We start from the raw sequence: 144,179 nt of genomic DNA on the forward strand, positions 1-144,179 counted from the left end.
TGCATCACCATGGCCAGCTAATTTTCTTAATTTTTTGTAGAGACAAGGTCTTGCTATGTTGCCCAGGTTGGTCTCAAGCTCCTGGTCTCTAGTGATTCTCCTGCTTCGGCCTCCTAAATTGCTGGGATTACAGGCATGAGCCACAGTGACTGGCTGGTCTTTTCTTTATGCTAAAAAAATTCAAACATATACTACATTAGAATAGTGCAATAAACACCCAGACATGTATCAACCAGCTATGACCAGTTATCAACTCATAGCCAATCATGCTTCATCTTTAGCCAGACCCTAATTACCCATTTTTTTTGGGAAGCAAATCTTTGACTGCCTATATTTTTATCCATGTATATACCTCAATGAGGGGATTATCTTAAAAAACATAGCCACAAATACCATTATTACTCCTAAAAGTATAAAAACAAAATTTACAGCAATTCCTTAATTTTATCAAATATCATAATTTGACTTAGTGGTCAAAAGTCCCTGATGATCTCAAAATTTTTGAAATCAGTAGATGTGAATTAGTATTTAGATAAGGTTCATATATTGCAGTTGGCTGCTATTTTTGTTTGTTTGTTTTCTTGAGACACCGTGTTAGCCAGGATGGTCTCAATCTCCTGATCTCGTGATCTGCCTGCCTCAGCCTCCCAAAGTGCTGGGATTACAGGCGTGAGCCACCACGCCCGGTCTGCTATGTTATTTTTTAATCTGTAAGTTTTTCCTTAATCTTCTTTTTGTTTTGTTTTTGCATTTTGTTCGCTTACAAAACTGTAGAACAGTGGTTCTTAAACTTAAGTGTGCATTAGAATCATCTGGAGAGCTTGTGAACCCCGCGATTGCTGTGTCCAGTCCCCAGGGATTCTGATTCCGTATTGCATTTTTTTTTTTTTTTTTTGAGACAGAGTCTTGCTCTGTTGCCCAGGCTGTAGTGCAGTGGCCTGATCTGGGCTCACTGCAACCTCCACCTCCCGGGTTCAAGCGATTCTCCTGCCTTGGCCTCCCAAGTAGCTGGGACTACAGGTGTGCCCCACCATGCCTGGCTAATTTTTTGTATTTTTAGTAGAGATGGGGGTTTCACCATGTTAGCAAGGATGGTCTGATCTCCTGACCTCATGATCCGCCTGCCTCAGCCTCCCAAAGTGCTGGGATTGCAGGAGTGAGCCACCATGCCTCCATATTGCATTTCTAACACTTTCCCAGGTGATGCCAATACTGCACTCAGGAAGGACACTTTGAGAACCATTGTTTTGCATATCCCACAGTCTGGATTTCCTTATCCCTTGGTAAAGTATCCTTACACATGTTCATCTTCCTCTCTATTTCTTGTTAGGAGGAACTTATTTAATTGTCTGCAGTACAAGATAATGGTTAAAACTCAGGGTTTAACCTGCATTTAAATCTTGCTTTTGATATTTATGTCATGATGTTGGGCAAGTCACTTCACTGTTCTGTGAACACAATATTACAGGGTCTTTGTGAGGATGAAATGAGATTTTAAAAAGTGAAGTGCTTAGCATAGTACTCTGGCACTTAGCAAATGCCCAACAAATTTGATTGTCATTTTTCAACCAAGAAATCATAAAGGGGTGCACGGTCTGTGGAAGGCCTTGAGTTTTGTGTTTTGCTGCGTTTTGACGTCAGCACAGGCAAGCAGGAGCGCCAAAAAAGAACCTAATTAAAAGTGAAGAACAACTCTCCTGGCCACTTCGTGTCATCTCAAAATTCTGCCCCTTTAAGGAGGGCTCAGCCACGTGACCCACCGGGTCACATGGCTCGCGGGACAACATGGCTGCGCCCGCGCTAGGGCTGGTTTGTGGACGCTACCCTGAGTCGGGTCGCGTCCTCTTGCTGCTGCTGCTCTCGCTGCTGTGTGGAGCGGCAGGGAGCGAGGAGGCCGGGACCAGTGCGGTCGCGGGGTCCCTTGCGGGTTCTTGCGGCTGCGGCACGCCCCAGCGGCCTGGCGTCCATGGCAGTTCGGGAGCCGCTCACCGATACTCGCGGGAGGCTAACGCTCCGGGCTCCGTACCCGGAGAGCGGCCGCTCGCGCACTCAAAGGTGCTCCATCGATTCCTCCAAGGCGGGTGGGGGCTGCTGGGTTACTGGACCGGGTTGGAGTAGGCAAAGCAAGGGACTAGTAGGAAGGGAAGTAAAGGTTATAACCACACCCCAAATCGAGCACCTGCTGATCCCATATGAGGAGTTCTTCCTCTGTGCCTCACCGGAAGACTCCGTTTAATTGACCATTAGGGAGTTTGGTTTGAGGATTATTGTTACTTCTTTACCCCCTATTTCTTCCTCCCTCCAACCCGTTCTCTTGATGAGGGTCTCAGAATTTTAAGTCAATCAAATTATGGTTTAAATCACCATTTCCTCTCTTATTAACGGAATAAATTAGGATCCTGGGTCTCAGTATCTTCAACAGGGTTGTATACTTATCTGTAGTCTCCTCGAGTACACTCTGCTTGAGGACAAGGGCTTGTATTGTTTAGCCTGCTATTCTTAGCACTTTAGCACATAGGAAGGACTAAGCAAACTGTAGTTGTTTTATTACTATTATTTATCTGTGTCTTGCTTAGCGCCTCTATGTGTTAGGTGCCAGGATATATAAATAACTTACTGACCGGGCGCGGTGGCTCACATGCCTGTAATCCCAGCACTTTGGGAGGCCGAGGCGGGCGGATCACGAGGTCAGGGGTTCGAGACCAGCCTGGCCAACATGATGAAACCACGTCTCTACTAAAAATACAAAAATTAGCTGGACGTGGTGGCGGGCGCCTGTCATCCCAGCTACTCAGGAGGCTGAGGCAGGATAATTGCTTGAACCTGGGAGGCAGAGGTTGCAGTGAGCCGAGATCGTGCCACTGCACTCCAGCCTGGGCGACAGAGCAAGACTCCGTCTCGGGAAAAAAAAAAGAAAAAACAAAAAACTATTACTTCATTCTGTCTGCCCGGTATTTTGCATGTTGGTGTGTTGTCGAAACAATTTATGGAACTAGAAGTCAGGTGTTCTGACTCTTAAACTAGTGCTCCTTCTTGTTTACTTAGCGGACCCTATCCTTTTCCCATTCCATTTTTCTTTTCTTTGGGTTAATCCTGACTAATATTTAGGGCTTAGGTGAGAGGTAACATCCACAGCAGGTTTTACTTGACCGCCTCTCTTTCTCTCTCCTTCAGTATTTCCATATCCTGCCTCAGTAGTATGTGTTTACTCTGACATAACAATTATTAAAGATGTTTTTCTGCTGATGTCTCTCCCCAGTTGGACTGTGAGGGTGATAGGGTCAGGACCATGATTTAGTCTCTCAGGTGTAGAGTGTAGGAGGTTGATACATGGGCTTCTTATTGTTTTTCCATCCTGTATAATTTTTGGTCTTTAATTTTTTTTCTGTTACCCCTTAGAGCATGCCCTGCAGCATTGTGTATCTTCTGTGTGTTGAAGACTCCTGATTACTGTTTTAGTGTGTATTGGCCATACTTGATTTTAATTCCTCTCTAACTTGCCGATAATTGATAATCAATCTCTCCCTCTTTCTTTCTTTCTTTTTTTTTTTCAGAAGGAGTCTCGCTGTGTTGCCAGGCTGGAGTGCAGTGGCGCCATCTCCGCTCACTGCAGTCTCCACCTCCTGGGTTCAAACGATTCTGCTTCCTGCCTCAGCCTCCCAAGTAGCTGGGATTACAGGCACAAGCAACCATGCCCAGCTAATTTTTGTATTTTTAATAGAGATGGGGTTTCACCATGTTGGCCTGGATAGTCTCAATCTCCTGACCTCGTGATCCGCCCGCCTCGGCCTCCCAAAGTGCTGGGATTACAGACGTGTGCCACCGCCCCCGGCCAATCTCTCCCTCTTTCTAAGGAGAAATCCTTACATCTGTTTATCTATTTTTTAATAGGGAGCCATCTCATTTGCATATATGCATTGGTCTGTCTCATAATTTTGTCTAGATTCCTCTGGCAAGCCCTGAACATTTCTCATTTTTAAACATTCTGTTTTCCTATGGGTTCCAGAATGGATGTGGATGCTAGAATCTTTTGGATTATGTTTACAAGATGTACATTTTTCATCCCTATAGAGTGGTTTTGTGTCTTCATTGATGCTATATGGGTCATCTTTGGCCAGTTCTTATAGTCTGCTTTCTACACTGCTTAGGGGCATCTCAATTTATTAACAAATTAGTGGTTGATGAGAATATACCTTTAAACCTTCAAGGGCACAACCTAATGACTGAACCTGAAGTAGTCTTGTTGCAAATGTCTTAGTTCAGGAACTCCAATATTTCAGGAGAAGTAAATGATCATAGTGGTGGTTCTGCTTTTTTTTTTTTTTCCTTTGTTTTCTGTTTATTTGGTTTAATTCAACAAATGTTTATTTGGTACATTACTGTATAACACTTGTTATATAAGATTCATCCTATGTGCTGGGCATACAGAAAAAGACCCATACACTACCCACATGGCATTTACACTCTGGTAGGTGTTTCTCTCTCTCTCTCTCTCTCTCTCTCTCTCTCTCTCTCTCTCTCACACACACACACACACACACACACACGTAAGCATCATTTTTCTGTAGTGAGAATACTATAGGAGGAATATGTCCAGAGTACCTGGAGAGGAGGAAAGAATTCATTCTTCATGAACAAGTCAAGTAGTGCCTCAAAGAAAAGGTCACATTTGAGCTAGGCCTTGTAGGAAATATTTTTAGGAGCTGGGAATGGAATTTCGGATTCAAGGACATTCCAAGAAGGAGAATAGTATCAACACATGGCACACTGTGGAAATGCATGGTGTGTGCTGGGAAACATAAGTGATTTAAGATCTGGGAGTGACCTGTTCGCACTTTTTAATGTAACACTTTTTCGGTAAGTCTTTTTTTGTTTTTCTATATTCATACAATGAATGTGTGGCAAGGTGAGGGACACAGAGAAATAACACTGGGCTTTGTCCTCAAGAAATTTTCAGTTTCACTGAAAAGTTATGGCGATTAGAATTGTCTGGGAAACAATATAGACATTTAAAAATTTGATGTGTATTCCCTCTGGCTATAAAAATACAATTCTCATTGAGAAAATTATCTTAACAGTTTTCTGCACGGCTTATGATTGTGTAACAAGGAAGCAAAATGTTTTAGTCTGCTTTTATCTTTTAGAAGAGTTATTTGAAAGGCATTTAGGATCATCGGATGCTAAGATTGTAGGTGGCATGTCTGTACTTGTGGATAAAGTCAGTCTTGATTTCCTGTCTGAGGAGTTTTCTGTCTGGTAATGCTTCCCTGGGCATCCAGGCACAATCGAATGTCGTCTCTTCCATGAAACCTTTCCACCTCCTACAAAGAAGTGGTTTTTCTATCCTCTCAGTTCCCATAGCTTATTTTGTTGTTGTTTGATGACAGCTTGTATATTTTCTTTAATATAGTGCTAGTGTTTTTTTTGTTTGTTTTTGTTTATGTTTTGTTTTGTTTTTGAGATGGAGTCTTGCTCTGTCGCCCAAGCTGGAGTGCAGTGGCGCAATCTCGGCTCACCGCAACCTCTGCCTCCTGGGTTCAAGTGATTCTCCTGCCTCAGCCTCCCAAGTAGCTGGGACTACAGGCATCCACCACCACGCCTGGCAAATTTTTGTATTTTTAGTTGAGATGGGGTTTTACCATGTTGGCCAGGATGGTCTCGATCGCTTGCCCGGCCCTAATGTAGTGCTAGTTTTGTAGTTGTCTGATATTCTACATTGGAAGCATTTTTAGATGTTTTAATCTCTATATCTTCCACGTGCCTTGTACATTTTAGGCATTCTGTAATAATTTCTTGAATGACCTGTTTCCTTTTATGGTGGATACAATATTGAGAAACTGCCTTGGGAATAAAGAAGGTCACATACTTTTTCAAGAAACATTTGTAAAGTATTCTTTTGCTCTATTCATCCTCCTGAGAATCCTGTGAGAGAGATCGTCTCCCACTTTACAGTGAGGCAACTGCAGCTTAATGGAATCATATAGCTCAGAACTGCAAGAAACTTTGAATGTCATTTCATCTATGATTAGTGTCTGTTTGTAGAGGCAGGAGGGTGACAGAATGGTATAGATAGATAAGCCCTGTATAGATAGATAAGGCAGGGGCTTGTGGACAGATCCAGAGAGCATACTTCTCTTATTCACCCAGCTTTCTCATGAGCCTTTAGCTTATTTTATTTTATTTTATTTTATTTTTATTTTATTAGAAGGGACTCAGAACAAGAGCCTTTAGCTTTTAATGTTAGGGCTGAGGAGAGGAAAGAAGGAAAAGGAGAAGTTACACAAAAAAGTTATGTATGATCTTATTTCATCTTTGTGTACAAGACAAAAATCACTTACTAGCAAGTGAAAAAAAGACAAGACTGGCTTAAGCAAGAAAAAACTGGAGGGGACATTTATAGCTCTCCTAGTTGGGAAGTTCAAGAGTAAATATGGCCCCAGTCACACCTGGATACAGGGCCTCAGGCAGCATCTCCAAGGCCTTTCTCTTTGGCTATCTCTTGGCTCTTCTGCTCCATTGTCAGGTAATGTCCCTTCTCCTACTGATAAGATAACGAGAAGAGAAAAAGTTCTTTCCTGGTAGCTCCAGCAAAAGTTCAAAGATGAACTTTGATTGGGTCTTGGGCCTATCCCTAATTACATCTCTGTGATCAAAAGAATGCTATGGTTGGCCAGGCTTGGTGGGTGGTGGGAAGTAGGATAGAGTTATCCAGTACCCCTGGGCCACTTAGAAAGCTTAAGAAATGGTTTTGGAAAGGAACTTCAGTATTTTACAAGTAGAGGGAGTGGGTGCTGGATGGACCAAAATAGCGGTGCCCACTGTACGTGGCCTAAGTGTGTAGCCCACATATTGTTCTGTTATTCCAATGAATAATAGAGTCATTCTTGACTTCACTTACACTTCTGGTTTGAGTGGCAGTGGCAGAAGCTGTGGTGTGGCGGGAGGGGTTTATCTCACCTTCAGATTGGAGGAGATATGGATTCTTTGAATTTGGACCTTCAATGAAGAGTTGACTAAAATGGTCCTTTTTATGTGGCTTAGGATCCTACCGAGTGAGACACTTGATGCTCTGATTTTCTCCTCTTAGGACTGCGCTATCTTGTGTCCCAGCACTTATAGTGAGAATAATGGACAAACTTAGTTCAGTCCTTGACCTGCATCTGTGAAACAGGTTTCACTGTGATGTTGACATGTTATGCATGTCTAGAACTATTAAAAATTAAATAGCATTTTTATAATTATGCATAATTCAAATGATAAATTGCTGATTACAGTCATGTGACCTCATTCAGTTAGTAAAGATTTTTTGTGTCTACTATGGACCATGCACCATGCTAGGCACTGGGGATATAGAAATGAAAGATTCATTTCTGGTCCCCAAAGAGCCTAAGTTCTAGGGAAGATGAAAACACAGAATTAAGATACTTTGGGTGAGGTGTGGTGGCTCATGCCTGTAAGCCCAGCACTTTGGGAGGCTGAGGCAGGAGTATCACTTGAACTCAAGTTGAAGACCAGCCTGGGCACATAACAAGACCTTGTGTCTACTAAAAAAAATTAGCTGGGTGTGTTGGTGTTCACCTGTAGTCCCAGCTGCATAGAGGCTGAGGTGGGATACTTGCTTGAGCTCAGGAGATCGAGGGTGCTGTGAGCTGTGGTCATGCCTCTGCACTCCAGCATGGGGTGACAGAGTAGGACTCCATCTCTTAAAAGAAAAAATATATATATATATATATATTTTTTTTCTTTTCTGCAGGCAGGAAAGGCCTCCTGGAGGAGGTGATCCTTGAACCATGATAATATTTACAAAGAGACAAAGTAGTTTATGAAAATGCAGGTGAAACACAGGGCAAGAGAAAGTGTGAGAGATGAGCTCTGATGTTTATATATGTTATTCTGAAAGGTGATAGGAATTCCTGACAATTTTAAGTAGGAAAGTAGTATGGTCAGATTGACACTTTTTTTTTTTTTAAACAGGAAGTACATTTACGTGGTTTAAAAATTTAAAAACATATAGAAAAGTATATAGTGAACAATTTCTCATTTACCCAATAACCTTCCCCTCAGACAACCACTGCATGCATTTCTTGTATATTTCCTCAGAGCTATGTTCTGCAAATATAAGTAAATACAAAAATATGTGAACCTATGTACCTCAACCTGCTTTCACGCTAATGACAGCATACCTTACTTACCATTTGTGCACCTTGCTTTGTTCATGTAGCTCATCATAGTGAGATCTTTCCATATCAATACATCAAAAGCTTCCTTTGATATCCCCCTCTTCTTTTTTCTTTCCTTATGGCTGCTTAATTTTCCATTTTATCGAAGGCCCACAATTTACTTAAAATGAGCCTACTATTGATGGACATTCAGGTTTTTTCCAACCCTTTTCTGTTGGAAAATTGTGTTGGGTACAGTAGACTAACATTTTTAGAAGGATTAGTAGGGGCTTAAATATTTGTTGAATGAATTATTGAATGGGAAAGAGATGACTTGGAAGCAAGTGGGGATGTGAAAGGGGACTGAAGACAGGAACACCAATTACAAGGCTTCTGCAGTTATCTGGGGATAGAAAAGAGAGAGATTAGAGAGATACATACTTAGGAGATCGAGTGAGACTAGGTGGCCTGTGTAATGTTGGGAGTAGGGGATGCGAGTAGTCAAGGTTGATTTCTTGGGATAGCAGTAATACATTGGACAAACAAAAACACATTTATTACTGATTTATCATAGATGAAAACAGCACCATTTTTATTGGGAAATGCATGCATAGAATCAAAGCAACCACTAACAAGGAAAGTCAGTAGAAATAGAAAGTAGAATCAATAATTGTGGATTCCTAATTTGTTTCTTCTGATGTTATTTTTCTAATGCTTCTGCCCTTATTGCTAAGCAACTCTTTTTTTCCAGCTAGTCGTCTCTCCTTGACTTCTTTTTTTCCTTTTCTAATTTGAGCCCTTGTTTTTTAAAATTTTATTTTTAATCGACAAATAATTATATAATAATTTGTGGGGTACATTGTGATGTTTTGATATATGTTTACATTGTGGAATGAGTCAAGCTAATTAACAAATCCATCAGCTCACATACTTATATTTTTTGTGTGTGGTGAAAACATTTAAAATCTATTTTTTAATAATTGTGAAATATATAATGCATTATTTATTATAGTCGCCACTCTGTGCAATACATCACTAAAGCTTATTTCTTCTATCTAACTGAAATTTTGTACTGTTTGATCAACATCTTTCTTTTTCCCATCTTCCCCACTCCCCTAGCCTCTGATAACCACCACTCTACTTCAATTAGTTCAACTTTTTTAGATTCCACATTTGAATGAGATCATCAAGGTATTTGCAATTTTGTGCTTGGCGCATTTCACGTAGCATACCGGCCGCGAGGTTCATCCATGCTGTCATAAATGACAGAGTTTTCTTCTTTTTTTTTTTTTTTTTTGAGATGGAGTCTCACTCTGTTACCCAGGCTGGAGTGCAGTGGCGCAATCTCTGCTCACTGAAAGCTCTGCCTCCTGGGTGCATGCCATTCTCCTGCCTCAGCCTCCTGAGTAGTTGGGATTACAGGTGCCTGCCACCATGCCCGGCTAATTTTTTGTATTTTTAGTGGAAATGAGGTTTCACTGTGTTAACCAGGATGGTCTCAATCTCCTGACCTCGTGATCCAACTGCCTTGGCCTCCCAAAGTGCTGGGATTACAGGTGTGAGCCACCGCGCCTGGCCAAGTTTTCTTCTTCTTAAGGCTAAAATGTATAAATCAAATATATGTATATGCATATATATATATATCATTTTCTTTATCCATTTATCTGATAAGGGACACCTAGGTTGCTTCTGTATCTTAGCTATTGTGAATAATGTTGCCATGAATATGGGACTGTAGATATTTTTTGAGCATACTGGTTTTATTTCCTTTGGCCATATACCCAGAAGTGGGATACCTGAATCATATGGTAATTCTGTTTGCAAATTTCTGAGGAACCTCCATATTGTTTTCCATAATCACTGTATTTACATTCGCACCAACTGCCCAAGGGTTCCTTTTTCTCTACACCTTCTCCAGCACTTGTCATCTTTCATTTTTTTGATGATAGACATTCTAACAAGTGTGAGGAGATAGCCCATTGTAGTTTTAATTTGTGTTTTCCTGGTGATTAGTTGTGATGAGCATTTTTTCTTATATTTGTTAGCCATTTGTATGTCTTTTGAGCAATGTCTCTTCGGGTCCTTTGCTCATTTTAAAATTGAGTTCTTTGTTTTCTTGCTATTTAGTTGAATTCCTTATGTATTTTGAATATTAACTCCATATAAGATACATGGTTTGCAAAGATTTTCACTCATCTCTTCACTCTGTTGTTTCCTTTGTCATACAGGAGCCTTTTGGTTTGATGCAATCCGATTTGTTTATTTTTGCTTTTGTTGCCTGTGCTTTCGGGGTCAAGTCCGAGAAGTCTTTGCCAGGCCTGTCTCATGGAGCTTCTTTTCCCAATGTTTTCTTCTAGTAGTTTTACGGTTTCAGACCGTACATTTAAGTCTTTAATATAGTTTGAGTTGATTTTTGTATATGCTATGAGATAAGGGTCTAATTTCATTCTTCTACATGTGGATATTCAGTTTTCCTAATACCATTTATTGAAAGATTGTCCTTTCTCCATTGCATGTTCTTGGTGCCTTTGTTGAAAATCAATTGATGGTAAATGCATGAGTTTATTTCTGAGCTGTCTATCCTGTTCCATTGGTTTTTGTGTTAGCTTTTATGCCAGTACCATGCCATTTGATTAGGTTTGTATTTATTTTGAAGTCAGCTAGTGTGGTACTCCACCTTTGTTCTTCTTGTTCAAAATTGCTTTGGCTCTTTGGGGTCTTTTGTGGGTCTATACAAATTTTAGGATTTTTTTTCCTATTTCCTTGAAAAATGACTTTGGAATTTTGATAGGAATTACATTGAATCTGTGGATTGCTTTGGGTACTATGGACATTTTACTATTAATTCATTTAATCCATGAACATAGGATGCCTTTCCATTTATTTGTCTTTTTATACTATTTTTTTCATCAATGTTTTATAATTTACAATATATAGGTCTTTCACTTCTTTGGTTAAATTTACTACTAAGTGTCTTTTTTTTTTTTTTTTTTTTGATGCTACTGTGAATGGGATTAATTTCTTTTTCTTTTTTCTTTTTTTTTTTTTTTTTGAGACGGAGTTTCACTCTTGTTGCCCAGGCTGGAGTGCAGTGGCACGATCTTGGCTCACTGTAACCTTTGCCTCCCGAGTTCAAGCAGTTCTCCTGCCTCAGCCTCCCAAGTAGCTGGGGTTACAGGCATGCACCACCATGCCCAGCTAATTTTGTGTTTTTAGTAGAGACGGGGTTTCTCCACTTTGGTCAGGCTGGTCTCGAACTCCTGACCTCAAGTGATCAGCCTGCCTCGGCCTCCCAAAGTGCTGGGATTACAAGCGTGAGCCACCGCACCCCGCCTGGGATTAATTTCTTAATATCTTTTTCAGATAGTTCATCACTAGTTTAAAGAAATGCTGGCTGAGCACAGTGGCTCATGCCTGTAATCCCAGCACTTTGGGAGGCCAAGGCGGGTGGATCACCTGAGGTCAGGAGTTCGAAACCAGCCTGGCCAACTTGGTGAAACGCCGTCTCTAAAAAAACCACAAAAATTAGCTGGGCGTGGTGGCAGGCACCTGTAATCCCAGCTACTCGGGAGGCTGAGGCAGGAGAATCACTTGAATCCGGGAGGTGGAGGTTGCAATGAGCTGAGGTCACGCCATTGCACTCAAGCCTGGCCAACAGAGAGAGACACCGTCTCAAAAAAAAAAAAAAAAAAGAAATGTTGCAGATTTTTACATATTGATTTTTGTGCCCTGCAACTTTGCTCAATTCATATATCAGTTCTGACAGTTTTTTGGTGGAGCCATTAGGTTTCTGTATGTAAGATCATGCTGGCCGGGCGCGGTGGCTCACGCCTGTAATCCCAGCACTTTGGGAGGCCGAGGAGGGCGGATCATGAGGTCAGGAGATCGAAACCATCCTGGCTAACACAGTGAAACCCTGTCGCTACTAAAAATACAAATAATAATAATAAAAAAAAGATTAGCCGGGAGTGGTGGCAGGTGCCTGTAGTCCTAGCTACTCGGGAGGCTGAGGCAGGAGAATGGCATGAGTCTAGGAGGCGGAGCTTGCGGTGAGCTGAGATCGCGCCACTGTACTCCAGTCTGGTAGACAGTAAGTGAGCCTCCGTCTCAAAAAAAATCAATCATGGCATCTACAATCAGGGACAATATAACGTCTTTGTTTCCAGCTTGGATGCTGTTTCTTTCTTTCTCTTGCCTGATTGCTCTGTCTAGGACTTCCGGTATTATATGGAATAGAAGTGGCAAGAGTATGCATCCTTGGCTTGTTCTGAATCTAAGAGGAAAAGCTTTCAATTTTTCCCCATTGAGTATAGTGTTAGCTGTGGGCTTTTCATATATGGCTTATATTAAGGTACATTCCTTCAATGCCTAACTTGTCAAGAGTTTTTATCTTGAAAAGATGTTGAATTTCGCCAATGTCTTTCTGCATATATTGAGGTGAACGTTTGGTTTTGCCCTTCATTCTGCTAACGTGGCATATCACATGTGTAGGTTTGCATATGTTGAACTACCCTTTGATCCTAGGGATAAACCCCACTTAATTTTGGCGTATGATCCCTTTAATGTGCTGTTGAATTCACTTTGCTAGTATTTTGTTAGAATGTTTGCATCTATGTTCATTAGGGATATTGGCCTGTGTGTATATATATATGTGTGTGTATATATATATATATATATTTTTTCTTCTAGTAGTATTCTTGTCTGGCTTTGGTATCAGTGTAATGCTGGTATCATAAAATGAGTTTGGAAGTGTTTCCTCTTCTTCAATTTTTTGGAAGAATTTGAGAAGGATTGGTATTAGTTCTTCTTTAAATTAGAATTCTGCCATGAAGCCATCTGGTTCTGGGCTTTTCTTGATGGAAAATTACTATTATTATTATTATTATTATTATTACTTGAGATGGAGTCTCACTTTGTCGCCAGGCTGGAGTACAGTGGTGCAATCTCGGCTCACTGCAACCTCTGCCTCCTGGATTCCAGTGATTCTCCTGCCTCAGCCTCCCAAGTAGCTGGAATTCCAGGCGCGTGTGACCACGCCTGGCTAATTTTTTTGTATTTTTAGTAGAGACAGGGTTTCGCCATGTTGGCCAGGCTGGCCTCAAACCCTTGACCTCAGGTGATCCACCTGCTTCAGCCTCCCAAAGTCCTGGGATTACAGGCGTAAGCCACTGTGCCTGGCCAATTTTTAAAATTATTTGTTCAGTTTCCTTATTTGTTATCAGTCTTTTCAGATTTTCTACTTCTTCTTGATTTGGTCTTGATAGGCTTTATGTTTCTAGGAATTTATCCATTTTTTTTCAAGGTTATCAAATTTGTAGATATATAATTGTTTATAAGTAGTTTCTTATGATCCATTTTATTCTGTAATATTGAACCCTTGTTTATAGATGAGGGACTTGACAGTTAATAAGCTGCTGTGGAGTCTATTAATTGACTCACTCAAATGATTTGAAAATAAGACATTATGTCTGTTAAGAGTGTATTTCTGACAGATGGTATGGTTGAAGCCCTGTGGTTTTTGAAAAAAGTTGAGATAGAATTCATATAGCATACAATACACTCTTTTAACATGTACAATTTAGTGGTTTTTAGTATAGTTATGAGGTGTTACAACTATCACTGCCTAATTCCAGAATACTTCATCATCTCAAGAAGAAACCCTATGCCCATTATCAATCATTCCCCATTCCTGCCTCCCTCTAGCAACCACTAATCTACTTTGTGTCTCTTTGGATTTGTCTATTCTGGACATTTCATATGAATAGATTCATACAATATGTGGCCCTTTGTGATTGGATTCTTTCACTTAGTATAGTATTTTCAAGGTTCACTCATACTGTAGCATGAACCAGTGCTTATTTCTTTTTATGTCTGAATATTATTCCATTTTATAGATATACCATATTTTGTTTACTTATTCATCAGTTGATAGACATTTGGATTGTTTCTGCTTTTTGGCTATTATGAATAATGCTGCTATGAATGTTTTCGTACAAGTTTTTGCATGGACATATGTTTTTATTTCTCTTGGGTATATACCTAGGAGAACTGCAGGGTCATATAACTCTTTGTTTAGCTTTTTGAGAAACTGCCAGACTGTTTTCCAAAGCAGCTGAACTATTTTACATTCCTACCAGCTATATATGAGGGTTCCAATTTCTTCACATCCTCATCAACACTTGTTATTGTGTCTTTTTTGTTATAGCCATGCTAGTGATCATGAAGTGGAACCTCATTATAGTTTTGATTTGCATTTCCCTAATGACTCATGATGTTGAGCATGGACCTGCATTTTTTAACTGAACATTTTCAGTGTGATCCTCAGACCCTGTGCTCAGTGTTGGGAACAGAGCTGTGAATAAGGCAGCCCCAGTTGCTGTCTCCTTGGAGTTTAGAGTTCATGTGGGATGGTAGATAGGAACAAAGTAATTGCAATTAGGGTTTTTATAAGGAATTATACAACACATAGCCCCTTAGTAAACTTTAAAACTTTCTATTTTAGTGAGGTAAGCCTTTTTCGTGATTGTTGGAGGCCAAAATTCATGCAGTGGTTATTTAAAGATAGAGATTGCATTTTTACATGTGCTTTTAAAAATAATTCAAAAGAAATAAAAGCATATGCAAATAAAATATGTATAAAGAAAAAAGTGGGGCTGGGCACGATGGCTCATAATCCCAGCAGTTTGGAAGGCTGAGGTGGGAGGATCACTTGAGCCCAGGAGTTGGAGACCAACCTTGGCAACATAGTGAGACCCCATGGCTTAAAAAAAAATTAGCTAGGTTGGGCGCGGTGGCTCACACCTGTAATCGTAGCACTTTGGGAGGCTGAGGCGGGTGGATCACCTGAAGTCAGGAGTTCAAGACCAGCCTGGCCAACTTGGTGAAACCCTGTCTCTACTAAAAATACAAAAATTAGCTGGGCATGATGGTGGGCACCTGTAATCCCAGCTACTCAGGAGGCTGAGGCAGGAGAATTGCTTGGACCCAGGAGGTGGAGGTTGCAGTGAGCCATGATCATGCCACTGCACTCCAGCCTGGGCAACAGAGCAAGACTCCATCTCAAAAAAAAAAAAAATTAGCTGGTCATGGTGGCACATGTCTGTACTCCAGCTATTTGAGATACTGAAGTGGGGGGATCTCTTGAGTCTGGGAAGTCAGTCAATAGTCAATGCTGTAGTTAGCCCTGATCATGCCATTGTACCCCAGCCTGGTCAAAAGAGTGAGAACCTGTCTCAAAAGAAAAGGAAAGTTGAATATTCTCCCTACCTCTGCATTCCGGCCATTAGCAGCTTGGTGACTGTTATTCCAGACCTGTTTCCAGTACAGGTGTAGATTTGTATCAGTAGAGGTTTGATTAAGGAGATTACCTTCCTACAGAATTTTCACTTCTTTTTGAGATACTCGTGATTCACCTTCTTTAGGGTATAGAGAGATTTTTCCTAATTTTACAGTTATTACTGTGGCGAAGATTTACTAACTATTGAGTGCTTACTGGGTGCTAGGAACTTTACCCCTACACAGGTACACTTTGGTTGTGATACATGACTTCCTGTGTTTCACCTTTCATTGTAGATGGTCCCCATTCCTGCTGGAGTATTTACAATGGGCACAGATGATCCTCAGATAAAGCAGGATGGGGAAGCACCTGCAAGGAGAGTTACTATTGATGCCTTTTACATGGATGCCTATGAAGTCAGTAATGCTGAATTTGAGAAGTTTGTGAACTCAACTGGCTATTTGACAGAGGTAATGGGATTGGGGAAAGGAGGGAGAAACTGTTCTTTTCCAGAACTTTTAAGAATGCTTTAATAGCAGCTAAGAGTGAGTGACCACTTTTACCACATTCTGTGGTAGAACTGTGTGAAGCATTTTATTGTATATATTTCATCTTGATTTCTCACAACAACTCTATGAGGCCGGTTATTTTTCAGGTGACATACTGAGGATTAGAAAAGTGATTTGCCCCACATCACACAGCTAGTTGGTGGTAGAGCTGGGATTCCAGCCTGGCCAGTGTGACCTCAGAACCTATGCTGTAACTATTACACTATATTGTGTTAATGCTTAATGTGTCAGAGAATACCACTGACCACTAAGGCTTTTTGAGATAACAGATGGCATGCAAAGTAAGACCACTTTTCTTCTCAGTAAATCGCAGTTTGGTTTTTCCAGAAGCATTTCATATTTTTTAAGTGATAAATGCAGAAGTGCAGTTTTTCATTTTTGTGGTTTTATTCCAACACCTTGACAACTCACACACACTGTGCTGTGGCAGTTCCAAACATTATGTGGTGATCACTGAATCACAAAGCAAGGTTCTGAAAGTGGATGTTGTCCTAAATGGGAATAGGAAGAGGAAGGCTTTCTAGTCTATGAATGTTTATGTCACTTTCTGAAATACACTTATTTTATTTGCTTTCTAGTTTTCTCTCACAAAAAAACTTTACTCTTGTCTTCAGTTCGTGGAGTCCCTGTTCCTTTTTTTTTTTCTTTAAGGCCCCAAATGTCTTTTTGTAAATTATTATTAAGTGAATAATTTGAGAGTGAATGTATAAAGTAAAACAACTTTCAAATTTGGTTTTGCATTGTCACATTTCTTTGGAATTTCCTCAGATATACAAAGTGGTTAGAAACCTTTTTTGTACACATTTCTAGTAAGCAGAAGTCCTTTTCCTTTTGGTTTCACAGGATATTCTCAGCTCAGGTTCCTCATTAGTTTACTTAAGTTAGAAGACTTCTAAAGAACAGGGTTCTCCATGAAGATTAGATAGAATAAGCAGAACTTAGGGCATCTGAAAACATGGATGGGGAAAAGTTATAAGTTGGTACAAAAGTAATTACGGTTTTTGTCATTACTTTTAATGGCAAAGACCGTGATTACTTTTGCACCAATCTAATATATCTGGTTATTTACTACCCTCGAGCCCAAATGTAGTATTTCCTTCAATTATGATGCAAACAACAAACCACAGCAGTAGTAGCACTACCTCTGACTTTGTTACCAGTAGAAATCACAGACATTTTTAATCATATTTTTGTTGTTGCAGAGATCTTGAAATATTGTCTGCATTCATCCCCACTTTGAAATATGATAATTATGAGACCTGCCACTAGGTCTTATTTAATATATTAATGAAGAGCATATTTAATACTATAGCACTAATTTGCTTATTAATATTTTGATATAATGACTTTTCCTCATAATACTATTGATTTTATTTTATGCATTTAAATGTTTTATTCTGAGAAGGGGGTTCTTAAGCTTCACCATACTGCCAAGGAGCTCAAAAAGGACCAAGAACTGCCTTGGACCATATGCTCTATTTTTTTTAATGGCACTCTATAGACTTCTTTTCCCATCTCTCCAGCTTTACTTTATATCACACTCCTCTTGTGTACCATGTTCTAGCCCTGCTGGTTTTGTTTCTATTCCTTGAAAACTCAACATTCTTTCCCACCTCAAGAGCTTGGTCCTTATTTTCTCTCTGCTTGGAATTCACAGTTCTCTTGCTTATCCCCCTTATGCATGATTGGCTCCTTCTCATTCTTGAGTCGTCTCATCTTAAGTGTCACTTTCTCAAGAACGTTTTTCATGACACTCTTTACCTTACAAGGTGAAGTAAAGTTATAATTATTTTCTTCCATTCTTTGTTTGCTTGATTTTTTCTGTGCTCCCACACTTAAGCACAATAAGTATAGGGACCGTGGCTATCTGATATTGACCTTATATCCCCTAATTTAGCCCCAAACTAGGCACATGGTAGGTGTTTGATACACATTTGTTGAATAAATAAATGGCTTAGGTAGTTAGTCATGGCAGTGTCACAAGGGAATGCAGGAAGAAGATTGGGGTGAAGAAGAGATGGTAGCCTCCCCTCCGGAAAAGGAGTTGGAGGTGCTTGTAAGATCTGCAATATAAGATCCGGTACTCAGTTAATTTCATCTAGTAAGAACAGGACAGAACTAGAGGTAGAGATTTGAGAGTCATTTGGAGTACTGGCTATAGTTAATTTGATGAGGTTGAAAGAAGTTGTCCATCAACAAGCATCGATCAGTGTATCTCAAAGTGTATCTCTTGAGCTACCTGTATTAGAATGACTAGCTGTGTGCTATTTACACATACAGACTCCTTGACCTCACCCTAGAGCCCCAGAATCAGAATCTCTGGGGTTGGGGAGCAGCAGTGTATAGTTTGAACCAGCTGATTACATAATCTCAATTGCACAAAGCCTGAGAGCCACTGGTGTAGTAGAAGTGCAGAGAGCCAAGGGCAGAGCTCTGGGGAGCAACAGTGTTTCAGTGGCTGAAACGAGCCCACATATTTTAGGAGATGAATAAGAACACTCAGAAATGTAGGAGGAGAGTCATGGTTACCAAGGGACAAATGACCTAATTTTCAGAATAGGGTTACATACAACAAAAATAATCAGGTGGATAAAGACTTGAGACACTAATGTTAAATAAAATCGTTAAAATACAGATTTCCATTTGGTGCTTGAATTGGCCAGTTGAGATTTGTAAGCACATTTGACCCCTTAGTGGAGCTAGAATGTGTCAGAATATGAGCAAACAGTGCCATTTTTTCATTTAGCTAGATTCAGGACAAAGGACAAAACTTGATTATGTAATCTCACATGTACAGAATACTATTTCCCAGAGTCATTTGTAATACTTGGGGAAATGTATTTCCTTCAGGAACAGTCATGTTCTCAAAAACTAATCTTGTTCAGTCTGCATTCTTATCAGCTAAGTGAGTCTTAAACGAAAATGGTCTCTGTAAGTGACATTAACTTGTTTTAAGAGGAAGCCAGAGACTTTTAGGTCATTTCTGAGTCCCCTGGGAAGTCATAAGAAAGACCCAAGTTCAACCGGACAAGAGGAATAACTTTAATAGTGTGGAGAGAAAATGGCACACATGAAACACATTACCACAACCTTTTCTGGATTTTTATTTCCTACCTTCCTTATAGGCTGAGAAGTTTGGCGACTCCTTTGTCTTTGAAGGCATGTTGAGTGAGCAAGTGAAGACCAATATTCAACAGGCAGTAAGTAATGTTTCAATAGGCTCCTGTATTTCTCAAAGGCTCATTGAAAAGGGTTTGGGTGAAAAATCCAAACCACACATGTCATCCCCCTCTCCCCCTGACACCTAACCATTCTCCTGCTGAGGCCTGACCCCAAATAATAGGCCCATGGACCAGGACGCCTTATCTTAAGGAAAATGGGACAAGACGGTATCTGAGGAAGTGCTGGGTCTGCCTTGAGCTTCTGTCTCATGTGCCAAGGAACACACTGCATTGCTAGGTAGAGCTCAGTAGGCTCCAGACACTTTTGAGTTTCATTTACTTATAGCCATTTCTAGAATGGAGAGCTCAGTGAGAACATTTTAAAATTCTGTTCTTAAAGTCTCCATCTCCTCAGGTGCTGGTGTGGAGATAGAGCTTCTTTAAACATTTTTGAATTCATGGGATCAGAGTAGCATTCAAGAAAGGAGCCTTTTGTTCTGGATATTCATAAAAAATGGAGATGGTGAACTGGTTCTTACACGCAGGGGTATACCCTCTCATATGGAGGATCCAGGGGATGCAGATGAAGTGTGTTTTTCTCAGACATCATGGAAACAAATGGTGGAGTAGACTTCCACAAGCACCTTTGTGATGAGTGGAACTTGGGATTCTCGTTCCAGACATTTTAGCAGGTTTGTGTATGTTTGAGTATTTGCTTGCTTACATGTCTCTTGAAAATATAAGAACAAGGGATGGAGTGAGGGTAAGCTGGGAAGTTGAGGGTTCACAAAACAAAGAGGGTAGAGAATGCAAAAGAGATAGGAGATGGTGAGAGAGGGAAGGAAATGGGGGTCTGCCCACTCAAGGGAAGCTGATGAATCTAGAGGCATTGAAGACAGAGGAATCCAACCCTTATCTTCCTTTTTAATGCAAGTTGCCTTTTAGTTCCTGTCTGCACTTCATCTTTATGGGTGGGCCTCACTCTGTCCTCTCTTGTGAGCATCAGTGCAAGAAAAATTAAACTGTCCTGGCTTATGTTTTCTTTCTCTTAAAACTGACGTAGAAAAACTTGGGGGAAATGGTGAGGTCAAACAAGACTTGTTTTCAGATCATATGTAGGTGAATCGAGCCACTTTTTAATATGTGTTTTAGATAAATGTTTGAAAAATGTGATTGAGTTCCATTCGAATTCACAGCTTGCTTTGCTCCTTACAAGTTTATAAGTCTAATATGGAATCTGATACCTGCCCCCCCCACCTTTTTTTTTTTAAAGGACTTTGAGGTCAGTTTAGGCTAGTGTTGATGAGCCAGCAACTTGGGACAGAGGGCCTCATTTTAAGATACTGAGTTCAGGTGAGGGAGGGCGTTTGTGCTTATATTTGTAATTTGGGTTTTCAGATACAGGGCCTCTTGTCACTTGAGAACCTCCAAACACATTAGGTGTGAAGACAGAGGTGGGTCATTTGCTAGGCTCTGAAGGTGCCTGTTGAGTACATAGTGAAGTGTGTGTGCTTGTAACTAGGATGAGGACAAGCAGCTCTCACTGGGTTGTAGTGTCAGTCACTTGCTTAAATGCTTATAATGGAAAAGCAAACCTTTTAAGCTTATTTAGAAAGGGCTGAACGAGTAACATAAATCTGTTGATGATCAGGGAGAGCAAAGTTTTTGTTTTCTTCATCCTCCTCATAAGGCCTGACTTACCTTCATTCACTGCACCAGACCTCTTTTTTTTTTTATTTTTATTTTTTATTTTTTTTATTTTTTTTTGAGACGGAGTCTCGCTCTGTCGCCCAGGCTGGAGTGCAGTGGCGGGATCTCGGCTCACTACAAGCTCCGCCTCCCGGGTTCACGCCATTCTCCTGCCTCAGCCTCCCGAGTAGCTGGGACTACAGGCGCCCGCCACCTCGCCCGGCTAGTTTTTTGTATTTTTTTAGTAGAGACGGGGTTTCACCGTGTTAGCCAGGATGGTCTCGATCTCCCGACCTCGTGATCCGCCCGTCTCGGCCTCCCAAAGTGCTGGGATTACAGGCTTGAGCCACCACGCCCGGCCCTCTTTTTTTTTTGTAACTCAGTGTCTCCAGAAGAGTAAGATGTGAGCTGGCCTACGAAGTAAATTTAAGCAGTAGGGAAGATGATTTTGAGTGGTAGATAGGCAAGCCTCCCATCTCCCTGAATCACATAGTGAGAAAGTGCTTTCCTTTTAGGTGTCTTTCAAGACTTGATTAAGTTAAAAAGAAAGACTCTTGAGTGCTAGCATATCCTTAACACTTGACTACACTTGTTATTCTCCATTTTAACATAGAAAAGGGCTTGGAAGTGTCCTCAGGCTACCGCAGCTAGTTAATGTTATTATTTTCATGTAATTATTTTAACTGTTGCATTCTATTTATGACAGGTTATAAAAGTGAGATAAATTCTCCTTTTTTTAAAAAAATCTTTTTTTTTTTTTGTAAAATTAGACAAATACAGAAAATAACACAACACAAATGTGCAGCTTACTGAGTTATCCTAAGGTGAACACACCTGGTTCACCTTAGGTCCACAATTAGAATTTTTCTGCCTGCCCTAGCAGCCCCATCCAGGTGCCACATCCTAATCATCACCCCTCTCTGTCCTTAAAGTAGCCACTACCCTGCTTCTCAAAGTAGACACTTGTTTGCATTTCTTTATATTATTATTATCCAGGTGTACATCTCAAGTTTAATCTTGCCAATTTAAAGGAAATTTGTGTCTTTTAAGACTCTTCTAATCTACAGGTTTCCCTTTCATTGCGTTGCTTCCCCTTACCCCCTAGTTTTTCGTCCAGTGATTTATCTGTTGAAGAATCTAGGACATTTAGCCTTGAGACTTTCCTACAGTCTGGATTTTGCTGAATGCTCTGTCATGGTGCTGTTCACCTGTTCTCTCTGATCTCTGTATTTCCTGCAAATTGGTAGCTGGATCCCCAAGTGTCATCAGACTCAGGTATGAACCCTACAGTAAGACATCAGATAATTGGTGGGTTCTTTCCCCAAGAGGCACCTGATGTCTGGTGCTGTTTCTTTTTACGATGTTAGTGGCTGTTGATGCTTAATGTCTAATCCATTAATCCATTGGGGGCCGTAAGATGGTGTATTACTCTCTTCTCGTGCTGCTAATAAAGACATACCCAAGATTAGGTAATTTATAAAGAAAAAGAGGTTTAATGGACTCATAGTTCCACATGACTGGGGAGGCCTCATAGTCATGGCTGAAGGTGAAGGAGGAGCAAAGGCACGTTTTACATGGTGGCAGGCAAGAGAGTGTGTGCAGGGTGACTACCCTTTATAAAACCATCAGATCTCGTGAGACTTATTCACTATCATCAGAACAGCACAGGAAAACCTGCTCCCATGATTCAGTTACCTCCCACCGAGTCCCTCCCATGACAGTTGGCGATTATGGGAGCTATAATTCAAGATGAGATTTGGATGGGGACATAGCCAAACCTTAGATGCTGATAATCTAATCTTTTTCATTTATTAATGGAGATTCTTTCATAAAGAGATAGTTCCATTCATCTACTGTTTCTTAACTATTGTTGCAGGTCATACAGGAAAGATAGGATAAATGCTTGATTCTTTACTAGCTTTTAAGATAATGATTTGGTTCCCTACTGTTCTTCAAAGGTGACCAGTTAGAGTATTTTTTGATTAAATATTTCATCTTCAGATAATCATATATTCTCATGCATTGTAAGGAATAATACAGAGAGATCTGGTGTACTTTTTACCCAGTTTCCTCCAATGGTACCATCTTATATAACTATAGTACGGTTTCACAGCTGGAAAATTGAGCATTCATATGACCCACTTGTTTTTGTCTGATTTCACCAGTTTTATATTATTCATTTGTGTGTCTGTGTATATATTTAGTTCTGTACAATTTTACCACAAATGTAGATTTGTGTAATCACTGGATTTAAAAAAGTCTTCATGAACTCATGGATTTAAATATATTTTATGGCCAGGCAGGGTGGCTCATGCCCATAATCCCAGCTGAATTTTGGGGAGCCGAAGCAGATGTTCGCTTGAGGCCAGGAGTTCAAGACTAGCCTGCGCAAGAGAGAGAGAGACCCCATCTCTACAAAAAATACAAAAAATTAGCCAGGTATGGTAGCATGTGTCCATAGTCCTAGCTACTTAGGCGACTGAGGTGGGAGGATCACTGGAGCCCAGGAGTTCGAGGTTTCAGTAAGCTGTGATAGCACCGTGGTACTCCAGACTGGCTGACAGAGTGAGACCCTGTCTCTGGGGAAAAAAAAACAAAACATATTTTATTTTATTTTATTTTACACCGAAATCATGATCCCTTTTGAAGGTTTGGGCATATCTTTTTTTCCAACAGCTTTATTGAGATGTAATTTACATACCATAAGTTTCAACATACTAAGTGTACAGTTTCATATTTTTTATATAGTACAGTTTCACAACTAGAAAGCTGACTGTTGATACTTATTTTGGGTTTGTATCAAAAATTTATCTATATCATCACAATCAAATTTTAGAACATATCTATCAGCCCTAAAAGAAACCACATGCCCATTTGCGGTCATCACCGATTCCCATCCCCAGCTTTAAGCAGCTGTCCTGAGTCCTAGCAGTGACCCTGGTGGTCCTTCATGGCTTCATGGCTTCATAGCTTTGCTTTTTGTAATGACAAGATCTGCTCCCATCCCTACCCTCACCCTTAAAGCCATTTCTTTAAGAATCTCTAGTATCTTTTAGTAGGAAATAGTATTTCGAGGACCCTGTCTAGGCCCTGGGTGTGCTCATTGCTATTAGGTTTCTAGGCCACTGCAGTGGACAGACTGAGATAAAATGCCAAAATCAGTTTACACTGATACTTCCATTTTGTGATTTTTAGTTTAACCTGTTCTGTATTACATCTATCCCCTTTCTTCCACAGCAGGAATCCTGGTTTTCAAGGACACAGGGGATGATAGAGTACTCCATAATCACTCATTTATTTTATCCCAGATTATATACATAATGGTCTCAATAATACTAATGCTACCATCCCCAGTGTAATTACTGAGAATAGGTTTTTAAAAATCCAAAAAGTTTATATCTGCTTTTGCTGTTTCTCCCCTATTTTAAAATATTGTACTATTTCTGTATTATTGAAACATATGTCCATTATAGAGAATACTCTTTCCATTTTAGCTCTCAACTAATCTCAGTTCTATAAGTAACTACATGTTTAATGCTCTCTGTGATCATGTCTCTGTAGTCATTTGAATTGATCAAGCTCATTCTCAACTGGATTCTTCAGGAAGTGGCCATGGGAACAATATGCCCTGAGTTTTTGCATGTTGATAACAGTTTGTTAGTGCTCTTTATACTTTGAAGTCAACTTTTCTGGATATGAAATCTTTGGTTCACATTTATTTTTCTTGAGTAGCTCACATACTTTATTTTTATTTTTTGGAATGAAGCATTGCTATTGAAAAGCCTGATGATAATGTATTTTTTTCCCTTGAAAATTTGTTGTTTTTGCCTGAATACCCATTATTATCTTTTTCTCATTCTCTAGTGTCCAGTGATTTCATTAGACTGTGTGTTGGTGTTGTACGTTGTGGGTCAGTATTCTCAGGTATGGGGTAGAAGCTTTCAATATCTAGTTTCATAATTTTTTTTTAAACTTCAGGAAATTTTTATATTATTACTTTTTATCATTTTTTGTGTCCTTACTTTTATTTTATTCTTTAGGAACTTCTCATATCTTTCTTTACATAATTCTTTTTACCCATTTCATTGTTTATCACTTTCTTTTTAATCATTTTTATCTCTCTCTCTCTCTTTTTTTTTTTTTTTTTAAGACAGGGTCTTGCTCTGTCACACTGGCTGGAGTGCAGTGGCACGATCTTGGCTCACTGCAGCCTTGACTTCCTGGGCTGAAGTGATCCTCCCACCTCAGCCACCCAAGTAGTTGGGACAACAGGCACATGCCACCATACCTGGCTAAATGTTTTGATTTTAGTAGAGACGAGGTGTCACTATGTTGCCCAGGCTGGTCTCAAACTCCTGGGCTTAAGCAATCCTCCCACCTCAGCCTCCCAAAGTGCTGGTATTACAGGCATCAACCACCGTGCCTGGCCTCTTCTTTGTATTTTAATTTTTTCTTCCTTTTTGTCTTCTGTGTCTTTTAATTATCTGTTTATTTTTGAAATGACTTTTTATTTTATTTCTAGTTACCACTTGACTTCTCTACCTCATCTGAGTTTGTGGATTCTGATTTATTTTGTTCTCTCATGCATCATTTTCTTTATGCCATTTACCTCATTTTATTTTTATTTTTATTTTTATTTTTTGAGACAGAGTCTGGCTCTGTCACCAAGGCTAGAGTGCAGTGTGCAGTCTTGGCTCACTGTACCCTCCATCTCCTGGGCTCAAGCAATTCTCCTGCCCCAGCCTCCTGAGTAGCTGGGATTACAGGGGACCGCCACCACACCCGGCTAATTTTTTGTTTTTTTTAATAGAGACGGAGTTTGGTCATGTTGCTCAGACTGGTCTCTAACTCCTGAGTTCAGGTAATCCATCTGCCTTGGCCTCCCAAAGTGCTAGGATTATAGGCATGAGCCACTACGCCACACCATGTTGTTATTTATTTATTTATTTATTTATTTATTTATTTATGAGCATGTCTTCCTGACTGCATTTGTTATTCATAAGGATGTTGTTCTGCTTCTTCTTCTCTTACTTCTTATAGAACTTTGGATTGCATTTGAGCTTGAGTCATTTCTGTTGCTCATTTCTATTTGAACTCAGTTTTTCTGAACTTTTAGAAAGAGACATGGTTCAGGGTAGCTTTGTAACTTCACTGAGCTCCCTCTTAGCTGTTCTCAGCATAGTGTTTAAACGATGGCCTCCTGTCTCCTGAGATTTCCTGGATTTCTTCCCCTCCTCCACTACTTCTCTTTCCTTTTTCTCTCTTGTCTATCTATTTCAGGAGTTTGGTTTTGTCTCTTGAGATTTCTCCTTGGTGTGAGACTGTATTCTGGAAGGGAACCCTGGCAGGTCAGTTTCAAGAGTTCATGGTGCACAACTGCTTGGGCGCCTTCACAGTTTCTTACCATGGGCCCCTTAAACCTACTCCTTATTGGAGTGGACAAAATTCCTTCCAGTGTGAGCTACTATTGTCAGACTGTCCCTCTATGTTTTCTAGTAATGCCTGTTGGCTCTTTTGGAATTTTCCTTTTCACAGGTCTGATTGCCTGTTGCTTTGTTTTTCCTGCCCAGCCACTGCCTAGCCACAGACACCGTGCAGGTTATATGGCTGTTGGCGGTTTTTCTTCACCTTTTTGTGTTCTGGGTTTGGTGAGGATACTTTGTCACATGGATTTGCTGTGCACATTATTCCTGGGTTTTGGGTATTGCTCTCTAGTTGTTCTGTCTGGTTTTATACGTAGAGAGGAGAGATTCAAAAGCTTTGCTGATGTTGTTCCCATCTTAGCTAGTTTTCTTTTTATGTAAAGTTTTGAGGTGAAACATTGAGCTAACTTTCAGAGTTTGTGTGTAAAAATATCTTAAACTGGTGAATTTAATGGTTTAAAACAGAGTATGATTAATTCATGATTATTATTTGGACATTGAATTTGAGACAAGAATCTTAAAAGGTATAGATATTAAGTCCCAGAAAGGATTAAGGTTAGTTTTGCAATTGTGGCAGTGTTTGCTTTTTGGGGGATATTATACTATAGATCAGCAGTCCCCAGCCTTTTTGGCACAAGGGACTGGTTTTTGTGAAAGACAGTTTTTCCTTGGATGTGGGGCAGGGAAGGGGATGGTTTTGGGATGATTGACACACATTACATTTATTGTGCACTTTATTATTATTAAATTGTAATATATAATGAAATAATTATACAACTCACCATAATATAGAACCAGTGGGAGTCCAGAGCTTGTTTTCTTACAACTATGTGGTCCCATCTGGGGGTGATGGGAGACAGTGAGAGATAATCAGGCATTGGATTCTTACAAGGAGCCAGCAACCTAGATCCCTTGCATGAGCTCTTCACAACAGGATTCGCACTCCTGTGAGGATCTAATGCCACTGCTGATCTGACAGGAGGCAGAGCTCAGGCGGTGAGGCAAACAATGAGGAGCAGGCTGTAAATACAGATGAAGCTTTGCTTGCTCGCCTGCCACTCACCTCCTGCTGTTTGGCCCGGTTCCCAATAGGCTACAGACCAGTACTGGTTTGTGGTCCAGGGACTGGGCACCCTTGCTATAGAGAACCCTCCTTTCTTGAAAAAACGGATAATATTTAAGATATACTTCCAGTACTTAAGATGAAGACTGTTTTGATTTTATAATTGTGTTATTAATATGCCTCATAAAACTTTGACCCAAGGGATAGCCGTAGGCTGGGTAGAAAACAGTTGCTGTTAGTGGGAGCTTGAGGAACAAAGATTATCTCTTCATTTGTAGCTTGGCACTTTCTAGATTAACAGTTTAAGGAAACAAATTCCTGACTAGGTATCCTTGACAAATGAGAGGAGTAGGCTATTTTAAGTTCTTTTCAACCGAAAGTCAGTTTCAGTGAAGGATGAGAATTACCAGGCATCTTTTTTCCCCCTGCAGTAAAAAGTAATTTCTAGGCAGTCATATCCTGCCCAAGTGGTGCTGGGTGCTTTGTTATGTGGATGACACTGGACTGGGACAGAAGGCAAAGAATAATGCAGTCTGACCCGCTGTTATTTAATCACAACTGCACAAAAACTCTAAACTAGAAAGAGAACTGTTAGTAAGGATGCCATCCAGTTATCTGAAGGTGCATGGGTTGTAATGAGAAATGCCTTGAGGTCCAGCAGAATTCTAAGGTCACACCCCCCAAAATAATTTTTAGAAAAGCTTTACTAAGTTAACTTCAGTGTAAACCAAACCAGAAAGTATTCAGGAAGGCAAGTTTCAGTACATAGGAAAAGTAAATTAAAATAACTGAAAACACATGTAAGTCAGATAAATTGCTCAGCGTTTTTTTGTTTTTTTTTTTTTTTTGAGGTGGAGTCTGGCTCTTGTTGCCCAGGCTGGAGTGCAGTGGTGTGATGATCTCAGCTCACTGCAACCTCTGCCTCCTGGGTTCAAGTGATTCTCCTGCCTCAGCTTCCCAAGTAGCTGGGATTACAGGCTTCTGCCACCATGCCTGGCTAATTTTTTTGTATTTTTAGTAGAGATGGGGTTTCACCATGTTGGCTAGGCTGGTCTCGAATTTCTGACCTCAGGTAATCCACCAGCCTCGGCCTCCCAAAGGGCTGGGATTACAAGCATGAGCCAGTGTGTCCAGCCTGCTCAGCATCATTTTGAATGTTTGAACTTTCAGTTTTCTAGTAGTTTAAGCAACACCTTCTTGAAAACTTCAATTCTGCTTTAAGAGTTTTTTTTCTTGGCTGGGTGCCATGGCTTCTGCCAGCACTTTGGGAGGTTGAGGTGGGAGGATTGCTTGAGGCCAGGAGTTTGAGACCAGTTTGAGACATACTGAGAGCTCATCTCTAATATTAAAAAAAATAATAAAAATTTAAAAGTAAAAAGAAACTTAAGAAAGAATTTTTTTTTTCTCTTATAAGACCACTAAGACTTTTCTTGCCGAAACTCACTTGTTTATTTGGAAAAGCCATATGGAAAAGATCATAGCCTTTGAATGAGAGAGATTTGGTTTTGAATCTGAGCTCTGCCATTTATCAAATGATTTTGAGAAAAGCCACTTAACTTTTTAAATTTAATTTAATTTTATTTATTTATTTTTTTTTTTGAGGCAGGGTTTGGCTGTCACCCAGGCTGGAGTTCAGTGGCGTGATCTCCGCTTACGGCATCCTTGACCTCCTGGACTCAAGCCATCCTCCCACCTCTGCCTCTCGAGTAGCCGGGGCTATAGGAGTATGCCACCACACCCGGCTAATTTTTGTATTTTTTTGTAGAAATGGAGTTTTGCCATGTTGCCTAGGCTGTTCCCAAACTCCTGAGTTCAAGCGATTCACCTGCCTCAGCCTCCTAAAGTGCTGGGATTACAGGCATGAACCACCACACCCAGCCTCACTTAACTTCTTTGCTATTCTTTTTTTGACTTCTTAAGTTTAATACATAGTTTAAAATTGTTGAGTCTTATTTGCTAATGTAAACATTTTAGTCTGCATATTTCTAAGTGACCACTTTAGTTCCACAAGTGTTATTGTAGTTTTGTAATTGTTTATTTCTAAATGTTTTGTAATGTCCATTAGCATTTCTTCTTTAACACATAGTTTATAAGATTTTTACTTTTTAGCATGCAGCTATTTTGCTATCATTTGGTGCTGAGATCTGACTCAGTGGGGCAGTAGTCAGAGAATGTGGCCCTTATGATATTGATCCCTGAAATGTGTTGGGACTGGCTTTAGCACCTACCAGGGGTCAACTTTCATAAATGAATCATCTGTATTTGAAAATAATTTTTTATATTAATTGGGTGCAATATTCTATACATATCCATTATAGGAAGTTGTAATTCTGCTGTGCAAATTTTCTATATCCTTACTAATTTTTTCCTTCTGCTTGATCTTAGTAATTGCTGAGAGAGTTGTTAAAAATCTCCATTTAAGGCCGGGCGCGGTGGCTCACGCCTGTAATCCCAGCACTTTGGGAGGCCGAGGCGGGCGGATCACAAGGTCAGGAGATCGAGACCACGGTGAAACCCCGTCTCTACTAAAAATACAGAAAATTAGCCGGGCGCGGTTGTGGGCGCCTCTAGTCCCAGCTACTCGGGAGGCTGAGGCAGGAGAATGGCGTGAACCCGGGAGGCGGAGCTTGTAGTGAGCCGAGATCCCGCCACTGCACTCCAGCCTGGGCGACAGAGCGAGACTCCGTCTCAAAAAAAAAAAAAAAAAAAAAAAAATCTCCATTTAAGATGGTAGATTTGATCATTTCTCTTAGTCATTCTGTCAAGTTTTGCTTTATATATATTAAAGCTATGTTACTAAGTGTATGTAAGTTTGGAAGTATGTCTTCCTCAGACGGAAAATTACTAAGAGGAAGCATCAAAGATAAGTAGAGGTTCTGGCTCAACTAGCCTAACAGAATTCTTGCTGAAGGCAGGTCAGTGTGATCAGACATCACCTGGGGGACTGGGGAGGATGAGGAGTTTGATCAGATATCAAGGGTGATCACGCATTTAAGGGTAGGCAAACTGACTTAGCAGGATTCTTGGTGCAGCTGGACAATGCAGAGATGAGATTGGAAGCCCAAAACTCAGGGCCTCGTTGAAAAGAGAGTTCAGAGGAGCCTCATTAGAGTTTTGCCAAAGAGAGAATCTTTGTCATTAATGAGGTGCATCTTTCATTGTAATCTATGTACTTCTATGAGATGTCTCTTTTTTTTTTTTTTTGCTCTTATAGCTGTTGAAACTAAATATTGAAATATTTTTATTGAGAAAAAAGTTTTTATGCTATTTATAAAATGAAATAATTAAAATAGTAAGAAAAGCATGTCTTACCATTGAATTGAACATTTTATTATTATATAGAGATTCTCTTTTACTTTGATAATGATTTTTATCTTAAAGTCTATTTTGTCTGGTATCTGCTATATAGGTATATAAGCTTTCTTTTGGTTAGTATTTGTCTAATATATACTTTTTCTTTTTTTCACTTTTATTTTATTTATTTTATTTTATTTTTGTGTTTTGAGACAGAGTCTTGCCCTGTTGCCCAGGCTCGTGCAGTGGCACGATCTCAGCTCACTGCAACCTCTGCCTCCAGGGTTCAAGAAAGTCTCCTGCCTCAGTCTCCCAAGTAGCTAGAATTACAGGTGTGCACCACCACGCCCAGCTGATTTTTGTATTTTTTGTAGAAATGGGGTTTCACCATGATGGCCAGGCTGGTCTGGAACTCCTAACCTCAGGTGATCCCCTTACCACAGCCTCCCAAAGTGCTGAGATTACAGGTATGAGCCACTGTGCCCGGCCTTCTTTTCACTTTTAATTTATATCTTTATGTTTTTAGGTATATCATTGTAAATAATATATAGCCACATTTAAAAGTAATTTATTCTTTGTGTTTTAATTAAGACTTTAGTTCATTTATATTTATTGTGGCTACTGATATTTTTGGATTTAGTTCTACCATCTTATTTTTTGCCTTCTGTTTATTCTGTTTTTCTCTTCTTTTTCCTTAATTTCTGGCCTGTGTTTTATTTTTCTTCTCATTCCAACTTTACTTGTCTTCTTAGAAGTCATACACTTTATGTCTCCTCATTTAGTGATCAATTTTAATACTTGAGTATAAAGTCTAAAGTTTATTATTCCATTAATTTTTCTGTTGTATAATCCCATAACCTTACTCTAGTCATCCTTATCCAACTTACGTATTACTGGTGTCCACTCTTTCATTCTAATTTGTTTTCTTCCTCCACTAATTAGACATTGTTAATACTTTTTTATATATTCAGTATTTCTTTACTCCTATAATTACTAATATCTGTACTCTCCATTCCTTTCTGCATCTCTGGGATTCTGTCTGAGATCAATTTCTCTTCTGCCTAAAGGATTTCCTTTGGCAGTTAACTTTCTTGTTATTGTTTGAAATATCTTTAAGTACCTCATTTTTGAAAGATATTTTCACTAAGTAAAAATTTTAGGTTGGCAGTTATTTTCTTTTGGCACACTAAAGGCATTATTTCACTGTCTTCTAGACCTCCTCACTCCATCTTCCAACATCTCTTAACCTCACTTTTGAATATTTTCATTTATATCTATATCTATGTCTATATCTATATGTATTTAGCATTCTATTGTAATTCTGTTGTCTCTTTGGCTATATCTTTAGTATCATTTTTAGTGGTAGCTCTAAGGATTACAATATAATATATATACATAACAACTTACACTATAGAGTTAACATTTTAACACTTTAAGTAAATGTGTCCTATAACCACATAGATTCCATTACCCTATCCCCTGTGTTAGAGTTGTCATATATTACATGTACATACATTGGAAAAAACCTAGACTATGTTCTGCATTTTTTCTTGCAATACTCATACATATTTAATTAAATTAATTTATTTACTTTTTAAAAATAGAGATGGGGTGTTGTCATGTTGCCCAGGCTGGTCTGAAACTCCTGGCCTCAAGTGATCCTCCCACCTTAGCCTCCCAAACTGCTGGGAATTACAGATGTGCACCACTGCATCTCACCTCGTACTTATTTTAAAGATGAAAAATAGTCTGTTATATCTATCCAAACCATTTCTGTTGCTCTTCCTTCATTCCTAAAGTTCCATGTTTCCTTCTGGTATCATTTCTCTTCAGCCTAAAATAAAACCCTCTAGTACTTTTTTTAGAGTAAGTCTTATGGTAATGAGTCCTCTTAGTTTTTCTTCATCTGATGTTTTTATTTCACCTTCATTTCTGAAGGGAATTTTCTGAGCTGACAGGTCCTTTCTTTCATCACTTTACAAATGTTGTTTCACAATCTTTTCTGGTCTGCGTGATTGCTGATGATAGTCATTTCAAACACTTTTCTTATATGTATTGTGTCATTATTTTATGTCTTCCTTCAAGTTTAAATTTTTTTTTGTCTTCAACAGTTTGATGATGATGCATTTGGACATTGTTTTCTTAGGGATTATCCTATTTGGGGTTTGTTGAGATTCTTGTGTGTGTTCATTTATGTTTTTAATCATATTTGGGATATTTTCAGATATTGTTTCACTTGTTTTTTAAAACCAATTTCTCCTCTCTTTTTGGGACTCCAGTGTATAAATTTTAGACCTTTTGATAGTATTCCAGAGGTTCCTTAGGTTTGTTCATTATTTTAAAGTAGTCATTTCTCTGTATTCTTCAGATTGTGTACTTCCTGTTGATATGTCTTCAGATTCCCTATTTTCTCTGTCATTCTCTTGAGTTTCTTCTCCATTTTTTTGCAGAGGTTATCTAGTAAGGTTTTAATTTCAGGTGTTGTACTTTGCAATTCTAAAGTTTCATTTTTTAAAGATAGCTTTTTTTTTTTTCTGCTGAGAGCTCTCATCTTTCCATTCGAGACCATTCACCTTTGCTTCATAGCCAATGATTGTAATAGCTCCTTTAAAGTCTTTGGCTGGGCATGGTGGCTCACACCTGTAGTCCCAGCACTTTGGGTGGCTGGATCACCTGAGGTCAGGAGTTGGAGATCAGCTTGGCTAACGTGGCGAAACCCCATCTCTACTAAAAATACAAAAATTAACCATGTGTGGTGGCGCAGCCTGTAATCCCAGCTACTCGGGAGGCTGAGGCATGAGAATCTCTTGAACGCAGGTGGCAGAGGTTGCAGTGAGCTGAAATCACGCCACTGCACTCCAGCCTGGGCAACAGAGTGAAAGTGTCTCAAAAAAATTAAAAAAATAAAGTCTTTGTCTGATAATTCCAACTTCTGGGTCATCTTGCGGTTGGCATCTGTTCATTTTCTTTTTCCTCCAGTATTGGGTCTCTGGGGCTTGTTATAATTCTCTGGGGAATTTTTTAATTTTTTTTTTCCAGCAAAATCAACCTTGTTAGGAACACACTGTAAGTTTTGTCTCACCTAAAGCTCGTGATCATTCTGCAACTCTGTTCATTCATGTTTTTCATGCCAGCACAACATTGTAGTTTTTTATTCACTAGTATTTTACTTGTTTTAATCATAGAAAGCCTTTTAGTAAGTGGCATTGTTCTAGTTTCTTCCAGTGGACTATCTCTTTGCTTGATATAATTGAATATTAAGTTAAATTTCCTTTACTGTTGCTTATTTGTAAGATTTGGTAATGCCTCATATAGTATTCTGCCAAGTTACAATGATGTTTTGAAAAGATTTGCTATTGTGGAATACCAAATTGCGAAATTTACTATGAAATAAATCCTCTTAGATTATCTCAGAGGCCTTGGCTGGAGGAATATACTAATAACATACATTGTATGTGTGTGTATGGTACACTATACATAACATAAAATTTACCATTTTAACCATTTTTAAGCATAAAATTCAGTGGCACTAAGTATAATACCAGTGTTATACAACCATCAACATTATGCATTTCCAGAACGTTTTCATCATTATAAACAGAAGCTCTACGCTCATTAAACAGTAACTCTTCAGCCTCTGGTGACCTCCATTGTACCTTGAGCCTCTATGAATTCTCCTATTCTAAGTACCTCATGTAAGTGGGATCCTTGTCCTTTTGTGCCTGACTTACTTCACTCAGCATTACATCTTCAGCGTTCATCCATGTTGTAGTATGTATCAGAATGTCCTTCCTTTGAGCCCCTGCTTTCACTTGTTCTGGATCTATACAGTGACATATCTCTTGACCTATCATTTGTATTCACGCCTTCTTGAGGTCTGTTATCCATCAGTGGGGTGTGTTCTTTGAGTTCCAGTGATGGAAGTGAGTCTAATTCCTTCTGTGACAATTTGCTTTCTGGCTTAAGATGTGGTCTGTGTGTTTAGCATACAACTCTAGATGTCCCACTGTCTTCCAGGTACTATGGTGTTCTGTTCCTGAGAATAAAGGGATGAAAGATACCCTCCATGCCTTTTAGCTGCTCAAAGTCTGGGAGATGCAGTAACAGACACTGAGCCAAAGTAGGTTGGATTTCTCCCCTGATTTATACATTTTAACATCAAGTGTATTAGAGAAATAAAGTGAAAATATATATTTTTTTAAAATTATGCAATAATTATTCAAAAGGAACAAGAGTATGTGAAACCCACATTATCCTGGAGTGTCCAGGTCATATGAAATAACAAACTGAGAATAGTATTAGGATGGGAACCAGCAAGGTGCTGTGGTCAAGAGTACCAATAAGGAGTTGGGGAAGTGTGTGGAAAGCAACATTTGTTTATCTAGGAAGGCCTGGGTGAGGAAGAGGCATTTGAGGGGAACTTTGCTGATGAGGAAGAAGTCATCTTGGGAACACTTGGGGCAGAGCATCTGACAGAGGGTCTGCTGTGTCCACGTGCTTTAAGTGCGCACCTTTAGCTTTGCAGCATCAGGTCTCAGCCACACTTACTCTGGGAAGTCCATTTGGAACACTGTTCTGTCATCCACATCCCAGATTTAGACGATCTGCATGTGTTACTTGTTCCTATGGTTTCTTGTGCCTTCCTTTCATATCATTCATCTCACTTATGATAATTATTTCTATACATGTTTCTTGAATGTTCTTCCCTTTACTATAGGAGTGTTCAATCTTTTGGCTTCTCTGGGCCACATTGGAAGAAGAAATATCTTGGGCCACACATAAAATACACTAACACTAACAATAGCTGATGAGCTAAAAAACTTGCAATAAAATCTCGTAATGTTTTAAGAAAGGTTACGAATAAGTGTTGGGCTGCATTAAAAGCCATCCTGGGCTGCTTGTAGCCCATGGGCCATGGGTTGGACAGGCTTGCTTTAGTAGGTATGTTCTGTGAAGGTGGTGGGATTGCATCTGTATTAGTCACCACTTTATCCCCAGCACAGTAACTGTTACTTAGTAAGCACTTAATACATATTTGTCAAAACATGAAAGAATGCCATTTGAATATCATCTATTGGAGCCTTTAGTTTTTGAAAGCAGCAGGGCTCAGACCTGGTATGACCCATCTCATGTTGTAAAGTCAGCTTTTCCTTGGCGAGAGAACACTGGCCCAGTCACCAGGGTGAAGGTGGGTTCACAGTAACTGAGTTATTTGGGAAGGGCAGGCCAGGGCTGGCTGACTGGATGAGATAAGAAGGTAACACTGTCTTTTGTGTCTTTTTTTGAAAAGAGTAGTTGTTCACTTGACTTAGGAGCCAGTGTGTGGCATAAGCTCAGGAAGCAAAACATGATAACCCTGGAAGGTGAGAACCTAATATAATAGGATAATAGGGCACACAATATTTTTTCTAACCTGCTGCAAGAGACCTGATCAGAATGAGTATGTGTGAGGCCTGCTGGGGTCCCAGAGGTGCAGGTTTGAAATACTTGTTTAATATGACCTTAAATTTCTTTTCATGTCTTGGTTCTTTTGAGGCCAAACTTAGATTAAGAAGTAACAATGATTCTGATATTCCCTGCCCCTCGAATATTGGACTCTGTATCATTGGCCTCTGTGGGAAAACAAAGGTAAACTGTTGAGTAGAGAGTCATGCCCAGGGATATCTAGCTTTAAGAGAAACTTATGAAAAAATAAGAATTTAGAATGGATGAAACTTTCAAAATTATCTGGCAAAAAATCCTCTTATAGATGAGGTAACAATGGCCCACGAAGGGGCACAAAAGGATATCCCACTGAAAGACTGTATTCGAAATTGATGTTTATGCAGAAGAGGGTCACCCAGGGATAGGGTGGGTTTGGAAATCATGCAAACCTAAGGAACAGATGAATTTTTTCATTAAAAGTATTGTTTATCCAGTATGTACTATGGGCTAGGTTGTGTTTTAAGTGCTGTAGATACAACAGATAACTAGATATAAATCCTTATTCTTATGGAGGTTATAATTCTAGTAAGGAACAGACTCTAAACAGGTAAATTTATAACTGACTATGACGATGGACTGCGATTAAAATAAAACAGAATAATGGAAAAATGATTGGAGTATAATGCAGTTGAGCTCTTGGGTCTTTTATATGTAGGATTAGTGATGGCCTGTCTGAGGTGATGACTTCTGAGCTGAAACCTAAACAATGAGCAAGGCTAGCACGACCAGGAAGGAGGGAGTTAGAAACAAGGGGGACTGTGATGTGGGGTCAGGGTTAGGTTGGAGAAGTAGGCAGGGTTGGATTACACAGAGCTTTGTAGGCCTCAAAGAAGTTTGGTTTTCATCTTAAACACATTAGAAGCACATTTGAAAACACATTTCCATCTTAAACACTTAGAAGCCATTGGATCTAATTAACATTTTAAAGAGACCCTCTGGTTCTGTTTGGGGTTTTGTGATAGTCCAGGTGAGAAATGATGGGTCTGAGGAACAAGGTGGTAGGAGGAGAGAAGCTAAGAAGTGATCTGATATTTGGAAGTACCTCTGAAAGCATAGGGAGAAAAGAAAAGACAGGAATCCAGTATGACTCCTGGGTTTTGGGGAGATGGCGATGCCCTTAATTTGAGATTGGAGTGCCTGGGAAAGGTTGAATAAATTACTGAACCTAAAGACTAAGAGATAAATGAGTTATGATTATTCTACAAACGTCTGAAAGATGATGGAGAAAGAATTTGATCTATTCCATGTGATCTCTGGGAACCTAGAAAGGGACAGCAGAGGCAAGGTCTCCAGGAGACAGATTTCAGTTTAGCTAAAGATTAGGAACTCTGTTAGAATGATCTGAACGTGACAGGGACTGCCTACCGGGAAGTGATATCTGTCACCCAAATTGTTCAAGCTGAGACTGTGGGACCATCTATTCACAGAGTGACTTCATAATTTATTGTCCAAATCAAGACACTTTTGAGAGTGAAATGGGATGCTCTTAATTATGCTTGGATAATAGTAACTTAGGACTTTTCTCAATCACTTTTGCCAGCTGGAGATACCTGGCTGGCAATGCCCTTGCCCCACTTTGGTCTGTGACTTCAAGGCTAGCTTGGCCTCACCACCATTTTTGTCATGTGGGGTGGCTGCTCTCTGCTGGTGAAGGGCAGAGGGCATGGTGTTACAGCCTTTTCTGCACCATGTTCAGGGGGTCCCAAGCTCTTGTCCCACATCCAAGAAGAATGAGGATATGCTGACAATCAAAGACTGAGGAGGCCGGAGAAAAATTTTGTTGAGCGACGCAACAACTCTCAGTGGAGAGAGGACATGGGGGTGGTCCCTACCCTCGCAGTTGGGTGGTTTCTCTCTCAGTGTGCCTGAGTCCAGGGGTTTTATGGGCTCGGAATAGGGGAATGCATGCTGATTCGTTTGTGTGTATGCAAAGAAAGGCTAAAGCAAAGAAACCACTCAAAGGTGGGCATGGCAGTGTAGAAAACCAGTTAGTAAAGGGTAGGTATATGTAAAATTAGTGAAGGGTAGGGATCAATCAGAGGAAGTGTGCCAAATGGGAAGGCAGGTTCTCAATCTGGTCTGTGGCTTTGACTTAAAGCTTGGCTTTCAGGCTTTAAACTGTCTTCCACTTTTAGGTGGGGTTTCACCTCGGACCTGCCTCTATCTGCCTAGGCATTTGTCTGCTTGCTGCCACTATCAACAGGTATAAATTTGGACTGCCCTTGTCAAATAGGGAACAGTATTCATCCTACCTTATTTCTGTTCATCCTAGAGACACTATAGAGGGAATGCTTTTAGGTACCTGTTAAAATCAAGTAACCTTTTGGCATCCTTCCAGATCTAAGGTTCTGAAGATCTTTGGTACATTTTATTTAAAAAAAAAAAAAATCGATGCCCAAATTTTCTGGATTAGTTCAAATCCACCTGTAATACAGGTGGCCTCCTGTGTGGAACACCCTTCCCACTCCTGTCCTGCCTTACTTGCTCCTCCTTCTCACCTCCTGCAGGAAGCACCTGCAGGGCATCACCCCCCTGACTTTGGGTGCCCCACCTTTGGCTACCATAGCTCATTGAGCTTCTCTTGGCCACAGTACTTAGAACAGGCTTGAAATCATCTGCTTGTTTGTCTCTCTTCCCTTCTCAATTATATATTTTGGTTGTGTATCCCCAGGAGCTAGCACAGGAGTGGCATAGAGAAGATGCTCACCAAGTATTTGCAGAATGAGTAGATAGCATCATGAACCTATTCTATAGATTTGTAGTCATGTGCCAGTACCTACATAATACCTAACTGCATGTTGAGTGCTTTTTATGGTATATCCTCATAGCAAGCCTGTATGATAAATTTTCATAGTTTACTAACTTTATTGATTGAGGAAACTGAGGCTCAGAGAGGAAAGTAATTTGTCCAACCAACATTACATGGCTAGTGATGTAATAGGAGAGCCAAAATTGGCACCCAGAATTAGCCACTTGGCTCAAGTGCCTACTATCCGTCCTGTTACTCAAGACTTACTATACACTTTATAAGATTCTTAGAAGTCCTGCAGTTAAAAATTAGTTTAACTTTGAGTAACCCAGTGCTTTCGTAACTAGTGTGACTCCTTTGATGGTTGAAGCCTTTTATTCTCCGTACCTTCTACCATCTTATGGAAAACTGTCAGGAAAGAGCTGTTGGGAAATGCTTGAATAGTGGAAAAAGTTCTGAATTGTAAACATGCAGCCGTGGGTTACTTTCCTGGCTCTGCCACTATCTTCCACTTTTCAAGGGCCTATTTTCCCGTTTATACAATGAGGGAATTTCAGTAGATATCTTCTCAGATTCTTCCCAACTTTAAAGTCTTTGCCACTTTTAAAATCCTTTAAAAGTATGCAAATGTTTCCTGCATAGTTTGCCTCCACCAGGAGGAGAATCAGCAGTCACCATCTTGCCACTGGTGCGGTGTCCTGCTGCAGGGTGAAATGAGATGTGCCAGGCTGGCAGCCTAAGGAAATTAGCTCTGCAGAATGTTCAGAATTTGTTCTGTGCTCTTGTGGCCATAGGCTGAGATTGGCTTATATAGTACCAGCCTCTTGTTTGAAGGGCCAGCAACAGAGCCATGATGGTATATAGTCATCTGCAGGTGTGTGTCTCTTACTATTAATGTTAGTAGGAAGTAGATCATCTCAGGCTGTGAGCCTGTGCTGCCTTTGCAACTAGAGCTCCTGTCCCTTGAGGATGCTCTTTTTCCTGTCTTTTACACATAATAGATGAGATTATTTATATTGTTGTTTACCTCCAAGACAACGTGTGTGGGAGAATTTCCTGTTCTTAGAATGCCTTTTCTATGTTCTGTCTTCTCTTTGACCCCTCTTCTCAGAAGCTTGAGAGCTTATAAGGCATGAAAAAATAACATAGGAGCAATCAGATGGCATTCCAACTTTCTGTAATTTCCCTGTTTTAGGCACTGGAAAAGATCTATAAGTAAGCTACTAGCAATGTAAGGAACCTAATGGAGCCTTCTTTTAGAGTTGAAATAAATACCTTCATCCTGGGTGTACACTCAGATGTCTTTCCAGAAGGAAACTAACCATACCATCTAATAATATTGAGGATTTTTGTAAATGATTTTTAGCAAGGGCTATGAAGACACGCTGTTAGGTTGCAGTGATGCTACTTGTGGAAATTTAGCAGAAGCAAAAAATGTACATGAAGGTGTTTGAACATCTTCATTGTAGTGTTATCTATAACAGCAAAAAAAAGCACCAGCAGACAAACTTGAACGTAACCTGAGTGGTTCAATGTTAGGAGACCGGAAATTATAGTGTATTGACAAGACAAAAATATTGGCAGCCACTAAAAGTGAACATTATGAAGTTCAGATAAAACATAGAAAAATATTTAATAAAATCAGTGAAAACATTTAATATAAAATTAGGAAAAACTGTAAAAATGTGTATGCTTACTGATGAAACTGGAAGGTGAATATAAAAATGAAATTTGTAGTAGAATGATGAATATAAGTAATTTTTAATGAACACTTATTTGATATTGCTTACTTTTGTTTTTTCAATATAAAATTAAGTCTCAGCTCCATTAAAAGAAGAAACTAAATGAAACTAAAATGAAAATACGAATAAAAAAATATGTTCACTGTAGGCGTTTCAGACATTAAAAATGAAACAGGACCTAGAGGGGTGGCTCATGCCTGTAATCCCAGCACTTTGGGGGGCTGAGGTGGGAGGATTGCTTGAGGCCAGAAGTTCAAGACCAGCCTAGGCAACATAGCAAGACTCCATCTCTACAAAAAATGAAAAATTAGCGAAGTGTGGTGGCATTTGCCTATAGTCTTAGCTACTTGTGAGGCTGAGGTGGGAGGATTGCTTGAGCTCAGGAGTTCAAGATTGCAGTGAGCTGTGATAGTGCCACTGCACTCCAACCTGGGTGACAGAGCAAGACCCTCTCTCCAGAAAAAAAAAAAAAAGGCACAAGAAGAACATTAGATATACCCATAATCTCACCACCCAGAAATAATCATTATAAACATTTAAATATATGTTCTGCTAATATTTTCTTGGGATGTGTGGGTATGTGTGTGGGTGTCTCTATATATTGATATATTTTTAATTGAGCTTGTACAAACATTTTTGTAAATGGCATTTTTCACTTTCAGTAAAGAGTAGACATTCAAATTTTAGTTTTTCAGCATATAATTTTTTTTAATTTATTTATTATTATTATACTTTAAGTTGTAGGGTACATGTGCATAACGTGCAGGTTTGTTACATATGTATACTTGTGCCATGTTGGTGTGCTGCACCCATCAACTCGTCATTTACATCAGGTATAACTCCCAATGCAATCCCTCCCCCCTCCCCCCTCCCCATGATAGGCCCCGGTGTGTGATGTTCCCCTTCCCGAGTCCAAGTGATCTCATTGTTCACTTCCCACCTATGAGTGAGAACATGCGGTGTTTGGTTTTCTGTTCTTGTGATAGTTTGCTAAGAATGATGGTTTCCAGCTGCATCCATGTCCCTACAAAGGACACAAACTCATCCTTGTTTATGGCTGCATAGTATTCCATGGTGTATATGTGCCACATTTTCTTAATCCAATCTGTCACTGATGGACATTTGGGTTGATTCCAAGTCTTTGCTATTGTGAATAGTGCTGCAATAAACATACGTGTGCATGTGTCTTTATAGCAGCATGATTTATAATCCTTTGGGTATATACCCAGTAATGGGATGGCTGGGTCGTATGGTACATCTAGTTCTAGATCCTTGAGGAATCGCCATACTGTTTTCCATAATGGTTGAACTAGTTTACAATCCCACCAACAGTGTAAAAGTGTTCCTATTTCTCCACATCCTCTCCAGCACCTGTTGTTTCCTGACTTTTTAATGATCGCCATTCTAACTGGTGTGAGATGGTATCTCATTGTGGTTTTGATTTGCATTTCTCTGATGACCAGTGATGATGAGCATTTTTTCATGTGTCTGTTGGCTGTGTGAATGTCTTCTTTTGAGAAATGTCTGTTCATATCCTTTGCCCACAGCGTATAATTTTTAATGACTACGATGTATTCTTTCAAATGGTATAAAATAAATGATTCTGAATATTGTCACATTGCTTTCAAGGTAGGTTATACCAATTTACAGTTACTTATTTGACAAAAATGAGTAAAACTTATTTTTAAGTAATAAAAAGTGTTTTTTCTTTTATTTTTGTTAATTTTTTTTACAAGCCCCAAATCAGTTCCCCCTGCCCCCTGATAATCATGCAGGTCTTAACTGAAAATGAGTAAACTAGGTCAATTTTAAGGCTTCTTTAAGTCCATAGATTCCTTGGGCCATTTTTTGCACATTCTCAATAGTGCCTAGAAATTCTGCCTAGAATTTCCACTCCTCTCTTCAGGACATGAAATGTTTTGAGTATGCTGATTACTGATTGTGTGCCTTGGGAATGCAGTGTATTATAGCATGAGGAATTTCACTAAGAACTGAACCAAAAAGTATTGCAAAAGTTCAAATCTGCCTGAAGTTTCACAAATATTTTTACCCTATTTGAAAAAGCAGGCATTTTTCTCTCCCATGCAGTCTATTAAGTCGTCAAGGAACCTGATTTAGGATTTAACTTGAAGTAAGCTGTCAGACTTGACTACCTATTTTCATGATGAATTTGTTTTTAGCCTTTATTCAAGCCTCATTCTTAGCTTTCCACACTTGTATTGGGTACTGAAGAAATATTTTTACTGTGTGCTCTTTACTCCATTTAATTCCTTCAGTTGCTAAATCCTCTTCTGGTTTTATTTATACTTCATGAATTTGAGCAGATCTGTAATTTCTCATTGTTCACTGATGCCAGCTGAAAAATTCTCCTGGGTTGTTTTTATAGGGGTAGCTGTCATGTTTATACTACATTTCAAGAGACGTCCATCTTTTAAATTTGCTTGTCTAAATGCATTTAATTTTTAAGAGAGCAGTTGTAACGTTGTGAACTTGACATCTTTACACTTGAGTATGCATAATTATACAGAGCTTTCTTTTTTCCGTGCTGATTTTATCCTGGGCTGTGTGTGTATAAGAAGCGTAATTTGCCACCTCTGGCAAGAATAAAGACACCTTTGCTGTCTTGTTTCCTTTTCTTTAAGCTGCTACTACAAGTCTGGTTATGTCCCCAGGGAGAGGTGGGAAATACGTCTTTGCTCTCTGACGCCCATTTCTCAAGGGGACTTCAAAACTCACATGGGTCCTATTTACATTGTAATTAGTCACTGGCTGGCTCATACAGCTGTTTCAAGTTAAACCCTAGACAGTTGCTATGGAGATGGTTGACTAGAAATAGGTCATGTTAAAGTACTTTTTCCTCTGGATATAAGGGGGTGCTGTAACTCTGGAAATTGTCTCAGTTGAGCAGAGAATGCGTAGGTGGAAAACCACATCCAAAAAAATGTCCCTTTTTAGGTTGAGGTTTATCATAGATGCCAGTCCATTCATGTTGCTGCTTCTGCTCTGTAAACAACACACCTGAACACTATTCCTGTTAAAAGGAATTAGAGATGTCACAATCTGCAGTATAGCCTTGATAAAATGCCTAATATATGACTCTTAAAAGTTGTTTATTTTGTTAAGTTCTGAAACCTAGTAGAATAGCACTTATTTTCAAGACAGAGTCAGGATTTCAAGAACAAGTTATTTGAAATGTTTAGAAACAGTGACACTTGGAAAAGGAAAGCATCTAGTGAGTTTGGATGGGATTTGCCCTAAATTTGGCCAGAAAATATTTGACATTCCAAGGGAAACTTGGGCAGGATGAATAAGGCCCTACCTCTGATTTTGTCAGTCCTCAGTTGTGGGGTGACTTTGATTACTTGTCTTTCCTTCTTCATGTGTGAAATGGGAAAATGGTTTCTGACTGTGCATCTGACCATCACAATGGTGACTTATGATCTGTCTTACAGACAAGTGTGTAGTTTTGTTCCCTTACAGGGGCCCAAGCTTTCTGGAGTTTAGAGGTTGAGGAATGTGGATCCCTCCTGTATTCTGTTTACCCCTCACACCCTCCCTGATATGGTTTGACTGTGTCCCCAACCAAATCTCATCTTGAATGAATTGTAGCTCCCATAATCTTCACGGGTCGTGGGAGGGACCTCGTGGGAGGTGATTGAATCATGGGGCTGGGTTTTTCCCACACTGTTCTTGTGAGAGTGAGTAAGTCTCACAAGAGCTGATGGTTTTATAAAAGGGGGTTCCCTTGCGCATGCTCTCTTGCCCTCTTGCCTGCTGCCATGTAAGGCATGCCTTTGCTCCCCCTTCACCTTCCACCATGCCATGATTGTGAGGCCTCCACAGCCATGTAGAATGTGAGACAATTAAGCCTCTTTCCTTTGTAAATTACCCAGTTTCGGGTATGTCTTTATTAGCAGTGTGAAAATGGACTAATACACTCCCCTTGCCCTACCCTCATAGTGCTGCTTGCTTTAGAGAGTGGGTTAGTTCATGTGTGGATGGTTCTCACATCATGACTGTGATGGAAGATGGTACGTCTTCTTGAGAAGTCTTTGGAAGTGACACATGTTCCAACACTTCCTTCACCTCTTAGCACTTGGTCACTTTTCTCAGCTGATCAGTACTCTGAAAAGGGTGAACTGGTGGGTGGAGGGGGCTCAAGCTGAAGAGATATGGGGGTAGATTTTCACTAATTAGCATATATGTTCTTTGAAAGCACTAAGAGAATATTGTAACTTGTAATAACGTAAATGAATAGTAGTAATAATGACAGCTAACATTCTGTACCAGGTACTTTTCTAAGCACTTTACATGTATTTTAAAATTTAATCCTTACAACAACCACAGAAAGTAGATAGTAGTATTTTATCCCCACTTTGCAGATGAGTAAACTGAGGCCTGAAGGGGTTAAATAAGCAGCTGGAGATCTTGTAGGTTGTAAAAAGTGGTACCGTTGTTCAAGCTTAGGCAGCTTGGCTTCAGGGTCAGATACTCTTACCACTATGCTACTAAGAACTGTGTATTAATATTTAAGAAGAGTAATCTTTTTTTTTCCTAATTATCATAATGCAGTAGATAATTTGCTTTCCCCAGAGGACATTTAGCAATGTCTGGAGACATTTTTATGTGCCACAGTTGGTGTGGGAGCGGGAGGATGCAACTGGCATCTAGTGGGTAGAGGTCAGAGACACTGCTAAACATCCTGCAATACATAAGACAGTCTCCTATAACAAGGTATTTGGCCTTAAAATATCAGCAGTACTGAGGTTGAGAAAACCTGTGATAGTGACGCACACTCACTCTAAAAATGTCGAATAGTACTCTCCTGATCCTTTGCTCGTGTTAAGTTTATGTATAGTCTTTCCAGACATTTTTCTCCTGATGATACTAACAAAGATTGTTATGCATACATTTTACAGAAACGGAATCAGATGTGTATTCTGTAGGTTACCTTTGTGATAGTATATTATTTTCATATTTCCATATTAGAGTATATTTTGATAACTAGCCATATAGTATTCCTTTTTTCATGGACACCAAGGACAGTTGGGTTCTTTTGTAATTCTCAGTTAGAAATAATATTATGTCTAGATTTACTATACATATATCTTTGCATACTTGCTTCAGGTCTTACTGTTTTGGACCAAAAAACTAGGTTGCAGCCCTTGGTCAAGGATAGTGTTATCGTGGTGGTGTTCTCTTTCTCGTGCTCCGGCTATTGTGTTGACGTGTTTTTTCCATCTTACTGTGCACCTCATTGAGATTGGTGATCATCGTATAGCTCCATGATGTTAAGCGAGTAGTGTGTTTTGGGTGGGTTGCTAGGGTAGCATGAAAGATTTCAGAAAGAATAGATCCTGAGAAAAAAGAAAAGCAGGTGTCTAGAATGAGAGAAAGTGTGAGTAGGTGTGTGTATAGCAGAGGGTGGGGTAGCGGGTAGAAGGAGATAAAAAAACTATAGTACTAACATGTGTAGGGTGATATCTGGACCCACCAGTTTGAATTTTAGAGACATTTATCAAGGAAAATGAGGTGACTAATTGCACACTTTCTATCCCAGTTATTGAAACTGAGGAATTAATTGTTGTATTAAGCCATTCTTGCATTGCTATAAAGAAATACCTGAGGCTGGGTAGTTTATAAAGAAAGAGGTCTAATTGGCTCACGGTTTTGCAGGCTGTACCGGAAATGTAGCTCTGGTATCAGCTTTTGGGGAGGCCTCAGGAAGCTTTCGATCATGGCAGAAGACAAAGTGGGAGCAGGCGCTTCCCATGGTGAAAGCAGGAGCAAGAGAGTGAGGTGGGGGGAGATGCCACACACTTTTGACCAGATCTCCTGTGAACACAGTGAAAGCTCACTCATCACCAAGGGGACAGCGCAAGCAATTCATAAATCATACTCGAAGGATTACTGGGACTTGTAGATCCCCTCCAAGAATCAGGTTCAGTGCTAGCCATATAGTGGGTGCTCAATAAATATTTGTAACCGAATTGAATTGAGAGGAAAAGGAGAGTAGAAGAGTATGGGCCGAGAGGCCACTAGAGAGAAGCCCTGGGGACTTCTATACATAAACTGACTTAAGGGAAAACTCCCCTTTGAAAAAGGGGTAGGCTCTAATCCCATCCAGGTTGCTGTGAATGCCATTAATTCATTCCTTTTTATGGCTGAGTAGTATTCCATTGTGTGTGTGTGTGCGCGTGTGTATGTGTGTATCACAGTTTCTTCATTCACTTGTTGATTGGTGAGCGTTTGGGTTGGTTCCACATTTTTGCAATTGGGAATTATGCTGCTAGAAACGTGTGTGCAAGTATCTTTTTCATGTAATGACTTCCTCTGGGTAGATACCCAGTTGTGGGATTGCTGTATCAAGTGGTAGTTCTACTTTTAGTTCCTTAGGGAATCTCCACGCTATTTCCATTATTCTAAGTGAAGTAACTCAGGAATGGAAAACCAAACAACATATGTTCTCATTTATAAGTGGGAGCTAAGCTATGAGGATGCAAAGGCATAAGAATGACACAGTGGACTTTGGGGACTCAGGGGAAGTGATAAAAGACCACAAATTGGGTTCAGTGTATACTGTTTGGAAGATGGGTGCACCAAAATCTCACAGATCACCACTAAAGCACTTACTCGTGTAATCAAATACCACCTGTTCCCCAGAAACCTATGGAAATAAAAAGTTTAAAAATAAATAAATAAATAAATAAATAAATAATTTTTAAAAAAAAGAAGAAAAATGGGTAGGAAATGGCAGGGGCCTTCTCCTGTTTAAGGCTTGTGTTTGTCTCTGCTAAAGCTGTGCACATGTGTATTCTAGGACCCAGCTGTTCCACTCCACCATGTACTGGCGGCAAAAATGCATACATATATTTGCCAAAAGCCACAAACTCTTTTAAGAATATCCATAGAAGCAGTACTATTCATAATAGCCCCAAACTGGAAACTACCCAAATGCCCATTAGTAGTAGAATGGATAAACATATCATAACTAAAAAAATCACTAGTGATGAAATATTCTCATACCCACAAAAGGATATGAGAAGAAAAGTCATTCTAGTATCTACCACTCAGATTTCACAGAGGTTAACATATTGCTATATTTTATCATTCTTTTAAGCTTTTTTGTTTTTATTTTTTAATTTAAGAACTAGAACCTTCTGGTGGTGGTGTTAAGTGTTGGGGACAGGGTAGAGTTGGGAGAATGATCTGAGGATCCTCCTGAAACACAAGTGTGGACTAACCTGAGCTTTCATTGCAGCTCCTCCCTTGACACTGAATGAGTTACCTGTCATGGGCACCTAAACCTGCACAGCCCAGTCAGTGAGAACAGCCCCAGATGAGCTTCTACAGCACCACAAATGAAATAGAAAGAAGCCATGCCTTTTCACTCTCCTGTTCTCTGTAAAATAAAACACCTTTCCGTAGTGTCATTTAAGGACCTAATGCCTTCTTTTGTTGAAATATTTTAAAAATTGGTTTTTCCCATCAAATTGTGATTGAGATATCATGAATGTTCTGATTGTGTTGGTGTGAAAAGAGAATGAACAAGAATGCGGCTTGGTGTTTTCAGTGATTGCTGTAATGGTTAGCAGGAACATGTTCTTCCTTAACTTCTACTCAGACAAACTCAAAAGGATGAAAACAATCAAAGAGTAACATTATTGTGGGGATAACCGTGAGTCACTTTCTTTTGTATTTGTATTTGTATTTGTATTGGAAGAATCATTTGCAGGCCAGGTGCAGTGGCTCACACCTGTAATCCCGGCACTTTGGGAGGCCAAGTTGGGCAGGGATCACTTGAGCCCAGTAGTTCAAGACCAGCCTGGGCAACATGGCAAAACCCCGTCTCTACAAAAAATACAAAAAATTTAGCTGGGCATTGTGGCGCACATCTGTAGTCCCAGGTACTTGGGATGCTGAGGTGGGAGGATCACCTGAGCTGGGGAGGTCAAGGCTGCAGTGAGCCATGACCGTGCCAGTGTTCTCCAACCTAGGCGACAGGGTGAGACCGTCTCAAAAAAAAAAAAAAAAGAATCATTTGCAACGTCTGTTCTTTAGCTAGTATTAGCAGCAATGATTAGTTTTGTGGCTCTCCTTGTGACTGAGTGTCATGGGGCCATAGTGAGACTGGTTCCCTTTACTGAGTGCTTGCTAAGTCATATTAACCTCAGTTGCTAAGGGCATAGTCATAAGTCCTGTATGCGTATTATATTTCCTCCTTGTAATAACCCAAGATATAGGTTCTGTTACTATCTCTATCTCCACATGAGAAAACAGGCTTGGGGAAAGAGGTTAAATAAGTTGCCTTGGGTCACACTGTGAACAGCAGAGCCATGATTCAAATCTCATTTTGACTGGCTCCAAAGCCTGTGTTCCTAACTAAACCATTCACTAAATGAGGACCACTGACTGTTGTTATTTTAGTTAACAGAACCATAAAGTAGGAGTTAAGGTTCTAGTTGCAGTTTGCTGAGCATTTTCCAATCTTACCTCATTTGACCTCTGTATTCTGAGTTAGGTGAGGCAGGTGGGTGTGCTCCCATTTCACAGACAAGGACTAGGAGGGTCCAGACAAGTAGTGAACTTGCCCAGGGTCACCCAGCCAATGTTGGGTTGGAAGTTTAATCAGGGTCTTTTGAAAACACACCCCATTTTTTCCTCTGTGCTTCAGCTTGATCTCTGACCACCATGGTTGACCTTCAGCCTCACATTTAATTGTAAGGTTAACTCTGTTTCCCCATCTTTTAAATAGGAGCAGCACTACCTGTCTCACTTGTTAGGGATTATAGAGGATTGACTAGCCATGCACTTTAAAAAAATTCTTACAAAGGCCGGGCACGGTGGCTTACTCCTATAATCCCAGCACTTTGGGAGGCCGAGGTGGGCAGATCATGAGGTCAGGAGATTGAGACCATCCTGGCTAACATGGTGAAACCCTGTCTCTACTAAAAATACAAAAAATTAGCTGGGCGTGGTGGCACATGCCTGTAGTCCCAGCTGCTTGGGAGGCTGAGGCAAGAGAATCAGTTGAACTTGGAAGGCAGAGGTTGCAGTGAGCCAAGATTGTACCCCCTGCACTCCAGCCTGGGTGACAGAGCAAGACGCCGTCTCAAAAAAAAAAATTCTTACAGATAAACACCATTTAAATACGTATTTATTTGTTCACTGTGATGCTTTATGATATTAAGTAATACTTTTTTGTTAAAGATTTATTTACATATAAGTCTTTTTTTTTTTTTTGGTATTCTGGCAAATGTATTTGTTTGGTAACCCAAATGGAAGTTGAAGACATTGAGATTTTTGCTGCATGCACTAAGTTGATGTTTTTCTAGAGTTGATGTTAGTAGCTAACATCAGCCTGTTCTGGGTTGCTTTGAGGTTGCAGCTGCTCCCTGGTGGTTACCTGTGAAAGGCGCTAACTGGAGACACCCAGAAGGGCCTGACTCTACTATTTGGCACAGGTGAGGCTGGTCCCTCCTTCCCCAGTTGACAAGTTCCATTGCAAAATAGATACCCTTTGCCCTGGCAAAAGAACTCAGTGGGCGTCTTCATCTGTAAAATGGTGAGAATGACAAACTGTAATTGGTAGGAAAATAAGATGGCGGGAAATAATGTATGTAAAGACCCAAACATTGCACCTTGCTCATAAGAAGGCTCTTAATTAGTGGCCTCTTTCCTTCCTCATTTGGCCTGTCAAAGAGTTGCCTCTTCCCAGTTTCCCTGCTCCTTTTGAGAGGCCTATTCCAAACCTCATGACATGTTTAATCTTTACATTCTGTTTCTATTCTCTCTTATTAGTGGGTCATTATGAGGAAGAAGACATCTGTCTTATGGATAATTAATTGTGTCCTGCCAGGTTGCCACTGTAGAAGCCTAGGCCTTGGGTATAGGATTCACATGATCTTTAGTCCCGGATTGGAATTCTTTGAAGCCACCATCTAACTGGAAAACCACAGAGAGCCAAGTCGGTCAGCAAGTCTCTAGGGTGGCAAGGAAATAATTATCTCAAGCAAAAATAGAGTAACACTTTAAACTCTGGAGTTGGAGCAAGGTTTGGGTTAGGATTCAGCATCTCAGCAGCCCAAGAAACCTGCTCTTCTAACCTAATTTTTCAGATGCAATTTTTAAGTCACTATTTTTAACAACATTCCTGGTTATTGCCCTCATTGTCAGGGAGCTGGTAGTATAGGAAGTTCAGCTTTAGGGATATAGCCCCTTGACAAAAGTCAAACGTCTTTCAAAGCCTGAGTTGGAAACCTCTGTGCTGAAATTAGGCTTCAAGGTGGAAAGTTATAGGATTCCTGGGCTTCTCAGGTGGACTTCACTTCTTAGCTCCCAGTTAATATCTGCTTTCCTGAATTTAGTAACAGAGTAAAAAGCTAAGGGAGGAAGGAAAACCCAAAGGGAAATGTGTGTTATTCATGCAGTCAACACCAATGGGTCTTCTGAGAAGAGTACATCTCTTGTCTGTGCTGGGAAACAGTGACTGGCATGTGATAGGTACTCAGTAGATGTTTGTTGAAAGAATAAATGAAAGTCCTGGTGTAATTACTGTGGGGAATTGAAAGATGTATAAGGAATGAACTAGGAATGTGTAGCCTACTTTAAAAAAAGTGAGCCAGGAATTCAACCAAAGCCATCTAGTGCTGGGTGAATGAGTCTATCCCCTTTTTCTCTGTTTTTTGTTTTTGTTTTTGTTTTTGTTTTAACCAAGCTTCCATACCCTTTATACCCTCAGGAAAAAAAGACTGGCCACCTGTAGAGGAAAAGTAGAAAGACACAGAATTGAAAGCCAAGGGTCACGGGTTGGGTTCTGTGGAAACAGAGGCTGAGATAGAGTTTAGGATGCAGAATGTTAGGGCTCCACACCTGTGGAAAGGAGGGGGCCAGAGCAGGACCAGGCAGAGGGAAAAATCAAAGCCATAATGCAGGTCCAACCAAGCTCCAGCCAATGCAGGGGCCTCTAGGGTGTATGTGGCCCTTAGGTTGAGCCACTGTAGGCTGAAATGGCCGGGTCTGTATGCCCCTGCTGTCGTTGGTTAGTCACTGGTGGCTCTGACATGGCTCTCAGCTCTGCTAAACCCCAAAGGAGCTAGAAGCTTCTGCTGATGGCCCTCCTAGCAGCTGGAGTATCTCTGCATCTGCCATAGCAATGAAATTCTGTGGGAGTCCAAGCCTACAAAGTGAAGAAATGTTTTCAGTCTAGTTCCCAGTGGAACTGTAACCCATTTTGGAGCCTGGGTTGTCAGAAACCTTTGGTGGAGTGTGACAGATGTAGCATGGCTGGGGTTTGACTTCAGGACCAGGATGACCTCAGTGTCACAGATTGAAATGAGGGGGATTATGGGCGCTTTGCTGAAGCCAGTTCCTGCTTCCTGTTCTGTTGCTGCTGTTCATTCTACTTTTGCTGTTCCCCAGGCCGGATCATCCAGTTCTCCACGTCTCCTGGAATGATGCGGTTGCCTACTGCACGTGGGCAGGGAAGCGGCTGCCCACGGAAGCCGAGTGGGAATACAGCTGTCGGGGAGGCCTGCACAATAGGTACTTAGAGGGTCTCATCTTGCCTGACAATATGTTGATCATTTGAACAAACAAACAACAACAAAAAACTCCATGGAACTTACTTTGGTTAGAAAGTTAGTAACGACAATAATTCTTTTTCTTATTTTTCCACAAAATTACTTAGAAGACACTGGAGAATGGTTCACAAATCTTTTATCACCCCTAAACCAAGTGTCTGGCCAAGTGGGCTCCCTGCAGCCCCAAAGCAAGTCCTAGCAATTCAACCCCCTTGAGTTACATATCACTGCTTAGAGCTTGGCAGACTGCCTTGCTTTTAGCATTTTCTTATTTTGGGCATCTCCTGAAGCAGCGGTATTTCTCTGCTTCTAGAGCCATGAGACAGAAAACTCATGTTGGGTTCACATCTTCTAGGAAAGGCTCCTTAAAATAGCCCAGGCTTTATAAAAAAGTGTGGTGTGGTGGTGCCTGATCACGCTACCATATAAGTCCAAAGTGAGGTCTACTCTCCCAGCTTTCTATAAGCCCTTCTTTTAGTTTTGTGATTTATTTCAGGCCTCCTGAGTACCTGGGCAAGACTGAGGCTGTTGTGGATGTGACATGAGAAGTTATAAGGAAATTGAAAATAAATCCTGATTAAAAGCTTTATTTATTTATATATATATTTGAAAAGGCTCACTCAGAACAAGTGAGCAATGTTCTCTTTTTCATTGCATCCCTTCTCTTGACTTTAATCCAAAACCTGTGCCTGTTTGACAGGCTGATGCCTGTGTCTCTTCTGACAGACTTTTCCCCTGGGGCAACAAACTGCAGCCCAAAGGCCAGCATTATGCCAACATTTGGCAGGGCGAGTTTCCGGTGACCAACACTGGCGAGGATGGCTTCCAAGGAACTGCGCCCGTGAGTAATGAGACCTCTGCAGGAGGGTGGCAACTGCTGAGAACTGCGGCTCCCAGTAGACATGGGTGAAAGGCATTGCTCATTTTCTGACTCACATGGTGTTCCCTTCGTGTATGCATTCACTGTTGCATGTAGTAAATACTAATAATTAATCAGATGCTCTTTTTGTATAATGGATTTTCTTTTCTTTTTTTCTTTTTTTTTTTTTTTGAGATGGAGTCTTGCTCTGTCGCCCAGGCTGGAGTGCAGTGGCCAGATCTCAGCTCACTGCAAGCTCCGCCTCCCGGGTTTACGCCGTTCTCCCACCTCAGCCTCCCCAGTAACTGGGACTACAGGCGCCCGCCACCTCGCCCGGCTAGTTTTTTTGTATTTTTTTAGTAGAGACAGGGTTTCACTGTGTTAGCCAGGATGGTGGATTTTCTTTTCTAATTCCATAATACTTATTGTAGAATATTTGGAAAAACAAGAAGACTATAAAGGAGAAAGCTAAACTGACCTGGAATTCTACCACCCAGAAATAACCCCTGTGAGCATATCGGTGCATTTCTTCCCCGTTTGTTCTGTGTTGATGATGCTAATAATGACTTGTAGTTGTTGAGTGCTTGCAACATGCCGGGCATCGTGCTAAGGCATTTGCATGAATTGTCTCATTTACTGTCCATTCAACTCTGTAAGGTAGGTACTATTATCCCCATTTTCCAGGTGAGCATTCTGAGGCACAGAGAGGTTAACTAACTTGCTCAAGGTTACACAGCTGGAAAGCGGCACAGCTGGAATTTGAACCAGGTCGGTTTGTTTCCAAAGCCCATGCTCTTAACTACCATATTTGCCAGCATGTGTGTTTCTGGTGTATATGTATCATATTTTTTTACATATTGCATTTAGGTCAGACTGGATACAATATTTAAAATCCTACTATTTTAAATAGTTTTAAATTATAGGCAGGGACTATATCAGAAACATTTCATCTGTCATTAGCAGTATGCCACAAATACATTGTCTTTCAGCAGCTGGGTAACCTATCATATAAATAAACCCCAATGTATTTATCAGAAGCAGGTTCTTTTTTTTTTTTTTTTTCCCTACAGTGAACATCTTGTACATAAATATTAACCTACATCTTTGATGATTTTTGAAAGATAGATTCCCAGCAGTGAAATAATTCAGTCAAAGGCTAGAAAATTTTCTTGGTAAGAGTTTCAGATATATGGCCAAATTGTTTTCCAGAACACTTGGGCCATGTTTTCCTCTGTGGGTGTATAAGAGTTCTTTTCTCACCATTCTTTTGTTGGCATAATCATATACTCATAAAGCCATGACTTAGTCTTAGTCCCTTTGTGCTGCTGTAAGAAAATACCACAGACTGGATAATTTGTAAACAACAGAAATTTATTTCTCACAATTCTGGAGGCTGGGAAGTCCAAGACCAAGGCACTAGCATGATTGATGTTGGCTGCATCCACCAGAAGGAACTCTCCTGGCAGAAGGCAGACGAAGGGCAAAAGAGCACTCACTTCAACCTTGAGCCATTTTATTTGCTTAATTATCTATCTATGTATTTATTTAGTTTTGAAACGGAGTCTCACTCTGTCACCCAGGCTGTAGTGCAGTGATGTAATCTTGGGTCACTGCAACCTCTGTCTCCTGGGTTCAAGCAATTCTCCCATTTCAATCTCCCAAGTAGCTGGGATGACAGGTGCACACCACTATGCCTGGCTAATTTTTTTGTTTTTATTAGAGACAGGGTTTCACCATGTTGGCCAGGCTGGTCTTGAACTGCTGACTTCAGGTGATCCTCCCGCCTCAGCCGCCCAAAGTGTTGGGATTATAGGCATGAGCCACTGCACCCGGCTCTTTGATGATTTTTTAAAGATAGATTCCCAGCAGTAAAATAATTGAGTCAAAGGTTAGAAAACTTTCTTGGGAAGAGTTTCAGATATATGGTTGAATTATTTTGCAGAACACTTGGGGCATGGTTTCCTCTATGGGTGTACAAGAGTTCCTTTCTCACCGTCCTTTTGTTGGCATAATTATACACTCATAAAGCCATGTTAAAGAGTGTCTTAGTCCCTTTGTGCTGCTGTAACAAAATACCACAGACTGGATAATTTATAAACAACAGACATTTATTTCTTACAGTTCTGGAGGCTGGGAAGTCCAAGACCAAGGCACCAGTATGATTGGGTTGACTGTATCTGCCAAAGGGGACTAATGCTGTGTCCTCACCTGGCAGAAGGCAGAAGAAGGACAAAAGAGCACTCCCTTCAACCTTGAGCTCTTTTATAATGGTGCTATTCCCACTCGCGAGGGAGGAGCCCTCATGATTTTGTCACACCCTCAGAGGCCATACTTGCATTGAGGATTAAGTTAATCCCCAATGGGGCACAGTGGTTCATGTGTATAATCCCAGCACTTTGGGAGGCCGAGGCAGGTGTATTACTTGAGGTCAGGAGTTTGAGACCAGCCTGGCCAACACGGCAAACCCCTGTCTTTTGTAATAATACAAAAATTAGTCAGGCGTGGTGGCAGGCACCTGTAATCCCAGCTACTCCGGAGGCTAAGGCAGGAGAATCACTTGAACCCAGGAGGTAGAGGTTGCAGCGAGCCGAGATTGTGCCACTGCACTCCAGCCTGGGTGACAGACTAAGACTCTGTCTCAAAACAAACAAACAAACAAACAAAAACAACAACAACAAAAAATCAAGTTAATTCTGTTGCATTGGGGATTAAGTCTCAATATGAATTTTCGAGGGGACACCATTATTCACAGCATAGCAAACACATTTTTATTTTTTCTTAACACTGTGAGAAAGGAAATCTTGTGGTGGAGAAATAGCCCTTTACTGGGTTTGTTCTTACAGAGACTAATTTTCTTCCAACAACCCTTCTAACAGTAGTCATTTAAAAAAATATTTGTCTTTTTGTTTCATGCAGTAATTGTTCTTCCAAAAATTTATTTCTTTTTCGTTTTCTTTTTTTGAGACGGAGTTGCACTCTTGTTGCCCAGGCTGCAGCGCAGTGGCACGATCTTGGCTCACAGAAACCTCCACCTCCCAGGTTCAAGCGATTCTTCCACCTCAGCCTCCCAAGTAGCTGGGATTACAGGCACCTGCCACCAAGCCCGGCTAATTTTTTGTATTTTTAGTAGAGATGGGGTTTCATTGTCTTGGCCAGGCTGGTCTCAAACTCCTGACCTCAGGTGATCCACCTGCCTTGGCCTCCCAAAGTGCAGGGATCAAAATTTATTTCTAAGTGTGACACAGACAAGCTATTGGAAACATCACCAAGTGATTCCAAGATTTAAACTGAAAAACTAAACAAGCAATAGAGAAAGAACAAGAGATTTTTAGAAAAGATGAAGAACAAAGAGGCACTTGACCTAACAGAAATGAAAGATTATTTTTAGCTATAGTAGTTAAAACATTATAGTTGTGGCCCAGGCACGATGGCTCATACCTGTAATCCCAGCACTTTGGGAGGCTGAGGCTGGTTGATCACCTGAGGTCAGGAGTTCAAGACCAGCGTGGCCAACGTGATGAAACCCTGCCTCTAGTAATAATGTAAAAATTAACCAGGCATTGTGGCGGGCACCTGTAATCCCAGCTATGTGGGAGACTGAGGTAAGAGAATTGTCTGAACCCTGGAGGTGGAGGTTGCAGTGAGCCGAGATTGCGCTACTGCACTCTAACTTGGGCGACAGAGTGAGATTCTGTATCGAATGAATGAATGAATGAATGAATGAATGAATGAATAAATAAATAAAGCATTATTCTTCTTAGGGTGGAATTAATATAAGAAACAAAATACTGCATGAGAGTATTTGTCCCTTAAATAAGTATATGAGTGCATATGTGTATAAAATTCCATGTATGTGAGTTGCATATGTAATAAACCAACACAAACTCATGGGAAATGGATGCATTATTTGGTAGCGGCGAATGACTTATCAAACCTAGTAGCTGTTTCCTCTGACGTTTCCCTTAGAATGAACTACTATTGCAGGTGAATCGTTTTATTAGAAAAAGTGACTGATTAGAGGTCTTGGGAAAAAAATGATCTCAACCTTTTCTCAAACTTTAAATGGGTAGGAAGCCCGGCTTGCTGGTATAGAGCTGGGTGTGGAATGAAGGTGCCCAGCGAGCTACTTTTGGTTCAGCAGAAGTGGTACTGCAGGATGCACAGAATGTCAGTGAAGGTGCCTGCTGTGGATGCTCATTAGACACCAGAAAGGTATTGGTTGTTACAGACAGCAGGACAGTAGCCATTAAAGTCAGAATCTGCTAAGGAGTGTATAACAACTGACCTGTGGATGCATCTGACCCTGAAAATGGATGGCACTGGGCCACCGGGCCCATATTCGGCCTTCTTAGGCAGTGGACACACTAGAGACGCTGGCAGGAAAAGGGCCTTAGCCGCCTGGATCCCCCTCATGCATGCCGGGGTGTAACAAGCAAGGCAGCTGCAGTACAGCTTGAAGCCTAGGTATGGGCCTGGGTGGAGCTGTAGATGCAATTCTTAGTTGTCCTAGTAGCAAATATTCAAATAAGCGCTTTGAAAGCCAAAGTGCAGGAGGGTCCATGTGATCAGCAGTTGAACAGGATCAGTTGGTCCTGAAAGATGGGTGAGCTCTGTTCCAGAGACACAGGCGATGGCCTTTGTGGCCCTCATTTGGACAAGACCGTGATAATCATTTCTTTTCTTTTTCTTTTTCTTTTTTTTTGAGGTGGAGTCTTACTCTTGCCGAGGCTAGAGTGCAATGGCGTGATCTTGGCTCACTCCAGTCTCTGCCTCCTGGGTTCAAGCGATTATCCTGTCTCAGCCTCCTGAGTAGCTGGGATTACAGGTGCACGCTGCCACGCCTGGCTGATTTTTTTTGTGTTTTAGTGTGTTTCCCAGTCTGGTCTCCGAATCCTGAGCTCAGGCAATCCACCTGCCTCGGCCTCCCAAAGTGCTGGGATTACAGGCATGAGCCACTGCGCCTGGCCTGTGATAAGCATTTTTGATGAACCAAACAAATGATATAAGTGCCTGTTCATTTTAGCAAAAGGCCATGACAAGGTTTTCTTGGACAGTTATGCATATTTGACAGCACTTGCAGCTACAGAGTTTCTTTTCTATTTAATTACATGAGCTACCAAGGAATATAGAGCCATTTACTCTTTTAAAATCAGTGTACCTTTTCAAAAAACACGTTGTTCAGTATGAAATAAGGACACTCTACAGATGTTTAGAATTGGAATATTTAACTGGAAGTTCAGCATATGTGTAGGAAATTAACCTGAAGAAGTTGCCATGGAAGTTACTAAAACAAATTAGAACATTTACTGGGAGTCCTAAAGGAACCAATTTGACAAACAGGACTAAAGGAAAAAGCAAGCAAGCCAGCCAGAGAGAGACAGCTGCCATCTGTGTTTAGAATGAGACTTAATGAGATCTCTATCTTATGGAAATCGTTTACACGTAGTATCTCAAGTCCACCTAAGCTGCTCTTTTGTGTCCACATGCTCTGGTCAATTGGAGCAGGAATTTAACTTTGATGATGAAATGGACTACAGGGAAATAGCTTCCTGACCTGATATTTCATGTATTTATTATTTCAGGTCTGAGACAGGATCCTGTTCTGTTGCCCAGGCTGGAATGCAGTGGCATGATCACAGCTTGCTGCAACCTCAGCCTCCTGGGCTCAAGTGATTCTACAACCCCAGCCTCCCAAGTAGCTGGGACTACAGGTGCACACCACCATGCCCAGTTAATTTAGAAATTTTGGTGGGGCAAGGCACGGTGGCTTATGCCTGTAATCCCAGCCCTTTGGGAGGCCGAGGCAGGTGGATTGCCTGAACTCAGGATTTGGAGACCAGACTGGGAAATGCAGTGAAACCCTGTCTCTACTAAAATACAAAAAAATTAGCCGGGCGTGGCAGCGTGCACCTGTAATCCCAGCTACTCAGGAGACTGAGGCAGGAGAATCACTTGAACCCAGGAAGCAGAGATTGCAGTGGGCTGAGATCAGGCCATTGCACTCCAGCCTGGGTGACAGAGACTCCATCTCTAAAAAAAATATTTTTTTTTTATGGAGGTGGGGTCTCATTGTGTTTCCTAGGTTGGTCTTGAACTCCTGGCCTCAAACTATCCTTCTTCCTCAACCTCCCAAAGTGCTGGGATTACTGGCATGAGCCACCAGACCCAGCTAGATCTGATTTTATACTGAGTAAACTATTTTGACCCCAGTGAGCCTAAAGAATTTACATTTTGCTATGCTGCTTGTTACACAATGATTAGTTTTGGCTTTAATGCATATCAGCTCATTCATCTGAAAATGTGCCAGGAGTATTCTCATATACATTTGTTTGCTTTTGAGGCTCCTGAGAGGAAGCTTTAGTTAGTGGATTGGTTTAACAGCAGGCAGTTAAATTTTTATTTTCCTTAGTGGTATACTCATGTATGGTAATTTTAGGGGTGGTGACCTCCACATTCTACCTCACTTAAACATCAAATTATTTAAGGTGGGTAAAGAAAAAAATACCTAAACCCTTGAGTAGGTACTATTATTTTTCCCATTTTACAGACAAAATATAGGTTAAGTTACTTAACCCATATAGGTTAAGTTGCTTGCCTAATGTTAGCTGTTAACTGTTGGTGTCACTGGGTCTGGTGCCTCATGCTTATAATCCCAGCACTTCGAGAGGCTGAGACAAGAGGTTTGTTTGAACCTAGGAGTTCAAGACCAGCCTGGGCAACATGGGGAGACCCCATCTCTATAAAAAATTCCAAAAATTAGTTGGGTGTGGTCGTGCACACTTGTGGTCCCAGCTACTCAGGAGGCTGAGCTGGGAGGATCGCTTGAGCCTGGGAAGTTGAGGCTGCAGTGAACTGTGATCGCATCACTGTACTCCAGTCTGGGCGACAGAGCAAGACCCCATCTAAAAAAAAAAAAAAAAATAGTGTTGGTGCACAGATAGGACCTCAGGCAGACTGATTTGAGAGCACTTCCACCTGTGCTCTTGGAGTCTGGAAAATGATTCCTTCCTCCAGCGTGTGTTTCATCTGTTTTTGTTTGTTTGTTTGAGATGTAATCTCGCTGTGTCACCCGGCCTGGAGTGCAGTGGTGCCATCTTGACTCACTGCAACCTCCGCCTCCTGGGTTCAAGCAGTTCTCCTACCTCAGCCTCCTGAGTAGCTGGGATTACAGGCATGGGCCATGCACCTGCCTGGCTAATTTTTTTGTATTTTTAGTAGAGACAGGGTTTCACCATGTTGGCCAGGCTAGTCTTGAACTCCTAACTCCAGGTGATCCACTCACCTTGACCTCTCAAAGTGCTAGGATTACAGGCATGAGCCACTGTACCTGGCATGTTTCATCTTTTAACTGCACTTGCTCCCCTGGCTCCTTTCCTTTTCTTCCTAGAATAACTGAATTTCTTCTTTTCCTTCCTACTCCTTCCAGCTATTACTCTACCATGTTTTTTTGGATCCTCTCCAAATTGTTGAAAAAGTTGCTTATGTCTGTGGCCTCTTCTTTCTCTTTTGAACTCTGAGCCCTATTCGAAATCTGCCCACACAGCTCTACTTTTGTAAAGGAGAATGCCTTCAGCCAGAAATTTCTCCCTCTTGTGAATTTCTCTGACATTTTATTTCCCTCTCTTACCCTACTCATCCCATTCTGCCTTTCAGAATTGGATTTTGAGTTTTGGGCATATTCTTTTTTTCTCCCTCATTAAACTAGTTGAGGTCATTCATTATTTCTCATTGAAGCCTTCCCTGTACTGTGCATGGAATTACTGAATGAACCAATGAATAAGTACTGCTGTTTCCATAATGATTGCTGATTTTGGAAGCAGTGTGGTGAGAATTTTCAGCTTTCCAACTCATCCAGATTAAGTTCTTTTCACACTAGCTTCGTGACTTTGATTGGAGTGCTCTGAATTGCCCAAGCATCAGATGCTTCCATATTCATGTGTAGATGTGAAACCATCTGAAGCCACATGGAATGAATTTTAGTTTATTCATTCCTTCCATTCTACTTCATTTAGTATGGAAAAAGCATGGATTTACAAAAAGATTGTTAAACCCCCAAGGATTACTTGATATATGTATATATATTTTTCATTTTAAAAATGAAATTTTCCTTTATATTTGAGAATTTCCGTTTTAAAATGTTGAGAAAAATGTTAAGCCATTAAGCCAGCAAAACTTTCTGCATTTACTATTGTTCAGTTAGATTTTTTTTTTTTTCTCTTGCTCTCCCCGCTTTTATAAAAACTCTACACTTTGGTCCCGTGTTTGTTACATATTATGTGGCAGACTGTCTGACCTGCCTTTGAAATGTATAATTTTCTGCTGAAGAATGCATACACTTTGCCTGAGACTCAGGTTTCAGAGACTGAAAACCCTCTATTACCATATAGTTGATAATGAATTCACATTTTCTTTATAAAAACAAATCCCCTTAAGTTTTGAGGCTTAAGATAAGATGATGAGTTGGCAGAAACTTGTGGAGAGGACAGAGCTAACTGACTTGGGGTCTCTCAGTGCTGAAAGACATTTTGTGGCCAGGAAAGTTGAGCTCTGATGGCAAGACTCATATTGGGTCCAGTGGGATTTTCCTGTGAATGATTTTGAAAGTCTAAGTATCTTCTGTCCTCCCCCTACTCACCCAATGTTTGATACAAATTTTTAATTTATGATAATATTAGTAACTCTATTAGGAATAATTTATCTGACTTTCATGCCATTTAATATGAACTCTCTTTAGGTTTCTGAATTCTCTAAGAGCTCAAAGCCAAAAAAAAAAAAAAAAAATGCCCCTTTCTTTGTCTTTATGTTGGCCGAATTGTACTTTGACTATTGGAATAAAAATCAGTATTCATACTCTGAAATTAAAGCTCTTGTTGCATTTCTGCACTGAAGACTTTTTCTAAACCAGGTGAATAGTTTGACAGCATTTTTCCTTTCTTTATTTTTAGGTTGATGCCTTCCCTCCCAATGGTTATGGCTTATACAACATAGTGGGGAACGCGTGGGAATGGACTTCAGACTGGTGGACCGTTCATCATTCTGTTGAAGAAACGCTTAACCCGGTGAGTATTATTCGCAGAGCATGTATCTTGGAATGGTAGCATCCGTCCTCTGGGCAGTCTGCAGCCAGACTTTCATGTATTTCCAAAGGGTATTTACATACTCTGGAAATTAATCTTGGGATTTCCCTAAAGGGGTGTTAAGCACATGTTTCTTATTTCAACCTTAGAGCATTTTGTAAAAATGTCTGTGAGCATCTTATCTTTTCCAGGATTGTGATGGTGATAACTATTTGAGGAAATCTGCCTATAACTTTAGAAATTGTATTCAGTCTCGTAAATTTGATCAAAGCGTGATATATAAATAATTATAAAGTTTATTACTGTTTTATTATTAACTATTAAGATCTGTTAGATGGTATTTATCATGCCTCTAGTTGCCTGAGTTCTGATGGGTTGAAATTTTGATTCAGCAGCATTGTTTGGAGAGAATGAGAAAGGGTGTTTTCTGATTAAATGTTGAAGCAGGAAGTTGTGTCATTTAGTGATTAATTCCTGAACCTCTTAGTATGTCAGGCCAAGGCACGTTATACCTTGGGAACAGAAGACAATCATGTTTGTCTCAGTTTTACTTATTCTGGCATGTGAAAAAAGTTGAATGCAAATAGTATACTACCATGCCTCTAAAACCAAACTATCCCAGCAGAATGTATACAAATTGAGACACTACATGGGCATGTGTGTGGAAAGTGCTTCCTTTAAAAAGAACATCTCTGAATATTTTTTATGGTGTGAACAGATTGGGGGGAAAATATCATGCAAAATCCTATCTCTAGCAAAGTAGCCATTCATAAGTCAGTTCCAGGAATGTATATTTATAACCAAACTAGCTAGACTGGGTACTTGATGTGCTTAATTTTAAACCTGAACCTTTTGAAAAGGCTCAAAGGGTAATGATAAAGAAAATTAATTCTTAAGTATTTTCTCAATATAGGATTATAGAGCAATTGAAGAAATAGTCAGACTCTGCCTGAGGTTCATTTTTCAGAATATGGGAATAAAGTTGTTTGATATGCTTAATTTTTCTTCACAGAATAACACATGGGCTGCTCATGAATAATCTAGAGAAACAGATCTACTTTTGGGGGGGTGCAGATAAAAAAGCTGAGTTCTTCAGAAACTGTCATCCTTCCTCAGTTTCTTTTAATTTCCAGCAGGGCTGGTGGAAGTAGTGGTCAAAATGAAAATAAGGTTGTAAAATTTTAGGTGGGTTTGTGGTTGGGAGATGTCATTCTCTACTGGCAAGATGTGACTTGGCATTTGCTGTCAGAATCAGAAGTAGAATTTTCTTCCTCTCAGATAAAAGCATCTGCATGCTTGGAAGAGGGTGCACAAGGCCTTAGAATGCTGGCAAGTTGTGAATGTATCTATCTGACCATCTGGTGTGGAGCTGAGTGCTTGTTAGCTTTCAGTTTTAGAACTACTTGTGTTTCTTCTAAGGATTTACAGAAAAATTCACATTTTTCTTTTTACCAATCCCAGGCTTTATCCTGGATGTTGCCCTTGCTCTAATGAAATTGTTCTCATTTTAGGTTTCTCTTTGTCCCAGTGGCCTCCTTTGCTTCCTCATTTGACTGGGATATAATTTAGCAGTTTTGAGAACTAAACCCCAAATCCTTAGACAATTCATACTCTGTAATTCAGATCTTTACAGCTATTCTTCATTGCCAGCAGAAAAGCCATGATCATCCCTTATCTGGGTTACTGCAGCAGCCTCCCAGAGGGCTCCCTTGCCTTCCCTCTCTTTGTCATATTGAGACTAGACTGATCTATATAGAGAGCAAGTCACATGCGGTCACTCCGCTGTTTAAAATCCTTTAATGCCTTCTTATTACCTGAAGAATAAAGTGTAAAATATTTTTAAAAAACTTATTACTTTTATCTTTTTATTATTATTATTATTGTTATTTTTTGGAGAGAGGGTCTTGCTCTATCCCTCAGGCTGGAGTGCAGTGGTGTGATCTCAGCTCACTGCAGCCTCTGCCTCCCGTGTTCAAGTGATTCTCATGACTCAGCCTCCCAAGTAGCTGGGATTACAGGTGCCCACCACCACACCCAGCTAATTTTTGTATTTTTAGTAGAAATGGGGTTTTGCCATGTTGGCCAGACTGGTCTTAAACTCCTGACCTCAGGTGATCTGCCCGCCTTGGCCCCCCAAAGTTCTGGGATTACAGGTGTGTGAACCACCATGCCAGGTCTTATTACTTTTATTTTTAATTTTTGTGGAGATGGGGTCTTGCTCTGTTACACAGGCTGGTCTTGAACTCGCAGCCTCAAGCAATCCTCCCGCCTTGGCCTCCTAAAGTGCTGGGAGTACAGATGTGGGACACTGCACCTGGCTGATTAAGTATAAATTCTTGCACATGACTTCTGAAGGCTAACATAATTTAACCCTCGCTGATCTCTCTAGCCACATCTTTTTTTTCTTTTTTAAACAGTTAATTATGAAATGTTACAAAAATTCAGAATAGTACAGAAAATAGTATAATAGATAACTGTGTACCTACTACATAATGTTAATAGTTTACTGTGTTTACTTTCTGTCTCTTTTAGCCAAAGAAAAAGAATAAAAACTGTTCTTCTCATCAGTGCTTGATATCATCGGTATGTTTTATTTAAGCTGCTCTGGTCAGTGTGCAGGGCTATTTCACTGTGTTTTTCAGTCATCATTTTTTAAACTTTGTCTGATAACTCTGATATCTGGCCACCAGGTTGATCTGTTTCTGTTGTTCTTGGCTTTCAGTCACATCTTTTTCTCTCACATGCCTGGTTAGTTTTGACTGAGTGTCAGACATTTTATGTGAAAATTTGTGGAGGTTATTTGAGATCTAGATAGTGTGATGTGTCTCTGGAGAGGATTTACCTTTGCTTCTAGAAACTTCTATTTCAGATTAGCTTTAATCTAGTCAGGAATTGAGATGATTTGAAGCAGAGCTTGAGACCCTGTAATGGCCAGACTATTTCCAGTTCCCCCTGGCTATAGTTCTTCCGGGTGCCAGCCAAAAGTCTAGGGGTTTTACCATAGATCCTCCACCTTGGAGGGCCTTGAACTCCAGTGTTTTATTTCCTCAGGCCGTGAGTCTATTGAAAGTTCTGCTCAGCTTCTCAGCCTTACATCTGCCGTTTGAGGCAGTAGATCTCTAAGGACAACAGTTTCACCTCTCTAGGATTTGAGCCCTGCAATTCTTCACAGCTGTGGTAGTTCTCATCGGGTCTGGTTAAGTCCTGTTTCTCTTTGAGATCTTAATTTATTTGCTTTTCTTCCCTAATGGACTGTGTATCTCTAGTGCTTAGCAAATAACCTGTATATAATTATTGACCCTACAGTAATACCAATTCCAGATATACGGAATTGGGGGAGTTTGGTGACTGTCCAGACTCCAGGTGTTTCATAAGCAGAGGCTGGTTAAGAGACATTTTCAGGGAAAGTTTAGAACCAAAATATCCGTGTGGTTAGTAAATATTTCAATTCAGGAGCTGACCTCTTCTATGTCATGTATTTATGTTAGTTCTGTGACTAACTCACAACGGCAAGTCATTTTAAAGCTTCTTTGGAGAGCTTGGGAATATCAGTGCCCTATATGCAAAGGCTATTCAGGAAATATATTTTTCTTATTCAGTGATTTCCAGGGCACAAAAGTTAATCATTAGTTTTTATTTTATTGGGCAGTCATTTATGGCAAAAGCAGGTTGTGGAAACAGCCGTGTGTGCTTTGTACACATCTAAGAGAAGATGAGGTATTTGTCCATGTGAAAAAAGGGTCAGCTTGGTTAGCATGTGTGTGTGTGTGTGTGTGTGTGTGTGTGTACTATGTGTGTGTCCTGTGGAGGTGCTACATTAAGATGGCCTCATTCCCCTCCTCACAGACACAATCTAGTATATGGCCAGTGCTGCAATGTATTTTAACCCAATAATTGGTTTTTGCAAATGTAGTTTGTGGTTATTTGCTTCTCAGTTACCTAAGTCTGAGATGAATATTAATCTGTGGTGCCATGTAGTGCTTTCAGTTAAAGAAATATGTAGAGGTTATATAGCATTCTAATTTCCCACATCTGCTTACTCACTTTCAGTACCAAGGTACCATGCTGACTTGTTCAGTTGATGATGTGACAGGATGGGGTGATCTGTGATATCTTTCCCTCTCTGTTAGGGACACAGTTGCATTTAGGTGGCGTCTTTTTCTCAGGGAAAGAACTCTAATTTTGTTTTTGTTTTATTTGAGGTGGAGGCTTGCTGTGTCACCCAGGATGGAGTGCAGTGGCACAACCTTGGCTCACTGCAACCTCTGCCTCCCAGGTACAAGCAATTCTCCTCAGCCTCCCGAATAGCTGGGATTACAGGTGCCCATGCTACCATGCCCAGCTAATTTTTTTTGTATTTTTAGTAGAGACGAGGCTTCACCACGTTGGTCAGGCTGGTGTTGAACTCCTAACCTCTGGTGATCCACCCGCCTCTGCCTCCCAAAGTGTTGGGATTACAGGTGTGAGCCACCACGCTTGGCTGTCAGGGAAAGAACTCTAATTTTGGAATTAACCAAAGTAACTTGGATTACAGCTCTGCCACTTAATGTTAAAGGACTACTGCTAAATTTGGAATATATCTTCATTTTCCTTGTCTACAAATTGGAAATAATTATACTCGATGAAATTGTGTGAAATTTAATTTGTCACTGTATGTGCAAACTTTATATCACTTCCAGAGGACTGTTGTTATTTTACTGTTTTTGTTTATATTATGTTTTGGCTATCTAATTATAATATTGCTTACTTCCATCAGCAGAGTTAATGAGAAACGTTGGTCTTCAGAGGCATAGGGGGGGAAAAAGAAAAAAGAAGCAGAGGGGAAGTAAACGATATTTATAAATACTGATTGCTGATATTCCTCTTACCCTTACCTTTTGTTGGCTTATCACATACTCATTCTCTCAATGAAAACCTTGCTCATCAAAGCCCAGTGAGATCAAAGTTTTCCAAAACATATTCCTCCTCTGAATGAATCTCTGCTACTTACCACATTTTAGCCAGAAATTCAGTTTGTTTTGCTTCCGTTAATGTGGAATTTGATTGTCTAATAGATTGTATAGCTCTCGATATTTTGGAAAGTGCCCTCTGTTTCTCAGGGTTGTTTGATGTATGGAATTGACCTGGGATATGCTGGGTGCAGTGGCTCATGCCTGTAATCCCAGCACTCTGGGAGGCTGAGGTGGGAGGATCGCTTGAGCTCAGGTGTTTGAGACCAGCCTAGGCAACATGGCAAAATCTCATCTTTACAGAAAACACAAAAAGTTAGCTGGGCATGGTGGCACATGCCTGTAGTCCCAGCTACTTGGGAGATTGAGGTGAGAGGATGGTTTGAGCCTGGGAGGCGGAGGTTGCAGTAAGCTGAGATCACACCACTGAACTCCAGCCTGGGCAACAGAGCCAGACCTGGTGTCAAAAAATAAACAAAATACACACAAAAAATAAAATCGACCTGGGATAAGCCCTCCTTGTCTGTCCTCCGTGGTGTGCAGAGGCCACCCCTCTGAGCTCTTGCCTATCCACACATAGCACATTAAGTACATTTGGGGCACATACCAGTTCTCTGGCCAGAGATTAGCATGTATACTCATGCTTGCAGATGCCATACTTGTTGACCCTGCTCAGATCCTTCTTTGTCATTGCATGATAGGGGTTAGGGCTTGGACTCACAGTAGTTTTTTAGATCCTCTAAACTCCACACTTGATTGTTTCTCTTCCCTGTGATCCTCTGGCCTCCCACCACTGTGTCTCAGTGTGCAACAGAAGCATGAGACTGTTACTTAGCTTGCCTCCTGATCTTCTTCTGCCCAGGTGATGAGACTGCCATTTTCTCAGTCTGGCAAAAACCAGTAAATATCATGTCATCTTTCTCCTTAATTAAGATTTTCATACCCATTGATGGTCCCATCAACAGTCTCATCATTTCAAGCAAGCATTCATTGAGTACCTAGTATGTGCTGGGGGCTGAGGGAGGAAGTTGATTGAGAATTTCTCCCTGCCCATAAGGCCTTCACTCACATGTTTTTTGTTTTGTTTTGTTTTGATTTTTGGAGACAGTTTCCTTCTTGTTGCCCAGACTGGAGTGCAGTGGCACTATCTCAACTCACTGCAACCTCCACCTCCTGGGTTCAAGTGATTCTTCTGCCTCAGCCTCCCAAGTAGGATTACAGGCATGTGTCATGTGCCACCATGCCTGGCTAATTTTGTATTTTCAGTTGAGATGGGGTTTCACCGTGTTGGTCAGGCTGGTCTCGAACTCCTGACCTCAGATGATTCACCTGTCTCAGCCTCCCAAAGTGCTAGGATTACAGGCATGAGCCACTGTGCCTGGCCCACTCACATGTTTTTGATCAGGACATTCTGAGGACATGAGTAAATCAGTTTGATGGAGAACTAACCTAGTGTTCAAAATGAAAAAAAGCACGAAAGTGATAATGAAGTTCGTCTGATAATAAATTTAATATGGCTACAAGTTATACATAGTAAATGCCAAGGGCAAAAGAAGGTGATCAAAGTAACAGCCTTTTGGGACTGTTTGGGAAAATAATTTTATCTCCTTATCCCTAGTGGAAGATGAATGTCTTCTGGAGGAAGTACTAATATTTGCCCATTGTAATTTTTCACTGTGGATCAGTTGCAAGGTTCTTCATCCAATAAAATAGAACTATTGAGAAGTAGAAATAAACTCAAATGTATGGTTCAGATATTTAGATCCTGCAGACACATTTCCAAACACGTTATCCAAACATATGCTTCTTGCTTGAAAAGAACGAATTCTAATTCCAGTTAGTCTTTGGACGATGTTAGAAATACCATTTGTTTCCAGTTCGGGACAAAATTACCCTCAGAGCCTCATGTTACAACTACTGATTGTTCCTGAGCAAAAAGAGCAGAACACCAAAATGTACCATGGCCTCCTTAGTTTGGAGGGTCAGGGGGGTATCTGAAAGGTGGGAAGTGGAAACCTCCTCTAACCTCTCACCCTGTAGGAATTCCTTCTTTGATACCCCTGACAGCTGTGGTCCTGCAGCCTCTTGCTAAAAGCTTCTTGGTGAATAAGCTCTCCCCAGCACTTGGGGCAACTTACTGCCTTGTCAGATGTTCTCACTGAAGGTTCCTCTGTCCAACTCATATCCTCCTTGAAGTGTCAACTCAGTGGCCCTCATTCTGCCATTGCTGAGAATAAGAAAGTATCTTCCTTCTGCCTTGTACATACAAGCTCTTGAGATACCTAAGGACAGTTGTCATGTCTCCCCTGCCCCACCCATTTTTCTGTTTCTAGATAAGCATTCCCATTCTTCTGCTGCACCTGGGATAACTGGGTTTGCAATTCAGGGCAACCCAGTTACATTCCTCTGAATAACATGAATTGGAGGAAAATGTCCCTTTTTGTAAATGGACACCCAGAATTATACACAGTGTTCTTATACACAGTGTTCTAGATGTTGTTGGATAGATGCAAATAATAGTGGGGCTATCCTTTTTTTATTCATTCTGTCTCATCAGGTCTCAGATTATGTCAGCAGTTAAGGGTTTTGTTAGTGGATCCCAATCAAGCTGGGTTTGAATCTTGTCACTGTAACTGTGGCTTGCCAGATGTGTGACCCTGTGCAAGTCACTTAACTGCTCTGAGACTCAGTTTGCTTCCTTCTTAAATGGAGATGAAGATTCCTACTTCATAGAGTTGTAAGGAAGTGAGAGAGTATAGTACGGTACTTAGCACAATGTTGGCAAATAGCATGTGATACATGGTAGCTTCCATCCTAATTGCTGTCAGTGCTACACTACCACTACTGTGGGCACTACTACTGTTACTATGAGTAGTAGCTGCAGTAGTAACGAAGAACAATATCTCACTGATGGTTCCTGTTAAGCTTGTAGCCAAATAAAACTTGCATTTTTCTCCCATGTTGATCTCAGGCTAGGTCTCCCCTAATGTTGTTGTTACACAGCGATTTTTTTTTTTATGTAGCTATTTTTTACATGCAGTTATTTTTTAAGAAATATTTTTAAAAATTTTGAATCTTTTCTTTGTTTTGTACGTGCATTTTGAAACTTCATGCAATGCCTATCTCATCTCTCCATGAGATTTCATTTTGTTTATGGGTTTCAACCTTGAGAGACAGCTTATAGAAATCATTCTGGCTATCAGTGCTGTCTTCAATGGTGGTAGCTTTCCCTTCCAATTTATTATAACCAACAGATTTGGCTGTTTTAAAGTCATTGATATAGTATGAATGGGACAGGGCCCAAGGCAAAGCCCTGTAGCACTGGAGTCAGCCTACATTTCCTGAGTATCTACTGTAGTATCGGGCTATATATACTCTTGGGATACAGAGATGTGTAACACAAGTCTTGCTGTTAAGAAGCTCCTAGTTTGTTGAGGAAAGATTGAGTGCCATTCAGATGAATCAAGACGCACTATGGTAAGATTTGTTATGGATATGATTGAGGTGGAGCCTTGGTGACCTCTCTACTCTCTACCAGTTGGAGCTGTGAAGGCTTCTTGGAGGAGGTGCCTTTAGAAAGAATGGCAGCAATTGGCAAGGTAACTATGATAGGTCCGAGGGATCCAAAGATGAAGAAGACAGGGTCCAGCCTTTTGAGGAATTCAAGGTAAGTGGTGAAAGGATTTTCTTCTTTCTTTCCCCACTTCTTTTAGTTTCTTAAGTAAATGCCTAATCAGTGCCCTGAGCCATAGCTGCCCTCCATTTACCCTTCAGTCCTGAAGCGTGATGACTTTTCCATACCCAAAGCAAATACAGTGAGAGGGGAGCATGTGTGTATGTGCACTTCTTTCTTCTCGTTTTTCTGCAACATATTTTCCTACTTCTTACGGAGCAGTAGAACTGTTTCAAGAATTTCCTTTAGCTTACCAGCTAGAGGCTTTGGAGAGTGACTGGTAAATTGTCTTCCTTACTTCAGTGTGCTCAAGAAAGGGGCTTTTATTGGTTACCTTTTCACAGTGTATCACACTCCTGGGAAGGGAGAGCCATATGCTATAAGATTGGGATGGCAGCAAGTGAGCAGAATGGGTTGGGCTTATAACAGAAACATTAAAAAAAAGAGCAGAGAGTTTGCTAATGTGGTTATTCGTCATTCTCAGTAAAGTTCTTTCTGCTGCACTGAATAACAGAGTCATGGTTAAGTGATGAAAGTGAGGTCAGTCGCCTGGGTTTCCATCTGAGATTTAGCTTTAAAATGTCGTGGGGCCCTAGGTGAGTTATGTCACCCTTGTAGGCTTACTGCTTCATCTATAAGTTGTGCTGAGGATGTAGCAAGCCATTCCTAAGGGTGCAGTAAATCTGGGGAACTGCCCTTGGGTCTGCTGCTGGCTTGCAAAGTAGGCAGTGATGGAGGCTGCAACTGACAGTAACATGGTTAAGAGGGTGGTTTTAAAACGATTTCCACAGAGTGTAAACTAGTTCAACCATCGTGGAAGACAGTGTGGCAATTCCTCAAGGATCTAGAACTGGAAATACCATTTGACCCAGCGATCCCATTACTGGGTGTATACCCAAAGGCTTATAAATCATGCTACTACTATAAAGAAACATGCACACGTATGTTTATTGGGGCACTATTCACAAAAGCAAAGACTTGGAACCAACCCAAATGTCCATCAATGATAAACTGGATTAAGAAAATGTGGCACATACACACCGTGGAATACTATGCAGCCATAAACAAGGATGAGTTCATGTCCTTCGTTGGGACATGGATGAAGCTGGAAGCCATCATTCTGAGCAAACTATCGCAAGGACAGAAAACCAAACACCGCATGTTCTCACTCATAGGTGGGAATTGAACAATGAGAGCACTTGGGCACAGGGTGGGGAACATCACACACTAGGGCCTGTCGTGGGGTGGGGGGAGGGGGGAGGGGTAGCATTAGGAGAAATACCTAATGTAAATGACAAGTTCATGGGTGTAGCACACCAACAAGGCACATGTATACATATGTAACAAACCTGCACGTTGTGCACATGCACCCTAGAACTTAAACTATAATAAAAATAAAATAAAATAAAATGATTTCCACCTAGGTCCACATCCCAGCTCTGCTATCTTAGGGCCAGGGGGTGAAATCCTTTGCTTCTGTTTCCTTGTCTATAAAATGGAGTAATAGTAAGATTCAACAATATCGAGCTGTTCTGAGGATTAAAAAGAAAGGTTAACTCACTGTGCCCACCACACAGCAAGCACTCGGTAAATGAGAGCAGATTATGGTTTCTAAGTGCCTCTCAGTCAGAACATCTCCCTTTGGAAAATCCTTTCCCCTTCAGCATTGCCTCTTGTTGTGTAGTAGACCAGATTATGTTCTTTTTCTTTCGTTTGTTTAATAGCATTTTTGAGCACCTGCTCTGTGCTAGTGGCAACCATAAACATCACACAGTCCTTGCCTTCAGAGAATTTGAATCTCAGAATTCCTAATGGTGGTTTCTTATCATTTCCATGGTAATAGGCACTTTTGCTCCACTGATGCTTAGGAAGCCAGAACCAAAGCCCAGGTTTTTGGATTTCTTTCAATGAAAAGATTGTTTATTCCTTTCCTGTACTTTTCTTCACCTGGAAAGGCCATGGGGAAATTTCAGGGTGACGGCTTGAAAGCCTGTGTCTCTTGGCTCCCTTAGTTGCATCCACAGCTGACAGGCCATGTCTGAGCAGCTTTTCTGGGCAGAGGAAGGGTACTCTGGGAATTCAGGTAGAATTAGGCCGCCAGTTTGGGTCAGTTGCTTGAGGATTTTTATCTCTTGTCTTGGTGTGGTTTGAAGTATGAATTGAGAACATAAATTTTGGCTCTCGGCTGGGTGCAGTAGCTCATATCCGTAATCCCAGCATTTTGGGGGGACGAGGTGGGCGGATCACATGAGGTCAGGAGTTTGAGACCTAACATGGTGAAACTCCGTCCCTAATAAAATATACAAAAATTAGCTGGGTGTGGTGGCATGCACCTGTAGTCCCAGCTACTTGGGAGGCTGAGGCACAAGAATCACTTGAACCCAGGAGGCAGAGGTTACAGTGAGCTGAGATCGCGCTACTGCATTCCAGCCTAGATGACAGAGCAAAACTCTGTCTCAAAAAAAAAAAAAAAAAAAAAAGAAAGGAAATTTATGCACTGTTTGGAGGGCCAGACCCTTTGCCAGGGCTGGCATCCTGTCTTCCACTTCCGTGTTCCTTCCTTTCCATCTTCTTCATGACCTGGGATCTCCCTGGACAGATTGTTTTTTCTTGGCAGTGAATTACAGTTAACCCCAAATGTTCCTGCATTGTCTCAGCCTGTGATTGCTGCTTAATATTTTCAGATAGAGTTCGGTCTCATCACTCTTGGCTGTAAGCAAAGATTAATATACATATATATTCCAACTCACACAATAATTCTCTTCCTTACATTTTCTCACATACAGTAGTCCATATTCATAAACAGTTTTCCCACAGTACTCCTGAGTCATCACAAATGGTTTGGGGAGGAAGAGTGGTCTCTGTCAACTTAAAGATGGCCCCCAAGCCCTTCCCCACTGTAGCTTTATAGATTTTTAGTGTGAAATGTGTTTCGGGTTAAAAGTATATGCCTCAGACCCTGCATCCCTGTGTAATAGTCCTGACTTTACTCCAGACTGCTGTGCTTCTGGAGTGAACAAAATGAGGAGTGAGGAGTGAAGTCAATGTCTTAAAGCTTTGCATTTATATGGGACTTTTCTCCCCTGAAGAGCTCTAAGTGTTCACGCATGCGTTTTCCCCATCCCTCCGCCCCCTCTCGTTCTCATATCCTCAAAATATTCCTGATTATGCAAAAAAGAAGACGTGGTCTTGGACTCATTTTTTATGGTGTGGAGCTCTAGAGGTTTTGACTTAGCCGAGATTTTGAACTTGATTTGTGGTCAGGATTAAATCCCAGATCTTCTGATCCCCAGATTGTTAATGTTTACTGGATTCCAGATGTTATTTCAAATACAAAATACGAAAGTCTACTTATTTCCTTCTAGTAGTATTTTGTCACAAGCCACATATGTTAAATCAGGCATCTCAAGACTTGTTATAAATATAAAGATAATTTAAGAAATGGGAATTGCTATGTCATACAGTGGCTTCTTCCAAAAGCAAGAGAGAGGCAGTGAATTTTTTCTATGGTTTCGATCTCTTGAGATTTTAAATCAGTTTCTTGTCCTTCTTACCTTCCTAACCTCTTATTTCCATTAGATTATTTTTTAAAATTATTGATTTGGCAAGCTAGTTTTTGTATCTGACGTCTGACTTGTTAATGAATTGTAAAGTAATATAGTGCCATTTCCCATTCCTATAGCTTACTTTTAGTGACTTCCCCATGTCATAGTATGACTCATTTGTTCTTTCCCTAAGGATCTGAAAATAAAACCAGGTTATTAAGAAGAGAAAATAGAATAGTTAAATTGTCTTTTTTTGTTACCAAATTATGCTATGATTTTTTTCATGTGGATGTATGGATGCCTTTTAAATATGGGAATATGCAGATCCACACATAGAAGTTTTATGCAAGGGTATTCTCCTATCCATTCAGCAAAATTTACTGGCAAGCTACTGAATGCCAGATTTGTGTGCTGGGTTCTGGGAATCTAACAGACAAAATCCTCTTTTCTTAAGGAGCTTACAGATGTTAAAAGAGCAAGCAAAACCCACCTCAGTGGGTTTACATACATATACATTTATAGCAATAAATACATATACATAATTAAGGAGGAAGTATAGCATGATGGTTAAAAGCATGCAGTTTGGAGTGGGACCTGGATTTAGGTCATAGCTCAGCCACCTACTAGCTGAATAACCTGGAGCAAGTTAGTTAACCTTTCACCCAGCTTCCTCATCTGTAAGTGAGGAAATAGTAATACCTTTTATGGGGTTATTGGAGGTTTCAAGGAGATGCTACAGAGAAAAGGTCTAGGATAGAGGCTGTCATGTAGTAAACACTTGATATATGTTAATTATGAGTATTATGTTTTATGTATAATGAAAATTCAAATAAAATAAGCTAGCAAGCTATGAAATTATACCTTACTCTGAAATCTAATCCATGGAAGACATTTTTTTTGGACCTTTTTAGGGATGTGGAAAGGAGATAGGCCATCTGGTAGCATGCAATTATAAATAACACTTCTTTCCATGGACAGTCTCCACTTTATACTCAGTAAAGGAAGTAAACATGGCATCTAATCAAGCAGCAGAACATACAGAATTGGGCTCTTAGCACTTATCCACTTTCAAAACGTCCAAATAAAATCATGGAAGTCTTCAAGTGGTTCTCTGAAAATAATGTTTAAGTAAAAATGCCATTTGGTATAAGCTAATTGCTTTATTCTCTCATAACTCGCTAATGAATTGTCACAGAAGAACACAGAAGATTGTGAGAATAAAAGAATGTGATAGATCCATAGTGAGACTAAACCGTGTCTACTTTTCTCACTTCAAGTAATACTTAGAACCATATGTGGTCTTGCAGTCAGGACTGACAGTTTTGTACAGCTATTCTAAGCAATATAAGTGATTGATTCTGGAGCAAATCTTTCAGTGAATGTAGTCTGTACCCTGTGTTGTTGGTGGTTTGGTTTTAGTTGACCTAGAAGTCGCCTTTGCATTTCGGATGCTGCTGCTGTATAACATGCATTGCTTAGGATAAAACAAACTGATTTCTCTATACCTTAGATCTAATCTGTCTGGAATTGGACAGAGCAGGCATGTTCTTTTGTGTGGCATATTAGTGTGTTACACTTTCTGAAGTTAAAGAACCACCTGCATTATTAGGAAACTAATTCCATCTAGCAGTCTACTGCATTCCCTCTGACAGTCCACCACTACCAGTAGATGAGAAGGTTTCTTCTTTGTTGCAGAAATCTAATGTGTTATATGTTTTCTCTTAATCGTTGCTTCTTCTGTGTTTAGGTTGACTGGTTTTCAGCACATAGATGCTTTATAGCCTTGTGTTTCACAGCTATAATAATTCATGCTTCTTAAACAGAGCATATGTATCTACCGTTATACAGGTCAGAGAATTAACCGTTCTCCTGGGGCCTCACTCTTTTTTCTACTCTCTCTCCTTCCTGTCTCGCAGTGGGGAGAGAGGCTGCAAAACTTGAGGCCCTCGAATGAGGCACCTCAAAGAAGATTGTAGTTGCTTATCTCACACCTCAGCAAGAAACCATGGAAAGTTCCCTGAAGGAAGTGACACAAGGATGTGTTCCCTCCAAGTGACACATCTTGGAGAAGCTCCAAGATGAAAGGATTTGGACATGTGTCCACCAGCTCATATCAAATGGTTGGCAGGGAAGGACCTTATAAGGTCTCTAGAGGAGCACAAATGAGGGAACTCAGGCCAGGAGGGAAACAATGGAGCCCAGACTAGATACCGGTTCTCCCAACTACCTGGCCTATACAGTGGGTCCCCTGGTGATGCCTTCTGCCTGGGCTCACCCTGTGGAGTCTTTGCAGGTTATTTTGCAGGCACTTTCTACTTGCAATCTCTTGTAAGACTTTTTATTGTGTGCTTTTAGGCCTTGTGAAACTTGTGAACTATAGAGAGGTTTGTGTGTCTGAAACTAGAATAGTTGAATGATTTATTTGAAAAATGTTACAGTCTATGAGTTAGCTCAGAAGGGGCACATGGCAGAATGGCTGAGTATAGTGCTGAAGCCAGACGTCCTGGCCTTCAACCTGGCTCCTCTGCTTACTAGCTGAGTGACCTTGGGCATACTATTCAACTTCTGTGTTCCTTAGTTCTTTAGCTGTAAGATAAGGCCAATGAGTGGGTATCCAAACATTCCTGGTTTATATCTGTGCCTGGCACAAGTGTTAATAGTGCCACCTTTCAATCTCTAAAGTATCCTTATTTGGATGATCAGTTATATGTCTGCCATACCAATAAGAGAATCTATATCAAAAATTTTTTTGGAAGACTAAAAATATAGAAAACAATACCCAATTGTAACATGCTCAGTAAATATTAGCTGCTATTGTTTATTTATGTGCTATTTATTTTACAAGTAGACTGGTATTTTAAATACCCAATTTCATGTATTACTCCAGGAGCAAAAACTGTTACCACAGACTTTGGGATCTGAAAGTGACTTATATTATTGGATAATGAGGAGCTACCAAGGTGTGAGCAAGTGTAATACAATTTCAAAAATTCTCTTCCTTTCTAATCTGGCGTGGGTGAAACAAGTAGCATGGAGGAAATGACTGTTTTCATTCATTTCACTAAAATGGTAATCACCTCAATGGCATGCTGGTTTTACAGAGAAAATGCAGTGGAGGTTGCTAATTTGGTTCGTGTGTTTTACTGCACTGTTCTTTCCAATTTGATCTCTAGTTTTCTTTCTTTGACCTTTCTTTGGGTGTCACCTTTTCCTCTCGCAGGAGAGGCTAGTTGCAGTCCCTTCTTCATTGATCCTTATCTCCAGAGATAAATAAAATTAAACATAATTCAGAAAGCTTTATTTGAAGTAATGGTTTCATCTGCTCACTCTTAAAATATTTTTTCATGTTGGACATTAGGTAAAATAAATACAAATTATTGGTATTTTGACTTTATTTTTCACAAATATGTACTTTGGATAGAGATGCTGCTGAACCTAGAAGATCCTCTATCTGGTTAGGCAGGGGGGTGGGATAAGCTTGCGGGGGCCATGGTGTGATGGACTTTGACTCCTGGTTCTCACTTGCTAGCTGTGTGATCTTGGGGATGCCATTTATTTCATCTCTCTGAGCTTCAGTATTTTTCATCCTTAAAATGAAAAGAATGATACTTCCTGCTCTACAGGGTGATTATGAGGATGAAATAGGATGATAAGGATTAGTATACTCTCAACAAACGGATGGTATGGTAATTAACAGTTGTCAGTCATTTTAAATTCTAGGATATTTGGAAACAAAGAGTTCCTTTCTTGAAAGATGGTTGAGGTGATTGAAAGAGACTTCTTTTAGGAGGAAGATGTGCAGAGGCTGTGTCTCTGATGATAAAAATGCTTTGATGATGTGGGTTTCATACAGGAGAAGCTAGTGCTCTTCATCACAGAGCTAAATACAGACCTGCCCAGGACCTGGAGAAACTAAAGGAGGATATAAGGTCGGTGAGAAACAGCTGTAGCCCCGCCTGGATCCCTTGTATCAGTCTTCTGAGAATAAAAGCACTGTGGCTATTGCTACTCTTCTGTCTTCCAGATCGCTCAGTAAATGTCTTTTGTAGCACACCCTAACCAGAAACATAAAGGGAAGAGAATTCTGGGAAACGAGGTTCAGTCTAGCCAAGGTGACACATTACCAAACTGGCACATTAACAGTTACCCAATCTAGTTTAATCTAACACCTTTAAATTATTTTAAAACCAACTCCAAATAATATATACTTTTTTCCCTAGAAAACTTCAGTATGTGGCTGGGTGCTGTGGCTCATGCCTGTAATCCCAACACTTTGGGAGGCCGAGATGGGAGGATCACTTGAGCCCAGGACTTTGAGACCAGCCTGGGCAACATAGTGAAACACTGTCTTTACCACAAAATTTAAAATACTGCATGTGTCTGTGGTCCCAGCTACTCAGGAGGCTGAGGTGGTAGGATTGCTTGAGCCCAGTAAATTGAGGCTGCAGTGAGTCATGATCATGCCACTGCACTCTACCCTGGGTAACCGAGTGAGACTCTGTCTCAAAACACACAAAAAAGCACTTCAGTATGTGACTGTAAAAGCTAAACACTCTTTTTTAAAAAAATAAAAAAAAATAAAAACAAAACTAGAATGACATTATCAAATCTCAAAAAAACTAAAAGTAATTCCTTAATATTATCAGATACCCAGTCAGCATTCACATTTCCTTAATTATCTCATGAATGTTTTTCTGTAATTGGCTTGTTGAGAATCAGGATCCTAATAGGTTCCATTCTTTTTGGGATCCTAATTACATTTGGTTGAGTTCTTATTTTGGTCATTGCAATGTCAGAAGTCAAGTGATTCACTAATACAGAAAACAAGTACAAAACTGAACAAAATTGTAAAGATAAAAAAACACACACCCAACCACTGGAAACTGAAAATCCACCAAAGCGAGGTAAAAAATTGAGAAGTATTGATTCTTGAGAAGCTTCTGTAGCTTTGGCCAAGAATGGGTGAGAATGTGGCATTCTTACTTGGAACTGATTCCATATCCTCTTCCTGCCACACTCTATTATTTAAAAAAAAAAAAAGGCCAGGCATGGTGGCTCACTTCTGTAATACCAGTACTTTGGGAGGCTGAGGTGGGATGATCACTTGAAGCCAGGATTTCAAGACCAGCTGGTCAATATAGTGAGATGCTGTCTCTGCAAAAAAATAAAAAATTAGATAAGTGTGCTGGCGTATGCCTGTAGTCCCAGCTATTCAGGAGGCTGAGGTGGGAGGATCACTTGACCCCGGGAGGTTGAGGCTACAGTGAGCTATGATTGCACCACTGCATTGTAGCCTGGGTGACAGAGGGAGACCCTGTCTAAAAATAAAATAAAATTTTAACTCAGTTCAGGACTGGCAGCGAAAACCAAAACCTTACAGCCAAAGGTAGACTTGATTCAGGGTGGAGGATGGGGGCACTGAAAGCCTGTGGCTTTGTGAGCTAAAAAAGCAGACTCACGTTAGAATATTTCAGGAAATCCTGCAGCATGACTAGCCCACGGTAGCAGTTGTGATTTGGGATGGGTGGTAGACCAGCCAGAATTTAACAGGGAGATCGTGCAAGTGAGAGAGACATTAAAGGTGTGAAATAAGCTTTTCTAGGCTTTCTGGGAAACTAAACATAAGCAGGGAAGACCCAAGAGAGCCCAGCAAAAAGTAAAAGCCAGGGAGACCTGCAATGACTGCCACTTTGAATGCCATTCCTCAATCCATACACCTTGGTTAAGGAAGGGTGAAAGCACAGTGAGTTCAGGGTGTCTAAATTATTGGTCAGCTGTTCAAGTATGTAACACAAATATGACCTCAATGGAATTGGAAAAAAAAATTCTGAACAGAGACATCAGTGGGTACAGACCATGGAGAATGAGATTCTACAGTTTATATTCAGGTAAGTTATCAAAACAAAACAAAACAAAAACCTTCAGAAAAATAAGGTAATCAAGTGTTGATGTTACATATACATGTGCTCTCTCTCTCTATATATGTGTGTGTGTGTGTGTGTGTAGATATATACACACACACATATATATCTGAACATATAAACATTTAAGATTATATATGTAATCTTAAATTATGTATATTATATATATAATCTTAAATGTCTAGTTTTCAGCTAAAATGTAATAAACATGCAGACTAACAAGAAAGTATGACCCATACTAAAGAAGATGAGTATTTAAGTTAAAACTAACTCTGAGTAGGCCCAGATGCTAGATTTAACAAAGACTTAAAAATAGTTATTATGATTATATTTAAAGAACTAAAGTATATTTGAATAGTTGCTATAAAATATGCCAACTGTGAATCAACAAATAGAGAATCAAATGGAAATTATAAAAAAAGAACCAAGTAGAATTTCTAGAATTGAAGAGTATACTACTAACTGAAATGAAAAATTCCCTAGTTGAACTCAAGAGCAGATTAGAAATGGTAGAAGAAAGATTCAGTGATCCTGAAGGTAGATCAAGAGAAAGTATCCAGGACAGGTGCAGTGGCTCACACCTACAATCCTAGCACTTTGGGAGGCTGAGGTGAGTGGATCGCTTGAGCCCAGGAGTTTGAGATCAACCTGGGCAACATGGAGAAACTACGTCTCTACAAGAAATAAAAAATTAGCCAGGTATGGTGGTGCACATCTGTAGTCCTAGCTACTTGGGAGGCTGAGGTGGCAGGATCACCTGAACCTAGGGAGGCTGAGGCTGTGGTGAACCAAAATCGTACCACTGCACTCTAGCCTGTGTGACAGAGCAAGACACTATCTCAAAAAAAAAAAAAAAAAAAAAAAAAAAAAAGGAATTATCCAAACCAAAGAGCAGAGAGGGCTGGGCATGGTGGCTCATACCTGTAATCCCAATACTTTTGGAGGCTGTGGCAAGTACATCACTGGAGCCCAGGAGTTTCAGACCAGCCTGGGCAACATGGCAAAACCCTGTATCTACAAAAATTAGTCAGGTGTCATGATATGCACCTGTAATCCCAGCTACTCAGGAGGCTGAGGTGGAAGGATCTCCTGGGCCCAGGAAGTTGAGGCTGCAGTGAGCCAAGATCATGGCAGAGTACTCCAGCCTGGGTGACAGAGTGAGACCCTGTCTCAAAATAAATAAATACATAAAAATTTAAAAAGCAGAAAAAAATTCAGAGAAAAATCAACAGAGCCCTGTGCAACAACATCATGTGTTCCAACATAATTTTAACACCTGTGTAATGGGAATCTCAAATGGAAAGGAGCAAAAGGGACAAAAAAATTGAAAGAAAAATCTGAAAACTTCCCAAATTTGATGAAGATTATCTATAGATCCAAGAAGCTCAGTGAACCGCAATTAGCGCAATTACGATAAACCGCAAAAAAAAAAAAAAAAAAAAAAAGAAAAAACCATTTAGACAAATCATATTCACACTGTTGAAAGACAAAATCTTGAATATAACAAGAGGAAAACAATTCATCACATACAGGGCAACAATAATGTGATTAATAGCTGATTTCTGATCAGAAACAGTGGAGACCAGAGGATGATGGTGTGACATAATCAAAGAGCAGAAAGGAAAAAACAAAAAACCTGTCAACTAAGAATTCTATATCCAAGAGAACAATCCTTCAAAAATGAAGGTGAAGGAGGTTTGACTCATGGTTCTAGAAAGATGGAGTAAATGTACATTTACTAGTTGTATCTTACTAAATACAACTAAAACTCTGGACACTGCACATAAAAGAATTATAAGCATAATTATAACCATGGAAAGTTAAAAGAAAGCAGAGTGGCTAAAGATCTGAGTCCTAGAAATCACATTATGGTGAGCCCGGGAATTCGAGACCAGCCTAGGCAACGTGACCAAACCTGGTCTCTACAAAAAATACAAAAAGTAGCCAGGTATCATGGTATGTGCCTGTAGTCCCAGATACTCAGTAGGCTCAGGTGGAAAGATCGCCAGGGCCCAGGAAGCCGAGGCTACAGTGAGCCAAGATTGTGCCACTGCACTCCAGCCTGGGTGACAGAGTGAGACCCTGTCTCATATATTTCCTTTTTGCTGCGTATATCCCAGACTTGGACCTAAAGAAGCAAGCAACTAAGAAATGCTAACAGGTGCAGACAAAGGAAGTCTCAACAAAAGCCTGCTCTCTCTAGCCAAAGGAGCAAGTAGGAAATGGGCAGTCTAGCAATACAGAAAGCTTTTAGACAATAACCACTCTACTCTATCTAAACACCAAAGAAAAAACTGTCCAGCAAAGGCTGAATGGGGAGCCTAGGCTTGTACCCTCGTGAGGCTGTATTTAGGTGCCAGAGAAGGCCAAGTAGGTAGTCAGGTCTTTCATATTGTCTAGTAGTAAAGAGGTTACCTCTACCTTGCTGTAAACAACCAGGTGGGGAGCCAAAACGCCTACCTACATCTAGTAGTAATGAGGTGTCCCTTTTGAGTTGTTAACGGAGGCTGAGCAGGGAACCTGAACTTCTACTTCTGCCTGGCAGTAACAGGATCACACCTCCTCTCTTCCCCTGCCAGGGTGGTATCAGAGAAAGACAGCTAAAACTGGGTGTTTAATAAGATCTAGAGTCTTTTAACATAATAAGAACATGTCCGTTTAACATAATAAGAACATGTCCAGGTTTAAGTTGAAAAGTCACTTGCCATTCCAAGAACCAAGAACTTGCCAGGAAGATATCAAAGTAAATTTAAATAGACAGCAGATGCCCACACTGAGATGACAGAGATGTTAGACTTACCCACCAAAGACTTTAAAGAAACCGTGGGAGAGAAAAGAAATCAGTGAGCAACTATGATCACACTTGAAACAAATGAAAAAATTGAAAGCTTCAGCAAAGAAATAGAAAATATAAGAAGACCCAAATGCAAATTTTAGAACTGAAAATTGAAAAATCAAACTAAAAAGCTCAGGGTATGGGCTCAGCAGCAGAATGGAAGGCACAGAAGGGAAAAATCAGTGAACTGTAAACTAGAACAAAACAAATTACCCAATCTGAATAATGGAAAGAAAATAGTAAATAAATAAAGAAATGTTGACAGCCACAAGGATCTATGTGATTATAACAAAAGATCTTACATTTATGTATTGAGACTCCTAGAGGAGAAAAGAAAGAAGACAGCACAAAAAGAGTACTTTACAAAATAATGACTGAAAAGAAAGAAGACAGCACAAAAAGAGTATTTTACAAAATAATGACTGAAAAGACCTCCAGTTTGGCAAGAGACTTAAACTCACAGATTCAAGGAGCTAAGCAAGCCCCAACGAGGGTAATTCCGAAGAAGTCTACAAGAAGACACAGTTATAATTAAGCTTGTGAACACTAAGGACAAAACTTGTAAAAGCAGCCAGAAAAAATGACACCTTACCTATAGGGGGAAAAAAAACCAATTTGAATGACAATGGATTTCCCATTGGTGACCATGAAGATCAGAGGAAATGGCATGATGTTTTTTAAGTGCTAAAAGAAAAGTACTGTTAACCCAGAATCCTTGTCCCGTGAATTATCTTTTTGGAATAGGGAGAAATCAAGACATTCTCACATAAAAGCAAACTAAGAGAATTTGTTGCTAGCCAGCCTATCCTAAAAGGATGGCTAAAGGAATTTTCTTAAACAGAAAGAAAATGATTAAAGAAGGAACCTTTGAATATCAGACTAGAAGGAAGAACATGGTAAGCCCAAATATGAGTATATACAATGGGCTTTCCTTCCTCTCTGGAGTTTTCTAAATTTTATTTGACAGTTAAAACAAATTATAACATTGTCTGATATTGTTCTAAATGTACTTAGAGGAAATATTTAATATGATTATATTATAAACAAGGGAAGCTAAAGGGATTTAAAGAGAGTTATGGTTTTGTTACTTCACTGGAATTGTTAAAATGACATGAGTAGACTGATACATTTATGACTATACATACATGAGTAGAGCGATATGTTTATGAATATGCATACACCTTTTAGCAGCCACTAAAAAAGCTACACAAAGAGGTATGCTTAAAAGCACAATAGGTAAATAAAAATGGAATTCTTTTTTTAAAGTTTAGGTAACCCACAGGAAGTCAGAAAAAGGAAAACAGACAAAATTATAGAGAACAGACAGAAAACAAAAAATAAAATGACAGACTTAAGTCGACATATCAATAATTATATTAAAAGTACGTGGCTTATTATATCAATTAAAAAGACAGATTGGCATAGTAGAATAAAAAACCAACCCAATTATATGCTGTATACAAGAAACTTCAAATATTATGGTATATAAGCAAGTTGACAAGAAAATGATGGGAAAATATATATTATGTAAACATTAATCAAAGGGAAGTCAGAGTGGCTATATTCATATCATGTAAAGCAGACTTCAAAGCAAAGAATATTACCAGAGTTGGGGAAGAACATACATAATGATAAAATGGTTAATCTGTCAAGAGGACATAGTAATAAGTATATGCCCAGTGAATGGAGCTGAAACATGTGAAGCAGAAACTAATAAAATTGAAAGAAGTAGACTAATCCACAATTTTAGTTTGGGACCTTACCACTCCTTTCTCAATAATTGATAGTACAATTAGACAGAAGGTCAGCAAGGATATAGAAGAACTCAACAATACCATCAACCAAAGGATCTGATAGAGATTTCTAGCACTGTCTAGCACTACCCTATAACTACAGAATACCCCTTTTCAGGTATGCCTAGAACATATACCAAATTAGACCATATCCTGTGCCATCAGATGAACCTCAATACATTTTTAAAAATTGAGGACATACAGAATGTGTTCTCCAACCACAATAGAATCAAACTAGAAATCAGTAACAGAAATATAATAGGAAAATCTCCAAACAGATGGCAACTATGAAACATGCTTCTAAATAATCCTTAGGTCACAGGGGAAGTTCCAAGGTGAATCAAACAATGTGCTGAACTGGGTGAAAATGAAACATATCAAAATTTGTGGGATACAGTGAAAACATTGCTAAGAGGGAAATTTACAGAACTGCATGTGTACATTAGAAAAGAGAAAAAGTCTAAAATCAATATGTTTCAACTCAAGAACCCAGAAAAAAAAGGAGAAAACTAAACCCAAATCAAGCAAAAGGAAGGAAATAATAAAAACAGAAATCAATGAAATAGAAAACAGAAAAACAGAGAAAAATCAGTTAAATGAAGAGCTGGGTCTTTGAAAAGATTTATAAAATTGACAAACTTCTAGCAAGTCTGACAAAGCAAAAGGAGAACACCCAAATTACTAATATGAGAAATGAAACAATATATCAATGCTAACTCTGTAGACATCAAAAGGATAATGAGGGAATACTGTGAACATCCATATATACACATAAATGTGACAACTTAGATGAGGAACAACACTTCCTCAAAAAACTCCAACTACCACAGTTCACTGCCTATAACTATTAAGGAAATAGATTTAGAAATTTTAAAACTTCTCCAAAAAACAAACAAACAAACAAACAAACAAAAAACTCCAGGCCCAAATGGATTCATTGAAGAATTTTACTAGACATTTAAAGAAGAATCAACACCAATTCTACACAATTTGTTTAGAAAATAGAAAGAAGGGAGCACTTTCTAATCATTTTATGAAGCTAGTATAGCTTTGATTCCTAAACCAAAATCAGTTAAAAAAAAAAAAAAAAGATTACTACAGGTGAACATCCCTCATAAATATAAACACAAAAATCCTTAACAAAATGTTAGCAAATAGAATTCATCAATGTATTTTTTAAAACATGATAATTGAGGTTTATTCCAGGAGTACAGTCTGGTTAAATACTTAAAAATCAGTCAGTGTAATCTTCCATAATAAGAAGCTAAAGAAGAAAAAAAAATCACATGATTATATCAGTGCAGAAAAAGCATTTAACAAACTTCAACACTCATTTATAACAAAAATTCTCAGGAAAATAGGAATACAAAGATTTTCTCAAACTTAATAAAGAACATCTACAAAAAAACTGTATAGTTACCATTATATTTAATGGTAAAAGACCAAGTGCTTTTCCACTAATATCAGGAAAAAGGTAACTATGTGTTTCAAGAACTCTTATTCAACATAGTGCTGGGATTTCTAGCCAGTAGAATAAGGTAAGAAATGGAAATAAAAGGTATACAGATCAGCAAGGAAGGAATAAAACAGTCCCTATTTGCAGATATATGAGTGTTTGTTTACATAGAAAGTCCCAGGGAGTCTACCAAAATCTTCTTAAAACGAATATATCAGTTTATAAAGTTTATAAGACACAAGATAAACATAAGTTTATTTCTGTAGACTAACAACAAACACATGGACATTGAAATTTAAAATACAATACATTTACAGTTACCAAAACCAAATGAAATGTTTATGTGTAAATCTAATAAAATGTGTATAGTACATGTGTGCTAAAAGCTATGCAACACTAATAAAAGAAGTATCTGAATAAATGAAGAGGCAATGCTCATGAATTGGAAAATTCAGCCTAGTAAAGATGTCAGTTCTACCAATTGTTTAATGTAATTCCTGTCAAAATCCCAGCAAGACTTTTTGTAGACATTGTCACGATTATTCTGAAATATATATGGAAAGGCAAAGGAACTAGAATTGCTAAAACAATTTTGAAAAATAATAATGTGAGAGGAACCAGTATACCCAATTTGAAGACTTACTACATAGCTACAGTAATCAAGACTGTTTGATATTGGTGGAGGGATATGCTCATAGGTCAGTGAAACAAAATAGAGAACCCAGAAATAGACCCACACATATATGATGCCCAACTGATTTTTGACAAAGTTGCCAAAGCAATTTAATGAAGGAAAGAAAGCCTTTTCAACATATGGTGCTGGAACAATTGGACATCCGTGGGCAGAAAATGAACCTCTACCTTAGTCTCACACCTTACACGAAAATTAACTCCAGATGAATCACAGAGTTAAAATTTAAACTGCAAAACTCTAAAACCTTTAGAAAAAAACACAGGAGAAAATGTGAGATCTAGGGCTAGGCAAAGAGTGTATATAGACTTGACACCAAAAAGCGTGATCACCCACATATGGAAAAATAAATAAACTGGACTTTATAAAAATTAGAACTTTTTTGCTGTGAAAGATCCTGTTAAGAGGATATAAAGACAAGCTACAGAGTGAGAGAAAATATTCGCAACCCATATATCTGACAAAAGCCATGTATATTTACAATATATAAAAAACTCAACACTCAACAGTAAAAAACCAAACAATCCAATTAGAACATGTGCAGAAGACATGAAGAGACACTTCACAGAAGAAGATATACAGATGGCACTAAGCACATGAAAAGATGCTCAACATCATTAGCCACTGGAGAAATACAAATTAAAACCATAATGAGATACAACTATACACCTATCAGAATGGCTAAAATTAAAAAGTAGTGACTGGCTAGGATACAGAGAAACTGGATTATTTATCCATTGCTGGTGGTTATGTGACAGAGTACAGCCATTCTGGAAAACAGTTTGATGTTTTCTTTAAAACCTAGACATTTGACTGGGCGCAGTGGCTCACTCCTGTAATCCTAGCACTTTGGGAGGCAAAGACAGGCTGATCACATGAGGTCATGAGTTCGAGACCAGCCTGGCTAACATGGTGAAGCCCTGTCTCTACTAAAAATACAGAAATTACCTGGGCCTGGTGGCGTGTGCCTGTAATCCCAGCTACTCAGGAGGCTGAGGCAGGAGAATCGCTTGAACCCAAGGCTCAACCCTTGGAATGAGCCAAGATTATGCCACTGCGCTCCATCCTGGGCGCAGTGCGAGGGACTCTGTCTCAAAAAAAAAAAAAAAAAAAAAAAAAAAAATCAAGTAAACATTCGACCACCATATGCCCTTCTTTGGCACTGATTCCAAAGGGATGAAAATTTATGTTCATACAAAAACCTACACATGACTGTTTATAGCATCTTTATTCGTAATAGCCAAACAAACAAACAAACCTAGAAACAGCCGAAATGTCCTTCAGTGGGTGAATATTTAAACAAACTGATACATCCCCACCATGGACTACTACTCAACCGTAATAAGGGATAGACTGTTGGTACGCGAAGCAACCTGGATGAATCTCTGGAGAATTATGCTGAGTGGAAAAAAAGCCAGTTCAAAAAGTTTACATACTGTATGATTCCATTTATATTAATATAACATTCTTGAAACGACAAAATTATAGGAGTGGGAAGGGGTTAGTGTTTTCCAGGGGTTAAGAAGGGGTTGGGGGATGGGAAGGAAGTGGTCGTAACTATAAAAGGGCAACGTCAGGGATCCTTGTGATGGAAATGTTCTGTGTCTTGACTGTGTCAATGTCAACATCCTGGTTGAGATAGAGTACAGAGTTTTGGAAGATGTTGCCATTGGGGAAAACTGGATATAGAGTACACCAAACATAAGATTGTTTAAAGCAATAATGGTCACACTGTGTTAAGATTTTCACATATATAACTGGAATATATATGCCAGTAATACTATGCATTTTGTTTGTTGATATGTCTTCATCAAGACTATGAAGAGTCTGAAATTTTATCCTGTTTGCAAGCTCATGAATTAGGCCACTACAGTATCATGGATGCTGGCAGAAGACATGAAGTTTCTGTGTCAGAGTTACAGATTTTTCTAGTCACAGCACAGCAGGCAACATGAACTTCATGTTCACATCGCTTCCCCTTGTCCCCCAAGTCCCACAAGGATGACACAGTAGGTCTTTGTCACAGCTAGATAATCCTGAGCTTAGGAGACTTCCAGTCTTATAAAGAGGTTTATAATAAACACACCCAACCTTTCACATTATTGTTCTGGCCAGGAAACAAACCTGCCTTCTTCTGTCATCTTCTAAGACTCTTGGTTACACAAACATCCTTCAAAAGATAATCCAAGACAAAAACTGCCACAAGGCATATAGAATTGCCCCATGCCACCACCACGACCAGAGAATATTTTAAGTCTCTCAATTTATAACTTTTCTCTTTTTCCTCCCTTGTTATTTATTTGTTGAAAACATGTCTAATCTCTTCTTATTTTTATTTATTTATTTATTTATTTATTTATTTATTTATTTATTTTTGAATTGGAGTCTTGCTCTGTCGCCCAGGCTGGAGTGCATGGTGCAATCTCGGCTCACTGCAGCCTCTGCCTCCCAGGTTCAAGTAATTCTCTTGCCTCCCCCTTCCTAGTAGCTGGAATTATAGGTGTGTACCACCATGACTAGCTAATTTTTGTATTTTTACTAGAGACATTCACCATGTTGGCCAGGATGGTCTTGAGCTCCTGGCCTCCAGTGATTCATCTGCCTTGACCTCCCAAAGTGCTGGGATTATAGGCATGAACCACTGCACCCGGCCCTGATCTCTTTTTTTTTTTTTTCCTTTTTATTGTACTTTAAGTTCTGGGGTACATGTACAGAATGTGCAGGTTTTTTACTTAGGTATACACATACCATGGTGGTTTGCTGCACCCATCAACCCATCACCTGCATTAGGTATTTCACCTAATGCTATCCCTCCCCTAGTCCCCGACCCCCAACAGGCCTCAGTGTGTGATGTTCCCCTCCCTGTGTCCATGTGTTCTCATTGTTCAACTCCCACCTATGAGTGAGAACATGTGGTGTTTGGTTTTCTGTTCTATCGTTAGTTTCTTGAGAATGGTGGTTTCCAGCTTCATCCATGTCCCTGCAAAGGACATGAGCTCATCCTTTTTTATGGATGCATAGTATTGCATGGTGTATATGTGCCACATTTTCTTTATCCAGTCCATCATTGATGGGCATTTGGGTTGGTTCCAAGTCTTTGCTATTGTGAGCAGTGCTGCAATAAACATATGTGTGCATGTGTCTTTATAGCAGAATGATTTATAATCTTTTGGGTATATATCCAATAATGGGATTGCTGGGTCAAATGGTATTTCTGGTTTTAGATCATTGAGGAATCACCACAAATGATCTGTTTTTAGAAAAATTTCCCATGACCTGGCTTTTGTTCATTGCATCTTTGTGGAATCATTTTAGAATATTCTTCTATTCCCTGTATTTTCTACAATCTTTATTTAGATTTAAAGTCTTGATTATATTTAGGCTTTAGGTAGGGGGTGTGTGTGTGTATGTGTGCATGAATGAGTGTGCGTATGTATAAGAGTAATTAAAAATACTTCATAGGGCTGTGTACATTCTTTATATCATTTCAGGAGGCATATTATGCATGGCTTTTATTGTGACACTGATAAGATTATGTTTGTTAATAAGATTGATCAGTATTTAAGTAGACATTGTCAGTCTGAACCATCTGTTACAAGGTTCTTCATTAGCCTTTCACTCACTGATTTTAGCAGCCATTGATACTCATTGCCTAGATTCAGTTCTTTAGGAGGGTTTGTTTTTGTTTGCTTGTTTGTTTGTTTGTTTTCCTGAGACAGGGTTTCTCATTCCTGTTGTGTGGGTTGCAGTGCTGTGGTGCAGTCACCGCTCACTAGAACTTCTGCCTCCCAGGTTCAAGTGGTTCTCCTGCCTCAGCCTTTTGAGTAACTGGGACTACAGATGTGCCCCACCACGCCTGGCTAACTTTTGTATTTTTTGTAGAGATGAGGTTTCACCATGTTGCCTAGGCCGGTCTTGAACTCCTGGGCTCAAGCAATCTTCCCACATTGGCCTCCTAAAGTGCTGTGATTACAGGCGTGAGCCATTGCACTTGGCCAAGATTTTTGAAATAATGATATTCTATTACTCTTTCTGCATTAATTATCTGGAATTCCTCTATAAAGAACATTCACTCCGAACTCTTCTATTTTCCTGAGGCATAGTTTGTGTGAGGAAGTCAGAATAAATGCTTGATGCTGTTATTTTCATAGTAAAAAAGTGAGAGTAATGTGTACACATACAGAAGTGCCTCATTCTTTTTAATGGGTGCTTAGCATTTCATTACTATGGATTGTGTCAAATAACATGTTTATTATTTGTTTTACTTTTTAAATTTTTATTGGTTATTGGGGAACAGGTGGTGTTTGGTTACATGGGTAAGTTCCTTAGTGGTGATTTGTGAGATTTTGGTGCACCCCCACCTGAGCAGTATTCACTGCACCCGATTTGTTGCCTTTTATCCCTCACTCCCTTCCCACCCTTTCCTCCTGAGTCCCCAAAGTCCATTGTGTCATTCTTACGCCTCTGCATCCTCATAGCTTAGCTCCCACTTATGAGTGAGAACATGTGATGTTTGGTTTTCCATTCCTGAGTTACTTCACTTGGAATGATAGTCTCCAGTCCCATCCAGGTCGCTAGTAGTGCCTTTTGACTGTTCGCTGAGTGATGGAAATTTGTCACACTCTCCATCCCTTCTGTTGCTTTCCTTGTCAATGTATTGGGCATGACAAGGAGGGAAAGGAAAATGTCTCCTGACTACACAGAGTGCAGTCATTGTGCTGTGAAAAATGTCCTGGTAGCCCTGAGCAGGATGGCCACCCCTCTTCCTTACAGACTCATTCCTCCTCTAAACAAGCCAGTCTCACTGATTCGTGGTTCTGTGGCATCTCCAGTGGATTTGACTCATTGTTAAACATGCCTTCCCAGGTGTTTTAAACAGGGGTAGATTTCTCTGCACTAATGCTGAGCGTTGCTTCTTCATCTCTTTTCCTGAGAACTTTAGCTTTACCTTGGCCTTTTGAGATTATTGGGACTGATATGTAGAAACTTGTGTGTTTTGCTGTTCTTGCAACCATGCAAGCATTGGAGATGTGTTAATATTTTGGTGTCTATGGGACTAGAGCAGTTACGGGCAATAGTACCTTTGAAGATAGCATTCACGATGGTTCCTGCCTGGTTATAGGCAGAATCCCTATGTTCCATGTGTTTTTCCACTGAGACTTTTTTTTTCCTTTCCAACTTTAAGTGCAAAGGATGGATGTGCAGGTTTGTTACATGGGTAAATTGTGGGCCGAGGGGGTTTGGTGTACAGATAATTTTGTCACCCAGGTAATCAGCATAATACTCAGTATGTAGTTTTTCAGTCCTTATCCTTCTCTCACCCTCCACCTTGCTCAAATAGGCCCCAGTGTCTATTGTTCTCTTCTTTGTCTCCATGTGTACTACTCAATGTTTAGCTCCCATTTATAAGTGAGAACATGCAGTATTTGGTTTTCTGTTCCTGCGTTAATTCACATAGGATAATAATGGCCTCCAGCTCCATTCAGGTTGCTGCAAAGGACATGATTCATTCTTTTTTATGGCTGTGTAGTATTCCATGGTGTATATGTACCACATTTTCTTTATCCAGTCCACTGTTGATGGATATCTAGGTTAATTCCAAGTGATTTCTTATGCATCCCTGAGACTCTTGAGCACAGGAGGTGGAGGTGGTAGGGCCCTGCGGCTGCTCTTCCTGCTGCGGTATACAGGCAAACAGATGAGGTGTTTAAACACCACCACCAGTAGCCACTTAAGTTGTTTTAGCCTGCAGTAATAAACTTGATCATGAGAGAGTGTTAATTTTGATTTATTAATGTTTTTTTCCACAAATGGATATGGAGATACCCGTCTTCCCCAACTCTCCGGATTAGTCTGCTAGGGCTGCATAACAAACTACCACACACTTAGTGTCTTTTTTTTTTTTTTTTTTTTTTTTTTTGAGATGGAGTCTCGCTCTGTTGCCAAGCTGTAGTGCAGTGGCGCGATCTCGGCTCACTGCAACCTCTGCCTCACAGATTCAAGTGATTCTCCTGCCTCAGCCTCATGAGTAGCTGGACTATAGGTGTGTGCCACCACAACCAGCTAATTTTTGTATTTTTGGTAGAGATGGGGTTTCACTATATTGGCCAGGATGGTCTCTACCTCTTGACCTTGTGATCTGCCCGCACTTAGTGTCTTGAAACAACAGAAATTTATCCTCTCACAGTTCTGGAGGCTAGCAGTCTGAAATCAAGGTGCCAGCTGGGCCACACACCATCTGGAATCTCTAAGGGAAGATCCTTCCTGGTGGCTTCCAGGAATCCTTCGCATTCCTTGGCTTGTAGCTGCCTCACTCCAGTTCCTGCCTCCATCACCATATAGACTTCTCTGTGTTCCTCTGTGCATACTCTCCTCATCTTACAAGGACACCAGTCATTGGATTTAGGGCCTGCCCTAATCCAATATGATCTTATATTAATTACAAAATTTACAATCTGCAAAGTTCCTATTTCTGAATCAGGTCAGATGCTAGGGCTGTGAATGAACATTAATTTTGGGAACATTTTTCAACCCACTACACCCTCCTAGTAATTTTTCTGTTTTTTGGCAAAGTGGCAAGCATTTCAAACAGTTTTAGTTAATTATCATGTTGTTTGCTAGCAAAAATAGTTTTATTTATAAGAAGCAGCTGAGCAGTCACCTAAATTGAGGACTGTGTTAGGGGCTACAGTTGTGTCAGTCTGGGATGACTGTCATTAGTACTCGCGTCACTGTGGTAAGTGTCGTAGTTATTGATTGCAGACTTAGTTCATTGAAGTTGATGATGAAAGGGAACTATTTTGTTCCCATGCCTTCCCATTGGCAAATCAGCTCCTCCTTGTTCCTAGATCTACTTGAAGAGTCTAAATTGCATGCTAGCAGATACTGTGAAAGACTTGAATCACAATTTGATACATTGTAACAGAGCATGCAGAGAACCACCTAAAGCAGTGTAATGTAAGAACTGTTAAGCAAGAAACAGTGTAGGAGAGTGTGGCCGTTACATGGGAGAGTTCCACAGTTTTAAATGCTTTCATTGATGCCACGGTGAATTCTCGGTAATTGTCTTACTTTTATAGAGTAATAAAACTGACTCAGAATGTTTGTCAGATTCTAGATATTCCTGGGAGGAAAACTGCTGCCAGCCATTATTTTGACATGTAGCTTTTCACGTTTGCAGTGTGTCTGTTTATAATTAATAAAAGTTTATTAATATAACATTAAGCATTTAAGGCCTTGGAAATATTGTAGCCCTGCAGATGAAGGAGGACTAGCCAATGGCTTCGTCTGTGATAGTTTCTAAGCACAACAGTCCCCTCCTTACAATGGTTTGACTGAAGATTTTTTTTTGAGTTTACAATTGTGTGAAAGTGATATGCCTTCGGTAGAAACTGTGGTTTAAGTATCCGATATACAACCACTCTGTTTTCCACTTTCAGTTCAGTATTCAGTAATTTACATGATATAGTCAGCACTTTATTATAAAATAGGCTTTGTGTTGTTAGATGATTTGCCCAGCTACAGACTAACGTAAGTGTTCTGAACATGTTTAAGGTACGCTAGGCTAAGCTGTGATATTGGGTAGGTTAGGAGTATTAAATGCATTTTTGACTTAATAAATAGTATTTTCAACTTATGATGGATTTATCAGGACAGGACCTAATCCCATGCTAAGGAGCATCTGTACCTGGAAATGCTTAGAAGATAATGTGCACTTCTGCCCACATGGTTTACATTTGCAAGAAAGTACATTAGCTATGCTTCGAGAAAGTGTGGTTCTTTTAACTTCTGCCAGTTAACTAAGGACCCTTTTGATTCACAGGAAAAGGAAAAACTAAGATGTGAGCGGGGTTGTCCCAGCTTCTTGCATTTTCGGAGCAAATAGTAGACGGGTGTGTGATTGTCTTTTTGAACAAAAAAAAGGAGATAAATCCCTCTCCCCACAGACTCCCCTGATATCGTTCTGACTTATTAGAGCCTATTTATTGGTACCTTTCAGATGCGGTGTATGGCTTACCTGATATTGAGGCTTTTATCTTGGCAACTGATGCCTTAGGATTTTCATTTCCTTTGAACTTTTATCTGAAGCCCTTCCTAGAAAAAGGTCTTGCCATTGTACTGGCTCTGTGTAGATCTCAATTCTTATTACAGTGGTAGACATTGCTCTTTCTTGCCTCCTTTTAAGCACTGCCTAATTTCCTATACTTCTTGTCTCTAAGTGGGTGCACAGTGGAGTGCCTCAGAGCTTGGAGTCTGGAGCAGGGCTTCCTGGTTGTGCCACTTATTTTGCTGGTAACTTAACCTACCTCCAAGATTGGATGGAGAATACCTGAGTTAATATTTGTAAAGTGTTCAAACTGTGCCTGGTTCATAGTATGCATGTGTGTCTTTTTCTTTCTTCAAGATAAACCATGTTCTATATCTTGATTGTGGTAGCGGTTACATGACTATATATGTTTGTCAAAACTCATTGGAACTGTGCACTTAAAAAGGATGAATTTTACTGTATATTAATTATATCTTAATAAACCACACCTAAATTTTTTGTTAAGGGTAACAAACAAACTCATTCAATCAGCAAAGTGTTTATTAAGTGTTACACAGTGGGATTATAAAAACATATAATTCTGGCCTGGCATGGTGTTGCATGCCTGTAATCCCAGCACTTTGGGAGGCTGAGGTAGGAGGGTCACTTGAGCCCGGTAGTTCAAGACCAGCCTGGGCAATATAGCGAGACCCTGTCTCTACAAATAATAATTTTTAAAAATTAGCTGGGCGTGGTGGTTCATGCCTGTGGTTCTAGCTACTTGGGAGGCTGAGGAGGGAGGATTGCTTGAGCCCAGGTGGTCAAGGCTGTAGTGAGCTGTGATCATGCCACTGCACTCCAGCCTGGGTGACAGAGGGAGACCCTGTCTCAAAAAAATTTTTGTTTCAAAAAAAAAAAAAAAAAAAAAACATGTAATTCAAAGATGCTTGCCAGTGTAGATGAATAAACTAATTATAACACAGGATAAATTTGCTTATTAGCATGACATGGTAAGAGGTGCGGCCAAGCAGCTTATTAGTCATCCAGGCAAGAAATGCTGTAGGGACTTAGAGGCAGGATTGCTTCCTGTAGTCACGAAGACTTCACCAAAGAGTGGGAACTTGAGGTGGACCTTAGAATATGGGTAGGATTTAGGGAGGTGGGCATTTGGTAGGGCCCATGAATACAGATACAAAGCCTAGGGGTGGAAACACATGTGGAGAGTTTAGACAACCATGAGAGAGCTGGTTGGATCAAAGTGGATTCTCTCCCACTGTGTAAGGGGCAGTTTTGCCTTCTGGTCTAACACAGCCTTTTTTCTTCATCCGTAGAAAGGTCCCCCTTCTGGGAAAGACCGGGTGAAGAAAGGTGGATCCTACATGTGCCATAGGGTAAGTCATGTCACTAAACTATTTTGTCGTTCTTGTTCTGATAGCAGTTTTATGGATCCATTGTAAATGATAGCCCCGAATGTCTCATTCACTTCTGCAAATGCATACCTAACCCCACTGAAACCAGAAAAAAAGGAGGATAGTCATCTCAAATTTGGTTACAAGCACGGAGAAAAGTAACACAAGTAGCAGAGGTTGTGAATGACGTATTGTCAACCACATTTCATCTATTGCATCTTGCCCCTTTGAGAGACCTTTGTTGTCTCGTGAACTGCATCGGGGTGAGTGTATATACCTTTTCCAGCATGTGAGTCTGAAAGCACACCCTTAATTTATTTGAGAATCCTGTACATTTCTGGATTTTTTGTTGAGATTCAGGTGAGAGTTATATATGGAGGGCAGATTGTGATATACTGAAATGGAAGCATCCCGTGTTCTGGGTACAAAGTGTGCCTTGTGAAATGAGCATCATTCCCAGAGTGTTTCTTCTCTTCGGGCTATGATTTTAGTGTCTGAGCTGGCTTTCTTCATCAGTTAGAGTGACTTGGTGTTTCACAAATAACCTTTATAAGGAATTTGGAAATAGAATACCATCCCTTCCCTTTTTTCTTTGAGTCATATATTTTTCACATCTCCTGAACTCCAGCTTTCTCTCCCTGTGCAGAGATGGCATTTTGCAGATTGTTATTGCCGCAAAGCTTCCCCTAGTAATTTATTCAGTCCAGGTGGTTAGAGACTTAAAACCACCTATAATGGCTCCAAATTAAGTTACTAATTTGATAATGATGGCATTATCGAATTTTGTCTTAAAACAGTGGTTCTCAAACTTTATTCCACATTGTAATCATCTGGGATCTATATAAAATACTGATGTCTGGTTCCTCACTCACCCCCATTCTGATTTGATTTTTCTTCAGTGTGAGCTGGGCATTGCATTTTTTAAAGCTCTCCAGGTGATGAAAACATACGTCCAAGTTTGGGAATCACTAGCCTAAAGCAAATCTCTCTAGATTATATATATATGTGAGTTTGTATGTATGTGTATCTTCTGTATTTCTTAGGATTTTTAATCCAGTGATTCAGGTAGAAGTTCATAAAGCAGAGCTCAATTGATGCTTTAGACCTACACTGATAATAAGATGTAGACCAATTTATCTTCATAAAATCTTTTTTTTTTTTTTTTTTTTTTTTGGTGACAGGGTCTCACTCTTCATCCAGACTGAGGTGCAGTAGCACAATCACAGCTCACTGCAGCCTCGACCTCCTAGGCTCAAGTGATCCTCCCATCTCAGCCTCCCAAGTAACCTGGCTAATTTTTAAATTTTTTGTAGAGATGGGGTCTTGCCGTGTTGCCTAGGCTGGTCTTGAACATTTGGGCTCAGAAAATTCTTCCTGCCTTTGCTTCCCAAAATGTTGGGATTCACTGCGCCTGGCCTAAAATTCTAGTTTTAATTTTAAATTAAAAGCATTGTCCCAGGTCTTCCCAATATATTTATATGTTCACATATACATCAGAGTCTTTAATCCCAGATTGTTTCTCTATTTGAAGTTGTTGCTACAAATGTACCTGGATCTTCTTGCCAGGGAAGCAGGCTTCCATGGAAAACAAGTGAATCTCTCTTTGTACAGTAGTGTCTCAAAATCCTAATTGTCACCAGTTATGTCTCTGACATATGGCACTTTTCTAAATTGAGAATCCATTTACTTTCTAAGTAATTGAGGACCAGAAGATTTTTCTTCAAGAATAAATGGGGTAACAGAAGCTTGTAAAAAACATTTTAAGCAAGTAAAGAACATTAACTATCCTAATTCCATGCATAGGAATGTATCTACTTTCATGTTTATAATTTTTAGCTTACTTGTAATCTACATTTTTATAAGCTTCCCAGTAGATTCTTTAAAAATATCTTTTAACCTCCTACATGCTTTATTAAGTATGCTTACATGGTACTGATTTTTGTATGTTCATCTTGTATCTTGCAACCTTGCAAAACTCATTTATTAGTCCTAGTAATGTTTTTGTAGATTGTATTATATTTTCTACATAGGTGATCATATGATCTGTGAATGTTGACAGTTCTTCCTTTCTAATCTAGATGCCTTTTATAACTTTTTCTTGCTGTATGTCATTGGCTAGAACTTTCAGTATAGTGTTGAATAGGAATGATAAGAGTAGACATTCATACCTCATTCTTGATCTTAGGGAATAAACATTCAGTTTTTCAAAATCAGATATGTGTTAGCAATAGCTTTTTCATAGACGCCCTTTACAGCTTGAGAAAGTTTTTTTCCATTGCTAATTTTTTGTGAGTTTTTTTTTTAATCAGCAATGGATGTAGATTTTGCTGGGTGCTTTTTCTGCATCTATTGAGATGATAATATGATTTTGCTTTTTCTTTTTTCTTTCTTTCTTTCTTTCTTTTTTATTATTATATTTTAAGTTCTAGGGTACATGTGCATAACGTGCAGGTTTGTTACATATGTATACTTGTGCCATGTTGGTGTGCTGCACCCATCAACTCGTCAGCACCCATCAACTCGTCATTTACATCAGGTATAACTCCCAATGCAATCCCTCTCCCCTCCCCCCTCCCCATGATAGGCCCCGGTGTGTGATGTTCCCCTTCCCGAGTCCAAGTGATCTCATTGTTCATTTCCCACCTATGAGTGAGAACATGCGGTGTTTGGTTTTCTGTTCTTGTGATAGTTTGCTAAGAATGATGGTTTCCAGCTGCATCCATGTCCCTACAAAGGACACAAACTCATCCTTGTTTATGGCTGCATAGTATTCCATGGTGTATATGTGCCACATTTTCTTAATCCAGTCTGTCACTGATGGACATTTGGGTTGATTCCAAGTCTTTGCTATTGTGAATAGTGCTGCAATAAACATACGTGTGCATGTGTCTTTATAGCAGCATGATTTATAATCCTTTGGGTATATACCCAGTAACGGGATGGCTGGGTCGTATGGTACATCTAGTTCTAGATCCTTGAGGAATCGCCATACTGTTTTCCATAATGGTTGAACTAGTTTACAATCCCACCAACAGTGTAAAAGTATTCCTATTTCTCCACATCCTCTCCAGCACCTGTTGTTTCCTGACTTTTTAATGATTGCCATTCTAACTGGTGTGAGACGGTATCTCATTGTGGTTTTGATTTGCATTTCTCTGATGGCCAGTGATGATGAGCATTTTTTCATGTGTCTAAAACATGTCTAAAACACCAAAATGTCTAAAACACCAAAAGCAACGGCAGCAAAAGCCAAAATTGACAAATGGGATCTCATTAAACTAAAGAGCTTCTGCACAGCAAAAGAAACTACCATCAGAGTGAACAGGCAACCTACAGAATGGGAGAAAATTTTTGCAATCTACTCATCTGACAAAGGGCTAATATCCAGAACCTATAAAGAACTCAAACAAATTTACAAGAAAAAAACAAACAACCCCATCAAAAAGTGGGCAAAGGATATGAACAGACATTTCTCAAAAGAAGACATTCATACAGCCAACAGACACATGATTTTGCTTTTTCTATCTGTTCATATGGTGAATTACATTGATTTTCAAATATTAAGCTATCCTTGTATTCCTGGGATACGTATCATTCCACTTAGTCATGATGTATTGTCTTTTTTATACATTTTGGATTTGATCTGCAAAAATTATGAGTGAGTACTTTTGCATCTAGTTTATTCTGTGTTTTCTTGTAATATCTTTGTCTGATTTTGGTTTCAGGGTATTGCTGTCTTCATAGATTGAGTTAAATATTAACTTATTTTCCATTTTTTGCAGGAGTTTATGTAGAATTAGTGTTATTCTTGAAATGTTTGATAGGATTCCTTGGTGAATGCATTTGGGCCGAGAGTTTTAACTATTAATTAATTTAGAAAACAGGATCGAATTTCTGAACTCAAGCAATTGTCCTGCCTCAGCCTCCCTAGTGGCTGGGACTATACATATGAGCCAGTATGCCGATTTTTTTTCTTTTACTATAGGCCTAATTTTTAAAATAGACGTGGGACTATACAGCTTATCTGCTTCTTCTTGAGTACATTCTGGTAGTTTGTATCTTTTAAGGAATTTGTCCATTTCATTTGATTCATTGTATTTATTGGCATAATCTCTGCCTTTCTTTGGGTGTTTAGACTATTTATATTTAACGTGGTTTTTGATATGTTGGGTTGAAATGTGCCATCTTGATTTTTTTTTCTCTTTGTCTCACCTGTTCTTGTTCTCTGTTTGTCTTCCTTTTGATTGCATACTTTTTATCACCCCATTTTCTCTCCTTAATACTTATTAGCTGTAACTCTTTGTTTTATAATTTTAGTATTAATTTAAAGTTTATATTATGCATTTTTATCTTTTCTTAGCTTACCTGAAGGATTTGTTTTAATTTAGTTAGGTTCCATATGATGGGGATAACATTTTAGAAGAGGAGAATAGCAGAGTGACAAAACTGAGTGGGATCCACAGGATTTTCCATAGAAAAATGGCACTTCCAGGATCTTGGTCAAGTGAATTGTTTATTAGGTTGGTCTTTAACATCAGTCTGATTATATCTGTAAGGTCAGGAAAATAGCACAGTGTTGATTGTGAATTATTTTCAGAGTGTTTAGCCTTTCCAGTAGATTAAGAGTGACAGCTTTTACTAAATTATTGGGATGTGGATTAGGGAATTACATCTGGATTGGAGTTCTATATCTGTTTCTTGCCAGGTATGTGACCTTGGGGAAATTACTTAATCTTTCCAAGCCTCAGTTTTCACATTTGTAACATGCTATAATTATACCCATTATAAGGTTCTGGTGAAGATGCTATAATTATACCCATTATACCCATTATAAGGTTCTGGTAAATGAACCAACATATATAAGTTCTTGGTACAGTGCTTAGCTTGTGGTAAAGGCTCAGTAAAAGTTAGTTGCTCCTATCAGCATCATCTTTATTGTAATTAGATTATTTCCCCTCTTCTTTTTTGAAGAAGGAACTGACTAATAAACTCCCAACTAGACAGGCAAAAACAATGTTTATGGCATAGGTGAAAATCAATAAAAGGAAAAAAAATCAATAGAAAGAATAATGTTATAATTCATTTTTAAAAACATTTTCTTGCTTAGATGATAACTTATTTTTGATCATGGGCCAACACGAGTTTGTCTGGCTAAAGTAAATTCTTTTTTTTGAGACAGACTCTCACTCTGTCACCCAGGCTGGAGTGCAATGACATGATCTTGGCTCACTGCAACGTCCGCCCCCCAATTTCAAGCATTTCTCCTGCCTCAGCTTCCTGAGAGCCGGGATTACAGGTGTGTGCCACCACGCGCGGCTACTTTTTGTGTAGAGATGGGGTTTTACCAAACTGGCCAGGCTGATCTCGAACCCCTGACCTCAAGTGATCCTCCCGCCTTGGCCTCCCAAAGTGCTGAGATTATAGACGTGAGCCACCATGCCCGGCCTGCCTGGCTAAAGTTAATTCTGATGATCATTCATAATTTTTTGAAAATCTGTCCAAAGTATAGCTTCAAGAAGGAGATAGGGGCACAGAAAGAAAAACTATGAGGCAACATGTCATCTGGTTAAGGGTGCAGACTTTGTAATCAGATTGAATAGGCTGGAACCTTGGATCCACCATTTATTAACATCTGTGTGCCTCAATTTTTCCTCAAGTATACAGTGCAGATACTAATAATGCCTATCTCATAGGATTGTTGAAAGGATCAAGTGAATTAATACATAAGAAGTTCTTCGAATAGTTCACATAGTAAGTACTCAAGAAATACTCGTTGTTGTTGATGTTGTTACATTAATCCCTCTGGGTCTTTAGCTCAGCCTACAACATTGAGGAAATCCTCACCTTCCTGTCAAGATGAAGAGCAAAAGGAGTTGGTCTAGTGTCAGTGGCAAGTGCAATGGATGGGAAATTGAGACATCTCTTCTGTTGTGGAGTTCTCAATAATGATTTTGTTTAACATGAGCTACAATTATCTTTAAAATGCCCTTTGTCCCTAAAAGTCTTCTTCTCATAAAAACCATACTGCTGTTCCACTTGACTTTGAAGCCCCAAGGCTGGTAAGTCATTATCTTAAATGGATTGTTCCCAAGTCCAGGATCACATTCTTAGCACAGACATGGAGATCAATTTCACACAGTAATTAGCCATCTTGATGAAATAGGACTAAAACAGGTCCTTCCCACTTGCCCTGTTCTTAATTAATAGAATGACCCATTTTTCAGCCACCTAGACCTCACATCCTTAAGAACCACTTTTGGTGCTAAAAATAAAGTTGGAAAAAAAGAAAGAGCAATGAGGACATTTATAATGAGGCCATTTACCTCTTTAATTATATGCTTTGAACGATTAATAAATGTTTGCTGAGTGAATGAGTGCATTTGAAATGGAATGATGTGTGAATTGACTGTTTTCTCAACTGATGGCTCTGACCTCTCAATACTAACTTTTGTAGTGAGTCTTGCTTTTTAGGGTTTAATTTTTTATTGTCATTTTGGCTAATGGACAGTGTCAGGGATTGCTGTGATCTAATAAAAAACTTTTGGTGGTGGGGAAGGGAGAAGCACTGATTTTAAACTTTTTATTATACAAAGAAAACATTTTCATAGCATACAAATTAGAAAATATATAATAAAGATCAAAACGAAAATGAAATCATTATGTTTCCTAAAGAAAACAATTGATAGTATTCCAGCAAACTTAATTTTTGTCTTTCAAGAATGGAATTATTCTGTATATTCCAGGGTCTTCAGATACAGCCCTGGGAATAATCTCTTATATATCTCTTTTCTACTGTCCTGTGTCACAGCTGTAGAATCCTCAACACAGTGCTTTGGGCAGGTCCCACCAGTTCATTTGAGTTGTTATATGCTAGGTTTTGTGGCATATGAACATCATCTTATTTTAAAATAGTTTCTGATATAATTTAAGAGATAAGTGACAGGTAGAAATATGCCATTCAACAAAAACCTAAGTCCTATGCCCTATCACCAGAGAGATTTCTTAACTTTCCCATTTATGCAGCAATTGTATATCCACATTCAGATGCTGGCAGGGGTATTACCATCTTCCTGCAGTTGAACACAAGGTTTCTAAGACCTACTTAGAAGCTGGCTAATACCTTTGTTGTTTTAGTGAGGAAGCCAGTTACCCCAAAGACAGTCATTGCTCTTGCCTGGAATTCTCATGCTCCAGATCTTTGAGCAACTCAGCCCACATGTGATCTTAGAGGGGCCTTTCCCGACCACGACCCTATCTAAAGTAGCTACTCAGTCACTCTCAGTCCTCTTTCCCTATTTTCCTTCCTGCAGAGGTGACTACTCCTGGAAAACAGCTTGAATGTATTGGTTGATTTATTGTCTGACAATTCCCTGTTGAATGTCAGCTCCCTGATAACAGGTATCTTGTTTGTCTTGTTCTGATTGTATCCGCCATACCTAAAATAGCATCTGGCATATTGTAAGCTCTTATATATTCAATGAATAATTAAACCATGCTCTGATATTATCAGGCTGTGGCCTTGCTATCCTCTCAACTTGCCCTTCTAAATCCTATAAACCAGTGTTACTCAAAGTGTGGCCCATGGGCCTGTAGCATCAGCAGCACCTAGAAACTTGTTAGAAGTAGGTTCTTGAGCCCCATACTAGACTTCCTGAATCAGAGTTTCTGGATGGGTGGCCTAGGAACATGGATTTAAGCAAGCTGTATTGGCCGTTCTTATGTATGCTGAGGTCTGAGGACCACTGCCATGATCATGGAAATCTCATCCACATCAATTTTTGCCTTCTAAAAAAGCCTTTCCTAAAATCTGTGGCATTCTACAAGGGACAACTCCTTCACCTGAATTACTAATTACCTCAGAATTGTTTACCCCTACATGCTTTGTAGCTGTCTGATGTATAGTCTGTTTCTTCAACCAGTCTGAGATCTCCAGCAAGACAGGAACATAATTCTACTCTGATCTTTTCTGTGGGTGTAATGAGTGAGCAATCAGGAAACACTTGATTGTTTTTGGTCATGTGTGTACATTTATGGGACAAGAATGTCATGTCGTCTGTGTAGCTCCCTCTGAACCTGATCTTTGCTGCGGTGTGGAATTGGCCACACATGCTTGGTTGCATGGGGCCCTGGATTATCCACAGGAACTTGGTTCTGGAAATACCAAAGCACTGTTGTTTCACAGCAGCCCAATGAGTAGGCCCTGCATGGGATGAGGCTTTTGCTCTGTCTTCCTGCATGGTCACCTCTAGTCATTTGAGAGCTTCCACTGCATGTAGATCACACATAGTAGGAGATGCCATCAATTTATCAATTATTTCAAGCACATTTTAAATTCATCATCCCTCTGTCTACCTGAGAATTGCTAATGTCATATTCTTCACTGACCACAAGGCAAATTAGAAAATTGGTTGCTATCATTTCACTCTCTATAGAAGACAAAGCACTGTGTCTTTCTTTTTACAGTAGAAGTGCTCCAGAGAATTTCTGTGTCAACGTTAGAGATACTTTTCATAAAGATAAGAAGCATTTTATTCTTCTGAGAGAAAGGAGAATAATTAAAAAATAAAAAAACCTTTTGCATGCTGACTTCCCCCTGACTCCAAATTATCGCTTCTGCACAGATTCTAAAGTTATTCCACACGTTTCTTTGTGAAACTTCTTTAACCAGCTTGCGGAGACTTGAGCTGTACTGGGCCAACTCATAGTGTATGCTCATGGCACACAGGATGACTAGTTTATTTTTATTCTCCGTTATTTTGGATCGGAGAACAATCCTAGGGCACAAGAGTTTCATGCGTGATTATTTTTGGCATGTGGAGGCTTTTGAAGTAATCTGTGGTTAATCACTGAATACCTGCTAGGTAGGCAGGGATATGTGCGTTAGGCTGTCTTATGTTTGTGCAAGTGTACAAGTGCATGCAGGGCTTGTGTATTGGGCAGTGGGAAAGAAGACATGAGTTGTGATAACCTTCCCTCTGGAGTGTAGAATCTTGCCAGGAAAGCAAGCACACCACAGTTAGATCTGAGCTGGAATTCTGCTTTCTTTAATAACTGTGCAATCTTGGGTAAGTCATTGAGTTTCTCTGGGCTGTTACAATCAAATGACGTAACAGATGAAGATGCCTAGCCCCATGTCTGGTGTGTACTAGGTGCTGAAGGTCTGTGTTGGTGTGCATGTGTATACTTGTGCCCGGCTCTTATTTAATAACACAGATGTAAAACAAAACTGCACACAACATTGTATAGCTTTATTAGTTACTATGATTTAAACTCCCAAAGCAACACATTTTTAAAAAGCAATGTTGTCCCACAGCCTTTCCTACATTTGATGTTCCTAGGCTTATTGTTTAATTTTTTGCCAATCTACTGTATTAAATGAGATCATAAATATGATTTAGATAGTAAATGATATCATAAATATTATTTAGATATTAAATGATATCTTAGTGTTATTCTTAATATTTTTTCAGTGGCCATCTATCACTTATTATTTAGTTTAATTAAAAAAATTAATATATATTAATTCTTATTGTATAGGAATACTGCATAGGTTTCATATGGGAAGTATGAAACTCAGGTTGCTTGAGGGATAACTGCTGTGCACACTGTGGTGCATTCAGAACCTTCCAGTCTTTTCTTCTTGGCATATTAGTTATCTACACTGAGGTCATACCACATATACAGCTTTATATTCTGACTTTTTCATTTAACTTTTTTTTTTTTGAGACAAGATCTTGCTCTGTCACCCACACTTTAGCACAGTGGCTCAGTGATGGTGCACTGCAGCCTCAAACACCTGGACTCAAGAGATCTTCCTACTTCAACCTCTCAAGAAGCTGGGACTACAGGTGCACACCACCATGCTCAGCTAATTTTTTGTAGAGATGGGGTCTTGCTGTGTTGCCCAGGCTGGCCTTGAGCTCCTGGCCTCAAGCAGTCCTCCCATTTCAGCCTCCCAAAATGTTGAGATTACAGGTGTGAGCCAGTGTACCTGGCCTCATTTTACATTTTGTCATGAAAAAGTCCTGTGTCATTAAATATTATATAAAAACATGACTTTCAATGGCTGCTTGCTTTTCTGTTATATGGATGTGCCTAAACTTAGGCAATCACTGGTTTTCACGTTTTTCTTTTTTGCTGTTCTATCTAATGCGGAACATCTTTGTACTATATCTGTGTTACGTTTACAAGGTAAAGGACGTTGGAAAATATGTGGTTAATTCTTGAATGTGCTGCCCTTTTTAAAGCATACATGTGAAGTATCCATACAGCCAGGGTTGTGGGGAAGCACTGTCTGCAGCTGGTGCTTTTGTGCAACATGCATCTGACAGGTTAGAGCCCTCAGCCGAGAGTCCCAGTAGCACTTACCTTGCGTTTTCTCTCTGCACAGTCCTATTGTTACAGGTATCGCTGTGCTGCTCGTAGCCAGAACACACCTGATAGCTCTGCTTCAAATCTGGGATTCCGCTGTGCGGCCGACCGCCTGCCCACCATGGACTGACAACTGAGAAGAATTTTCCCAATCCAAGAAGGAGTCGTGTCTGACCTACACTGGGCTTCCCTCAGAACTCTGAACGATCTCATGCAAAGAATTCCCACCCTGAGGTGGGTTACATACCTGCCCAACGGCCAAAGGAACCGCCTTGTGAGACCAAATCGCTGACCTGGGTCAGTGCATGTGCTTTATTGTGTGGTGCATCTTTGAAGATCATCGCCATATTTTACTTTTGAGAGTTTTTAAAGCAGAAGGGGAGTGGAGGGAACCCTGACCTAGGCTTCAGGAGGCCCGCATCCTACACAGGCTCTGCCACAGGGGTTAGACCCCAGGTCTGACACTTGACCTTCCTGGGCCTCAAGTTCCGTCCCCTATCAAATGAGGGGATGGACAGCATGACCTCTGGGTTTCTCTCCAACTCATCAGTTCTAAAGAGGATATCAGATTCTATTGTGACTTCATAGTGAGAATTTATGATAGATTATTTTTTAGCTATTTTTTCCATGTGTGAACCTTGAGTGATATTAATCATGTAAAGTAAGAGTTCTCTTATGTATTATTTTCAGAAAAGGGATGGTGGTGACTCCTTTATATTCATACTGCACTTTGTTTTTCCAAGGAAATCAGTGTCTTTTACATCGTTATGATGAATCCCACATGGGCCAGTGATGGTATGCTGAAGTTCAGCCATTGAACACACAGGAATGTCTGTGGGGTGACTCTACTGTGCTTTATCTTTTAACATTAAGTGCCTTTGGTTCAGAGGGGCAGTCATAAGCTCTGTTTGCCCCTCTCCCCAAAGCCTTCAGTGAATGTGAAATGTGTGCTAAATGGGGAAACCTGTTTAATTCTAGGTATAGGGTAAAAGGAATGAGGACCTTGAATTAGCTATATTCAGGGTATCTGGTATTTTGTAATAGGGAATAGGAAACCTTGTTGGCTATGGAATATCAGATGCTTTGAATCATGCACTATGTCGAATAAACTTATCTGCTAAATCAGGCTTCACTCTCATCAGCTTCTTTTCTCTTTCTCTTCTTTGCGTTTTCTTTTAAAGAAAGGACTTTGTGCTATGCATGTTTTATTTGCTAGAAGACTTCCATGTTTATTAGCTAATGGATAACTTTGATATATAGGTAATTTGTGGGAATTTTTATTCCAAATAGCAAGGCTATTCCACCAGGAACCGTATCATGACCTTGCTGCTTGTTGCCACAGTAGATAAATGCCAAGTCAAAGGCACTGCCCCGGTTGGTGGTCTTGTAAAACCCAGCATTTGCTTCCCATGCCAGGAAAGCACCTTGTTTTAGAACAATGGATTTTGACCTAAGGTCCCTCTTATCAAAGTTCCCATCCTGATTCCTCAGTCCTGAGAACCCCTAAGCCATTTCTTGCATGCCATTCAAAAGAAATGTTTAAATCAAATAATATTCAAAAGTGTTTAACCAACACATTTACTACTTTTGTGCTTCGCCTCTTAACATGTTAAAACATTTCACTTGAAAAGCAATTGTGTAGGCCAGGCTCAGTGGCTCATGCCTGTAACCCCAGCACTTTGGGAGGCCAAGGTGGGTAGATCACTCAAGGTCAGGAGTTCGAGATTAGCCTGGCCAACATGCCAAAACCCTATTTCTACTAAAAATACAAAAAAAAAAAAAAAAAAAAAAAAATTTTGCCAGGAGTGGTGGCATGTGCCTGTAGTCCCAGCTACTCAGGACTGAGCCAGAAGAATCGCTTGAACTTGAGAGGCAGAGGTTGCAGTGAGCCGAGATCACGCCATTGCATTCCAGCCTGGATAACAGAACAAGACTTTGTCTCAGAGAGAAAAAAAAAGTCATGTAGCTGGCATGTTTAGCCACATTTGTGGTTCATTTTGTGGATATTAAATGTTTTTCTACAAACTTCCACCTACTGATGATTAATCCCGGGGCAGGGGGGAAAAAAAACATTTGTAGCAAATAACTAATGTAGGAAATAAGAGATTTTATTTTTAAAGTCGTCCTACTCCAGTACAGTTTGTTTTTACTTGTTACCTCCCACCTGCATATATTTTTTACATTGTTATATTTATAGTGTGTATATTTTGAATTCTTCTCTTGTTAATTAATGTTATATTGCATAAATATTTTTGGTGTTTTGGGTATACTTTTTAGAATTGCATTTTTAGCAGCAGCACAATACTGGAAGGCATTTAAAATGAATTCCTAAGTTGGGGACAGTGGCTGATATCTATAATCCCAGTGCTTTGGGAAGTTGAGGCGAACGGATCATTTGAGGCCAGGAACTTGAGACCAGCCTGGTCAACTGATATGGTTTGACTGCGTCCCCACCCAAATCTCATCTTGAATTGTAGTTCCCATAATCCCCAGGTGTTGTGCAAGGGACCTGGTGGGAGTAATTGAATCATGGGGGCAGTAACCCCCATGCTGTTCTTGTGATAGTGAGTTAGTTCTCACAAGTTCTGATGGTTTTATAAGGGGCTTTTCCCCCATTGCTCAGCACTCACTCTCCTGCCACCCTGTGAAGAGGTGCCTTCCACCATGATTGTAAGTTTCCCCAGCCATGTGGAACTGTGAGTCAATTAAACCTCTTTTCTTTATAAATTACCCAGTCTCAGGTATTCCTTCATAACAGTGTGAACATGGAGTAATATAGCAACAAAGCGAGACCCTATCTTTACAAAAAATGAAAAATCAAAATTAGTTGGGCATGGCAGTGTGTACCTGTAATCCCAGCTACCTGAGAGGCTGAGGTGGGAGGTTTGCTTGTGCCCAGGAGCTCAAGGCTGCAGTAAACTATGATTGTGCCCATTTACACCAGCCTGGGCAACAGAGAAAGACCCTGTCTCTAAAAATAAATAAAATAAAATGACATCCTAACAAGCCATTTATTTAAGAACTACATGTCTGGGTTACCAACTAAAGAGTACCCTAAACTATGGCTAGCTATAGTCACTACAGTTTATAATGTTGGATAATGACATATGAGCAGACCAACAAAATGGGACTGTGAAAAGTTCAGTTTGAATGCCATAGATGTAGTCCTGAAAAGCCTCACTTTCTGTAAAATTGCACACAGAAAAATAGAGGCGTAAGGGGAAAGGCAGATTACTCAAAACGTAAGGAACTTTGTACATTGTACCACAGCACTAGCAAAATAATAACTATCCTAACAAAACCAGTAGCTTAATTCAATCTCCACTGGCATTTGCAGCCAGCATTACAGCCCAGTTGATCCTTTGCAGCCTTAAGCCTTGAGGCACCTTCTTTCTTCTCCAAGATGTAAGACCTTCAGGACATATGCTTCTAATGGAGACCACTTCCATCAAAAGTAAAAAATCTGATCTGGGATATAGATTTCTTCATCAGTCAACTTCAAGAGGGGCAGTGTTGCTTAACACAGAGAGAGCTTAACACAGTGGAAACTGGAGCAGTTCTTGAAGCCACTAAATAAATCACTAGATGCACTAAAAGAAGGCACTTTCATAGGATTATTATTTTTTTTTCCTGAAGGTCTTCATATATTGCTAAGGTTTTCTCTTAAATTATGAGAAAGTTTGTGCCTGCTTGTTTCAAAACACGTTTTAAACCACATGTGATCCAACATGACTTCCACATTCTACTGTCCTCCATTCTGTTTATTAATCGCTTGTGAGCTATTTCTGCTTTAAATAAACACTTGGAGCAGAGCAGACCATTTGGTCAATGTGCCAGTTCTAGTTGCAGTATTAAAAAACTGTTTTTTATTGTTGTTGTTTTAGGAACTCTTATATCTAGAGTTGGTTTCTAATTCTCGTTGCTTGCCCCATTGAAACATGGAAGGAATTTGAGGTTTGTTCTCAAGTCTGCTTTAGTCCTAAATCCTGGATGGTCTTTATTTTCGGATTGTACGTGACAGTTGAGTGAGAAGCAAGGTGTATCTCTGTTTTTTAAAAGCTGTAAACATGATTAGAAGAAGGTAGGGGCTGGGGGAAATAGGGGTGGTAATCAAGAGGGACCTTTTCTTCATGGAAAATGGGCTGCATAGATGCCTCAAACTACATGGTTCAACCTACAGCTTAAAATGGAGTACAGCTCTGTGTCAATATGGACATTTTCTTTTCACCCCCACCTTCTACCTTTTTTTGAACAGAGCATCTCAATTGTCCATATGACCCTTGAGGAAAAAAAGAAATGGAAGCTACCATTTATTTTAGTAAGAGTTCGTTGGGGCCAGGCACGGTGGCTCATGCCTGTAATCCCAGCACTTTGGGAGGCCGAGGTGGGTGGATCAGCTGAGGTCAGGAGTTCATGACCAACCTGGCCAACATGGTGAAACCCCGTCTCTACTAAAAATATAAAAATTAGCTGGGCTTGGTGGTGGATGCCTATAATCCCAGCTACTCGGAGGCTGAGGCAGGAGAATCAATTGAACTCAGGCGGCGGAGGTTGCAGCGAGCCGAGATCACGCCATTGCACTCCAGCCTAGGTGACAAGAGCGAAACTCTGTCTCAAAATAAATAAATAAATAAAAGTTAGTTGGGGCAGGGGTGTGGTGGGGGTGGTGGCTTCAAAGTAGTGCATTGGTAAATTCTATTTTTCAGGGACTGTCTTTACTGAGAATTCTGTTGATAAAAAATAATGACTGAAATTTCATCCATGAGAATCTAGTATTTTAATTCTCTTGCTAATCACCTTTTCAAAATAGATCACATTTTTGTCCTCAGTATTCAAGCTGCAAACAGAATTTTTGCATGTGGTAAAATCCATAGTTGACTTCAGGAATATCTTGAAAAAAACACCGTAAACATAGTGCTTTCTGTTCTGAAACTTCAGGAATTTTATGAAAGGGATTAGTGTGGGCTTATGTTTTCTTTTTTAAATATTTGGCATTTCTGTCTCCCTCCTGCCCTCCTTCCTTCCAACAAATATTAACATTCCATTATCAGTATTTCTCATAAGGGAGTTAACCTGCAGGCTGGTTATGGAGGAACAAAGGAAGTGCAGAGCCAGGCAAGATGTGTCAACAGGTGAAGCAGGCTGGGTGTGAGTGAGGCCTGTTGTAAGCGTGCTGCCACTGCTCTGTTCTCGTCCATGGCTGCCCTGCAGAAATGTCAGCCGGGAGTTGCTCAGTTATCCAGTTTCCAGGACTGGCTGGATGTTTGCATTTTCGTGTGAAGTCTTCTGAGTTTTTAATGTTGGCAACCAACTAAGATTTTAAAAAAGCAAACACTGTGAAGACCTAATAAATTGCTTCTGCAGGTCTGTTTCATCTGTGGGGTGCCAGTTTGCATTTGCAGCCTGGATTATGAAGAGTTGACACAGAGCAAAAAAAAAAAAAAAATTTGTATGTATTTATATCTGAAGAATGACTGATGAAGTAAGTAATGTACTAGTAAGAAATGTATAAATGTGAAAAAGGGCCGTGGCTTGCCCAGGGACCTCATCTTGCCTAGAAATGCCTTACGAGACTCCTCTCCTCTATCCCCACGCCGTCCCCACCAAAAACCATTTAACAGCGATGGGTAATCTCAGCAGAGCCATGGACAGCCCATTTTCATTAACTTGAGCACTTATGGCTAAGTGTGCAGATTAATATCAGAGAATAGCAAAATTTTAATTTATTGACTGTTGATTTAATTTTATTTGTTAAAACTTAATTCTCTGGATACAAACCACCCTAGAGCAGGCCTCATTTTTATAGGTTTTCCAGAGTCAGTTGTGCTATTAGTGAAAGCTAGCCTTTGTTGTTTCAAATGCTTTCAACACCATGGAAATTATTAACTCCGAGAGCCTCAGATGGAGCTTTGGCAGGTGGCCAGAACTTCCTTCCTCTGACTCTTGTGTTTAGACCATTAGAGCAAGAGTTTAATTAATTTTTTGATTAAGCAAAATCATTACAGACAGTATTCAGGTAGGCTGTAAAATGAGAAATGCTCTTTCCTGAAACTTGCCCTATTTAGGATTGGAAAGTTCAAGGGATTAGTACCAAGGGGGCGGAATTTTTCAGCTTCAGATCAGATTCTAATCTGTCCCCAAAGTAATTGACCCCAAAGTCATCATTACGAGCAGGCTGGTTAGGCCTTTGGAATTAGTCACAGTCTTCAGGGAAGAAGGCGATTCCAGTTCAGAGTAATTGAAGGTCGGATAGGATTGCTCTCCCACCCCTTGGGTCTGGGCCATATTTGACAAACCCCTTGTTTTCTTTGCCAAGGGGAATGGAAGACTGATCAGAGCAAGTCTTTTCCAGCATGTCAGCTTGGACCTCAACAGGGTAATGCCAGAAGCTGTGAATCAATGCTTAGGGGAAAAGTGAAACCACTAACAGACTAGCAGGGGAGAAGAGAGAAGGCTTTCCTTGTCAGGTGGCACTGATAAAAGGTTCACCTACATTTACTTTGGTGCCTGTGGGGAAGAGCCATTTGTTGCTTTTTCAAAGTCCACAATTTTTCTCTGCTCTACACCTTTGCCAAATAAGATTTTATTTATTTACCTTTAAATGACATGGGAAGGATGACCCTTTAATCTCTCCAGTCACTGTGTTTTATTTTTATTTTTATTTTTTTGAGACAGACTCTCCCTCTGTCATCCAGGCTTGAGGGCAGTGGTGCAATCATGGCTCACTACAACTTCTACCTCCTAGGCTCAGATGATCCTCCCACCTCAGCCTTCTGAGTATCTGGGACTACAGGCACATGCCACCATGCCCAGCTAGTTTTTTGTATTTTTTTGTAGAGATGGGGTTTTTCCATGTTGCCCAGGCTGGTCTTGAACTCCACGGCTCAAGCAATCCACTTGTCTCAGCATCCCAAAATGCCGGGATTATAGGTGTAAGCAACTGTGTCCAGCATCACTGTCTTTAAAAGGCAGTTTAGCACCGTGGGTAGAGAGCCTTGGGATAAGATTGTCTGGGATCATATCCCTGTACCACCACATACGTAACTGTGCCAACTTGAGGCAAGCAATGTCCTCTAAGGTAAAATGGAAATAATAATACCTCCCTTATGGGGTTGTGGGGAGATATGAGACAATGCAAAAATAAAGTGCTTAGCACAAAGTACTTGGATACGTGCTTCCTAGGTACTTGGACAAGTGCTTCCCAGGTACTGGGATAAGTGCTTCCTAGGTACTTGTTCCTGTTATAAATATGATTATTAGAAGCAAAGGAGCAGGAAGGTACTACCAGATGGTCCTGGGCAGTCATGGAGTTACAGCCACAGAGCAGAGGACAAAATAGGCTAAGAGTAAGAAAGAACAAAGAGACTGCATAGAAAAGCTTAACCTTGACCCCCATATCAAACATTAAAAAAGAAAAAAGCTGGCATGATTAATCCCCAGACTTCTGTTAGTACTTGAATTTGGAAATACCTGCTCCTGCATGATCTGTCTGTCCTACAAAGTTCTCAACGGAAGGGGAAAGTGAGACCTGGTTATTTCTACATAAATCGTGAAACTCTGGGACTTTTCCTCTTGAATCCACCTCACAAAGAACCTCTAGCAGGTTTAATACCAATGGAAAAGTCATTTGTGGGCATAACAATAATTAAAAAGAAGGAATAAAGAAAAGGGAGGCTAGTCTGTTGGCCCATGCTATGTTGATCAGCCTGTTCAAGGTTTTCTGTGGTGTCTGCAGTGCTAATTTGCATTTCAGTTTTAGAGAATAGTTGTTTGGGTAGTTCTACCTAATTGTTTACATTCTTCTTATTTAATCCTTCTTTGAGATTACTGGTCCAGGATCTTAATTCTAACTACATAAATTACCAGATTTAAAAATCAAGATGGAGGCTGGGCAGGGTGGCTCCTGCCAGTAGGCCTAGCACTTTGGGAGGCCAAGGCAGGAGGATCACTTGAGGCCAGGAGTTCATGATCGGCCTAGGCAACAGAGTAAGACCCCATCTCTACCAAAAATAGAAAAAATAGCTAGGCATGGTAGCATTGTCCTATAGTCCTAGCAATTCAGGAGTAAGGCTGAGGTGGCAGGATGGCTTGACCTCAGGAGTTTGCTATGATCACACCGCTGCACTCCAGCCTGGGTGACAGAGCCATACCCTGTCTCTAAAAATCATAAAAATGAAAATAAACAAATGAAAATCAATATGATGTCCAAGGAGAAGAGTTCAGGATGTGGCAGACAGAACTCATTACAACCTGTTGTAGGAGGTTTTTTCTAGCTCAGCAGTTCTCCAAGTGTGGTCTGGAGACTCCAGAGACCTCCAGCCCCCTTTCAGGGGGCCTGTGAGTCAAACCGATTTTCATATTAATATTAAGATGTTGTTTGTTTTTTAAATTATCTCAAGAGTGTGCAGTAGAGTTTTCTAGAGATTACATGATATGTAGCCTGAGGGCTCACAGAATATGAGCTTGTATATTTTTAAGTTAAAAAATTTCCTAATCTTAATTTTTTCTTAAAAGGCAAAGAGGGAGGGTCTTCCTATGTTGCTCAAACTGGTCTTAAGCTCCTGGCCTCAAGCCATCCTTCTGCCTCGAGCTCTCGAAGCTCTGGGATTACAGGTGTGAGCCACCATACTTGGGTCAATCTTTTAATATGTTCAATGTCTGTAGATAAAATGCACATTACAGACATTCTGTGGGGTCCTCAATGATTTCTAGGAGTGTAAAGGGATCCTGAAACCAAAAAGTGTGAGAGCTGTTCATCTAGGAGAAGAGCAAGGTCTCAGAGTGATTGAATCTGTCTTGGGAGAAAATGACAACCTTTTTCCATCTCTTCTGAGGACGGTCAAAAAGAATTGGGTTTAAATGACCACAAGAGCAAGTTAAATTAACTGTTAAGAAGCACTTCCTTCCTGTTTGTTTTGGGAGACCTATGAAATGCAGAGGTGAATTTCCTTCCCTGGCCCCTTCACAGACAGATGGCCCTGCCATGGGTTGTCACACTTTTTTTTTTTTTTACAGGCAGCAATAATGGACCTACATCCTTTGGAACATAATTCTATGCAAGGACTGCCCTCAACAGTCCTGTAGTTGGAATCACTTTGTATACAATGACTCCCAAAAAGGGCTTTGCAAGTATTCGGTGCAAGTCATGGAAGATTCCCTATTGCAGCCTCCTCTCAAGGTGACGTGGTGGTGGGACCCTGCGATGTCCCCAGCCATCTTTCCCCAGATGGTGGCTGTATTATAAGGCCAATGAGGAAGGTGAAAGTGTTACTTTCTGAAACAACTCTTTTCTCCTGGTAGACTGTGTTCATTATGTGATAAATTGTGGTTGTTCTATGTCTTCTCTTGTCTTGGCTGGTTTGCTTTCCAGCTAACAGGCACCTCTCAGGTGCCAAGCACTGTGCTGGAGGCTTTGTGTAAATGACCTAATTTAATTTGCAGAGCAGTCTTGTGGGAACTGGTTATTTTTGGTTAATATTCCCAATGTGCATTTAGAAAACTAGGACTCAAGATGCCCCAGGTGACACGGTTGAGTGAGGCAGAACCAGGACTCACACCATTTTTGTGACTTCGGTTCTCTCCACTGTATCATTGAGTCCGTTGTTTTATTGTGAGTTTGGGGTGGGGAGCAGTGGACTGAAGACAGGAGATTACTGGGGCAAGGGATAGCTTTCAGGAGAAAAAAGGCAAAGAGTGAGGAGGTGGAATGGATTAGTGGTTAAGAACATGGGCTCTGGAGCCAGACTGTCTGGGTTTAAATTCTTCTCCTACCACTTACTAGATTTGTGACTTTGGACAAGTTACTAAATCTGTTTCTTCTTCAGATTTTGAAAATTAAGTGCAAGTACTTCTAGAAAAGGTAGAATCAAGGCAGGAGGGTTAAAGCAGTCAGTATAGAGGGATCTGAGTGTAAATCTTTGACCTGCTTTAAATCCACTCCAAAGTTCAAGGGCTGATGCTTAGTCACAATGCAGTAATTATTCTCAATATGGTAATGAAATGGCCAAGGCTAAGACTACACATTTTTGAAAGACGTGTTTTCATCACACCTCCCTCCCCACCCATGTGTCACTTCTCTTTTAAAATGATTATGTTACCCTAAAGAAATGGAGTATTTTTTTTTTTTTTTTAGGGGCGGCATGAAAGAAGACTAGGGTGCATGAGACACATTCATCCACTGGAAAAAATGATCAAAAGGTGCATTATCAGCTAATTTGTTCCAGGCACAAATACATAAAAAAGAATGTGGCTGATAAAGATGACTGAGATCAGTGTGTGAAGAATGAAAGGGAAAGTGTGCTGCATCCTCATTAAATAGCAGTCTGAAAAAGTATACGAGAGGACTTCCTTGATAAGATTAAATCCCCTGGTCTTTGTAAAATGAGGCTGAAGTTTCTTGCTTGCTTCTCCTAACTCTGCGGCTGGGCTCACAACTGAGTACTGTTTCTTAAGACTCAGTTTCAGGGCAGCTTCCAACTCAACATTTGCTTCTGTTCCAGAACATTTGTAAAAATTTAGTTCAGAGCAGGGAGGGTAGGGGGACTTCGCTAATATGGGAAACATATTTGCATTTGTAATTTTGTATTTATTAACAAAACCCTTTGCTTCAGGACATATTAGGCAAGCCAAAGACTGAATCACACTGATGATTGCTTGTGGGCTTTTAGCTTTGAACAGTCTCTTGTGGAGCCAACCCTTGTGCCTCCGTCTGTGGGTATGATTCTCCGTGGAGTGGGAGCTCAAAGTGGTTTTATGTGTGATGTTCTCCCTCTAGTGGCCAGTTTGGGTTTGTTGTATTGATTTGATTTGATTCTTTTTCTTTTTTTGTTCTACAAATGATCTCTAGAGTTGGCAAACCTTTTATTTAGGGGTAGTGTGGATTTGGGAAGGCTAGGAGGTGTGAGTAAAAAGTGAGGGGGTGCAAAATTTTATTCCATAGGTAAAACAATTGTTCTAAAGTGTCTGTTCCAATTGCTAGCTTTTTAAAGAGGAGAAAGAGAAGGAGATAGAGAATGTGACCTGCAGAGATGAAGAGAGCTCTGGAATAATTTGTCATCTTTTTTCTCTAATCATTTTCTGAACTTCTACTGCCTTTACTTAAGAATTATCTCATTTTTAACTATTTATCAAGTTTCTTGGAAAATTTATTATTTTTTAGTTATCAGAGCATTGAAATGCATAGATAAAATTAGAAACTCAAAACATAAGTAAAATATATATAGAAGCTCCTCATTCTGTGAGTTTCTGGTCTTCTCCCACATCCATGCTAATAGGCGACTACTATCAACAGTCTATCTTTCTGGACTTTTAAAAAATGTATTTACAAACATCTACTATATGTATATATGGATATATATTGAATACAATTACACACACACACACACACACACACAGAGAAAGTGGTGGCTCACGCCTGTAATCCCAGCACTTTGGGAGGCCGAGGTGGGCAGATCACGAGATCAGGAGTTTGAGACCACCCTGACTAACATGATGATTTTATATAGTAAAAAATGGTGATTTTTTTATACTAAAAAAATACAAAAATTAGCCGGGTGTGGTGGCGGGCACCTGTAGTCCCAACTACTTGGAGTCTGAGGCAGGGGAATGGCGTGAACCCTGCAGGCAGAGGTTGCAGTGAGCCGAGATCATGCCACTGCACCCTAGCCTGGGCGACAGAGCGAGACTCCATCTGAAAAAAAAAAAAAAAAAAAAAGGAAATAATACGTAATATATACAACTTATTTTTTATTTCTTCTAAAAAAATGGATACATGTACAGAACGTGCAGGTTTGTTACATAGGAATATGTGTGCCATGGTGGTTTGCTGCATCTATTGACCCATCCTCTAAGTTCATTCCCCTCACCTCCTACCACCCAACAGGCCCTGGTGTGTGTTGTTCCTCTCTCTGTGTCCATGTGTTCTCGATGTTCAACTCTCACTTATGAGTGAGAACATGCAGTGTTTGGTTTTCTGTTCCTGTGTTAGTTTGCTGAGGATAATGGCTTCCAGCTTCATCCATGTCCCTGCAAAGGACATGATCTCATTCCTTTTTATGGCTGCATAGTATTCCATGGTATATATGTACCACATTTTCTTTATCCAGTCTATTATTGATAGGCATTTGGGTTGGTTCCATGTCTTTGCTATTGTAAATAGTGCTACAGGTAACATACATGTGTGTCTTTCTAGGAGAATGATTTATATTCCTTTGGGTATATACCCAGGAATGGGATTGCTGAGTCAAATGGTATTTCTGGTTCTAGATCCTTGGGGAATCACCATACTGTCTTACACAATGTTTAAACTAATTTACGTTCCCACCAACAATGTAAAAGCATTCCTATTTCTCCACAGCCTCACTAACCTCTATTGTTTCTTGGCTTTTTAATAATCTCCATTCTGACTGGCGTGAAATGGTACCTCATTGCATTTCTCTGATGGTCAGTGATGTTGGGCTTTTTTTCATATGTCTGTTGGCTGCATAAATGTCTTCTTTGACAAGTGTTTGTTCATATGCTTCACCCACTTTTTGATAAGGTTGTTTGTTTTATTCTTGTAAATATGTTTAAGTTCCTTGTAAATTCTGGATATTAGACCTTTGTCAGATGGGTAGATTGCAAAAGTTTCTCCCATTCTGTAGATTGTTTGTTCACTCTGATGATAGTTTCATTTGCTGTCCAGAAGCTCTTTGGTTTAATTAGATTCCATTTATCAATTTTGGCTTTTGTTGCAATTGCTTTTGGTATTTTTGTCATGAAGTATTTTCCCATGCCTATGTCCTTAATGGTATTGCCTAGGTTTTCTTCTAGGGTTTTGTTTGTTTGTTTGTTTGAGATGGAGCTTCACTCTTGTTGCCCAGGCCGGAGTTCAATGGTGCAATCTTGGCTCACCGCAACCTCCGCCTCCTGGGTTCAAGTGATTCTCCAGCCTCAGCCTCCCGAGTAGCTGGGATTACAGGCATGCACCACCACACCCGGCTAATTTTTTTTTTTTTTTTGTATTTTTAGTAGAGACAGGGTTTCTCCATGTTCATCCGGCTGGTCTCAAACTCCTGATCTCAGGTGATCTGCCTGCCTCAGCCTCCCAAAGTGTTGGGATTACAGGTGTGAGCCACCGCGCCTGGCCTCTTCTGGGGTTTTTATGGTTTGGGGTTCTACATTTAAGTCTTTAATCCATCTTGAGTTAATTTTTGTGTAAGGTGTAAGGAAGGGGTCCAGTTTCAGTTTTCTGCATATGGCTAGCCAGTCTTCCCAGCACCATTTACTGAATAGGAGATCCTTTCCCCATTGCTTATTTTTGTCAGGTTTGTCAAAGATCAGATGGTTGTAGATGTGTGGTGTTAATTCCGAGGTCTCTGTTCTGCTCCATTGGTCTATATGTCTGTTTTGGTACCAGTACCATGCTGTTTTGGTTACTGTAGCCTTGCAGTATAGTTTGAAGTCAGGTAGTGTGATGCTTCCAGCTTTGTTCTTTTTGCTCAGCATTGTCTTGGCTATACAGGCTCTTTTTTGGTTCCATATGAAATTTAAAATAGTTTTTTCTAATTCTGTGAAGAATGTCAACAGTAGTTTGATGGGAATAGCATTGAATCTATAAATTACTTTGGGCAGTATGGCCATTTTCATGATATTGATTCTTCCCATCCATGAGGATGGAATGTTTTTCCATTTGTTTGTGTCCTGTCTTATCTCCTTGAGCAGTGGTTTGTAGTTGCAGAGATCCTTGCAGAGGTCCTTCACATCTCTTGTTAGCTGTATTCCCAGGTATTTTATTCTCTTTGTAGCAATTGCGAATGGGAGTTCATTCATGATTTGGCCCTCTGTTAGCCTATTGTAAGTGTAAAGGAACGCTTGTGAGTTTTGCATATTGATTTTTGTATCGTGAGACTTTGCTGAAGTTTCTTATCAGTTCAAGAAGTTTTGGGGCTGAGATGATGCAGTTTTCTAAGTGAAAAATCATGTCATCTGCAAACAGAGACAACTTGACTGCCTTTGTTCCTGTTGAATACCCTTTATTTCTTTCTCTTGCCTGATTGCCCTGGCCAGAACTTCCAATACAGTGTTGAATAGGAGTGGTGAGAGAGGGCATCCTTGTCTTGTACTCGTTTTCAAAGGGAATGCTTCCAGCTTTTGCCCATTCAATATGATATTGGCTGTGGGTTTGTCATAAATAGCTCTTATTATTTTGAGATATGTTCCATCAATACCTAGTTTATTGAGAGTTTTTAACATGAAGGGATGTTGAATTTTATCAAAGGCCTTTTCTGCATGTATTGAGATAATCATGTGGTAATTGTCATTGGTTCTGTTTATTTAATGGGTTATGTTTATTGATTTGTGTATGTTGAACCACCCTTGCATCCCAGTGACGAAGCCAACTTGATCGTGGTGGATAAGTTTTTATGATGTGCTGTTGGATTCGGTTTGCCACTATTTTATTGAGGATTTTTGCATTGATGTTCATGAGAGGCGTTAGCCTGAAGCTTTCTTTTTTTGTTATGTCTCTTCCCGGTTTTGGTATCAGGATGATGCTGGCTTCATAAAATGAGTTAGAGAGGAGTCCCTTCTTTTCAATTGTTTGGAATAGTTTCAGAAGGAATACAAAGCTCCTCTTTGTATTTCTGGTAAAATTCAGCTGTGAATCTGTCTGGTCCTGGGCTTTTTTTAGTTGGTAGGCTATTAATTATTGCCTCAATTTCAGAGCTTGTTATTGGTCTATTCACGGATTCAACTTCTTCCTGGTTTAGTCTTGGTTGGGTGTATGTGTCCAGGAATTTATCCATTTCTTCTAGATTTTCTAGTTTATTTGCATAGAAGTGCTTATAGTATTCTCTGATGGTAGTCTGTATATCTAAGGGGTCAGTGGTGATATCCCCTTTATCATTTTTTATTGTGTCTGTTTTATTCTTCTCTCTCTTCTTCTTTATTAGCCTAGCTAGTGGTCTTTTTGTTAATTTTTTCAAAAAACTAGCTCATGGATTCGTTGATTTTTTTGAGGGTTTTTTTGTGTCTCTATCTCCTTCAGTTCTTCTCTGATCTCAGTTATTTCTTGTCTTCTGCTGGTTTTTGGATTAGCTTGCTCTTGCGTCTCTAGCTCTTTTAATTGTGATGTTAGGATGTTGATTTGAGATCTTTCTAGCTTTCTGATGTGGGCATTTAGTGCTATAAATTTCCCTCTTAATTCTGTTTTAGCTGTGTCCCAGAGATTCTGGTACATTGTCTCTTTGTTCTCATTAGTTTCATAGAACTTCTTAATATCTGCTTTAATTACATTGTTTACCCGGGAGTCATTCAGGAACAGGTTGTTCAATTTCCATGAAATTGTGTGGTTTTGAGTGAGTTTCTTAATCCTGAGTTCTAGTTTGATTGCACTGTGGTCTGAGAGACTGTTTATTATGATTTCAGTTCTTTTGCATTTGATGAGGATTGTTTTACATCCAATTATGTGGTCGATTTTAGAGTAAGTTCCATGTGGCACTGAGAAGAATGTGTATTCTGTTAATCTGGGGTAGAGAGTTCTGTACATATCTACTAGGTCCAATTGATCCAGAGCTGTGTTCAAGTCCTGAATATCCTTGTTAATTTTCTGTCTTGTTGATCTAATACTGATAGTGGAGTGTTAAAGTCTCCCACTATTATTGTGTGGGAGTCTAAGTCTCTCTGTAGATCTCTAAGAATTTGTTTTATGAATCTGGGTGCTCCTGTATTGGGTGCATGTCTATTCAGGATAGTTAGCTCATCTTGTTGCATTGATCCCTTTACCATTCCCTTGTCTTTTTTGATCTTTGTTGGTTTAAAGTCTGTTTTGTCAGAGACTATAGGATTGCAACTCCTGCTTTTTTTTTGCTTTCCATTTGGTTGGTAAATTTTCCTCCATCCCTGCATTTAGAGCCTATGCATGTCTTTGCACGTAAGATGGGTCTCCTGAATACAGCATGCTGATGGGTCTTGACTCCTTATCCAATTTGCCAGCCTGTGTCTTTTAACTGGGGCATTTAACCAATTTATATTTAAGGTTATTATTGTTATGTGTGAATTTGATCCTGTCATCATGATACTATGTGGTTATTTTGTGCACTAGTTGATGAAGTTTCTTTGTAGTGTTATTGGTCTTTATAGTTTGGTGTATTTTTGCAGTGGCTGGTACCGGTTTTTCTTTTCCATATTTAGTTCTTCTTTCAGGAGCTCTTGCGGGGAAGGCCTGTTGATAATGAAATCCCTCAGCATTTGCTTGTCTGGAAAGGATTTTATTTGTCCTTCGCTTATGAAGCTTAGTTTGACTGGATATGAGATTCTGGGTTGAAAATTATTTTCTTTAAGAATGTTGTATATTGGAAAAATTAGCCGGGCGTGGTAGCGGGCGCCTGTAGTCCCAGCTACTTGGGAGGCTGAGGCGGGAGAATGGCGTGAACCCAGGGGGCGGAGCTTGCAGTGAGCCGAGATCGCGCCACTGCACTCCAGCCTGGGAGACACAGCGAGACTCCGTCTCAAAAAAAAAAAAAATAAAAATAAAAATAAAGAATGTTGTATATTGGCCCCCACTCTCTTCTGGCTTGTAGAGTTTCTGCTGAGAGGTCCACTGTTAGTCTGATGGGCTTCCCTTTGTAGGTGACCTGGCCTCTCTCTCTGGCTGCCCTTAACAGTTTTTCTTCATTTCGACCTTGGAGAATCTGATGATTATGTGTCTTGGGGTTGATCTTCTCGTGGAGTATCTTAATGGTGTTCTCTGTATTTCTTGAATTTGCATGTTGACCTGTCTTGCTAGGTTGGGGATGTTCTCCTGGATAATACCCTGAAGTGTGTTTTCCAGCTCGTTTCCATTTTCCCTGTCTCCTTCTGGTACTCCAATCAATCATAGGTTTGGTCTTTTTATGAGGTCCCATATTTTTTAGAGGCTTTGTTCATTCCTTTTCATTCTTTTTTTCTCTATTCTTGTCTGTGTGTCTTATTTCACTTCAAAGTCTTATATCCTTTCTTCTGCTTGCTCTATTTGGCTGTCGACACTTGTGTATGCTTAACGAAGTACTTGTGCTGTGTTTTTCAGCTCCATCAGGTCGTTTATGTTCCTCTCTAAACTGATTATTTTAGTTATCAATTCCTGTAACATTTTATCATGGTTCTTCGCTTCTTTGCATTGGGTTAGAATGTGTTCCTTTAGCTCATTGTAATTTTTTATTACTCATCTTCTGAAGCTTACTTCTGTCAATTCATCCATCTGATCCTCCATTCAGTTCTGCGCCCTTGATGGAGAGACGTTGCAATCATTTGGAGGAGAAGAGGTAGACACTCTGGCCTTTTGGATTTTAAGCATTTTTTCATTGATTCTCATCTTTGTGAGTTTGTCTAGCTTTGGTCTTTGAGGCTGCTGACCCTTGGATGGAGCTTTTGTGGGGGGCCTTGTTGTTGTTGTTGTTATTGTTGTTGATGATGTTGTTGTCACTTTCTGCTTGTTTTTCTTTCACTAGTCAGGTCCCTCTTCTGTAGAGATGCTGCAGTTTAGTGGGGGTTCACTTCAGGCCTTATTCATCTGATTTGCTCCTGTGCCTGGAGATGTTACTCAAGGAGGCTGGAGAGCAGCAAAGATGGATGCCTACTTATTCTGGGACCTCTGCCCTCAAGGAGCACCGACCTGGTGCCAGTGGGGGTTCCTCTTCCCTGTGTGGCTGTCAGGTTGGCCGCCACACCACACTGCTCTTCCTTCTCTCCATGGGTCATGGCAGCCTTCTAGTCAATTTTGATGAGAGAACCTGGATACTTTGGTTGCCAGTGAAGGATTCTCATGCTTATTATGGTTTTGTTTTTTTTTTCAATGGGAGCCTCATTATGCTGCTGCTTCTAGTCGGCCATCTTGGCCTGTCAATCACAACTTATATATGGTTTTTATAAAGCAAAATTGAACCATACTGAAAAGGCTATTCGTTTAATTTATTTTGTATACTTCATGAAAGTTCTATACAGGTCTAGGTCTTTTTAAAATAGCTGAATTAATGTATTTAAGCATTTCCCTACGGATGAATATGTGAGTTATTCCCAGTTTTCACTGTTAAAATTTTTTCCAATGAACCTATTTGTACCTATTTATATCTTTGCCAATTTGTACAGATATTTCTGTGAGATAAATTCCTGGGAGTCTAGCTGCTGCATCAAAACATATGGTTATGTCAAATTGTGTTGGATATTGACAGCCCTCCAAAAAGGTTGTACTGGTTTACCAATTTACATCCATGCACAGTGAATTTGCAGCATTTCAATGCTTCTTTATTCTAAAACTAATTTGAGAACAGCCAAGGTATCTCAACATAGGAGAAATTCTTCTGTAGGGTGCAGGCATAGTTGTCAGGGGAGATGAATGAAATCAAACTGAGATCTTCATCTGGTCTCAGTTCTAGAGCATTCTCTGCTTTCTGTGGCTGAAATACAACCCTAGGGTATGCTAACTGGTCCAACTGTAGTTGCAGATAACTGCAGTCTGCAAAAGTGACTCACTGTTAATGAAATCAGTCTTCAGGAACAAATTGTTTGCACTCCCCTCTCTGCCCCCAATCTACAGTGACCTCTAAACTGTCTGTAATTGCCATGCTCTTTTTCTCCCTGTGGTTTGGTGACCCGGAGCTCCTCACTGAGTTAATAATTCTGACCTTTCCTACATATGGCTTGGTTGGGAATGCTTCTGACCTCACGTACTCGTGAAAGTTAAAAAATCATGTTCTCTAGGCCAAGGGCCTTATGTATTATCCAGTCTCATCAGCCTCCTCTCTCCCATCGCCCGTCTCCATGTTATAGTCCTCAGAGCTGGTCCCTGGCCTAGGCCTGGCTTGTGTTAGAAGCAGGGGACATGGTTCAAAATGCACCTATCTGAGCCCTCCCTCTAAAAGACTGAGTTAATAGGACTAAACTGAGACTGGAGATTATATACTTTTAAAGTCCCTATTTGTATCCCCTGAGCCGTGGGGCTTTTTATCCCTTGGGAGCTTTAGTTACATTATCTGTAAAATGAGGACTTGAATTATGTTGAGCTCTCCTGTAGGAGAAAGAGGAGAGAGGGCTGCCAGGAAAATTCTGCCTGGAGACTTGAGGACAGCTGTTCCTGGGAGTCACTAGTGAGTCCACTTTGGCGGTTCTGTGACTGCAGATATTGGTGGGGTGCTGCTTCTGTGTTAGGCTCTATTTCTCGAGTAATAGTAAACCAGTTGGTGAGAAAACAAGACTGAAAAAATGCTCCCTTGACATAAACCTGTTGTAGACCCCTCATTGTACATTCTTTGAGGACCTTCCACTGTGGAATTCTGTAACTGAAGTCCAGGGGTAAAGGAAGCCCAAATGTGAAACCAGCCATATAAAACTAAGGAGTGACTTTTGTTTTATAATTATTATTGTTATTATATATTTTTTGAGACAGAGTCTTACTCTGTTGCCCAGGCTGAAGTGCAGTGGCATGATATCAGCTCACTGAAACCTCTGTCTCCTGGGTTCAAGCTATTCTCATGCCTCAGCCTCCCAAGTAGCTGGGACTATAGGCATGTGCCACCACATCTAGCTATTTTTTGTATTTTTAGTAGAGATAGGGTTTCACCATGTTGGTCAGCCTGGTCTTGAACTCCTGGCCTCAAGTGATCCAAAGTGCTGAGATTACAGGTGTGAGCCACTGCGCCTGGCCAACTTTTAAAAACAACAATGACAACAGAAAGCTTAACCATGATGTTGAAGCACCTCAAAATAGCTGGTATGTAGTGAGTGCTTAAAAAAAAAAAAAAAAAAAAAAAAGCTGGTATGTAGTGAGTTGGCTAAATGACCTGAGTTTTGACATTTGTTGGAATTGAAGACCTAAAGTTACCCTGCTAGATTACATTTGGCATGTGCTTTCTTTGTTGGAACCTGTGGGTTTTTCAATATAAACTTGGAGTTTTAGAACTTTAATGTCCCATAATCTCTATAAGACCCTTATAATCAAATTGGATTTGTGCTAAAGTATAAATTATTACTTATTGCCTTGTTTGTCCTTAGAGTGGCACTATTTATAAACGAATAAGCTGCAACTGGAATTGGAGTATTTTCAAATGAATGACTTATTAAAAAAAACCATATAAATAGCATTTGATATTTTGTGACAGTGTCTAGGCAAGGAAGGCAAGAAGTCTAATAGCCACAAAAGCCACAAGCCACGTATAGGTGTCTTGGTAAAGAAATAGGGGTTTTTAAAATGTAGATAAGAAATACGGATTCTTTTAAATGGGCAGTGAATCCATTTGATCTTTGTCCAATAGCAAATGACTTATAAATGCTTGTCATACCTTAAACCATTTCAAAAGACGAGTGTCAAAAAATCTCTCTTGCATGTAGCCTTGTAAGTCTCTTAAAATTCTGAAATTTAAAAAAAAAAATGTCTATTTGATGTAACACTATTGTATTCTGGAAACAAAAAACCCTTTGTCCATTTGGCAGATTAAAAAAAATTAAAAAAAGCTGTGTATTCATTCACAGCAGAACTAAAGAAAGAGTCCTAAATCTTACAGGTTAAAGCCTGAAAATTCCTTTTAAAAAAACCAAAATGCCCCTAGTTTACCAGGGTCATTATTATTCTAAGAGCCACTCCGGCATGGTAAGAGGTATGCTTGAATCGTATCGTGATGTCTACACTGTTTGATCATATTCTTCTTTATGTCAACTCTCCTATTTTTCTTTTTCTTTTTTTTTTTTTTTAATGTTGTCATCATAATGGCCAGAGCTTGTGACTGAGGAGAACAAATTTGGCAAGATGCTGATGTACTTTCTGGCAATAATGCCAGCCCATGTGATGTTCTTTGTTACTTTTTGGGGGGTACAGACAGTTCAGGACACAATGTTCTCTTAGGAGACTTTAAATCAGGTTTTGACAATGAAATCTTCTTAAAGCATTTGCAACTTGATGCTTTAAGGAATTAAAAAAAAAAAAAAAAAAAAGTTGTAAAAGCCCTGTAGATGAAGCCCTCATGTTCTACAAGCTGTTTCTCTTCCAGTGTTCGGGAAATGGCGCTTCAACACACGTTCAGCTGTGTGAGCAGAAACTGCAGAGTCATTCTTGCCCTCACAGGATCTCCCTTCCCTGACAGCTAGTCCATCTCCAGGTCCTGTCACTATTGCCTCCTGAATATCCCTTGAATCTCTCTGTTTCTCTCCATCTTCATTAGTGCAAGCTCCTCCTATTTATTAACTCTCCCCTGGACTACTAGAACAAAACTCCTAACTCCACCTGAGTCCTCTCTGGCAACATCCCTTTGCACTCCCATAGCAAGTCAGTTCTCTTCACTGTAGCGAAAGTGATCTTTTTGAAATATACGTGTGACCCTACCCCATGCAGCTCAGATTCCAGCAGTTGCTTTCCATTTACTTTCATGAAGACCATAAACTATTACACAGTCTGTAGAGCTCTGCATTCTCAAAAGGATGTAGCTCGGGAAAAGACAACACAAATAACATGGCACCAAGCAGCAAGTGGTAAGCGCAATGTGAATGATCAGAAGTTACATGGGTTGAGGCTTTGTGTGGGTACACTGTGTGGTGCAGTGGTTCTCAAAGTGTGGTCCTGGGTTCAGCAGCGTCAGCAGCATCTGGAAACTTGTTTCAAATGCAGATTCTCAGGCTCCACTCCAGATCTACTACATTAACAACTCTGGAGTTGGGCCAAGCAGTGCGTGTGTGTGTTTGGTGTGTGTGTGTGTGTGCGTGCACATTGGTGCCTGTGTGTGTGTGTTTTGAGACGAGGTCTCACTCTATTACCCAGGCTGGAGTGCAGTGGTGCGATCATGGCTCACTACAACCTCGACCTTCTGGGCTCAAGTGATCCTCTTGGTCTCAGCCTTCCGAGTGGCTGTGACCACAGATATGTGTAACCACACCTGGCAAATTTTTGTATTTTTTTGTAGAGATGGGGTTTTGCCATGTTGCCTAGGCTGTTCTTGAACTCCTGGGCTCAAGCAATCTGCCTGCCTGCCTTGGTCTCCCAAAGTGTTAGGATTACAGGCGTGAGCCACCATGCCTGATCCAGTCTGTGTTTTAAAAAGCTTCTGGGTGATTTGGATGGGGGCAAAACTGTGAGAACATTTGTACAGCAGTTGCTGTGTGCATTGCCCAGATGTCCTAGAGGGACTGAAAGATTTATTCATCTAATTGCTGAGAGTGCTATCAGCCTTCCTACCCAACACCTCTTTCCAGGGGGCAGTCTACATCCATTGACTGGTTGATGCAGAAATCTAAAGACCTTGTCCTCAGCTTCAACATGGAGCCACCCTAAAAGGCTACCTCGGCTTCAGAGTTCCCTGTGAGTTGGCTGAGGTCTTCATTGAGATTTCATTGCACCCCAACTCCTCCTTTGCCCAGCCTGCTTCCTTTCCTTCCGTTCCACAGGTGGGAATCCTAACAGCACCTCTTGATCTTCCCATGCTCCAAATTTCCTCCCAGAGACTGCTTCCTTGGGTACCCCTGAGCTGTGGGGCGTACTTCATAAGGAAAATGGGACAAGTTAAGACTTTAAAGAGGATAGGGAAGAAGTCAATAAGTGATGAAGGGAGGGGTGGAAGGATTGGACATGGGAGGTGTCCCAAGAGAGGAAAGCAGCATGAGTGAAACATATCCTAAGGCCCATTAGGAACAGGAGAATCACAGAAACGGGCTAGGTCACAGGATGAGGAGGGAGTAGTGGGATATTGCCAAGTAAGTAGTTTGTGGAAGGTATTAAGGTCCCCAAATAAATAATTTGAACTTGATTGTAAAATTAACATCAGGCTCATCACAGTAACATTAGTTGGCTCAGTCAGCAATACCCATTCAGTGCTGGAGAGGCACTGGAGAGCAAAGACAGACCTGGTCCCAGTCCGCAAGGATCTTACAGTCTCACAGAGTAGCTAGACATAACTGAATCACATGAATGCCAAATTTGCACACACACACTAAATTATATAGGCTCAAAGACCCCATGAATGGTATACCTATGTACTAGGTATACAAATTTTGTTGTGGTTTTTCCCTTATGAGACTCTCTCATTCAAATTTTATTGTGGTTTTTCCCTTATGAGACCATGAATTATTTGAGAATGAAAATTGCTTTGGGTCCTGATTTCTCCAGAATGTAACAGTAGTTACTTGAAAACATTTGTTGAATGAATTTTAAGCTCAGGAACTCAACTTCCCACCACTTAGCACGTACTAGATTCTTGACAGACGTTTGTGAATGAATGAATGAACGGTTTTGGTGTCAAAGTGCTTCAACAAGAACTACTTTCAAAGTGCTGATAAGGTGTCATGTTGTTCATAAAGTCACACTGACTTTATTTTAAGAACTGCTGAGAGATTTTAAGAGACCTTCCCTGTGTCAAGATGCCTTTTCTTTTTGAATGGATAGGGATAGTAAATATTACTTTATTTTTAAAGTATCTTTTTTTTTTTTTTTAAAGAGACGGGGTCTCACTTTGTCCACCAGGCTGGAGCGTGTGGTGTGATCGTAGCTCACTGCACATTTGGACTCCTGGGTTCAAGTCATCCTCCTCCTGCTTCACCTTCCTGAGTAGTAAGGATTACAGGGATGTGCCACTGTCCCAAGCTCTTAAATATTCTTACTACTCAAAATAATAATTTCGTTGCCAAAATTAATTTTTGAACTAGTCAAAAATTTGGAAGCAATTTCTGCAAAGCAAGTTGGGATAGAGGGGAGACCTGGTGTCTGTTGAAGATCAAGGATTAATCTTTGAGCTGCCCTTGATTTTTTCATCCTTGAAAAAGTTGAGGATGTCTATGATTGGGGGTTTACTGGGAGGAACGTGAGGTGATTACTGGAGAGGAAAGGGAAACAAGGTTATTTTCAAGAGTTGGGTAGGAGATACAGATTGGCAAGAAAACACTTCCAAAATAAGCAACAAAAACAAACCCACCTTGTAAAACTGTTTGAGGGCAGATGAAAATTCTAACTGAAGAGATTCAATTATGTTCAATGCAAGTTAGGAGAAATTGGTTTTAGATTCGTTTGAAAGCACTTTTCTGTATCCACCTACTATGCACAAATGCTTTGATGTAGTGGCAAGTTAGGAAAGAGGAGGGAAATGGTCAAGGGATGGAGGGAGGGTAGAGTGTGGGCTGCTCAGGTAGGTACCATGGTGAGCAGAGGTTGTGGGCATGTGGGGTTGGAATTAGTGGGATTAGCAGTTTGTAACTGACTGCCCTTATAAATTCGGGAGCATTAAATATGTCTGGATGAGAGGACTAACAAAAGTTGGCAAAGCGATACATGGTAGAGATGGTCATTCAGTAATCAAGTAATTTGTGTTTTCCCCGGAGTGTAGCAGTGAGGATGAGGCTGGGCAGCTGGCTGCAGAAAGATGAATGACAAGGGGACAGCAAGGTGATGGAGGTGATGGATAGCTGGTTGACAGCAAACAGGAAGAAACAAAAGCAGGGAGGGAGAGAGAGAAGGAGGGAAGGAAGGAAGGAAGGAAGAAAGGAAGGAAGGAGGGAGGGAGGGAGGGAGGGAGGGAGGGAAAGGAGACAGAGAAATAGAATATATTGCTAGATGTCTTGTTGTTTTAGCTGCCTAGTGGCTATGTAAACAAGAATCATAAGAGATGAAGTATGGGAAATCCCAGCAATATCCAAGAAAGAAACCATAACAAAGAAAATCCAGAGTGTTTTGCAAAGAAGGCAAGGGTAAGAGTGTGTAGAGTTGGAATTAGTGGGATCAACAGTTTGCAATTGGTTGCCCTTATAAATTAGGGAGCATTGAATATATCTGGACCAGAGGACTAAGAAAAGTTAGCAAAGTGGTACATGGTAGAGATATTTATTCAATACATCAAGTAATTTGTATTTTCCCAGATTGATGAAAGTGTCTTCCTAACCACAAGAATGAAAAACATGTATGAAGCTATGGTTTTTATGTGACTAGAAGTTGGCAAAATATCAAATGTATCTAAATTGAATTACCTTTGATCATGCCTGGGCATTCAGCTGAGCTAGTGATATTTGGATGGGTAATAAAATAATAACCTATCTGATTAATAAATTATGATATGTTTTTCCATAAAATTTGTTCTTCTTGGCTTCCTTTCAGCAAAATCATAAATTGTGTTGTTGTTGTAAAAGAAAAGTAGACTATCAGGACCTCAAACTCACTATGCCAAAGGGAAAGTTAAGTTTGGGAATTGAGCCACCAATACTGTTTTCCTTTTGTACCCAAATAGATAACTGTAATTTCACAACCGGTGTCATAGCCTCCTTTGCTCTACTCCCTCTTTTCACATGCTTACTTTATCTTATGTAAAATGTAGACTTACTGAGCATGAGACAATACACAATTGGCTCTCCCACACTCCCTCTTTTCACATGTAAAACGTAGATTCAGTGAAGCTAATCAGAGCCTCACAAGACTGTAACCATCTGCCTCATTGCCTACCCTTCCTCCCATTTCCTTTTTTTTTCCTTCTTGCTTGCTCTTTCCCCTTTAAACACTGAAGTTCATAAAATCTCCCTTGGAAAAATCATAGGTCAAAGATGCTCCTGGGATTTGTGTTTCTTCCTGGGCACATCCTCAACCTTGGCCAAATAAACCTTGAATCATTTGAAACCTGCCTCAGTCACTTTTTGGCTTCCATTTTGGTAGCCACAGAGGGATTGTCTGGGTAGAGTTGGCCCTTGGACAGCAGCAACTCTCCTATCAATGCCTGGTACTGGCTGGGGGTAATTTTTTTTGTTTTTTTTTGAGTTGGAGTCTTGCTCGGTCGCCCAGGCTGGCGTGCAATGGCATGATCTTCAGTTCACTGCAACCTCTGCCTCCTGGATTCAAGCAATTCTCCTGCCTCAGCCTCCTGAGTAGCTGGGATTACAGGTGCCCACAACCACACTGGGCTAATTTTTGTATTTGAAGTAGAGATGGGGTTTCACCATATTGGCTAGGCTGATCTTTTGGCCAGGCTGGTCTCGAACTCCTGACCTCATGATCTGTCCGCCTTGGCCTCCCAAAGTGCTGGGATTACAGGTGCGAGCCACTGTGCCTGGCCAGCTGGGGCTATTTTTATTTCTATGACTACTGGGATGATTTGCTGAGGTCTGGGAGCTTCTCCCTTCAGAGGTCCCTGACCTCCCCCAAATTTTCAGTTGAGATGAGGTTAATTCTGCTGCAGACCTCCTTTATGGGAGTTTTGTTTACTTTCAACAAGGAAGATGAGTTTCCCACTTCCATGATTGTGGAGAGCAGCCTTTAGCTTAGACCCCATCTCCAGGTAAGAGGCTGATTTGGGGATTCATTTTGGTATTTGGTAGCTGTAGGTCAAAGTTAATTGTCAGCTGGCTATCACTTCTCCTTATGATCAGAGATCTAGGCTATATGTAAATTTTAAGAGGTGAAGTGAAGAGGTAGGTAGGGGCGGTCTGGTCTCGTTAAGTTTGAGCATCATCTTTCATCTGAGAGTGATGAGAAGTCATTGAAGAGTTTAAAGGTGGAAAATGCATTGTGAGGAATGGGTGGGAGGATGGCTAGGCTGCAGGCAGATACCACTTTTTTCTGTTTTTGTTTGTTTGTTTCAGGACATCTTTTGTTAGATTTGACCAACTTTTGGTCCCCTCTTATGTCAACTGAAACCCCTGCAGCTGCAGAAAGACAAATTCTACCTCTAAAATCCCTGGCCGGTTAAGAAAAATCAAAATTTGACTACCTGAGAGATTTTATTTACATAAGACTGCCTTCTCAGCCTCTCTCTCTCTCTGTGCTGTTAAAGACTTTAGAGATCTCTTATACTAAGCAATTAAGGAAAAAGATAAACTTTTTACAAGGACACATAGTAGTGTTAAGGCTAGCCTAAAAAAATTCTCTTGACTAAAATAGGTGCAAAGAAGTCTGACCTAAAATAGCTCTGGTAGTTAAAATTCCCATCAGGGCTTGAGTTCGTTTCTTAATCTGGGAACAAGAAAGGCTACTCTACCTTGTGGCCTAATAGTTAAAATTCTGCAGTTTTACCTCCACTGCGTGGGTTTGATTCCTGGTCAGGGAACCTACCCCTCTTGGTTTGATACTTGTATGAATGTCTTTTGGGGTACCAATTTATTATTGATCCTTTCCCTTTCCTTGGGAAGCTTTTGATTTCCTGTTTTCTTCTATCTGTTTGGGGTCACACAAGGCGTTTGAGCCCTTTGTGTGTGGACAGTCAGCTGAGAAGCTAAGATCCTAGAGAACATGGCCTGACAGAAATGTGGTCTATACCCCCTTTATGGATAGTGAAATTTTCCTTCTCTGAGCTGTCTTTGGGGTGATTGTGGATCCTGCAAAGAACTGCTTGCCACCTCTTTGGAGACATCTCCTGTGTTTGTGGTTGTTATAACCTTGATTAGAACACTTGGGAAGATACCTTTGCTAAAGAAATTCAAATGCAAGAAAAATCATCCGTTTATCCCAGCTAAAATCTGATAATAAAAGATCTGAAAGGATGTTTTTTAAAGAGCTCTATGGTTAGAAGTCAATATAATTAGAAACTGATATCTTGCCTTTATGCTTTCAACACCTTTTGTTTCCTGTTTTTTGGGATTTTGTTTTTTTTAGTTGACTAAAATCGTTTTATTTTATTTATTTATTTATTTTCTAAACATGGGTCTTGCTTTGTTGCCCAGGCTAGAGTGCAGTGGCACAACCATGGCTCACTGTAGCCATGCTCTTTGGGGCTCAAGTGATCTGCCCACCTCAGCTCCTCAGTAGCCGAGACTACAGGTGTGCACCATCACATCTGGCTAATTTTTAAATATTTTTGTAGAGATGGGGCTCACTATATTGTTCGGGTTGGTTCTAAACTTCTGGTCTCAAGCAGTCCTCCCACCCCAGCCTCTAAAAGTACTAGGATTACAGGTGTAAGCCACTATGCCTGGATGGCTAAAACTTAAAAAAGAAAAAATTATGAGCTTAGTACCTTTGTTTGCTTCCTTTAAAAGAAATTGTTCTCCTGTTTATATTTACTCCACTCTATTCCTCCTTCTTCTTTGCCATCTTCATTGCTCTGAGTCCTCATCCCATGGGATACGGGCCGATCACAAAATCGGCTGATTGGGTTGAGTTGTCCACCAGCCTTGAAGGAACGTCCTTGCAGTGAGGTGCACTGCGGAAGCATTGTCCTGTCTTATCCCATGGCTTTTGCTTCTTTTTGGGGACCCAGGATTTGGTATAAAAAATGGGATCCTTGAAATTTTGGGGGACCTGTGTTTTGCCTTCCAGCTATGCCTGCTTCTCACATATTTAAATATGAAGCCCTAAAAATTGCATGCTTTCCTTTCTGTATTCACTAAATGGCTCCACCTGATGAGGTGGGAGAGTTAGTTCCCTGATATCCCCCAGAGGACATATGACAGGGATGTGGCATGTCTGTTTGGTCATCACCGCTGCTCAAACCCCTTATGGGAGGGGGAACATGCAGATGGACAGGTGCAGGAGCCGAAGTGGGCATATGTTACAGTGTGCTCATTTAGCCTTGCCATCCGTGGATGGCTTAAGTGTTAACCAACTCAGTGGACCCTCTGCCTTTCTGCAAGGGCAGAGGGCAAGTGTGACAGCTTCCTGTATCCCGAGCTCTTGTCCAGTGTCCTGGAAGAATCAGGTCACACACAAACTTAAAGGATGGTGAATATGGGGTTTTACTGGGGGTGGAGGTGGCTCTCAGCAGGATGGATGGGGAACTGGATAGGGGCTAGAGTGTGAAGCTAATCTTCCCTTGGAGTTTGGCAACCCAGTGGCCGATTCTCCCCAGCCAAACTCCTCCCAACGTTTCTTATCTTCTCTCCTTCTCTGCCGTGCTGTTCTGCCATTTGTCTGTTCATTGCCTCCTGGAGCCAGGGGTTTGGGGTTTATATGGGTACAGGATAGGGAGAGTGGTGGGCCAAAAGGCAACTTTTTGAGTACGAAAACAGGAATGCCTGTTCTCTTAGGGCCACAGGTATCCAGGCTTGAGGGTGGGTCCTTTGCCAGGGAACTGCCCTCTTCTACCCAGTATTTCCCTGTCTCCTGTCTGTATCACCATGAAGCCAGTAATCTAATTAAGAAAACAAGCTAAGCCAAAAATCCCAAATACAACTTTCAGGCATTTAGCTGGCTATCTTTAAACTCCTTTGTAAAAGAAACTTCTTTAAGAAAATTCCCATTTTGTAAGGGTGTCTTACCATTAATGTCAAAACATTAAAACATTTACCATTGTTTTAATGTTACAAGTCATTCCTTTGCTTAAGGTGGTTTTCCTGGCCTCTTAATTGAACTTTTACTTACACCCTTTAAAACCCCTTTGGTTTGAGCAAATGATGGTACAATATTTAGGCCTAATGCCTTAGCTCTGTGCTTTGAGATATGAATTTTCTACCTTGTTTCACATAAGAGCTGTCTCTTTAGAAACGCAAATTTAGGGTTGCTTAGCTAACAATTGTTCAGGGCAGGAAACAGGTAATCAAGAGCCTGATAGTCTAAAGTGGAGGCGAGATTTTGAAAACTGGCAATTGAAGAATCTGATATATATAAGATCTGCTACTGTCTATCTGTCTATGTGTTTATATGTGTGGTGTGTATGTGATGTTTCACTACCAAAATATATTAAAGGGCTCTAATTAATTGGCTTAAAGAAAAAAGTAAGTGCTTAAATCAAATGTGTTATCACAAAAATAGAAACTTTAATTCAAATGCCTCATAGTTCACATGACTTTACTAATCTTTAGTAAATTAAGACAATTTAAAAATTATTGGTAAAATAAAAAAAGTCTTCAGAATTTAATTTAGACATTTTGTCTGAGTCTATTGATCAGATACTATCTCTACTAGATGTTTTAAGGCATAAAACTTGCTTGTATGATTTGTTTTGATACCTAACTTGTATATAAGCTTATGTCTTTAGATTTGTTTATTTGTTTAATTTTTTTGGTGATGCAGTCTTGCTCTGTTACCTACGCTAGAGTGTGGTGGTGTGATCTTAGCTCACTGCAACCTCCGCCTCTTGGGTAAGCAATTCTCCTGCCTCAGACTCCTGAGTAGCTGGGATTACAAGTGTGTGCCACCATGCCCAGCTAATTTTTTGTATTTTTAGTAGACACAGGGTTTCACCATGTTGGCATTGGCTGGACTTGAACTCCTGACCTCAGGTGATCCACCCGCTTCAGCCTCCCAAAGTGCTGTGATTACAGGCATGAGCCACTGTGCCCAGCCTTATGTCTTTAGATTTAAGTTTTTAGGATATGACAAGGCCTAGCTCCAGGCATTGTCCTTTGTTCTGGACTTTGCATCTGGTACATAATTAAAACTGCTTACCTCCTGGGTTTTTCACTAAAAATCAGAGTTACTAACAGTTAACATTGTAATAAATGTATATAATTAACATTACTAAATACAAGAGAAAAATTCTCCATCGAAAGTGTATAAGGAAAGTAGGATATGTTTTTGGTTAAAAAAAAGTTATCAGAAGGCACAAAAATGTGTTTTTTTGTTAAAAGGAAAGTAATTTTGCCTAGTTTAAAGGGTTTTTTAAATTAAAGGAATAAAAAAAGGACAGATAAAACTAAACAAATATAAAAAGTTGGGAAAAAAGGTCAATTTTTGTCCTAAAGTAAGATGACAGGACAAAAGTGAAGGTTTAAGCAAATTGTAGAAGACTGACCTTGTGAAAGGAATTCTATGTGCAGTTAAGTTGGCTAAAATTTAAAATGATTATTTACTTTTTCTATACAGTAAATATTAATATCAAAAGCACATTGATGTTAGAGTCTGGGCCCTTGTATTGGAATAACAGAGTTTTACAGGAGCATTGATTTGTTCTTTAATAGAAAACTGTAAAAAGGTTATAAAAAGACTTATGGAAATCTTACCTTATGATCAAACTGATTGAGATTGAGATGAATTTGTTGACAATATTTTAATAAGAATTGGCTTCAGCATTAATAATACACTAACGTAAAGGTAAAATTTGCTTTTCTCTTTTAAATAAGATTTTTGTGAAATATTAAGAGATAAGAAAACATTTATCTTTTGAATGAGCTGGAAAAAAAAGACAGGTGAGAGACAAATTCATCTGGCCTCATGCCATCTGATTTGGTTTGGCTGTGTCCCCACCCAAATCTCACCTTGAATTGTAATGTGTCAAGGGCGGGGCCAAGTGGAGAAAATTGAATCATGGAGGCAGTTTCCCCCATACTGTTCTCATGGTAATGAATAAGTCTCATGAGATCTGATGGTTTTATAAATGGGAGTTCCCCTGTACAAGCTCGCTTGCCTGCCACCATGTAAAACGTGCATGGTCCTCCTTTGCCTTCAGCCATGATTGTGAGGCTTCCCCAGCCATGTGGAACTGTGAGTCCATTAAACCTCTTTTTCTTTATAAATTATGCAGTCTCAGGCATCTCTTTATTAGCAGCATGAGAACTGACTAATACAGTAAATTGGTACTGGTAGAGTGGGGTGCTGCTGTAAAGATACCCAAAAAATGTGGAAGAGACTTTGGAACTGGGTAACAGGCAGAGGTTGGAATAGTTTGGAGGGTTCAGAAGAAGAAAGTAAGATGTGGGAAAGTTTGGAACTCCCTAGAGAGTTGTTGAATGGCTTTGACCGAAATGCTGATAGTGATATGGACAATAAAGTCCAGACTGAGGTGTTCTCAGATGGAGATGACGAACTTGTTGGAAACTGGAGCACAGGTGACTCTTGTTATACATTAGCAAAGAGACTAGTGGCATTTTGACCCTGCATTAGATTTGCAGAACTTTGAACTTGAGAGAGATAATTTAGGCCATCTTGTAGAAGTAATTTCTAAGAAATACAAAGTGTTCAAGAGGTGACTTGGGTGTTGTTCAAAGCATTCAGTTTTATATATTCACAAAAATATGGTTTGGAATTGGAACTATGTTTAAAAGGAAAGCAGAGTATAAAAGTTTGGAAAATTAGCAGCCTGACGATGTGATAGAAAAAAACAAAACAATTTTCTAAGGAGAAATTCAAGCTGGCTACAGAAATTTGCATAAGTAATGAGGAGCCAAATGTTAATTGTCAAGACAATGGGGAAAATGTCTCCAGGGCATGTCAGAAGACCTCATGGCAGCCCCTCCCATCGCAAACCTGGAGGCATAGAAGGAAAAAATGGTTTTGTGGGCTGGGCCCGGGGCCTTGCTGCTGTGTGCAGTCTAGGGACTTGGTGCCCTGTGTCCCAACCACTCCAGCCATGGCTAAAAGGGGCCAACATGGAGCTCAGGCCATTGTTTCAGAGAGTGAAAGCCATAACATATACACACACACACACACACACACACACACACACACAGGCCATATTTGTGCCTGCCACTTATGTATGGACTTCTCAGTAGTACAGCCTGAATTGGTTTTCCAGGATTGCTTTCTCTTTGCTGCTACAATTTGTCCTTGGTCCCTTTTCTCTTTCTTTTTTTTCTTTCTCTCCCTATCTTTCTCTGTGGGGTATAAGACTTCATGACATCTTAGAAATGAGCCTTCCTAGCCATGTGGATACTAACCTTCTAGGAATAAATCATTCCAGTGATGATTTACTTTCTTCTACAGTACTTTCTTTGAAATATTTTGAAGAAGAGTGGTGATATGGTTTGGCTGTGTCCCTACCCAAATCTCATCTTGAACTGTAGCTCCCACAATTCCCATTTGTCATGGGAGGGACCTGGTGGGAGTTAATTGAATCACAGGGGTGGCTCTTTCCCATGCTGTTCTTGTGATAGTGAATAAGTTTCATGAGATCTGATGGTTTTGTAAGGGAGAGTTTTCCTGCACAAACTCTCTCTTGTCTGCTGCTGTGTAAGGTGTGCCTTTCACCTTTCAAAAATGATTGTGAGGCCTTCCCAGCCAAATGGAATTGTGAGTCCATTAAACCTCTTTTTCTTTATAAATTACCCAGTTTTGGGTATGTCTTTATTAGCAGCATGAAAATGGGATAATACGTTGGGGGGAAGTAAAAGAAAAATAGAATTACAGGGCCTCCAAATTCACTATGCCAGAGGCAAAGTTGAGCTTGGGAAATTAACTTGGTAATCACCAATACTGTATTTCTTTTGAACTCAAACAGATAACTGTTATTTCACAACCCCATGTCATAGCCTCATTTCGTCTGCTCCTTCTTTTCACATGTTTACTTCATCTGATGTAAAAATGTAGATTTACTGAGCATGAGACAATGCATAATTGACTTTTTCCTCTCCTCCCACTTTTCACATGTAAAATGTAGATTTAGTGAAGCTAATCAGAGCCTCACAAGAATTGAACCATCTACCTCACTGCTCATGCTCACTCCCACCTCTTTTTGTCCACTCTCCTGCTTATGTTTTCCCCTTTAAATATCCAAGTTCACAAAATCCTCTTTGAAAAAATCATAGGTCTCAGAAACTCTTGTGATTTATGGTTTTCCTTGGCACTACCTCAACCTTGGCAAAATAAATGTCTCATCAATTGAGCCCTGCCTCAGTCACTTTTTGGTTTATATTATAAAAAATATTTTCACATAGTTGGTGTTCTATTAACAATGATACCAAATGAGGCCATCTTTCTTCAGTCAGTGTAGGTCTTTGACAGTTTTTTTAAAAAATTAAGTTCAATTTGAGAAAGCTTCACTCTGCTGAGACACAGTTGAAAACAAACCATGAAATTTATGTATCATGTTCAAACATTCTAATGGGGTCACATTTGGTAAATTATTATTGCAGAAAACAAAAAATCTTAATTTTATCACATAAGCTATCACTTATGCTGTCATTTTCATCATCTGTTAAATCTATACAGTAATATAAAGAACCAGTATCAAATTTCTAGACTTACACATACACAGATTTAAAAGTAATAGGAATTGGAATTCTAAGTAATAGTAATAGGAATTAAAAACTATACATTGTTATTCATGAATCTGTTAAATTTATGCTGAGAGGAACAGCTGTCAATTAATGTGTTTCTTATCTATCTAACTAAGCACTTCTGTCCAAATTCTCCCTGCACTCCAAAGCTGTGTCACTCTCTGATGGTGGTAATGGCCCAACCCAAAAAGGATGAGAGCATTAGGCACAGTTAATGTTTGGTTTTTAAGGACAGAAAGTAAGTGGAATAGCATTTTCCTGGGGCCTAAAGCGTTCTCCCAGAAACAAATGTTCAGAGTCACAAGTTACCATCTCCAAACCAGAGGTACCAGGTGGTGGTTGTCCTCCTCATTCTTCTGCTCCTCCTCCTTCTCTTTCTCCTCTTCCTTCCTTTTCTTCTTTTTCTTCTAATACCTTTATGGAGATATAATTCACATACCATAAAATCCACCTAATTAAAGTGCTTTTTAGTGTAGTCACAAGTTGTGCAACGATCACAACTAATTCTAGAATGTTGCATCACCCCCAAAAGAAACCATGTACTGCTAGTAGTAACTAGCAGTCAATCCCTATACTCCTTCCTGCTCCCGGCCCTGGTAACCACTAATCTAGTATCTGTATGGAGTTGCCTATTCCAGAGAGTTCATGTAAACAGAATACCACAAATGTGACCTGTTGTGTCTGGCTTCTGTCACTTAACATAATGTTTTCAAGGGTCATCCATATCAGGGCATTTTTTGGTATTTCATTCCTTTTTATGGAATGGCTAAATAATATTATGACCAAACAATATTCCATTGCATGGATACTACATTTTTCTTTAATCATCCATCAGCTAATGGATATTTGGGTTGTGCCTACTTTTCTTGCTATTATGAATAATGTTATATGAATATTTGTATATACTTTTATGGCTAAATAATATTTCACTGTATGGATACTACATTTTGTTTATTCATTCATTGGCTAATGAATATTTGTGTTGTGTCCACTTTTTTGTTGTTATGAATAATGCTACATGAACATTTGTGCATACTTTTTTTTAAGACAGCATCTTGCTGTGTCATCCAGGCTGGATATGCATACACTTTTTGTAGATATGTTTTCAATTCTATTGGATCCATGCCAGGGGTGGAGTTACTGGGACATGTGGTAATTGTATATGGGCTTTGAGAAACTGCCAAACTGCTTTACAGAGTAGTTGCACAATTTTGCAGCCAACCAACCAACCAACCAATAGATGAGGCTTCCACTTTCTCCACATCCTTGTCAATGCTTGTAATTGTCTTTCTTCTTTCTTTCTCTCTCTCTCTCTCTTTTTTTTTAATAGGCAGGTCTCCCTCTTTCACCCAGGCTGAAGTGCAATGGTAGGATCATAGCTCACTGCACCCTGAGCTCCTGGGCTCAAGGGATCCTCCTGCCTCAGCCTCCTGAGTAGCTTGGACTGAAGGCATGCAGGCATGCACCACCATTTCTGGCATCAGAACATTTTCATTTACAGTAGACTTCCATGGAACAGTTTTAGATTTTCATAAAAATTGAGAAGATAATACAGAAAGGTCCCATATATCCCACAGCCGGTTTTCCCTATTACTAACATTAGTTATGGTACATTTATATTACATTATTATACACATCATTATATATTATGTATTGATACATATACATGATATACATATCATTACATGATGCTACATTTGTTACAATTAAGAACCAATATTGACACATCATTAACTAAAGACCATAGTTGATTCAGATTTTTAACTTTACCTGTTTTGATTCTAGAATCTCACCCAGGACACCACATTACATTTACTTATCATGTCTTCTTTGACTCCCCTTGGTTGTGACAATTTCTTAGACTTTTCTTGTTTTTCCTGACCTTGACAGTCTTGAGGAATGTTCAAGTATTTCATAGATGACCCTGTATTTAAATTTATCTGATTCTTTTCCTCATGATTAGTCTTGGGTTATGGGTTTGGGGAGCAAGACCAGAGTTAACGTACCATCTTTATCACATCCTGTCAATGGCATATACTACCAACATGATTTATCACTGTTCATATTGACCTTGATCACCTAGCTGAGGTAATTTGTCAAGTTTCCCCAGAGTGAAGTTACTCTGCTCCCCTCCCTTTCCTCCACCCTCAACTTTCCATTCTACACTCTTTGGGAGGAAGTCACTATGTATAGCCTACACTAAAGGAGTAGGAATTTATGGTCCCCCTTTTTGCGGGCAGAGTAGCTACATAAGTTATTTAGAATTCTTATGCAAAGTTAGATTTGTCTTTACCCCATTTATTTATTGATTCAATCATTTATTTATATCAGTATGGGCTCACAAATATATTTTGTATTATAATCCAGTACTACTTTATTTTCTTGCTCAAATTATTCCAGATTTGGTCACTGGGAGCTCTTTCAATTTGTTTCTATACTCCTTTGACACCCCCATCAATGGTTTCTTTCTTTTTTTTTTTTTTAAACATTTCCTTACTTTCTGGCACTGCAAGATACTCCAGTCTCAGCTTGTTGATTTCCTTCTCTAGTAGCAGAATTAGCCATTTCTCCAAAGAGCCCTGATTTTTGTTGTTGGAGAATGGTATAAAAATCAAGATCTGGGTGCTAAGTGTGCTCCTTGCTACTGGAGCATCATTGCTTCTAGACTCTCTGAGCTGACAGAGAAAGGAAATATATGTGTGCATACTAACTGTAATGCAGACACTAATCTAGAAATATTTCTATATGTAACCTTCTGTATCTATATTAAGCTAAATGTGAGTTCATGCTGATGTCTCAAATTGATCTATTACCACATGAATCATCCTTCCTTTGCTTAAATGTAAATTCCCAATCCAACAGTGAGAAACCTGGCTCCCACGATCTGCAATCAATTTGTTTAATTCCAGTATATACGTAAGGCAATAGCAGAGTTGTTAATATCAGAATTGTACCCTGTTAAGGCTCAGAAAATGATACCCCAATGTATAGTCCTTTAACATTCCTCTAACAAGCAGTTAGAATTAAAGGAAATTGAAAAGCCTTCGAAGCTGCCCAAGAATCGAGGCCTGTCTGGCTTTCTCTTGTTTCTCATCCTACTCCCATAAGTGCAGGGAGAGGCTCTCCTGAAGTTCCCTTCTCTGACTGAGGAAAGTTCTTCCAAAAGGAATACATTTGTTTGGAGCCTCCTCCCTAGGAATTTCAACAAACAACCAGGAAAGATTTATCACCAGAGGAGATTAAAAGTTGTCACCACACCAAAACAGGCTATTGCCTATTCTTCAGCAGCAATAAAAAACTCCTAAACAACTTTTATGACCTGAGAGACTTTATTTACATAAGACAATCTTTGTTCACCATGCAGTTCCTCCCCTTTTCCTCCCATAACTTGTCATCACCTCCCCTTCAAGCCCCTATTCATTTTATGCTATAAAGCCTTCAACCATCTGCCCCCCTCTTTGAGTCTCATATTTTTCTGAGGCTTCCACGTGCATGTACATAATTAAAATGGTGTTTCTCTTCTTAATCTGTTTATTGTCAGTTCATTTCAG

The 144,179-nt window shown here is 40.0% G+C and overlaps 1 protein-coding gene across 3 annotated transcripts; it reads left to right on the forward strand.

Moving 5' to 3' along the window:
- Positions 1 to 1,748: 1,748 nt before the first annotated feature.
- SUMF1 (sulfatase modifying factor 1) lies at positions 1,749 to 107,925 on the forward strand. Of its 3 annotated transcripts, XM_025375283.1 has the most exons (9): positions 1,749 to 2,055; positions 15,732 to 15,905; positions 19,130 to 19,204; positions 49,991 to 50,073; positions 52,031 to 52,153; positions 52,918 to 53,032; positions 61,996 to 62,109; positions 96,349 to 96,408; positions 106,817 to 107,924. In XM_025375283.1, exons 1-9 carry the CDS (start codon positions 1,786 to 1,788, stop codon positions 106,925 to 106,927), a joined length of 1,125 nt encoding a protein of 374 aa, XP_025231068.1. In that variant the 5' UTR covers positions 1,749 to 1,785; the 3' UTR covers positions 106,928 to 107,924. The 3 variants fall into 3 exon arrangements, with proteins under 3 accessions (XP_025231068.1, XP_025231069.1, XP_025231071.1); XM_025375284.1 differs by lacking the exon at positions 96,349 to 96,408 and having other exon boundaries at positions 106,817 to 107,925; XM_025375286.1 differs by lacking the exon at positions 19,130 to 19,204 and having other exon boundaries at positions 106,817 to 107,925.
- Positions 107,926 to 144,179: the final 36,254 nt, after the last annotated feature.

The sequence above is a fragment of the Theropithecus gelada genome, chromosome 2 (assembly GCF_003255815.1).
Source record: "Theropithecus gelada isolate Dixy chromosome 2, Tgel_1.0, whole genome shotgun sequence".
Lineage (NCBI taxonomy): Eukaryota > Metazoa > Chordata > Mammalia > Primates > Cercopithecidae > Theropithecus > Theropithecus gelada.

Excerpts from the sequence above, each read along its gene's own strand:
- SUMF1 (XM_025375283.1), top strand. The coding sequence starts at position 1,786 with ATGGCTGCGCCCGCGCTAGGGCTGGTTTGTGGACGCTACCCTGAGTCG. Across the intron at positions 50,074-52,030 it reads GACTCTACTATTTGGCACAG|GCCGGATCATCCAGTTCTCC; the intron begins GTGAGGCTGGTC and ends GCTGTTCCCCAG. Across the intron at positions 53,033-61,995 it reads GCTTCCAAGGAACTGCGCCC|GTTGATGCCTTCCCTCCCAA; the intron begins GTGAGTAATGAG and ends CTTTATTTTTAG.